This window comes from Rana temporaria, chromosome 1 (assembly GCF_905171775.1).
Source record: "Rana temporaria chromosome 1, aRanTem1.1, whole genome shotgun sequence".
In the NCBI taxonomy this organism is placed as follows: Eukaryota; Metazoa; Chordata; class Amphibia; order Anura; family Ranidae; genus Rana; species Rana temporaria.
The window spans coordinates 335,443,067-335,564,962 of NC_053489.1; the positions used below are offsets into that span (position 1 = coordinate 335,443,067).

The 121,896-nt window shown below is 45.7% G+C and overlaps 1 protein-coding gene across 1 annotated transcript; it reads left to right on the forward strand.

Annotated features, from left to right (window-relative positions):
- The first annotated feature begins 43,290 nt into the window (after positions 1-43,290).
- Positions 43,291-116,207, forward strand: ANP32B (acidic nuclear phosphoprotein 32 family member B). The gene is made up of 7 exons (XM_040361131.1): positions 43,291-43,620; positions 76,167-76,316; positions 81,987-82,109; positions 88,778-88,973; positions 92,799-92,920; positions 113,824-113,890; positions 115,522-116,207. Exons 1-7 carry the CDS (start codon positions 43,567-43,569, stop codon positions 115,590-115,592), a joined length of 783 nt encoding a protein of 260 aa, XP_040217065.1. The 5' UTR covers positions 43,291-43,566; the 3' UTR covers positions 115,593-116,207.
- Positions 116,208-121,896: the final 5,689 nt, after the last annotated feature.

Consider the following 121,896-nt stretch of genomic DNA (forward strand, 5'->3'; position numbering starts at 1 on the left):
GTCATCGTGGGTCCATTTCACATCTGCAGCGTATTCATCTGAAATGGACTTTACTGTGTAACAGCATGTCATAATTGTTATCCAGATTTGTACCACTATTAATCTTCTTCGCACACTTTACTCACTTTATATTCATATGCAGCATTCACCATTGCTATTCACACCAGGTTCACTGTACTAGTTGGACTATTTATTGTGTAACAGTATGGGATAACTGAGATTAACCACTTCCATACCAGGTACTTACGCAGCTTCCCGCCCAAGCCAATTTTCAGCTTTCAGCACTGTCGCACTTTGAATGGCAATTGCGCGGTCATGCTACACTGTACCCAAACAAAATTGGCGTCCTTTTTTCCCCACAAATAGAGCTTTCTTTTGGTGGTATTCGATCACCTCTGCGATTTTTTTTTTTTGCGCAACAACTAAAAAAAGGCTGAAAATTTGGAAAAAAAATTACGTTTTTATTTTTTTCTGTTAATTTTTTTGTAAATAAGTTTTCTCTTTCAATTACGGGCACTGATATGGCGGCACTAATGGGCACCGATGAGATGGCACTGATGGACATCGATGAGGTAGTACTGACGGGCACAGATGAGGTGGCACTGATTGGCGGCGCTGGTATGCGACACTGATGGGCACACATAGGCGGCACTGATGGGCACACATAGGCGGCACTGATGGGCACACATAGGCGGCACTGATGGGCACACATAGGCGGCACTGATGGGCACACATAGGCGGCACTGATGGGCACTCATGGGCGGCACAGATGGGCACTCATAGGCGGCACAGATGGGCACTCATGGGCGGCACTGATGGATACTTATGGGTGGCACAGATGGGCACTGATAGGTGGGCACTGGGCATGGATGGGCACTGTGGGGTGGCACTGGGGTGGCACTGATGGACACTGGGGTGGCGCTGATGGACACTGGGGTGGCGCTGATGGACACTGGGGTGGCAGCACTGATTTTTGCCAGGTTGCCAGTCAGTGCCCATTTGTGGGCACTGACTGGCATCTTTTTTTTTTCTTTATGCTTTTTTTTTTTCTGTCATTTTTTTTTTTTTTTTTTTTCTGTCATTTTTTTTTTTTGCCCACCCTGGTGCTCCAGGGTGGGCATCCCTGGTGGTCCAGTGTGGCGATCCGAGGGGGGGCTGCGCTGATAAACAATCAGCGCTAACCCCCCCTGTCAGGAGAGCCGCCGATCGGCTATCCTCTCCTCGCGTCTGTCAGACGCGAGTGAGGAAGAGCCATCGGCGGCTCTTCCTGTTTACATCGTGATCAGCCGTGGTTGGACACGGCTGATCACGTGGTAAAGAGTCTCCGCCGGAGGCTCTTTACCGAGATCGGAGATGCAGGGTGTCAGACTGACACCCCGCATCACCGATCGCCGCGATGCGCGCCCCCACGGGCGCGCGCGGCATGAAATCCTGCAGGACGTTCTAGAACGTCCTGTCAGGATTTCATAACCACTTCCCGGACGTAAATCGGCCATAGGCCGGGCGGGAAGTGGTTAAGATGTGTGTCATCATTCAATAATTTTTTGCACTTTATATATATATACAGGTGATACTCGAAAAATTTGAATATCGTGCAAAAGTTCATTTATTTCACTAATTCAACTTAAAAGGTGAAACTAATATATGAGATAAAATCATTACATGAAAAGCAAGATAGTTCAAGCCACAATTTGTCATAATTGTGATGATTATGGCTTACAGCTCATGAAAACCCCAAATCCACAATCTCAGAAAATTAGAATATTACATGCAATCAATAAAACAAGGATTGTACAATATCGGACCTCTGAAAAGTATAAGCATACTGTACTCAGTACTTGGTTTGGGCCCCTTTTGCAGCAATTACTGCCGACAATGTGGCGTGGCATGGAAGCTATCAGCCTGTGGCACTTCTGAGGTGTTATGGAAGACCAGGATCATTCAGCTCTTCTGCATTGTTCGGTCTCATGTCTCTCATCTTTCTCTTGGCAATGCCCCATAGATTCTCTATGGGATTCAGGTCAGGCGAGTTTGCTGGCCAATTAAGCACAGTAATCCCATGGTCATTGAACCAGGTTTTGGTGCTTTTGGCAGTGTGGGCAGGTGCCAAGTCCTGATGGAAAATGAAGTCTGCATCCCCGTAGAGCTCATCTGAGGAAGGAAGCATGAAGTGCTTCAAAATCTCCCGGTAGACGGCTGTGTTGACCCTGGACTTAATGAAGCACAGTGGACCAACACCAGCAGATGACATGGCTCCCCAAATCAACACAGACTGTGGAAACTTCACACTGGTATTCAAGCATCTTGCAGTGTGTGCCTCTCCATTCTTCCTCCATACTCTGGGTCCTTGGTTTCCAAATGGGATGCAAAATTTGCTCTCATCAGAAAAGAGAACTTTGGACCACTGAGAAACAGACAAGGTGTGTTTTTCTTTAGCCCAGGTAAGACGCTTCTGACATTGTTTGTTGTTCAGGAGTGACTTGACAAGTGGAATACGACATTTGAAGCCCATGTCCAGGATCCGTCGTGTGTGGTATGTCTTGATTCACTGACTCCAGCCTCAGTCCACTCGTTGTGAAAGTCCCCAATACTTTTGAATGGCCTTTTCCTGACAATCCTCTCCAGGCTGCGGTCATCCCTGCTGCTTGTGCACCTTTTTCTTCCAAACTTTTACCTTTCACATAACTTTCTATTAATGTGCTTTGAAACAGCACTTTGGGAACATCCAACTTCTTTTGCAATTACCTTTTGAAGCTTTTCCTCCTTATGAAGGGTGTCAATGATGGTTTTCTGCACAACTGTCAGGTCAGCAGTCTTTCCCATGATTGTGATTCCTACTGAACCAGACTGAGAGACCATTTGAAGGCTCAGGAACCCTTTTCAGGTGTTATGGCTTAGTTAGCTGATTAGAGTGTGTCATAGAAATATTAATATTGCATGTAAATAATTAAAATAAGCTATAAAACCTTTTTGTCTATATAAAAATTAAAGCAAACGATAGGGGTGCGAAAAAGAGAAAAAGGATTACATTTATTGATACAGAGAAGACACTTGTATTAATCCAATATTTACAACCATAACATAAATTATATCACTTGTTAAAACAGAGAGGATACTGCTGAATACTGATACAACATACATGATATTAATAAGAATATGGCTATAGAGGATTCAACAATAAGTAATGATAAGTTGTAGAGAGAGAGACAGATTGACAGAGAGACAGAGAGAGAGAGAGAGAGAGGGAGAGAGGGGGAAGGAGAGAGATTACATCACATCACCATGTCTAGGTCAGCTCATCCATCATGATTCAGTCTGCTTGATCAGGACATCATACACTGCCTTTAGTCAATCTAACTTGACTGGTCTTTATACCCCTCAGACTACACTTTTTCCCTCCAAGAATAAAAAAAACTCTGATATGATTGGTTGAATATGTGTCTTTTCAGAATGGCACATAAGGACCCCCCACCCAGTAACCCCCTGTTGTCACATCCTCTTGACATAGGAACTGTCTTGAGGTTTGCATATTTATCAACAACAAAACTTGTCTTGTGAACACTACCTCATCCAGTTCCCACAATTAGCATATCACAAGACACCTGGCTAAATGGATATTTCCTGTCTGGCCAATCTCTATACACACACACCTGATAAATGTGTTTTTTAATCAGACAGATGTCAGGAACTTCTTTTAATACAATGAGGGGGCATTTCCTATGCCAACATATGGTCAAAAGAACCTTTTGTTAGGTGAACTTCCACAGCTGGGCAAGCTGTTGACTCCAAAAACATGCTCCTCAGATGACAGGATCATCTAAAGACAAATCCCGGTCACATTAATAATAAAGCCTTGTAAAAGAAAGACATATACATCTTCATACAAATCTTATAAATATGGATTTGAAAAAAACTCTACCACAGTTCCCCCTGAAGTTCCTTGAACTTATGTCCTCCTTCAATGATTCGGTACCCACCCACAACGGCCCAGAAGCCCCGACCCTTCCCCTACCACCACTGCGGCCTCTTCCTTTCTTGAACTCGTCATAACTCATCAAGGTAGACTTGAGACAGTCCTAGTGCCTTTGAAACTTCAGATTTGAACCATGAGTGTCTGTACTGCAATGTTTCATCGCCCCTCTGCATTAGAGGAGTGGAATTCCAACATTGATGGCGGGATATTTAGTCCTGTATCTTGGAAATATGGTGTTCTGATTGTCACCATTGGATCGGACCGCGAGACAGCACTTTTTCAGCATGATGAAGGAAAGTTTAGGAGAGTCTTATTCATGGCACGCTTGTCTTAAAAAAAAATGACTTGGTTGTCGTTGCTTCTTCAGGTGGTGGTTGGGTGGTCCTCCGGACAGTCATGTATGAATACAAAAGGAGAAAGGAGAACGTCAGTGTACAGTTATTGGAGGAATGTCAGACAGGAGCAGCGGGGTGGCTTTTATGACTATAAAGCCGTAGGTAGACTAGGGGAGGTAGAATTACTTTAAGACATGAAAACCTGGATGTCCAGGGATACTTTGGTCAAATGGGTGTACAATATGGCACTGGCGGGCAGGAATGCTCATGCGCCTTAAAAACAAAATGATATGACTGATGTCCTAGTTACATTATCCTGAGAAGATGTATGATAGAAGCCAAAAATAAAAACTTAGAGAGCATAATATTAAAGGAGGAAAGGAAGAGAGGTGAGTAATGAAAAAGAATAAGGAAAATAGAAAAAAATAATAAACATAAAAAATAAAAACTACAGACTTAATGCTGCTCCAACCAAGATCTCCAGTTTACATTCCACTTTAGATTGTTAAAGAGCATTGAATCGGTATCCAAAAAAACTAATACCAAGTTGCCCTGCCAACTTTAGCTGACAGCAAGAAAAAAATAAAAATAAAATATCATTCCGTTAAAAACGACTCCTCTCTCATACTGGTAATCAACAGGTGAACATGACCATGGTCACTTAACAATTTACAAGTCGGGTTGAAAACATAAAAATAAAAAAATATTAAAAAGGAGAGACTAAACAATGGTTGCCAAAACACTTTTAGAATTTAGTCAAACCAGACTATACTAATTTTTAGAGGCTTTTCCCCAAACCAAAGAATAATAATAAAAATAAGATATAGTTCTCTAACAAAAGGGCAATTAAAAAAAATGCATTATTTATTTTTTCCTTCAAGGTCTATGCACTACTCCCCCCTTCAGGTGGACAAAGTTAAAACATTTTGGAACTTTTCTCACCTGAATGAAATGAGAGAGAAAAAAAAAATAATAATGAAAAAAACTTTAAAAAAAATTAAAAGTAAAAAATTATAACCATTACACTTCAGGGAGAAAAAATAAAAAAATAAAACTGACAAAAAAAAAATATAGAAATTAGAAAATTGATACAAAAAATGAATAAAAATTGAAATAAAACCTAGAGAGAAAAAAATGAATAAAAAATAACTTTTACAATTTTTTTTAAAAATGTATAAAAATGAAAAGTAAAACAATTGTAATGGATAAAAAATGAATAAAAAAAAATAGAAATAAAAAAATTACTAAAAAAACAAAAATAAAAAATTGGATACACATATATATAAACATATATATATATATATAATTTCTGAAGATGTATGGGGGTGTCAGGTTTTGACATCAAGCCTTTTCTCTGGGGTAACAGGGGTACGTCCTTGTGTCTCAGCTATATCTATTCCCAGGACCGGGGAAGATGTACAGTAGACTCCCTGAGGTAATGTACCCCGCTGAGTACAGTTCAACCCGTAGGCAGAATATAGGGCACCATTGGACATTCGATACCAGCACCAATACCCTTGCCCCAAGTATTTTACATAAGGTTGGGACAATTTGTCAGGGAATTCCCGTAAGACGCTTTGCACATAGACGTGCGCAAGCGCATAGTCTTTGCCATAGAATGGCTCACAGATGCGCGCATGCGCGCCAGAGCTCGCAGTTGCGGGCACGCATGCGCACAGATACGGGCACGCGCGCACACGTACGAGCCTAATTCAGTTTGGCGCCAGATAGCCTATTTAAAGGGTGTCTGGGCTCTTGTGCCCTTGCTGACTGATCTTCAGCTTGTTCCTGTAATCCTGCTTGATCCTGTATGTTTTCCCAGTATTCTGACCCGGCTCCGTTCCTGACTCTGGCTCTGTCTACGATTCGGTACCTCACTGCCCGCTTCCTGACAAACCTGGCTATCCCTGAGACCTTGCTCCTGTCTATGCCCCTGGTCACTGTTAACCCTCGGTTACCTGCCTGGCTTTCACCTGTTCATGCGCAACTCATCACGGACTACTCCAGGCCGCTGAACCCTGCCAAGCTGTTCTCCCGGGACCCCCGGCTCCAGGCACTCGTGTCCCTCCTGTCTTTCGGCTTCCTCTGTTTCACCTTCAGCGGAGCCAGGACAGGAGATATAAGAGAGGCTGACCTCATCAATTCAGTCTCCCATCCAATCCCTGACACAATTCCTCGGCATCCAGGAGACACGACCCTTCCTTGTGCCAGCATTGTTGATTCATGATCCTATCCTGTTTCCCTTGACATAACATCACCCCTTCCTTTCTCCAGCACCCACCAGTACCACCATGGAATTGAGTCATCCACCAAACCATATGACTCATAGCAAATTTGGATACTACCCTACCTGCTTGTTTTCTCAAATTTAGTGGAAATTGTCCTGCTGAAGCAATCATTAATCTGAGGTCCTGGGACAGTTCTGATTGTACCTGGGTGCAAGATAAAGCAAGTTGTATGTCTTCCTGTACCTTGGATAATCCCGCTATCAATCCGGTGAACTTCTGTTTCATTATCTCAGACAATGAGGCAGTAGCATCAATATGATGCAATATAGATTTTCAAGAATATGATTCACATCTAGCTGCACCTCAACCCCTTCCCCAACCTTCCTAGCTTGTTTCTGAGTACCTCTAAATCCCTTGTGTTTAGGCTACTCAGGACAACACCTCCTGCTCCTCAGGCAGTATCTATTAGGTCTCTCTTTGCTCTAATGGGGGAATATTCTCCCCACCCCCATATGTCCAGCCAGGCGCTACCCTTTCCACACCTAGGTGTCCAAAAAAATATTTTTTATCCAGGAAGCCTACTCCACCTAAAATGTTCTCTCAGCCAGCTCCATGTCCGATAATTCCCAGCAGTTATTATATTTGTTCCACCCCCTCCCCTTAGCTTATAAACCCCTTGAGACGGGCCTTTTTATTCACGCCTTGCACAAACTGTTGGCACCATTTAAATCCTGTTGCCCAAAGTTTAACTACCTAAGTTTTAATTCCTCCCCGAATCCCAACGGAAGTTTCAGTAAGTGTAAAGGGGATGTCAGGTTTGCTATAAAACCTTTCTTCAGGGCAACTCGGGGTGTAACCCGGGGTTCCATCTATATCCATCTCAAGGACAAGCGAATAGGTACAATAGACTCCCAGAGGTAGTGTGCCCAGCTGGGTATAATTCAACCTAGTGCTGACAACAGTGCATGATTAGACATGTGATACCAGCACCAGTACCCCGGCATTCGATATTGAGTCTAACAGCACATATACCATTAAAACAATGACAAAACCCCAAAAAACTCCATCCTTGTGACTAGATTTCAGTGACCCTGCTCCTTTACCACCTGGTAGGTTAAAGAAACACCCTAGTTCCATGACTAACACCCCATTGGTATCCTCTAGGACAAAGAAACAAAACTTGCCTATGTCCTAAATAATACTTAGGTGTTTCCTCCCCCGCCATGATCTCCCCATCAAGAACACAGAGTGAAATGCCTTCCCAACATTCCTCATTCACCACCGTGTATTGACCTGGAATGCAAAAGACATTGTGGTCACGCTTCTGACAGGGGAAATATCAACCTGCTCTCAGCTTCCGTACCCTCTGCTCACATGTGGGTCACTTAGCCACAAATGCACCAAGATAGAATCCCCAGTCAGTAAGCTCATTGATGCCAACAGATCTACAGACCGAGTCTGCACTTCCGTATATGGGATCATACAGCACCTCACCTTTCACAATCCAAACCAGTACAGCCCATCCCGGCATTTGACTACCACTTTGGATTAGTGTAAGCGACAAGTTTTGTCAAAGTCTTACTGAGTGGTGATGCTAACTCCTCAGGCTACCGCCCATCATACAGAGATTTGTACAATCAGCCTGATACTGGTCAATAACTCCGCCTGCCCCTGCATGTACGCCAGAGCCAATGACATATTTTTGTCCCATACCCTATCACACTTTCTTCCAACCTCTTATCATGGTCGATAAAATCTTGAGCCATATTAAACTGGGTATTTATGTAACTTTGTTGCATGTTGTCACAACTGTCACCAATCTCTCTGAGCAACAAAGCCGTGCTTATTGTCTGAAGCCATGGCTGCGGGTTTCTTCCTCAGGAGACTGCCGTCCATTCTATTACTAACACCTATCCCAGCTCCTATTCCCCCCCATTGTAGCGCCGAATACATATCTCCTCTTTTGGGTTACTCCTCAGAAATAAGCGTCCTGCGTGAGCCTCATTCTGTGCCCGCACATCTCTGGGAGAAAGCCACTGGTCACTTGATTCAGTGTATACTCAGCACATACAGGGTAATAGTCTTATCAACCACTGTGAGATGCTGCAGCGCCATGTGGTGAAGGCATACTGTACCCTGTTAGCCAGCGTTTATTCCCTTTATTTAACAGGGCATGTTCCGGTATGTAGTTACTGGCATTATTCGTGCAGGGATTCAACCTCTCAGGTGAGACATCAACTAGGTGTATCTCTCCCATGTCCCGTAACCGAGAGCTTTTCTGTAGGACTGCTAAGCTTGAGACACTGCCTCTACAAGGAAGTTTTCACCCCATTGATGTATCACCTGGCACCCTCTAGTTTGGCCAACAGACACCTTATTATGCATAGGTGCCAGTCTCCTGGGTACCTGCACCACATACATTTATGTCATACTAGTCTACCATTCCAACATTTCTTTCAATTCCTGTCTGGACTCACAACCCTCAGAACAGGATGGACTCCAGGGTGTAACCCAGTAGAGTCTGATAGGATAGTACCCAAATTGACTGTGATATATGCACAAAGTTCCGTCCATGCCCAAAGTTCCGTCCCTAACCTTAGGGATGAGAATAGAACGCGTTGGATTTTCCTAACCCTTCCCTGATATGTAGCCCAGGGCCTCCCAATGTGTTCCTGATTATCTCCAGCTCTATAGTGATTACGGTACCCAATGACCCACCTCCCGCTCCAAAGACAGTCGCCATTGAGCCTCTCTTTAGTATGGGAAATAGTCTGGATACCCAGATTGAAGACCACCTGCCACCAGGTACACACGATCCCTCATAGAGGCTGCACTTTCTCCCTCCTCTATCAATTCAGTAATTAGACTATGTTATCCTTCACCCCTACAAAACAAACTGCCTTCACCATTCAGACAGGACTCCAATGAAATACAGGAGTCTAGTGCCACCCTGGGGCACTGATATTCTTGGCATGCAAGTCACAGACCACCAGTTAAGGTACACAAGTAATCTAGGACAGGAAGGACACCTATGGATATTAACTGAGGAGAATACTGCATGCCCACATATATATCGGAAGTGAGGGCCCCTGGAACAGCCAAGAGCTGGTATCACCCCATACAATCTTCCTGCACACCTTTTCTCCAGACTCAACCCAAAAACTATACAATACGAGGCCAGACCTATGCACTTTCAACTCGTATGCCACCAGGCAGGCCCTCGTACTACATGTCTGCCGGTAAATCTAAAAGAAATTGGAAAACAAGAATTGCATAATGTGTATCCAGCTCAAGGGAACGGGTGCTACCAGACACAACTGACCAATAGACTAAGAAAAATCCCTTTCAGTACTGAAGCGCCGGGATCACTGAACAGTAGGGGATACACGAGCCGACCAGTGTGCCTGGACACACACAGCTATTCATTAGGCAATTGGTAACAAATAGCCACCACAACTGACAAAAATAAACTCTAGGAGAAAATAGTGTCGCATGGTGACACGGAAGGGAACCGTTGTGAACTTCATTTGGGGACATACAGATAGCTAGGGACATTAGCATACCTTAGCCTGAGGCAATGCAACCTTGTACAGCCAGGCTTAACAGCGGAGGGGGAGTTTAAGCAGTCCTAAAACACAAGTCTGGCCAAAGTAGCATCAGGCTTTTACCTTTTAGAGCTATGTAACTACACGTGTCAGCATGGCTGATCTTCGGTAATAAGAAAACAGATATGCCACGGATCTATGGCTGATCCATTTCCACCTCTGGAGAATACCCCAAAACCCTGTTACCACTAAGTGTGGTACCCCTGAACGCTACTTAGAGTGCCCATTATCCCTTGCAGTCTTACTCAACTTTTCATAAAAAAACTAATACGCGGACCTCAGTTAGTTGGTTCTGCTATTCAGTGGATCAGGACATGTAACCCCCACTAGGTGGTCCAAAAACATAGCCAAATGGACTGACCACTAGACGTTCCAACTAGATAATGGTCATGAAACCCTAAACCTTGTGAAACCCGACCGACTCACCAACATAAAGATTTCCTCTTATTCTGAAATCCTGAAAACCCAGTTATCGAGTCTGAGGGATAAAACACAAAATAAAAGTTAGTAATAAACAAACATTCACCTTTTTTTTTTACCTGGAGACAAAAAACAATGGTTATATACCTGTCACAAGACATTAGCATATGAAACACAAATATACATCACATTATATTACATAAACCGTGCACTTTTTTTTTTTTTTAAATACCAAAAATTGTTGAGCTCAACTTTTCATTAATATGTATTACTATAATACATATTAATGCCATATGGATTTTCGTTTTATGGTACACCAATAATTCCCCCTAAAAGAAAAAAAAAAAAGAAAAAATGTTTTCACCATGGTAGGAGGAAAAAAAATTAGCAACTCGTAATAAACCTTTTAACGGTACCATTTATTAACCAATCATAATACTTCATCACAACGTTTTCGCAGAACCTTCTGTAAAAAAAAAATATATATTTAGTAAATGCCCTTTTCGATTCACCATTACAGATGTTTCCTTGGCTCAGGTCATTTGCAAGTCAATACGATCTGTTTTACATTCTCACAGACCTGGCAAGAAGGGGGGTCATTTGGGCTGTCAGCAGCTGAGAACACACGTCACACATTCTCAATTTAACTTGCTCTTTGAACTATAGAACACCATTTACAATTTTTAACCCCAACCAACACAAAACAAATCATCATGCTACCACACACAACCTCACAATCCATGGATCTCACACATTTCCGCACAACACACTTAGCTAGGTCAAATATGACCTCAAGACACAGATCCGCATGTTCTATATCCTACTTAAACCCATAACCTCTGTTTATCACTTCTCTGGGGATGTGGATTCCCACCATGTTAGTGGCTGTCCCTATTAAAAATACTCACCTCATCAGTTCTGTTATCCTACCATCCCTGCCCTCCAAACATTTCTAATTTCTCTTAAAAATACCGTTTCCAGTCTAGCGATTCCCATCATCTATATATTTTACAACCCAAGGTCCATATTTATCTATCATTTCTTCCTTCGGAGTCAAGTGGTAAGGTTCCCCACGGTTAGACTTCCTTTTTGAAGCGATTTGATTTCCCATCCTTTTACGGACGAAGGACTTTGAGCTGATCCCGCAAACCTTATAGGTCGCTTATTCTAAAGCTAGCTACACTTTGACATGATTGGGTTGACGGGTACTTCCCCCTTTCCCTTTACCGCTTTTTTTTCACTACTTGCCAGAACAAACCATGTACTGATTATAGTCCTTCAAAAAATTAGCCCGGAGATTTTCCAAACCAAATGGTTCAATCTCCCCGCGGACTTTCCAAAGTATTCCAAAAGAAATGCTTACTGAACCATATGGCTTCCTAAGCGTTAAGCTTGATTAGACCCTATGATGGCTTGTAGTACAGGAGGCAATTTTAACTGACGAACACCTAATTACACTATGATTTTTTTAGCAGTTACAATATAGCCAGTGTTTCCAGATTTAATTACACCGCTTACAATACCCAGTTATTAGTTTAAACAGAGGAATAGATTCACATACATCCAGATAATTCAGTGTGATTTAGTCTCCGTTTCCACTGATGCGATTTGCCATGCGACTTTGAACACAAAGTCGCTTTACAAATCGCAGCCCATTGATTTCAATAGCACCCATTTCAATCTATGTGGCTCAAAGCTGCAGCGACCGATAAGGTACCTGCACCATTTTGATGCGACTTCTGGATTAAAAACACTTTCAAAGCCACACCACAGTTGCACTAAAGTTGAATCTCAAAATCGCACCCTGGATCAGGCGACATTGGAGTTGCACCAGTGGAAACGCAGCCCAAAAGCATAGGTGTGTTTCACTCACAAAGATTGGCCTAATTTCATTCAAAGGGTCAACTGCAGAGAGGCACACTGTCTTCAAGATTCCAAACAGAATCCCTATTATCTGCACTGACACCCTGCTGCACTTGCATTCTATATATCTACATTATTCAAAATCAGTCTCATCAACATATTCGCATAGACAAAAAGAAAAAAGTTAAGTTCTGAAAAGTTAGTTTGTTGTTAGGTATTCAGACAGGTTAAAACAAAAAACTTAAACCAGCTCTGTCTACCATACAAGACATCATATTCACCCAAACTTTAAACTCTCCTTACACACGGGGCAACATTTGAAGACAAGCGTGCCATGAATAAGACTCTCCTAAACTTTCCTTCATCATGCTGAAAAAGTGCTGTCTCGCGGTCCGATCCAATGGTGACAATCAGAACACCATATTTCCAAGATACAGGACTAAATATTTAAGGATCCCACCATCAATGTTGGAATTCCACTCCTCCAATGCAGAGGGGCGATGAAACATTGCCGTACAGACACTCATGGTTCAGATCTGAAGTTTCAAAGGCACCAGGACTGTCTCAAGTCTACCTTGATGAGTTCAAGAAAGGAAGAGGCCGCAGTGGTGGTGGGGGAAGGGTCGGGGCTTCTGGGCCGTTGTGGGTGGGTACCAGATCATTGAAGGAGGACATAAGTTCAAGAATGAACCCAGGGGGGACTGTGGTGGAAAGTTTGAATTTCATATTTATACCAGGGGAACCAGTGCAAAGATAATGTATATGTTTTACTGGACTGGTTAAATTTTGTGATATGACAAAACTAAGCACTCAGCTGGGCTTTAAAAAATGACTTCTTCCTGTGTCATGGGTAAAGATCCCATATAATTACATTAGCCAAATTGTCCTTTTGTTATGAAGGGAAGCTGGACAGGCTGAAAGGCTCCATCACAGCAGGGGTACTTAACATACTAGTGTAATAAATGGTCATCAAAGGATTGCTTGACACATCAAACAGAGTTTTTTTAATACTAGAAACATTGCTTTAAGGCTTGAAAATGCGACCAATCCGATACTGATTGGTACTCGGGACCAATGGATATCTAGGCTTGAGATTCAACCAATCCGATTGTAAGGCAATTTTACACCAATAGCATCCTAAGGATTTTGAAGCCTGGAGGGGGGGGTAGGGACCGAGGGGGGGTATAAATCAGTCAGGCAGAAAGATTTTCTGCCCTCTTCCCCTGGAGATGTTGACCTAGCAGCATGGTGATGTAATCTCTCTCCTTCCCCCTCTCTCTCTCTTCAACTTATCATTACTTATTAGTGAAATATAAGTGAAGTGAACTCCTGCGCTGTCTAGAGTGAGGGGACAAGTGAAAAGTGGGGATACTGCTGCAAATAAAAAAGAGGTCTACCTCGATAGACAAAAAGTGATAATTGTAACAAGTGAAATATTTGCGCTGTAAAGTGTTATACAAATTAATGTGTGTGTGCATATAACCACATACATATACAAGTACAAAAAATGGGTGGGGAAAGTCCAAAAAAGGGGAGTGACACTAATATACCAGTAAACAATATTGTTGAATAGTCCTTAATCGAGGGCACAGTGCTGAAGAGGTCCAGGTACAACAAAATCCAACCATGTAGGGGTGCAGTTCATCAATACTTAATCCAATCAATAACGTTGTGAAGTGAAAAATGTTGAAAAACACAATAAAAATAAAATATAAAAATAAAAATAAATATAAAAATAAAAATAAGGGTCAAAGTATTTCAGAAAAAAGATGCCTTGTATCCAAAAAGGGTGAAAGATAGAGAGTGAGCCGTAACCAAGATCTCATATATGCACCTCTAGTGATCCCAGCAGCTCACCTCTAATCTGGCAAGCTGGATTAAATCAGCCTGATCCTGATGGGTGTGGTCCGTTGTTGGATATCACATACGGGTCTCCATAAAGTGTATTACATGAAAAAGTAAAAAGGGTAGAAACCAAATGGTGTGATAACGTCACAGAGAGGGGTAGCAATGTCTTCTGATTTAAACCAGTGGAGATGCACTCACATGTAGGTGAAAAAACTGGGGCTCTTATCCACGAACGCCGAGCTCGTCAGTCCCTCCTTCCTCTCCCTTACTGATTCTGCAGGGTTAGGAGTCCCGTGTCCCCAATGGTTCACGAATCGGCTCTTGTTATGTATGAGGATCTCGGTAGTGTATGTGGGGTAAGAGAGAAGGACAAGCCTGATCGTGTGATATCATCAACAATAAACAAAAACCCCCCAGGAATGCCCAGGTGGTAATGCACTCACATGAACAATATAACATAAAAGACTTTCCTCCACGAGTGCGGACTCGCAATAAATCTGTGCCTCCAACACTTCCCCTCTATCTGTGGCTCAGTCCGGACACTCAGATGTGGCAGTCATACATGGGGGGAAGTGGAATAGACAACCACAGCGTAGCCCAGTCAGACGTGAAAAGTTTATTTTAAAAACACTTAAAAACTCACATTTAAAATCGAAATTGCTGCATCAATCCGACGAGTGGCGAACTCGTATATCCAGTGGTCGGATGCTGGAGTGTGTCAAGCCCTCCAATCCCTGAGTACACACGATTGGATAATCCGACAACACACATTTGTTGTCGGAAAATTTTAAAGCATGCTATCCAACATTTGTTGTCGGAAAATCTAACAACAATTGTCCGATGGAGCATTTCATTGGTCAGATTTTCCGACAACAGCCTGCCATCACACAATTCTCGTCGGAAAATCCAATCGTGTGTATGGGCTTTTAGACTCGCTGTGCTGTGAGTTGTTACTTGCAAAATGGTACACCAACCTTATATTCCTTACACACACATATTCCACTATAAGTTCCCACAGTGTCATCTTAAGAGCATTATAGGCCCCCGGGCAATACAGTGCACTGGGGCCCTGTCTACAAAATCACGCACGAGAATTTACTGACAAAAATCGTAAAATTTACTGGCAGAACCACATTTTTTACTGCCACTGCAAAAAAAGTACCTAAAATTACAGTTTTCAGTGCCGAACAATGCAAATGTCAGTATTTAAACTATAAACATATAGCTAGTACTATTAGCAATGTGTTTAAGTTAAACAAAAGTAAAAAAAAAAAATGTCTTCATTTACATGAAGGTTAGGTTACTATAACCCAGTCAGCACAGAGTTTCCTCTTACATCAGAGTCTGCAGGATTCCCCCTTACAGTGAAAGGGAACTCTTATGTAAAGGGGAACGCTGCAGATCATGATCTAAGGGGGGGAACTCTGATGTGGAGGGGGGGCTCTGGTGACCAGAGACAACCTTATATCAGAGTCCACTGCTTTCTCTTTCCCACTTACATCAGGGTCCGCAGACTGAATTCCCCCTTGCATTGTAAGGGGGAATCCTGCAGACTCTGATGTAAAGGGGAAGTCTGATGTGGGGGGCACTCTGGTGACCAGAGACCACCTTCCGTAGAGTAAATACACTAAGGTAAGGGGGGTCACTAATATAGGAGGGGGAACCTTTATATAAGTGCCCCCTTACATTTTTGCATTCACTCCCCCCCTTACATCAGCAACCCCCCGCACTCATGGAGGACCGGATCTTCTCTGTGATTTCCGCAAACTGGGCATGGGCAGTTCTAACCCGTCACTCTCCACAATTTTTTCCTGGGGTTGCTGGGCAGCCGGTGGGGCCCCCCAGGCAAGCGGGGCCCCCGGGCAACTGCCCAGCATGCCCAATGGAAAAGATGGCCCTGAGTTCCCATCCCAAAACAGTAAGTCGTTAATGAACAAATATGATAATTATTAACCTAAAACTCCCTATTATCCGCTGGTTTATAGTTCTTATGTATTATATCAACCCAAGCCAAACCGATAGGGCCCCCTTTACCTCACCCTCGACCCCACCCCTGACCCAGCCTCAAAACAAAATGCAGGTTTGTCACAGTTTACACATGCATGTGGGACCAACATGCACATTTGCAATTGTGCATGAGAACGGGGGCTTTAAAAAGGATTTAAAATTGTACTTTATAAAAAAAATTCACACTATATCTTTACTTTTTTTTATCTGTTTTATTGCTATCAGAAGGGATGAACAACATTTCTTGTGATAGCATGGGACATTGCAGGTCCTCTTTATGGGAAGATCTGGGCTTTTTTAGACCCCGTGTATCTCCTCTGGTCTCCAAAGCATCTGATCAAACCAAGATCGGTTTGATTAGATGCTTGTTCAAACCGGTAATGGATTAGTTACATGGCACAGAAACCAGAAATGATGAAGTGATCATTGCTTTAGGTTTCTGACATCACACAGTGGGAGAAACATCAGTTCCTCTCACTGTGTCCCAGGAACCGAATGCTGCTGGTCGCATTCTTACCAGGCTCCCTGATCGCTTGGGATACCCCGGTAAGGGCGGTGGTGGGAGGGACCCCCTTCCAACACCTGCAGAAGTCATCCAGTCAGGGCCGGTGCAAGGATTTTTGCCAACTCAGGCGAAGGTGCATTTTGCCGCCCCCCTGCGCACGCACGCACAGGGCACAACACATCAGGGTACAGTGAACATCAGGGCATAGCACATCAGGTTACAGCACACCAGGCCACATCAGGGTAAAGGGCACAGCACATCAGGGCACAGGTCACAGTACATCAGGGCACACGACATTGAGACACAGCAGACTGGGGCACAGGACATCAGGACACATGGCACATTAGGGCATATTGGCACACATCGGGGCATATTGAAGCACATCGGGGCATATTGGAGCATATAGGGGCACAGCGTTTACCTGGCAGCCATTATGCAGGAAGCATCTGTGATAAGTTCTCTCACATGTTACGCTGCCCCAATGGCCTCTCCTCTCTTCTTGTCCATCCTAGATAATGTCACAAGCAAATGGGGATGGACGAGAAGAGAGGAGGAGCCGCCGGGGCAGCGTGACATGAGAATTTATCACACACACTGCCAGTGTGGCTGCAGCGCTCCCCTCCATCCTCCTCTACACTTCACACACAGCAGGCATCTCCCGCTGTGTGTATCGGAGCTTAGTGTGAAAACTTTGGCCGCGCTGTGAGAAAAATCCTGCCCTCCTCCTAGATCAGCTTGTGTGATAGACGCATTGTTCTGCCTATCACACAAGCTGATCTAGGAGGAGGGACCAAAGTTAAAACACTAAGCTCCAATACACACAGCGGGAGATGCCTGCTGTGTGTAATCCTGGGACTCACAGAGACGAGAGAGACACTGACACAGTGACAATGTCAATTTTCTGCCCAGTTCCCTGGCAGTGCCCATGTTGCCTTGCGCTAGTGCCGGCCCTGCATCCAGTGACCTCTTAGCCACTAGGATTACTTATACTTTGTGCAAATTTGCTGGTGATAAAAAAATTATATTGGGGTCATTGCTGCAGCAGTGACTGAGATATCACCCTTCCTATCCAGCGATGTACTGGTACAACGATGGACGGGAAGAAGTTAAAGGGGATTGTTTTGTGGGGGAGGGCCGTAAAAATGCAGCTTAGCATGTTTACTGCCCCCCCCCCCTTTTCAAACACAAGTGTAAAGTAGCATCTCATTGTGTTTTATGACCATCAGCATGAAAATCACAGTCAGCAGGTTCCCTGTCAGTCAGGGCCGAAACTAGGGGGGGGCAACTTCCTCGTGCGTGGCATTGAGAGGGGCGCTGCAGCTGGCACTAATCCTCCTGCAGCAGCTGAAAAGCCGCTTCTCCCCGCTAGCATTCAGCTGCTGCAGGAGGAAAATACAGGGATCGGTACCTGCAAAAACCGACCCAGCTGTCTTGCCTGTTCCTGCCCCTTCTTCAGCTGACGCCCCCCTCCACTTCTCTGCCCTAACGCCCCTTGCTCTGGTTCCCATGCTCCTCTGCCCCCCCACCTTTTCTCTAGTCTCCCTGCAGCACTCACCTCCTCTCCCTGGCTAGTTGTGCAGTGCAGGCTGAATAATGACAATATCCTCAGCACGGAGGAGCTCATCGTACCGTATGATCCGAAAGACAGCCACACAGAGTTGTAACATAACCTTCCCCGGTCTTTCCTTCCCCCGCTCTCCATCTAGATTCCCCATGGCAGCAGACAGAGGATGGAGAGCGGGAAAAGAAAGACCAGGAGAAAAAGTTCCTGAAAAGATTATGTTACAGCTCTGTGTGGCTATCTTCCGGATTGTACGATGAGCTTCTCCATGCTGAGGATTTTGTCATTATTCAGCCTGCACTGCTCAACTAGCCAGGGAGAGGATGTGAGCGCTTCGGGGAGACTAGAGAAAAGGGGGGGCAGAGGATCACTGGGACCAGAGAAGAGGGGCAGAGGAGCGGAGGGGAGACCAGAGGAGTTTAAGGGGGGACAGAGGCTCATGGGGACCAGAGGAGCATGAGGGACCAGAGGAACGTGGCGGGGGCAGAGGAGTTTGGGGAGAACCAGAGGAGCACAGGGACCAGAGGAACACAGGGGGACCAGAGAAGCATGGGGGGGTAGAGGAGCACAGGGGGACCAGGGGAACACAGGGGGGACCAGAGGAGCATAGGGGGGCCAGAGGAGCACAGGGGGACCAGTAGAGCATGGGGGATCAGAGGAACACACAGGGGGAACCAGAGGAGCACAGAGGGGACCAGAGGAGATTGGGGGGACCAGAGGAGCAAGGGGTCTCTTGTAATATGTCTGCATTCTCTGTCCCTCCCTTTTAGTATGTCTGCATTCTTTGACCCTCTCTTGTAGTATGTCTGCAGTCTCTGACCATATCCTCTAATATGTCTGCAGTCTCCGACCATCTCTTCTAGTTTGTCTGCAGTCTCTGTCCATTTCCTCTAGTATTTTGGAGGGGTTCCTGGAGCTCCTCTTTAAGTTGTTGTCTGTTGTGTTTAGATTTTGCTACATGCAGGGAGTGTTGAACAGATAAAATAAAACATTTTGTTCTTCTGAATGCGCACATTTTTTGGATGAAAACCCTTGGCAGTAATTGTGATGCATTGCGGAATTGAATCAAAATGTTGACAGGATATTCGTAATCAAATGTGCACCTCTACCACTGACAGCTCAATAAAGAAAAAAAAACGGTGTGGGGACCCTCCCAATCCATACAAGGCCTTTCAGGGTATGGATTTTAAGGGGAACTCCACGCTAAATCCATATCAGACCCTTATCTGAGCATGTAGCCTGGCAGGCAAGGAAAGGGGGGGTAGTGTGTGCCCTCACTCCTGAACCATAACAGGCCACATGACCTCAATATTGGGGGTAGGTGCTTTGGGGCAAGGCAAAGCCACCCTGGGCTGTGGTTGTGGGGGTCCCTGGGCGTGGGGTTTATCGGAATCAGGAAGCCCCTTTAACAAGGGTGCCCCCAGATCCGGCCCCCCCCCCCATCTGAATGAGTATGGCCTACACATTCACCAAAAGAGTGTCAAAAAGTAATAAAAACACAGTTTTTGACAATTCCTTCATTAAAAAATAAAAAAATTGTGTCCCCCCCCCCGATGTAAATCCATCATCAATCAACCTGAAAAAGAAAAAAATATCTTTGTCTGCTCTGAAGGCAAACCGCCGAATGGCTGGCTTGCCGTTTGACATTTCTTATATGGGTAAGAGCGGGGCCACCTGTCAACGTCACCTGGTGGCACTGCCCCACTTTGTGCCTTTACCAACAGGGTCAGTGACGTCACATTGGGGCGGTGCCACCTGATGACTTAAGCAGGTGGCCCTGCCCTTGCCTATATAAAAACTGTCAAACAGCAAGCCAGCCATTTGGCACATCGTTTTTTTCTTAATTGTTTTGTTAACCACTTCAGTACAGGGCATTTTGAACGACAATACTCAGTCATGCCACACTGTACCCAAACAAAATTGTTATAATTTTTTTCACACAAATAGAACTTTCTTTTGGTAGTATTTAATCACCACTGAGTTTTTTATTTTCTGCAATTTTTTGGTAAAAATAACCCAAATTTGTGTATATTGTTAGTCTGCGTGAAAGTTATACAGTCTACAAGCTATGGTACCAAATGACTCATTTTTGGAAAGTAGACAGTCCAAGATATTTAGTAATAGGCATGGTGAGTTTTTTGAAGTTATAATTTCTTCCCACACACAACTATTAGGAAAATTAAGAAATTATTATTATTATTTATTTTCTTTACACAAAATTGTCATACTAACAATGTTATTTCTCACACAAGGCATAGGCATACTTACTCCTTACATAAAAAGGAGGGGTGTGTGCTGTGTCCGTCCATGAACTACAGAGAAAGGGATTTTACGGTGAGTACAAAAATCCTATTTTCTCTTGTGTTCATGGACGGACACAGCCGATTATCTTGACAATAGGGATGTCCCCAAGCAGTGTCAGAAAAAACGAGGGGTGGGAACAGCAAACAAAACTAAACTTCACCCCAAACATAATCAGAGCTCCTTAACAGAGAAGATGCAACACTAGATGGCTGCCTGCAAAACCTTGTGGCCGAAGCAAGCATCCGAAGATGCACTCACGTCAACCTTGTCGAATTTTGTGAAAGTGTGAGTTGCTGCCTTACACACCTGGGAGACAGGCGCCTGATGCCGGAAAGCCCAGGAGGCACCTATCGAGCGGGTAAAATGCGCTGTGACAGGAAATGAAGGCGCCCGTCCATGTATGGCATAGGCCTGAATTACAACCTGTCTAATCCACCTAGAGATGGTGGTTTACAAGACCGTCATACCCTTCTTAGGACCAGCCACCGACACAAACAGCGAGTCAGACTTCTGGAACGAAGCAGTAGCAGACAAGTACACACGCAGAGCTGGGACCATGTCCAAGGAATGTAAAGCAATCTCTTTTGGATGCGACGGTCAAGGGCACAAGGACGGAAGTACAATGTCCTCATTGAGATGAAAAGCTGAAACAACCTTAGGAAGAAAAGAAGGCAGCGGGCGTAGCACCGCCTTATCCTCGTGGAGGATCAGATAAGGAGCCTTGCAAGACAAGGCCACCAACTCAGAAACCTGTCTGACTGACGTAATAGCCACCAAAAAGGCCACCTTCTGAGAGAGAGTCAATAGAGGAATCTCCCTAATGTTTTTAAACGGCGGTTTCTGAAGCACCGAGAGGACCAGATTTAAGTCCCACGGAGGCAGAGGTGGACGCACACCGGGGGAGCCACATGTCGAACCCCCTGTACAAATGTACTCACCAGTGAGTGCGCCACTGAGGGTCATTGAAAAAAGACAGCCAAGGCAGAAATCTGCCCCTCAATAGTACTTAAGGCAGGTTTTTGGTCCACATCACGCTGTAAAAACAGCAGAATCCTGGAGACCGAGTATACACGTGGATGCCACTTCAGCTCCTCACACAAAGAGATGTAGTACTTCCAAGTACGATGATAAATCTTCCTAGAGGAAGACTTCCGTGCTCTCAGCATGGTAGCAATAACCGCATCCGACAGGCCACAGTCGCTCAGCACCTGGCATTTAATAGCCACGCCATTAAAGCCAGCGACTGTAAAGCAGAATGAAGTATGGGACCTTGCGACAGAAGGTCCTCTCGCAAGGCGGTAGTCGCCACGGAACATCCGCCACTAGACGCACTAGGTCGGCGTACCAAGGAGACCGAGTATACACATGGATGCCACTTCAGCTCCTCACACAAAGAGATGTAGTACTTCCAAGTATGATGAGAAATCTTCCTAGAGGAAGACTTCCGTGCTCTCAGCATGGTAGCAATAACCGGATCCGACAGGCCACAGTCGCTTTCAATAGCCACGCCATTAAAGCCAGCGACTGTAAAGCAGGATGAAGTATGGGACCTTGCGACAGAAGGTCCTCTCGCAAGGCGGTAGTCGCCACGGAACATCCGCCACCAGACGCGCTAGGTCGGCGTACCAGGGATGGCGAGGCCAATCTGGAGCAATTAGAATCATCGAGATTCCTTCGGTCTGCACCCTGCGAAGCAGACGAGGAAGAAGTTTCAGTGGGGGAAAGGCGTAGATCAAGCGATACCGTCACCACGGAACCACCAACACGTGCGTTGCGTTGGCCCAGGGGTCTCTCGACCTGTCCACAAACCTGAACACCTTTCGATTGAGTTCCAAACCAGTTGAAACACGTCCGGGTGTAACGACCATTCTCCTTGGTCCAGCATCTGACGGCTTAGATAGTCCGCCTGCCAGTTTTCTACACCCGTAATCTACATGGCCGGAAGAGCCAGCACGCGCCGCTCTGCCCATCGCAGAATGAGAGCGACCTCCGAGGCTGCCGCCGAGCTCCTTGTCCCCCCTTGATGGTTGACATATGCCACTGCCATGGCGTTGTTCGACTGGATCCTGACCGGACGCCCCTGAAGTCTCTGAGACCACTGAGAGACAATGCTTGATCGCCCGAAGCTCCAGCACGTTGATCGGTAGGCGGGATTCTTCCAGCGTCCAGCAACCCTGAGCCGACTGGACACCCCAAACACCCCCCCAACCGGTCAGACTGGTGTCCGTCGTGATTACTGTCCACTGAAGGGGAAGAAAAGACTTCCCGGCCTGAAGGGCCAGAGATCTCAGCCAACAGACCAGGGAGGCCTTGACTGCCCGGTCCACCCATTTCAGCATGTCCAAAAAAACAAAGTTTTCCAACTTCAGTATTAAAAACGACGTTGCCCACACACCATTGTTTTTAAAAAATTATGAACAAAGCGCGGTGACGTACAACACGTACAACGGCACTCTAAATGGGAAGTTCTATTCGCCTTTGGGCTTCTTTAGCCGATTCCTTGTTAGTAAAAGACGATTCACGCGTTTTTGTCTGTTACAGCGTGATGAATGTGCTTACTCCATTATGAACGGTAGTTTTACCAGAACGAGCGCTCCCGTCTCATAACTTGCTTCTGAGCATGCGCGGGTTTAAAACGTGGTTTTAGCCCACACACGATAATTTTTTACAACCCGAAAAATAACATAGTTTACGACGTTAAAAAATGCAGCATGTTCGAATTTTTTTTTTGTCGTTTTTCAGAAAATGAAAAACGATGTGCAGCCCACACACGATCATTTTAAATTACGTTTTTAAAAACAACGTTTTTTTTAATGCCGAAAAATTATCATGTGTACGCAGGATAAAAATCCAGGGACAGCAGTGACTTTTCCCATTTCGTCAGAATTTCCTTCTGCAAGGCACAAGTGTGGAATTGAGCGTACGGCACTACCTTGAAGGAGGCCACCATGAGGCCCAGGACTCGCATTCAAAAACGCAGTGACGACAGCCTGCGGGAGATCAGCAGTCTCACCGCCGCCCGAAGTTTGTAATTTGTCCGAGGGGAGAAAGACTCTCACCTCTAGAGAATCCAGGACCAGGCCCAGGCACTCGAAGCCCCGAGTCGGCACCAGCACTGACTTATGGGGGTTCAGGACCCAACCGAAATCTCGAAGGGTCTGGATGACAATCGCCACATCCACCTCTAATTCTGAGCTTGAAGCAGCTATCAGAAGAAGGTTGTCCAGGTAACTCACTATAGCGATACCTCGCTGTCTCAGCAATGCAAAGACCAGAGCGAGCACCTTGGTGAAAACCCTTGGCGCTGAGGCCTGACAAATATGGGGACATGCAAGTATACGTCCTTGATGTCCAGGGACGCCAGGAAATCCCCCGGATGGAGTCCTGTTACTACCGAGCGCACCGATTCCATCCTGAAATTTTATGAAGCAGTTCAGGGCCTTGAGGTCCAGGATGGGATGGACCCCTTCCTTCTTCGGGACCACAAATAGGTTTGAATAAAACCCTTGAAACCTTTCCAGCGGGGGCACGATCACTTCCCGTGCCAGTAGATCCTGCACAGCCCCAAACAGGGCTCCCCGACGAGTCGGGGGGAGCTGAAGGTTTGAGGCAAAAAAATCTGTTTGGAGGGTAAGAGAGGAACTCTGAGGAAACTACTTCGCAAACCCACCGATCGGAAAGTAGGGAAGACCACCGAGCCGCGAATGTGCGAAGGCGACCCCCCCACCCGGGTGTCGGGCGGGAGCAAACATTCATGCGGTCGCAGGTTTGTGCGCAGTCTTGTTGGGCTTGAGAAACCAGGGACGCTTTTGTCCCTCAGCAGGAACCTTATCGGTCTGGGAGCTCTTACCTGCAGTTCCTGGTGGATGAAAAAGCCGCTTATGAGCGGAGAAGGAGGGCCCATGGCTATGGCGTGGCTCCTTACCCTTCCTAGGAAATCTTCCTCAAAAGGATAACGCACCGCAATACACTTAGGGACCGAAAAGGTCCTCTGAGAGCGTTCCCATTCCTTATACAAAAGCTTATCTAAGTAAGGCACACAAGAAAACCCAAAAGGGACCAACACCTCTGTAGATGCACCTGACTTATCCTCCAATTTACAAGTATCTTGCACCGCAGTGATAAGTGCTCCAACCAGTGCCCTATTGTGTGCTGACCCGGACACAAAGTCATCCTCACTGTCCGAAAGGTTCGTGGTCCATATCCTCCAAAACCTCAGAACCTGGGCCGGGAGCCATAGCAGGGCCCGAATCTGAGTCAGATATATCCCCGGAAGATTGCAGGGGAAGGGGGTGCTTTTTACCCCTTTTTTTCCCGCACACCGCAGCCACCCTGGCAACAAAGGCCTCCAGGACTGCCGACATAGCCTCCACAGAAACCGCAGGTGCAGGATAGGGATGAGCCAAACACCCCCCGGTTCAGTTCGCATAAGAAACTTCGAATGGACCGAACGTTTGCACGAAGTTTAGAACCCCATTGAAGTCTATGGGACTCGAACGTTCGAAATCAAAAGTGCTAATTTTAAAGGCTAATATGCAAGTTATTGTCCTAAAACTGGTTTGGGGACCCGGGTCTTGCCCCAGGGAACATGTATCAATGCAAAAAAAGTTTTAAAAACGTCCGTTGTTTCGGGAGCAGTGATTTTAATAATGCTTAAAGTGAAAAAAAAAATTGAAATATTCCTTTAAATATCGTACCTGCTGGGTATGCATGTGAAGTGGCACGTGTTTCCCGTGTTTAGAACTGTCCCTGCACAAAACAACATTTATATAGGAAAAAATAGGATTTTTTGTACTCACCGTAAAATCCCTTTCTCTGAAGTCCATGGACGGACACAGCTCCTTAAATCTTGACAAGTGGGTTATGTTCCCTGTTTACAGGAGAGGACTAGGCAGAAACATGTTACATAGTTAAATACATGTTACATTAACAGAGTTGAACAGCCCCGCCCAGGGGGCGCTCCCTCCAGACATAACCCTCCTCACTGCAGCTTGCAGCCTCAGTTCGTAACAAGCAATACAAACCTAAAAAGGAGGGGTGGGAGCTGTGTCCGTCCATGGACTTCAGAGAAAAGGATTTTACGGTGAGTACAAAAAATCCTATTTTCTCTTATCGTCCATGGACGGACAGAGCTCCTTAAATTTTGACAAGTGGGACGTCCCCAAGCAGTGTCAAAAAACGAGGGGTGGGAAATATATCAGTAAAAAGGAGGTGCAACTTTAAACAGCCGCCGGCAAAAACTAGCGGCTGAAAAAAACATCATAAGATGCACTCACAGCAACCATGTAAATTCTGGAAAAGCGTGAACGGACGAGCAAATCGCCGCCTCGCACACCTGTGAGACCGACGCATGATGTCGGAAAAAAAAACAACCCAGGAAGCACCAATTGCCCTGGTCGAAAGTGCTGTGACCGGAAAGGGGGGCCCGCCCCTTAGGAGCATAGGCCTGTATGACGGCCTGCCTGATCCACCGAGAAATGGTGGTCGACGAGACCGCCAGGCCCTTTTGTGGACCAGACACCGACACAAAAGAGAGTCAGAAGCTCCGAAATGGAGCCGTAGTAGGCTGGTATACCCGCAAAGCGCGTACCACGCCTAAAGTATGAAAGGCCAAAACCTCCTTCGGAAGAAGGGAAGGTCGCGGGCGCACCATCACCTAATCCTTATGGGGGATCAAGCATGGCGGCTTGCAAGACAAGACCGCCAACTCAGAAACCCCTCTAACAGAGGTAAAGACCACTAAAGGGGCCACCTTCTGAGATAGTGTCAAGAGAAAATCTCTCTGATGTTTCCAAAAGGAAGGTTCCTGAAGAAACGAGAGCACCAGAGTCAAAACTCATGGGGGAAGAGATGGGCCAAGAGGGGAAAGTATATGACAAACCCCTTGCACACAAAAAAAGGGGACCCACCAGGGAACGGGCCGCAAAAAGGCCACTAAAAGAACACAGCCAAGGCTGAAATCTGCCCCCAAACGGTGCTTTAAGCAATTTTAAGATCCAATCCAAGCTTTAAAAACAGCAGGACCCTGGACACCGAGAGTACGCCCGTGGACGTCACTCCTTCCCTTCCCACCAAGAGAAGTGCGACGGTAGATCCTCCGGAAGAAGACTACGGTGCCCTGTTGAGATGACCGAGTCAGACAGACCCTGGTCACCTAAAGTCTGGCTTCCAATAACCATGTTGAGCAAGTCAGTGACTGTACAACAGGAGGAAGTATGGGACCTTGAGACAGGAACCTCCTGCCCTGGCAAGCGCCAGGGTGCCTCCGCTACCAGGCGCCCGATATCAGCGTACCAAGGACGCCGAGGTCAATCTGGAGCGATTAGAATCATCGGGATCTCCTCAGCATCCACTCTGTGGAGCGGCCGAGGAAGCAACTACCATGGAGGAATGGCAAAAAATCACCAATACAGACAACACAGGGCCACCAGCGCGACTGACGCGTCTGTACAAGATCACTAGACCTGGCCACTAACCCTTGCGGCGGAGACAAGCTGTCAGGAGATCCATGCCATGTGAGGCTCACCTCCTGCAAGGGAGCCGAAACACCCCAAGCACAAAGACCAGTCGCCCTGGTCCAGCATCTGGCGACTCCAGTAGTCCACCTGCCGGCATACCTGATGGTAGACTGAAGCCACGGCCGTGGCGTTGTCCGGCTGAAACCAGATCGGTCGACCACAAGGAGAAGCATAGCCTGATCGCCTAAAATAGTAGGACAATGAACAGTAGACAGCACCTGGTATTCCCAGGCGGTCTCTCACCAGGCACTAGCCAGGCCCGACCCTGGGTAGCTACCGAGACCAGACACATTCAAGGAGGTGTGGTCATAGGTCCACGCAAGTCCAGCGACTCAGGGCCGACTGGACCCCCCAGTTTTGTGAACCCCCAGGTTCACAACCCGTGAGCTGGCATCCGTCGTAAACACCGACCACTGGAAGGAAGAAACAACTTCCCGGACCGAAGAGTCGGGAATCTCTGTCACCAACTCAGAGAGACTCTGACTAAGTGGCGCACAGGAATCTAATGATTTCAGAGACAAGAGATTTTTACCACCTGGACAGTAGTTCCCCTGGAAAACCAGGGTGTGGAACTGGGCATACAGTACCGCCTTGAAGGAGGCTACCCACAGACCCCGAACCAGCAGGCGCCCGGAGAGAAGACCGATTGCGTGATGCCAATACCTTCACCGCAGACTGAAGAGTCTGCAATTTCTCCAGGGGAAGAAGGACCTTTGCCACTGAGGAGTCTGGATCAACACTAGATACTCCAACGCTGAGTCGGAACCTAGCATGCCCATGATTTGAACCCTGGGTCGCACACATGGAGGGCAGGCTTGCTGCCACTGAGCTACACTTTCTGGCCTAAACGTTTAACGTCCACCCGAATCTTCGGAGGGTCTGAATGGGAATAACCCATCCACTAGGTCGGAGACAGAAGCTGCTCTCAGAAGAAAGTCGTCCAAGTAGCCAATGAGGCAAAGCCTCGCTGTCCCAACAAAATTCAAATAAGTGCGAGCTCCTAGCTGAAAACCCATGGTGGTGACGCCAGATCAAAAGGGAGGGCCACAGGCTGACAGAGACCCTTCTCTCATCATGAAGCACAGAAAAAAAACACTGTGACATGTGCAAAACGGGACATGCATGTATGCGTCCCTGATGTCCGAGGACGTCAGGACATCCCCCGGATGAAGCGCAGCTACCACCGAACAAATGGATTCCATGCGGAACTACCCGACGTTCACAAAGGTATTTAGGGCCTGAGGCCCATAGAAAACCCCAAAACTCTCGTCCTGCAGGAAAGGTAAAATTACCTCGCAGCTTAGCAAATCCCACACTGCCCAAGGCAGACCGACGGGCCGGGAGAGGAAGACACAAGGACAGAACTTTGTTCTGTGGATAGGAGGAAACCCTATCTAGTACTCCGAAGAGACCACCTCGCAGACCCACTAGTCAGAGAGCAGGGATGTTTCACTGAATTGTGAACCTGCAAGCCGCCCCTCCCACCTAGAGACAGGGAGGGAAGGCTATATACATTGGCAGGATTTGGGTGCCGGCGTGATCGGCTTATGCACCCAGGGACAGATTAGTCCCCCAGCTGGGCCTTTGACGGCCTGGGAGGGTTGCCCCTGAATAATACACACACATAGTGTGTATGTATATTATGTAGGTGTATGCACACATGTCTTTGGAGGAAACCGGAGTACCCGGAGGAAACCCACGCAGACACAGAGAGCGACAATGCAAGCTCCAGGCAGATTGGCGTCAGTGTGTGGATTCGAACCAATGACTCTTTTGCTGCCAAGTAATGGAGTTAAGCACTACACCACCGTGCGCATAAAACCATTCTGAAACAGACGCCCTGGATAACAAGGGCGCAGCATTCAATGAAGCATCACAGACCTATATGAGGCCCAGGACCAGCTGGTCCGCTAGGCTAATAACCTCAGGAGAGAGTCGGTGCTCCTCCACTGTCTGGTGCAAAATGCTCACTCTGTGAGTTGTATACAGCACTAGGGGTCAGGACTACTCCAGGATGGCCACCGAGCGTTCAGAGCGCGGCAACAGGAAAATGGCCGGCACAATGTAAGCTGCGCCATAGCGCGGCTACGACAAAATGGGCGCCAATGGGAGTTTTCAATGTAATTGAAAAACCTCCCAAAAAATGGCGCCAGCGTCGACTGAGACCCCAGTGTAGTGGCCACAATAGGCCCGCAAGCCAGACCCCAGCATGGTAAACATGGAACGGGTCAGTACTTCGGATCTTCTATCAGTCAGATCCATACAAGCGGGGGTTCCCGCCCGGCGGTGAGGGACTACAAAAGCCCTCAGCGGCTTTTCTCATTCCGCATCTCAGAAATTATCAAAGAAGGGCACAGAAGGAAAAAACCTACACAGTGGTCTGATTTGTGTGATCCAAAAGAGACCGAGCCCTCGGCGGAAACCCAGCTGCACTATGCAGCTTAGGAGAGTCCCTTGCAGCAGTAAAAAGCGCACCCATAAATGCCTTATTCTGCCTTTTTTTTTTTTTTTTTTTTTAACTAGGTACCTGGTCCATGGCTCCATAACAGAGCATTCCCCAGGGGATAACGGGGGAAGGGGGCACTCTTTTACCGCCCGCCCGCAGTCCACCCCCACCCTGGCACAAACTGTGTCCAGGACTAACAATAAAAACTCTGTGGGAATCCCAGGTGCTAACACCTGCTGCCACCACCAGCATGTGGGGAAGGACCCAGATACTGACTCCAATATTTACATAGTGTGTATTATAATATGCACACCTGTCCATACAAATAGACAAAAGCTCCTAGAGCCCTATTCAGGGCCTCTCACCCACTTGCTGCACTGACCAGGGGTAACCAGGGGTAACCAGGGGACTCCCTCAGGAGGAGACTGCCCAGCGCTGCCTGTGAGGAAAAGAACCGTGAGGTAACTTTTGCAGGGACCTGTGTTTAAACAGGAAAAGCCTCCTAGGGCTGTTTTATTTAAGCATAAGACACAGATACAGCATAAAAAGCAAAACCGTTACAGGTGTCACCAATCAGTCAGCGTCTGCTGAAGTATAATCATAAACATCTGTGCTCATCACAGGGCGTTTTACCTCACAGGAAAGCCCAATACAAAAAAGAAAAAACACAGGCCAGATAACACAGTCCCCTCAGGAAGGCCCCGTCCCCCCTGACAGCGGCAATGTTAGCAATGCAGCAAGGGAAAGGAGCAGGGAAGTAAGGGGAAGGGACCCCCGAACCCCAGGAATGCCCAGCCGTACCAACCCACCGAAGCAGGAGGGACTGTACTTACCCGTCCAAGCGAGGACTCGCTGACGCATTCCTGACAGAACTACAACCGAAATGGAGGTAGCTGTCGGCCCGGTCCACTGTGAGTGAGACAACACCACAGCCCAGTCATATGTGGACCTCGGAGCAAAGCTCACCGGCCACCCCAGGAGTCATGGGGTATGGCGTGGCAGACCAAGCCTCTTTGCAAAGGTGTGCCCACGCTTGCTGGTCGGACTGAGTAGACTACAAGGATCTATATTATCCAGCCTGTCTCTCAGCCGACAGTTGAAAGAAGATTCTTCAAGAAAAAGTAAAATAAAATTTCTCCTCAGGGCGCTGGGCCCAAAGGGAGCCATACGTCCTTCTCCTTTGCTAGGCAGAACGAAACTGAGGCTGCAAGCTGCAGTGAGGAGGGTTATGTCTGGAGGGACCGCCCCCTGGGCGGGGCTGTTCAACTCTGTTAATGTAACATGTATCTATTTTACATGTTTCTGCCTAGTCCTCTCCTGTAAACAGGGAACATAACCCACTTGTCAAGATTTAAGGAGCTGTGTCTCCGTCCATGGACGATAAGAGAAAAGTAATTTAAAACTGCTTGCGGCTTTAATGTAATGTCTGGTCCCTGCAATATGGATAAAAATCATTAAGAAAAATAGCATGGGTCCCCCCCCCTCCCCCAGGTCATTACCAGCCCCTTTAGCCCTATATACTCTGAACAGCAGTATACAGGCGGTGCAAACAAGACTGGGACTGTAGGTTTGTTGTAAAGTAGAATCTGTTTGTAATTTTGAACTGGTACATTTTTAAAGTGTAGCTCCAGCCATCGGTCAGACGGTCACCTTCTCCACCGCTTCTTCTTTGACTGACCGAAGCCTCAGCAACACATTGTCCAGGACCAGGATTTTGTAACCTCCCAGTCTCTGGGAACGCGTTGCACAGACCTTTCTGCAAGGCCTCCCGAAGATGTTTCATCTTCTGCTCCTTCTGCGTTGGCAAGATAAGGTCCGCAACCTTACCCTTGTAACGTGGATCAAGGAGGGTTGCCAGCCAGTAATGATCCCTCTTCTTGATAGTACGAATACGAGGATCCAGGCTTTGCAGGATCAGGGAGGCCATGCAGCGTAGGTTTGCTGAGGCATTCGGTGTGGAGTCCTCTGGGTCACTGAGGATGACAGGATCCGCAGCCACCTCCAAGTCCATGAGTTTCTTGGGACTGTAATTGATCCCTTGAAGGCTGATGCTGAGTGCTAGGCTCCACCTCCATGCTAACACAATCCTCCTCGTCCTCCTCCTGTTTGATAGGCGGGCAAGCAGGAACACTGTCTGGATAAAGGGGGCCTTGAGAGGTAAGGAAGTCCTCCTCTTCCTCCCTCTGTTCTGCCTCAAGTGCCCTGTCCATTATTCCATGCAGCGTGTGCTCCAACAGGTGGATAAGAGGGACAGTGTCACTGATGCATGCACTGTCACTGCTCACCATCCTCGTGGCCTCCTCAAATAGTGACAGGACAGTGCATGCATCCCTGATCATGGCCCACTGGCGTGGGGGGAAAAAACAAGCTCCCCTGACCCTGTCCTGGTGCCATATTGGCACAGATACTCATTGATGGCCAACGTAGAGTTCCACCTGGTGGGCATGTCACAGATTAGCCGGTTCTTGGGCAGGTTGTATTCCTTTTGGAGGTCAGCCAGCCGAGCACTGGCATTATATGACCATCGGAAATGCACACAGAGTTTCCTGGCCTGCTTCAGGACATCCTGTAAGCCCAGGTACCTGCTCAAGAACCGATGCACCACCAAGTTAAGGACGTGAGCAAAACAGGGCATATGGGTCAGGTGTCCCTGTCGTATCTACTGATAAGCCAGCCTAAGTCTCTCTGAATCTAGCTATTTGTGCAGGGACAGTTCTAAGTACGGGAAATATGTGCTATTTCACATGCATACTTTACACCCCCCCCCAGGTACAAAATTTAAAGGAATATTTCACTTTTATTGTTTCACTTTAAGCATTATTAAATTCACTGCTCCCGAAAAAACTGCAGTTTTTAAAACTTTTTTTGTGCATTGATACATGTCCCCTGGGGCAGGACCCAGGTCCCCAAACACTTTTTAGGACAATAACTTGCATATTAGCCTTTAAAATTAGCACTTTAGATTTCAAACGTTCGAGTCCGATAGACTTTAATGGGGTTCTAAAGTTCACACGAACATTTGGTGTGTTCGCAGGTTCTGGTGCAAACCGAACAGGGGGGTGTTCGGCTCATCCCTAGACGTCGGTGTACCGATAGTAGATTGCCCGCAAGTACTTGGCTGTGACACACCTAATTCTACACCTTCAGTCCTATCAGTGCAGGCTTCAGAGAGGACTGAAGGTATAGTGGGGTTGGAGATCCCAGCTGATGAGCAAGGAGAGGTCCGCTTTGTTCTTTGGTGTGGGTCTTTGAGATACGCTTGCCAACGAACTGCATGGCAGGTCGACATATGTCTGGTCAAGAATGTGGTGCCCAAGCGGGTGATGTTTTGGCCACGCGAGATACGCTTGCGACATATGTTGCAAATAGCAGCGGTGCGATCTGATGCACTCGTATAAAAAAAGGCTCACACCAAAGAACTTTTGGAATAATGTGGAGAGACAGCAGCACCCTGCACATGCGGAGCTCTGCGGTGTGATGCAGTTGGTGTGCTGCCCTTAAGCTCCTGCCTCGTTGTAGATGTGCCTCCTCCTCTCTCCTATCAGGCACCCACCTCGAGTCAGTGACCTCATCATCCCCTCCCTCCTTATCACTGTAGCAAACCTGGCAGTATGCTGCAGCTGGGGGAACATGACTGCCAGATTGCTGTCCTTCTTGGGCACCCCCTCTCTCTGGGCTCACGTTACTGCCTTCCTCTAGCTGGGTACCATCATTGGAGCCTTCAAAACGCTGTGCATCCTCCTGCAGCATGTACCCAACACTGTGGTCAAACAGTTCGGGGGACTCCTCAGGAGGACATGGTGGGGCTAGGGAAGGAGTGACTGATGCCATTGAGCAGAGGGAAGAGGTTGCATTGGCAACTGCTTTGCCAGACAAAGTACCCTGAGCTTGGGTGAGAGAGGATGAGGAGGATGAGGACAACTTGGTCATCCACTCTACCAAGTGTTCGGCATGTTGTGGCTCAACACGGCCAGCTGCCGAAAAAAAGGACGAGCGTGTTGCCTCTAGATGCATTGTCTGCTTGCCCTCTTTTATCGACTCATGACTCTGTGCCTCTCCTTGTTGTCCTTCCAGACATACTAATGGCCTGCAGGGAGATGTAGCTGCACAAACACTGACAATACTTGCAGATCCCTGCCTGTGGTATTAATATGAGAACACAAGCAATTGTATTCACATAGCTTTAGGTGCACACTGTACAGAGGACACAGTACACCAAGTGAAAATACTTGCAGATCCCTGCCTGTGGTATATGAGAACACCAGCAATTGTATTAACATAGCTTTAGGTGCACACTGTGCAGAGGACACAGTACAAGTGAAAATACTTGCTGATCACTGCCTGTGGTATTATTATGAGAACACCAGCAATTGTATTCACAAAGCTTTAGGTGCACACTGTGCAGAGGACACAGTACACCAAGTGAAAATACTTGCTGATCACTGCCTGTGGTATTAATATGAGAACACAAGCAATTGTATTTATGTAGCTTTAGGTGCACACTGTGCAGAGGACACAGTACACCAAGTGAAAATACTTGCTGATCACTGCCTGTGGTATTAATATGAGAACACCAGCAATTGTATTCACATAGCTTTAGATGCACACTGTGCAAAGGACACAGTACACTAAGTGAAAATACTGCAGCTAGCACAATCACCTGCCTGCCTGTCAGTATATTAGGAAGAGCATACAGGAACGGATCTAGCTAAACTCAATACAGTGTATAAATATATATACACAACACCTGGGATGCATATATATCCTCTACACACTATCTGAAAGAAGGATATAGGTGTCCCCTAAGCATGTAAGCAAAAAACCATAGTCTCACCACATCCCTAAATTAGAAATAATTTGTGTACCCCCAAAGGGGGTGTGTTTCCTCGGTGGGACTTTTAACTTGGGAGACTGGTTAATAAGTAAAGAACTGACTGGTCATCAATTATATATCAAAAATGTATCAAATTTTATTAAATATTGTTGTTCGTAAACAACACATAGAGGCCAGTAATACAACGTTTGGTAAAAGCATCCAAGTGACCAATAAGGAAGAAAATACAACCTAGGACATACAAAGGTCAACGGCATTAAACATCAGTAATAACAAAACGAAAGAAAATATTATAGCGACAAAAAATGCAAAGAGACCCTCAAAGAACTGTCTATTGAGTAAAGACAGATGTGCCAACGTTTCGAGGCTATGGAGAGTAATGCCTCTTCATCAGGGCAAGGGTAGTGCAGGGCTGTCGCAGTACAATCTAAAGATGAAAGAAAATAATAAATAGGTAAATAAATAAATAAACAGCCTGAACAGATGTGCAGCAGCCGGCACTGACCGTAGTTGCAGACCCCGTGATTAAAATTGTTGCAGATGGGCGATCTCCCCAAATACTGTATGGGCCGACCCAACTTATCTGTGGTAGGTGCCTGTGCAGGCGCTGAAAGGGACCCGGGGAAAGCCCTGGAAGTGCCCGGGAGGACCGGAGATTCCGTGTTGGGGCACCAATAGGCTGTGTGAGAGGATGACTGGCAGGTGGCGCAGACCGGTGACCTCAATCCCGCAAAATGACGGCAGAACAGCTCCATGTCTATCCTGCTCCAAACTGCCACCACCTGGTGCTGGGCCAACAAAGCAGCGGCTTTGGCGGAGAATGACCGATGATAGTCATAAAACGCAGAGCCTCCGAATTTGTGACCCAACTCCACCACCGCATAGAGGTAGTTGTCCAACTCCTCTCTCCTAAGGGGACTGACAGAGCAGACTACATCCCTGAAGATGCTGAAAGCCAGCACAAACTCAGGGATAGAGAGCTTCCGATGCAACCTGGGATCCCTGGACTTGATGATGACAGAAACGTCCCCACAGGCGTACGACTTGTTGTCCGCCACGTCATGAGTGGCTATCAGCAAGGACGCCAGATTTACATCCTTCCCATCTAGGATGTCCTTTCTGATGCTTGCCGGAATGAAATGGGCTGGGGTAACAGAAGGGACACCGGAACTGGTACCTGACGGTGAAGGCCCAGGAACCGAGGGCCCAGCCAAGACCACAGGAACAGCCGGAACCACCGGGGCAGGAACAGGACTGGCCTCCAGAACCTCCACCCTGGCTCTTAAATCCTGGAACGAGCCTGCTAGAGAGCTGAGGGTGGAATGAATCTGAGTCAGGGATTCTGCCATGGCACGAAGAGTGACCTGTTCCGCGTCAGAATTTGCAGGGGAGGGAAACAAAAGTCTAAATAGTTCAGCTTTGCGTGCTGACGCCGGGTGAGCAATGCCCCTGAGCCGCAACTCCGCTATCAATCTCGGGACAGTCCAGGATCTCAGGGAAGGTGTGCCGCCCCGATCTGACCCCCTCTTTGAACCCCCCGCTGGAGAAGGGGAACCAGAGGCGAAATCTTCAATATCCGCTGCTTGAGACATGCCCTAAACCAGAGGAAAACAAACAAAAACCATGACAGAACCTACTACAGACCAACAAACTAGAAACCACAGTCAATGCCTCACCCGCCCGCTAGCAGCGGGCGGGCTAATCCTAGCCCAGAAATGAACCCCCCCCCCCCGACTAGGAGGGCCGAGTCATCTGCCGTTGCAGACAAATTAAAAACGAAACACTCAGGCCCCCCCCCCCCCCGACCCTGAAACGAGCAAGGTCCAAAGCTTTGAAGACGCTGCTAAATGACTGTTGAGAAACGAAGATTCAAACCAACGGGTGAGGGGACTTGCCTGTTCAAGTCAATTAAAAAACGAAACAACTCAACCCGCAATGACCTAACGAGATAGGCAACCCCAAGTGGCAACAGACCCTTAAACCTATGAACGATTGCGGGCTTGGCGCCCAGACCCCCAAACTTACCTTCACCGAAAGTCCTTCACCTAAAATGAGAACCTTGCGTCTGGCGCCTGAAATAATAGATGAATGGGACTGAAAACGAGTCAGACCCCCCCAGAATGAAACCAAGTGCAACGAAATATGCCCAAACTGCCCTACGAGCGTGACACGTAAGGCATGAAAACGGAGTGGACGTGAACCTACCAGACAGTTGAAGAAACTTGCCACTGATCAAGTTAATTAAGAACGAAGCATCTCAAACCGTACACACCCACGAACGTGGTGGGTGACCCCACAGTGGAATCCCCCCCCCCCCCGGCGATATCTAGCAGGAAAATAAAGCACCTTACACCCCCCCCCCCTTTCAGGCGACACCTGTGTGAAACTAACCCGGAGTGAAACCAGCACCCTGAACGTGGATGAACAAATGCATAACACTCACTGAAACAACTTGGAAAAAAGGAGCACTGATTTTTTTACGCAGACGTAAATACTCGATACACGTCCTGAAAAGGAAAACGACAGATACATGCATCAAATGACGGTAGCAAAATAACAAAACCTGCTGAAAATGCGAAATGAAAAAACGATCCACAACCCCCCACCGGGAAAAAACGCCCGGTGGGCAGCATGGAACGGAGATTGCGCCACGTTTGGCGTTTCAGAACAGAGTGTGACCAGCCGGCTTACCTTAACCTTAAATGACTTAGCGTGGCCTCCAGAGAGGCAAAGACCTCTGATTACAACCTGGCGGGCTCTATCCCAGGAAAACACACCTTGACCAATTGCTGCAGCTTGGGGGGGGGGGGGCTGAGGTGACAAACAGATTGACCTCTCACCTGGGACACATGAAAGGTTAAATCTTACTATGCATCGATGATGAGAATGACTTAAAAGGTTTACCTGTGACTTGAAATGGCAGCAGAACGTATCTGGAGCACAGGGATTGCAGGGTTAAATGAAAGTTGAAAGAGGGTTGAAGGAGGGTTAAAAAGAGGGTTGAAAAAAGGGGTTAAATGAGGGTAAAAGAGAGTTTCATGAGGGTTACGTGATGGTACTGCCCACCCTCCCCCCGCAAAAGCAAAGCTCACTACAACATGCCAGCGCAACAGGACTCCCCCCCCCCTGCAACGCTGTGTGACGCCCGTCCACTGGCAACACCCCCCCCTGTTTGAGATTGTGACAGCTGGTGACAACACCCCCCCCCCGATACCTGTACGAGGTGTACAGAGGCGTCCCTAGGGGGGGCCAGAGGGGGCCCTGACCCCCCCCCCCCCCAACATCATGCTGTGCCCCCCCCCCCAAAATGTTTTATTTTTTTTTTGCAATTTTTGTATTTTGCTCCCCGAGAGGGAGAGCATCCCCAATCAGCTCTGCGGGGGATTCCTCCCCCTCCCTCTGCTCACCGACACTGCATAATGCGAGCGCTCACACAGCCAGATATTCTAGCCTGGACCGTGTTTAAGTGTGTGCACTGCAGACTGCAGTACACTGTAATCACTGAACTACATTATCTCCATCCCTTCTCTCCCCCCCCCCCATCTGTCTCCCTCCCCCTCTCCTGTTCTTTCAAAACATTCACAATTTACTTTCACTTTCAGTTAGGCAGATAATATACGGTGCAAATTTCTTTCCTGCATCCACAGATTGCATGAAAGAAACTTGCATGATTCCCCCATCAACAGACAGTGGTGACAGGGGAATATCCCTCCTGCCCAGCAATTGTATTCTACCGACAAACAGTCATTATCACTAGTGGCTATACAGCAACCACTAGTGATAATTATAAGAGAATCTGCTCATTAATGGTTCAAATCTCAGCCAGTTTCTGCTGAACCAGCTGAGATTTAAACTGTCTATGGCTGGTCTTGGCTCTTAGGCAGCCCATACATTGATTAGCACTGTGGAGTGTCGGCTTCCTGGCGTGATCGGGCATGTGGGATTTCAAACACACCCGAGCCCATCTCTATTGGTTGTAGACAGTTGAGCTCCCTGCAGGTTGCTTAGCAGCAGTGGACCCTTCTCTGACATGCTGATCGGGATGCAATCCAGGTGATGCTCTTAGTCAAATCCTAGTCATAAATATCAGTGATTTTATTGATCAAAGCCCACACTTTACAGGCATAGAGCCCACATGGCTGCTGATCATACGGTTGATTATATTTATGTGGTTGTACTCTTGATGCTAATAAATACTGTGTTTATTAGATCTGACTGGGAGCATCACCTGGATCACATGCCGATCAGCATGTCAACAGAGAAGGTTATACAGCATTACTGCTGCTAGGTGACCAGCTGGGGGCTCAGCTCTCTATAACCAATAGTGCCAGCCTTCCCCTGCATGCACCCATGATGTCACCAGCACTAGGTCCTAATAGACTGCCGCCGCTGCCAAGGAGACAGATGCCAGACCAGCGCTGTAAATAGCAGGGACATGACAGCTGGGGATCCCCACTGTGGCAGAACACCAGGGCCCGGTGGCAAGACAACCTTTGCAACAATGATAGTTCTCCCACTGCTTTGGACCCTTATATTTTCTTGGTGTGCTGGTGACATATATCTCTTGTTTTCTGCCACTGGGGGGCCGAAGTATAGTAGGAAGGGAGCTCACTGCAGAACATGTGAAAGGGCCCATAGTGGGAACGTAGTAAAGGGCCCCAGGATATATATATATATATAATTGCATTTTATAGTTGGCCTCGCTACTTTTGTCCCTGTTCCCCCCCTAAATATGAAAGCTGGAGACGCCACTGGAGGTGTACCGAATGGCCTGCCACGGACCGTTGAGCGGAGCCGAGCGAGGAGGCGGAGCAGACTGAGGAGGCTTTCGTTTTGGGCAGAGAGCCTTCTCTTCCACGTGGAGCCGGTGAGTCGCTTGGGGATGACGTCACGCTACGCGACCATAACGCTAGCGACCAGCACCCTGAACAAACGAAGGTCCGGCCGTGAAAGGAGGAGGAGGGTGGGTTTAAATACCCCCGACTCCTCCTACAAACTCAGGCCAGCCTACGGCCGGCCTTCCCATCTATCCTCATAGCTGAGCTCCTCCATGCAAAGAGACAATTTTGTAGGAATTATTATTATACAGGATTTATATAGTGCCAACAGTTTGTGCAGCACTCTACAATATAAAGGAAGACAGTATAGTTTGATAAAGAAGGATTAAGAGGGCCCTGCTTGTGGAGCTAACAATCTAAAAGGGTAATAGCTGTGATTGATGGGCTGATGGTGGTGGTCAACATAAAGTTTTTAGGTGGAGACATGGTAGATTTCTCTAAATAAGGTGTACGTTTAATAAACCGTGATAAGCGGAGATCATGATGATCACGGCTGATCACTGCTTATCACAGAGCATTGCCGGTTTAATAAACTGTGATAAGGAGCAGAGAACACATTCTTCACTTCACATCACATCACATGGATATTTTGTCACAAACGGCCAGTTTAATAAACCGTGATCTGAAGATTTCACAGCTCTTCACCTGAAATATCTCCCTTCCAGATTCACCAGCTCAGAGGTGGAGAATCTGGGAGAGAAGCTGGTGTGATAAGAGGAAGAAGGCTTATTTCTTCCTAATTTCAACACCAGTGGGTTAAAAATGAATATTAACAACAATATACGTGTATGTGTGTGTGTGTATATGTGTGTGTGTGTGTATATGTATATATATATATATATATATATATATACATACACATACAGTATCTATATAACACGTGTGTGTGTGTGTATATATATATATATATATATATATATATATATATATATATATATATATACATATATATATATATATATATATATACACACACACACACATATACCGTATTTATCGGCGTATACGCGCACTTTTTTTCCCTTTAAAATCAGGGCAAAATTGTGGGTGCGCGATATACGCCGATACTTTCTTCCCGCACTGTGTTTGAACTTTGCCGCCGATCCCTGCTTCCCGCGCTGTGTTTGACCGCTGCCGCAGACATATACCGAGCGCAGTATACTCGGGTACAGTCGGCCAGGCTCGGCTCCCTTCTAGGTTATGCGAGAGGAGCCGAGCGTGCCCGAGTGTACTGCGCTCGGTATATGTCGGCGGCGGCGGCGTTCAAACACAGCGCGGGAAGCAGGGATCGGCTCAGAGACAGCGCAGGAGCAGCGGGGAGGACACCACGAAGGTCGCAGACGGACGCCAGACCGGACAAGGCCGCCGATGGACGCCAGGCAAGACACCAAAACTGTAAGTAATAAAAAATAAATAAAATTCAGGAATTTCACGTCCAGAGTAGGGGTGCGCGCTATACGCGGGTGCGCACAATAGGCTGATAAATACGGTATATATATATGTGTATATATATATATATATATATATATATATGTGTATATATATATATATATATATATATACACACACATACATACAGTATATATATATATATATATATATATATGTAATTTTATATATATATATATATATATATATATATATAAATGTTATCACATGTCTGAAAACATTAATTACATGTTCTTTTAAACGTTAGTTTCACTGTTTGAATTCGGCTGCACCATAATCTCACAATATCTCACGAGATTACAGGCAGTCCACCCACTTTTACACAGATCTCGGCTGTTTTCAGAGAAAAAACTTCACCTCTGTTCACCATCTGAGAACTGAAGTTCTCAGTTTATTAAACCGGCTGCAGAGGAGATAATTCTCCTCCTGAGAACTGCCGTGAACTGCTGTGAACTGAATGGAGAAAAAACTTCACAGTTTATTAAACGGACACCTAAATGAGTTTTTAGGGATCGCCTAAAGGCAGAAAGGGTAGGAGATAACAGGCCTGTAGAATGAGCCAAAGGCTCAGAGCGCGTAGCCTGCCTTGTTTACCCTCTTGTCTGACATTCTTTCCTTCCGGTGACGTCACTTCCACAATGCGTTTCACGCTGGTCAGCGTGGCTTCCTGGGGCTCCTCCAGGCTCCTGAGCCAGCCATCACCATGCCCAGCAGCCGGAACAGATTACAGCAGCCCTGCAGAACGAGATAAACGGGTGTTCTAAAACTAACCAAACATATGGGGTATTCACAGGAAATTTGAGCGCAGCGGAATGCCCCATGATGCACTGTAAGATCGCAGTGCATTGCTATATGATGATTGGCCAAAGCATGCACCTGACCATAGATACCCGCAGATAAAGGTCCAAATCACCCGGTGGTCCCACCCCTTGTGACGTCACCAACACAGCATGCACCAGTTTGTGACATCACAAGGGGGCAGGACCACCAGCTGACATAGCTAGTTTGCCCCACCCAATACCTATATAAGACATGTCAGACGGTGGAGCCTGCAGTAGGCACCTAGCCTTCATTGATGATTGAAGTATCTTTTTTTGGGGGCTCCGGAGGGCGATGTGATTGACAAGGGATTTACATCAAGGACACAATTTTTTATTAAAGGAATTGTCAAAAACTGTTTTTTTTTTTATGACTTTTTGTGTGAATGGGTAGGGGTACTATGTACCTGACACTCATTCACATGATAATCCCCCTGCCCACAGACCCCCACAACCACCAGCCATATGGGGACAAGGTGCTTTGGGGTGGGGAGAACAGAGCTCCCCTGCTCCAAAGCACCCAATCCCCCATGTTGAGGGCATGTGTCCTGGTATGGTTCAGGAAGGGGGCGTTCGCTGTCCCCTGTCACTTTCCTGACCTGCCACACTGCATGCTCGGATAAGGGTCTGGTATGGATTCTGAGGGGGGGAACCCACACCATTGTTTTCTTAAATTTTGGCGTGGGGTTCCCCTTAAAATGTATACAAGACCCAAAGGGCCTGGTATGTATTGGGGGGCCCTACGCTGTTTTTATTGTTTGTTTTTTTACATTTTTTAATTGTCTGCTTTTTTTTTACATTCAGCTGTCAGCAGGGAACCTGCTGATGAGTCATCGATTAAGGATGTGGCCAATTACCGCATTAACTAATGTGGTAATTACCGCTAAATTGAACAAATACCGCATTCGGTATTTAACTCAAAATTCTTAGTGAACTTGCACAATTGTTACTGCATGCCATTAGCCATTATTTAACTATTAGACCCCTTTCACACTGGGGCGGTGCGGTCGTTAGCGGTAAATCGCCACTAGTTTACCGCTGTTATAACGGCACTTTTGGCCGATGGCGCGGCGCTATTAACACTTTCTTCGGCCGCTAGCGGGGGTTAAAAGTGCCGAGCTAGCAGCCAAAAAAGTGCTGTTATAACAGTGGTAAAGCGACGCTAAAACTAGCAGCGCTTTCCCGCTAACGCCAAAGATTCTACTTGCAGGACTTTTTTTTCCCCGTGCTGCAAGTGCATAGTTCCAGTGCACTTGGGCTTTCACACTGAGAGGTGCTTTCAGGTGCTATTTTTATTGCTAATATGCCTGAAAAGCTCCCCAATGTCAAAGGGGTCTTAGTGAATGACCCCTATGTACCTTTATATGATGACCTAACTCCTACTAAAACAAAGCTGTGCACTTTAGCTGAGCCACTCCTTTCTTGTCTTCACTCTTCAAGAGCATGTTGTTGTTTTTGAATATGCAACACCATTAGCAGCCTAAAACCCTGTCTTGCACCTCAGCGTAGAAAAAAAAACTGTCGTAGCAAGGTAAAAGAAATGCAAGGCTTGGATGTGTCAGCTAACTGCCGTGTAACACAAGCTTTCTCAGGCAAACCTTTTTTTCCGCTCCGTCCCTTTTTTTTTTTTCTGCTGCAGCATTTGCTGGCTGGAGCTGCCATTACGTCCTGCAACCAGCAGGGGCAGTGTCCGCGTCTTTTTTTTATTTTATATTTCTGTGCTCTTTTTTTTTCCCTCCATGGTTTCTCCTCCTCGCTCTTGTGAGTAACTTGGCGTTTGGTGTCAGCGGCTTCCACACGTTTCCTATACAACAGAGGCGCTTACGCTCTTCTCTCCCTCCACACCTCGGGCTGCTGCTCTTTTTTTTTTTTTTTACAAGCGGAGCAGTGTGCAGCCCTCCCACCCCCACCCTGCCAAACTTTTATTTCTCGCTTAGATCACCTAGAGGAGAAAAAAGAGAGAGCTCGCTCTATCCCAGATCTGTAGACACAGCGACTGGTGAGGAGGAACGACATGGACATGAAAAAGAGAATTCACCTGGAGCTGAGGAACAGGACGCCGTCTGATGTAAGATCTGATCATTGCATTCACATTGTACGCTACACTAGGAGGAGAATGATGATGGGCACCGCTCACATTCTTATCATCATCCTCCTCCTCCATTGATCACTTTGTGTTTAGACTTGGAGAGCACATGGGCTCGCCTTATTTATTTATTTCATCTTTGCTGATCGCTGCTGTGACCTCCCTCTCCAGCCGATCTGCTGTGTGTGTGTGTATAGACGTCATGTCATGGAAAGACTAGATCAGGATTGATGTGTGATCGTGACACACACACAGCATTGAGCTACCGAAGTTCCTAGTAAACTTTGTGTTGTTTTTTATCGATCGCTGGGATGTTTGTTGGATGATGGTGTGAGTAGGAGGAAGGGATGGCGGTGTGGTGAATGAGATGAACGAGGAAGGAAGGGTGGCTTTGTACAGGTCCCTGTGTGTGTGTGATTTCTTGCTCAGTCCCCATGCTGGGAGCCATGTTTTCAGACTTGTACCTGATCGCTGTGCTGGTCAGAGGTCTGCCTTCCACCATGCTGAGTGTTGGGGAGGGACTGATCTCCACCTACGGAGCTGCTATTTCCCTCTTAGTGTAATGAGAAGTCTCCTGTGCTGATAATAAAGGAGTCAGTGCCGTGTGCTGGCTCAGGCTGAAGTGTGCTGGGAAGTTTAGAGTGTGAAGTATTTAGGACAGTCCAGGCATGTGGTGTGTGTGCTCTCACTCTATATATCACTCGCATCTCCTTGTCATTTCCTGCCTCCATATTAGATTGCAAGCTTTACAGGACACTCATTCCGCCATTACTAACCTGCTTTTTGTACACACTTCCCATTGGTGCTCACTGCCTATCCTACACCATGGGAGTAGGTTATTGTATTGCCTGTCTGTAGAGGATTTGAATGAAAGTGCACTGGGGGCCCTTTCATGACTTGCTGTAAAGGGGGCATGTGGCTTCTGTGTACTGTCTAATCATATCTCCATATAATAGATGCGTCTGAGGGGAGAGGACGATGCCATTGTGTGGGGACCCACCCTCTGTGATCCTTCCATGTATGACACCTAGTGACCCGCTTTCATAAATGTAATGTGTGTGGCCCCTGTTTCCATAGATATCCTATTTATAGCATCTAGTGTGGCCCCTGTTTCCAGGCAGCTTATGTATGACACCCAGTTATGCCCCTTGTTTTCAAACAGCAACGTGTGGCCCCTAAATGTATGGTACCCAGTTGTGCCCGTTTCCAGCTTTTTTTATGACACACAGTGTGGCCTGTTTTCATAGACCTTCTATAGAAGTCACCCAGTGTGGCCCCATTTTCCACAGTTGTCCTGTGTATGGCCCCAGTTTTCATACACCTTCTTTATAAGTCGTGCAGTGTGGCCCCTATATGTACTTGGCGTGCCCCCCCCAATGGCCTGTTTGACACCCAGTGTGGCCCCTGTTTTCATGGACCTTCTATAGAAGTGTGGCCCCTTCCCCCCCCCACAGACCTCTTGTGTTTGACACCCAGTGTGGCCCATTTCCATAGACCTTCTATATAAGTAACCCAGTGTGGCCATGTATGTGTCCCAAAATAGACGGCTTGTTTGACACCTATTGTGGATTCCGTTTTCATAGCCCCCAGTTATCTAGACCCTCTATATGTCACCCAGTATGGCCACCAGTTATCCAGACCTTCTATATGTCACCCAATGTGGCCCCCAGTTATCTACACCTTCTGTGTGGCCCCCGTATAGAACTTGGTATGCCCCCCCCCCCCACAGACATCCTGTGTTTGAAACTGTGTGGTCCCCATTATCATAGACCTTCTATGTAAGTTATCCAGCGCCCCCCCACAGGCATCCTGGTTATATAGACCTTTTATACAAGTCACCCAGTATGGCCCCCAGTTCTATAGAACTATATGTCATGCAGTGTATCCCCTAAATGTATTGGACTTAGCGTGGCCCCTTATCCCCCCCCCCAGATGGCCGGTGGTTGACACTGTGTGGCTCCGGTTTTCATAGACCTTCTATAGAAGTCACCCAGTGTGGCCTCCTTCCCCCCCCCCCCCCCCCCCACAGATGGCCTGTGGTTGACACTGTGTGGCCCTTGTTTTCATAGACCTTCTATAGAAGTCACCCAGTGTGGCCCTCTTTTTCCCCACAGACGTCCTGTGTTTTACACCCGATTATATAGCCCCACTATAGAAGTTACCAGTGTAGCCCCTTTTGTCCCCACAGATGTCCTGTGTTTGAAACCCAGTATGGCCCCCAGCTATATAGACCTTCCATACAAGTCACCCAGTATGGCCCCCAGTTATATAGACCATATATATGTCACCCAGCATGGAACTTTGTGTGTACCCCCTCCCCCCCAATTCTGTGTTTGAAACTCTGTGGCCCCCATTTTTATAGTCCTATGTCACCCAGTGTGGCCCCCCCCCCCCCCACAGGCGTCCTGCGTTAGTCAACTAGTATGTCCCCCAGTTATCTAGACCTTCTATATGTGGCACAGTATGGCCCCCAGTTATATAGACCTACATAAGTCACCCAGTGTTGCCCCCAGATGTTCACCCAGCATGGCCCTTGTATGGCACTTGGTTTGCCCCCCCCCAAGGGCATCCTGTGTTTGAAACTGTGTGGCCCCCATTTTCATAGACCTTCTGTCACCCAATGTGGTCTCTTTTCCCCCCACAGGCGCCCTGCATTAGTCACCTAGTATGGCCACCGGTTATACCGTATAGACCATCTATACAAGCCACCCAGTATGGCCCCTGTAATGTGAGTTGGTCCCCTGTATGTATGTGTGGTTGGCTGAGGTGACCGTACAGGGTGTAGACGTGTGTCCAGCACTGTACAGACAATGTATAAAGTGCGTGTTCTGTAATAGAGAACGTGTATATGGAGACATGTTACCCCTCCTCCTTCTCTTCTTCCTTGTCGGGCGGGAAAGCGCTAAGCAGCAGAGTGGGAGGAGAATGTGGCGTCCTAATCACGCATACAGACATATAGAGATCTACATAGTAATAAATAAATACAATAACCGTATTAATGGGGTTAATGTGCCCCCGCCCAGGTACACGCAGCGTTAGCCGGCCTGGCGTGTTGTATTCGACGTCCCTCAGCCTGGCAATGTCAGAGGAGGAGACATCGCCATGTTGTCCTCGTCTTCCTCCTCACTCACCGTGCTCCATGTTGAATATGTCGAGCTGTCGGTGCTCTCCTCCTCTGGTGACAACTGCAGTGCCCGCCTTCCCCCTCCATCTTGCCCCGTTTTGTGTGTGTGTGTGTGTATAGAGCGGGGGTGGCCGGGCATTTCGTCTGTGACTGAGCAGTCCTGTGTCCGGCTTCCCTCCACTTCTCCGCGTCTCTTTTGTCTTGCGTGTGTGTGGAAGGTGGCAGCTTCTCTGAGAGGGCTCGGCATCGGCGGCTGTTCCTTCTTTCCTGATAGGAGTTTGTAAGAAATGTCCCCATCTGAGGAAACGAACAGTGCTATATGATTTTATCATCTCCTCCTCAACTGGGTGATATCTCATCTCCTCACCCATCTACGTCTTTCTCTAAAAAGGGCCGCCATATGATAATCACCTGACTTGTCATATCCCAACCTAAATATATATATATATATATATTTATGAAGGACATATTTGCATGACCTAAATTTTAAATGTTTTTTTTTTTTTTTACACAAAAAAACGAAGAAATGGCCAACATGCATGTATATTGCTGCTGAAATGTATTCCCTATATACAAAATCCCCATTGGTGTTTTAAATGTCAATGGTGACTCCTGACAACCCCATGGAGAGGGTTCTGTCTTTTAATTGGAACTTCATTCAGTCTTTGAGACGGTGTTTACACGTCTTCCATGTCTAAATCCAGCTACGTCATTGCTGCTTTGCTCTTTCTTTCCCCTTCAACTTTTCTTCACAATAATTCTCTTCTGATTCATAGTCTGTAAATCTGGCCTTCATTTGTTCAGGGATCCATTCTCGTTTTCTTCGCTTGCCACAATATTCTTAGAAAATCATATTTTCTAGCATTGAAGTTCAAAGGCATCTCGACTTTTCCTGTCTTTCTTGTTCATTGTCTAGCTTGCCCATTCATACACTGTGACCGAAAATTCACTAGTCTGGGCCAGCCCTTCCGAACCTTTCACTTTTAGAGGGACCCATTCATTTTTCAGTTCTCTGGTGACTCCTGTTAAAATGAATTTATTGGGTTCCTGGTCACTAAGAAGAATGTCCCCTTACATTGGTGGTCTGGATAAAAATGTCCCCTTACATTGGTGGTTAGTTTGAAGAGGATGTCTCCCTACATTTGGTCAGTGGGAAGAATGTCCCCTTACAGTGGCGAGGAGTGGATTAAGCAGAAGTTCCACTTTTGGGTGGAACTCCGCTTTAACATTGGTGGTTTGTGGCAAGGCTGTCCCCTTAAAGGGGTGTTCCAGTAATTTTTAATGTTTATTTAAAGTCAGCCGCTACAAAAAGTGTAGCTGCTGGCTTTTAATAAACCTACACTCACCTGCTCCACGTTCCAGCGATGCACCGGCCGGGGCTCCGCTCCTCTCCCCCCTACGGCCGGCGTCTTCATTCTAAGTGTGGGCACCTGGCCATGACGGCTTTTGGCTGGGCTCCCACTGCGCGAGTGGTGCTGCGCCATCCGATTGGACAGGCGATCGCCTGGGACCTGGAGCATGGTGCGTGTGTGGCATGACAGAACATCTGTCTGGTACCAGCGGTTGGCGTGCCATCCATTTGCAATAAGGGAACACACGATCAATGAAGCTGCCACTGTGAAGAACGGGGAAGCTGTGTTTACACACAGCTCTCCCCGTTCTTCAGCTCCGGGGACCGATCGCGGAGCTTCAGACCCGGTCGCGGGTGCGCGACCCACGGCTGGGCACTTAAAGAGGACGTACAGGTACGTGCTTGTGCCCAGCCGTGCCATTCTGCCGACGTATATCTGCAGGAGGTGGTCCTTAAGTGGTTAAGGACCGCCTAACGCCGATATACGTCGGCAGAATGGCACGGCTGGGCACGTACCTGTACTTCATTGTTAAATGCCCAGTCGCGGGCGCGCGGCCCGGTCCGAAGCTCCGTGTCCGCGGGACCCACGGACCCGATCGCCGCCAGAGTCCTGCGATCGGTTCCTGGAGCTGAAGAACGGGGAGAGCTGTGTGTAAACACAGCTTCCCCGTTCTTCACAGTGGCAACTAATATAGGGAAACACGATCAATGACGTCACACGTCCAGCCCCACCCCCCTACAGTTAGAAAAACATATGAGGTCACACATAACCACTAGGGGTTAACTCCCAAACTGCAATTGTCATTTTCACAGTAAACAATGCATTTTTATAGATTTTTTTTTTTTTTTTTTTTTTTTGCTGTGAAAATGACAATGGTGTCAAAATCGATAAACGCTTATTGCGATTTTTTTTTTCTTTCCAAAAATAGGTAGAAGAATGCGTACGACCTAAACTGAGGACATTGATTTTTTTATATATTTTTGGGGGATATTTATTATAGTAAAAAATATTGCAGTAATGTGAGGCTTTCTCCCTAGTGTGGAGAAAGCCTCTTGAGGGGGGAGGGGCAAGCAGGCAATTCGGGACACTCTCTACTTTGCAGAGAAAGGAGCTGTGTGTTAGTGGGTGTCCTGACTCTCCTGCTCGCCCCCTCCCACCTCAAGAGGCTTTCTCCACACCAAGAAGAAAGCCTCGCATTACGGTGTGTATTTACAGACAGAAGAACAGGAAGTGAGGATTTCTCAGAAGAAATAAGGACATTTAAAAGCAAAATGAAAGGATGAGGTAAGGGAAAAATGTTTTCCTTTACAACCCCTTCTAAGGTGTCAGTTTAATAAACTGAGAAGTTTTTTCTCAGTTCAGTTCTCGGCAGTTCAGGGGAAAATTATCTTTTCTGCAGCTGGTTTAATAAGCTGAGAACTTCAGTTTTCAGAGGGAGAACAGAGGATAAGTGTTTCCTCTGAAAACGGCCGATATCAGTGTAAAAGTGGGTGGGCTGCCTGTAATCTCGTGAGATTACGGTGCAGCCGAGTTCAAAAAGTGAAACTAAAGTTTAAAAGAACATGTAATTGCATGTTTTGAGACATGTGATGTATATAAATATTCGTGTGTGTGTGTGTGTGTGTGTGTGTGTGTGTGTGTGTGTGTGTGTGTGTGTGTGTGTGTGTGTGTACAGCCATGGCCAAAAGTTTTGAGAATGACACAAATACTAATTTTCACAAAGTCTGCTGCCTCAGTTTTTGAGATGGCAAACTGCATATACTCCAGAATGTTATGAAGAGTGATCAGACGAATTGCAATTGCAAAGTTCCTCTTTGCCATTAAAATTAACTTAATCCCATAAAAAAATTTCCACTGCATTTGTGAAGGCTTCAGGGTGCCCAAGAAAGTCCAGCAAGCGCCAGGACCGTCTCTTAAAGAGGATTCAGCTGCGGGATCGGAGTGCCACCAGTGCAGAGCTTGCTCAGGAATGGTAGCAGGCAGGTGTAAGCGCATCTGCACGCACAGTGAGGCAAAGACTTTTGGAAGATGGCCTGGTGTCAAGAAAGGGCAGCAAAGAAGCCACTTCTCTCCAAAAAAAACATCAGGGACAGATTGATCTTCTGCAGAAAATATGGTGAATGGACTGGGGCAAAGTCATATTCTCCGATGAAGCCTCTTTTCGATTGTTTGGGGCATCAGGAAAAAGGCTTGTCCGGAGAAGAAAAGGTGAGCGCTACCATCAGTCCTGTGTCATGCCAACAGTAAAGCATCCTGAGACCATTCATGTGTGGGGTTGCTTCTCATCCAAGGGAGTGGGCTCACTCACAATTTTGTCCAAAAACACAGCCATGAATAAAGAATGGTACCAAAACACCCTCCAACAGCAACTTCTTCCAACAATCCAACAACAGTTTGGTGAAGAACAATGCATTTTCCAGCACAATGGAGCACCGTGCCATAAGGCAAAAGTGATAACGAAGTGGCTCGGGGACCAAAACGTTGACATTTTGGGTCCATGGCCTGGAAACTCCCCAGATCTTAATCCCATTGAGAACTTGTGGTCAATCCTCAAGAGGCGGGTGGACAAACAAAAACCCACTAAATCTGACAACCTCCAAGAAGTGATTATGAAAGAATGGGTTGCTATCAGTCAGGAATTGGCCCAGAAGTTGATTGAGAGCATGCCCAGTCGAATTGCAGAGGTCCTGAAAAAGAAGGGCCAACACTGCAAATACTGACTCTTTGCATAAATGTCATGTAATTGTTGATAAAAGCCTTTGAAATGTATGAAGTGCGTGTAATTATATTTCACTACATCACAGAAACAACTGAAACAAAGATCTAAAAGCAGTTTAGCAGCAAACTTTGTGAAAACTAATATTTGTGTCATTCTCAAAACTTTTGGCCACAACTGTATGTATGTACGTACGTACGTACGTACGTACGTACGTGTGTGTGTGTATAAAATATATATATATATATATATATATATATATATATATATATATATATATATATTTAGTGTGTGTGTGTGTGTGTGTTGTTGTTAATTTTTAACCCACTGGTGCTGATATTAGGAAGAAATAAGCCCTCTTCCTCTTATCACACCAGCTTCTCTCCCAGGTTCTCCACCTCTGAGCTGGTGACTCTGGAAAGGAGATATTTCAGTGGAAGAGCTGTGACATTTTTAGATTTCAGTTTATTAAACTGTCCGTTTGTGACAAAACGGTCATGTGCTGTGATGCTCCTTATGTCAGCTTATTAAACCGGCAATGCTCTGAGATAAGCCGTGATCATCATGATCTGAACTATGCATAGCATACTAGCTCATTATGTTATGAAATGCTCACCTTCGATCGAAGTCCCCGTACACCGATCCGGCCGGCAACATCGCTCCTGGAGTTACTTCCAGGTATCTCGGGCTCCGGCACTGTGATTGCCCTAAGTCGCTATGACGTCACTCCCGCGCATGTGCATGAAAGCTGCCAGTAACGGCACAATAGCTGAAGCAACAGCACGAACGTGCCGTTGCTTTAGTGCAGGGGTCTCCAAACTTTTTACTTCGAGGGCCACATTGTATATTTTACAGATATTCGCGGGCCGGAAAAAAAGAAGAAATTATTAATTACTCCTCAGCTATGAAATAGAGCAGAATTTAAAAAAAGGCTGCCATTAGCAGGACTGGATGGTGCACCTGTATCCTCCACCCGCACCTAAATGCCAGAGCCTCGTGCACTAGGGCCAAATATTAAGTGTGCATGAGGCCTTACATCAGTGTTCCCCATCAGAGCCCCCTCCACATATACATCCCCCCAGAGCCCCCACCACATCCCTATCAGAGCCATCACCACATCCCCATCAGAGCCCCCACCACATCCCCATCAGAGCCCCCACCACATCCCCATCAGAGCCCCCACCACATCCCCATCAGAGCCCCCACCACATCCCCATCAGAGCCCCCACCACATCCCCATCAGAGCCCCCACCACATCCCCATCAGAGCCATCACCACATCTACATCCCATCAGAGCCATCACCACATCAGCCCCATCAGAGCCCCACCACATCCCCATCAGAGCCCCCACCACATCCCCATCAGAGCCCCCACCACATCCCCATCAGAGCCCCCACCACATCCCCATCAGAGCCATCACCACATCCCCATCAGAGCCCCCACCACATCCCCATCAGAGCCCCCACCACATCCCCATCAGAGCCCCCACCACATCCCCATCAGAGCCCCCACCACATCCCCATCAGAGCCATCACCACATCCCCATCAGAGCCCCCACCACATCCCCATCAGAGCCCCCACCACATCCCCATCAGAGCCCCCACCACATCCCCATCAGAGCCATCACCACATCCCCATCAGAGCCATCACCACATCCCCATCAGAGCCCCCACCACATCCCCATCAGAGCCATCACCACATCCCCATCAGAGCCCCACCACATCCCATCAAGCCCCACCACATCCCCATCAGAGCCCCCACCACATCCCATCAGAGCCCCCACCACATCCCCATCAGAGCCCCCACCACATCCCCATCAGAGCCATCACCACATCCCCATCAGAGCCCCCACCACATCCCATCAGAGCCCCCACCACATCCCCATCAGAGCCCCCACCACATCCCATCAGAGCCCCCACCACATCCCCATCAGAGCCCCCACCACATCCCCATCAGAGCCCCCACCACATCCCACCAGAGCCCCACCACATCCCCATCAGAGCCCCACCACATCCCATCAGGCCCCCACCACATCCCCATCAGAGCCCCCACCACATCCCCATCAGAGCCCCCACCACATCCCCATCAGAGCCCCCACCACATCCCCATCAGAGCCCCCACCACATCCCCATCAGAGCCCCCACCACATCCCCATCAGAGCCATCACCACATCCCCATCAGAGCCCCCACCACATCCCATCAGAGCCCCCACCACATCCCCATCAGAGCCCCCACCACATCCCCATCAGAGCCCCCACCACATCCCCATCAGAGCCCCCACCACATCCCCATCAGAGCCCCCACCACATCCCCATCAGAGCCCCCACCACATCCCCATCAGAGCCCCCACCACATCCCCATCAGAGCCCCCACCACATCCCCATCAGAGCCCCCACCACATCCCCATCAGAGCCCCCACCACATCCCCATCAGAGCCCCCACCACATCTACATCCCCATCAGAGCATCACCACATCCCCATCAGAGCCCCCACCACATCCCCATCAGAGCCCCCACCACATCCCCATCAGAGCCCCCATCACATCCCCATCAGAGCCCCCACCACATCCCCATCAGAGCCCCCACCACATCCCCATCAGAGCCATCACCACATCTACATCCCCATCAGAGCCATCACCACATCCCCATCAGAGCCATCACCACATCCCCATCAGAGCCCCCACCCACATCCCCATCAGAGCCCCCACCACATCCCCATCAGAGCCCCCACCACATCCCCATCAGAGCCCCCACCACATCCCCATCAGATCTCCCACCACATCCCCATCAGAGCCCCCACCACATCCCCATCAGAGCCCCCACCACATCCCCATCAGAGCCCCCACCACATCCCCCATCAGAGCCCCCACCCACATCCCCATCAGATCTCCCACCACATCCCCATCAGAGCCCCCACCACATCCCCATCAGATCTCCCACTACATCCCCATCAGAGCCCCCACCACATCCCCATCAGATCTCCCACCACACACAGTTTTGTCCCCCCTCTATACTTGTGTCCCCAGCCTCTTCTCTCCCCCCGAGCACAGTATTTTCCCCCATCACTGTCTGTTTGCAAGTTTCCCCGTATATCACCGTGTTCTGTGCTGCTTCTGAAGAGCTGGCATTAGAGCAGACACGCTGTACTTCCCGGCTCCCGCCCCTTTTACACAGACAAGCTGTTACAGCTAAAATTAAACTACCTCTGGTGGAGGAGCTGGGAAGTGCAGCAGGTCTGCGCTGAAATCCTTCAATGCCTGTCAGAAGGCAAAGCAAGCCGTCCCTGCAGTGAGTCTGATGACTGAAGCTGCGGGCCGGACAAAACGTCCTAGCGGGCCGGATGTGGCCCGCGGGCCGTACTTTGGAGACCCCTGCTTTAGTGCGCATGTGCCGATGATATATGCTGATATGGGAGATATCTCCTAAACCGTGCAGGTTTAGGCGATATCTGGGGTAGCTACAGGTAAGCCTTATTATAGGCTTGCCTGTAGCAAAAAGTGGTCTGTAAGGGTTTACAACCACTTTAAACAGATTCTAAATTGCTTGTAATATAAGTGATAATAAACCCTCCTTCTCTTTTTTTTATTTTATTTTATTTTTTTATTTTTTTAAGCACTTTCAGGATCTGATTGAATCACTTGCTGAGTTTACAGCTTCTTTATTTGTTTTTCTTTGCCTGTGTTTAAGTTTAAGCTGGTTCTATGACCACTGACTCAGGTTTCCTGTTCCAGGGGGGGTACCTTTCTCTTCCAGCATTCTATGGTGCTACCCTTACATGCAGGGACTAGAGTTGTTTCCCTACACCAGGGGTGCTCAACCTATTGAATAGTGAGGGCCACTTAAAGCGGAGCTCCACCCTAAAGTGGAACTCCCGCTGATCGGAATCCTCCGCCTTCTGGTGTCACCTTTGACACCTTTCAGGGGGAGGGGGGTGCAGATACCTGTCAGCCAATGGCTGTGACCACTGATCAGTGTGTTATTGCAGAGGTGCAGTCCCTCTGTCAGAACACAATAGCTCAGTGGGGGAGATCGACATACTGACACTGCATATGAAAAAAACATAACCTGTGTAAGTAAGGTTTGATATCTGTACATTTCCTTTAAGCTGGACTGTGTGTTTTGTTAAATGTCATCTTGCATGAATGCCTAACGCAGATTTAAATCCGGCCGTTATTTTTGTTATCTTCGAACTTTGGGGGAGATGTAAGTGGTACAGTGCTCGGTACCACTCCCCTATTCTCTTCATATTGTTTTGGTGTTTGTCAGACCACACTATTTTTTTTTTTAATCTACCTGTAATATTTTATATGCTTTATTGTGGTCGGGACTAAAAAATATGCAGTAAGATGCAATATTTTTATTTTTTATGCAGCCAGAAGGTGGAGCCATTGGCTTCTAATCACTAAAGGGGCCCAGTCAATACTGAGGCCATACTGCCTTAGGGGGTGGAGTACAATCTCATGACTTGTCAGTAATTTTTTTTCATTTTTTTTTTGTAGTCCAGAATGTTCTCTGCAGTGTTATGCAGTGGACACTAGAGGTGCACCGAATGTAAATTTTGCTGCCGAAACCGAAAAATCGGGATGCACTTAACCGAAAATTACAGTTTAATAAAATATATATGAATTTGTCAGCCATTATCGGCACCTTTTTAGCGCAAGAAAATCTCAAGAAAAATGCATTCCTTTTTGAGCTCCTATGTATGTCTTTGTTGCACTTCTGTTGTGTTAAAAAGATTGCTTGCTGTTTTTTTGGTCAGTTAAAAAAAAAAAAAAAAAAACACACCTTCCCATTGAAATGCATTGAAGGTGACAATTGCGCGGTCGTGCGACGTGACTCCCAAACTAAATTGGCGTGCTTTTTCCCCCCCCTACAAATAGAGCTTTCTTTTGGTGGTATTTGATCACCTCTGCGGTTTTTATTTTTTGCGCTATAAACAAAACAGAGCGACAATTTTGAAAAAAAATTCAATATTTTTTACTTTTTGCTTTTAATATCCCCAAAAAATATATAATCATGTTTTTTTTTTTTTTTTTTTTTTTTTTGACTCAGTTTAGCCCGATACGTATTCTTCTACCTATTTTTGTTTAAAAAAATTGCAAAAAGGGTTTATTGATTTTGGTTTGTGCAAAATTTATAGCGTTGGGAAAATAGTTTTATGGCATTTTTATTAATAATCTTGTGGTTTTTTTTTACTACTAATGGCGGCGATCCAACTTTTTTTTTTTTTTTTTTTTTTTTTATGTGACAGCGACATGGCGGACACTTTTGACACATTTTTGGGACCATTTTCACAGTGAAAAGTGCTATAAAAATGCACTGATTACTGTGAAAATGGCAGTGAAGGGGTTAACCACTAGGGGGCGGTGTAGGGGTTAAGTGTGACCTTGTGTGTTTCTAACTGTAGGGGGCGGGGCTGGATGTGTGACGTCAGTGATTGTCGTTCCCTATATCAGGGAACGACGATCACTGACATTGCCACAGAGAAGAATGGGGAAGGTTTGTTTACACTCACCTCTCCCCGTTCTTCAGCTCCTGTGACCCGATCGCGGGACACCTGCGGCGATCGGGTCCCGCGGGCGTGTTCACGGAGCTTCTTACCTGATCACAAGCTTGCCGCCGAAGGCGTGCTCGCGACCCATGGCTGGGCTCTTAAAGGGGACGTATATATACAAACATGCCCAGCCGTGCCATTTTGCCGATGTATATCGTTGTGCAGTGGTCCTTAAGTGGTTAAGTAAAACACTTGTGGAAAAAGTGGATAGGGAGCGCCCCCTATCCACTTTTTCCACATTTTACATTCATATTTGAATTGTCTGGGGAGCAGCTTTCCTACAATTTTTCTTTATTATTATAATTTCTTGGCGCGAGATCCTTACCCCAAAGTAAAACGCTTGTTTTCACCTTTTCTCATCCGTTATTGCATCTTAGTGATGCTGATTCCCTGCAGCCACTTCATGCCTTCCTGCAAATGTAACGTGGGTTGAAAGAGTCATGTGTAGGCTCCGTTGGGAGGCCATATGACAGGGGCACAGTTGCCTGTTGCAGGGGTTGATTAAGGCTAGGTTCACACTGGTGCGATGCAGGAACCACAGCGATTCCTGTGCAGACTCCCGCATTGCATCTGACTTTCAGGCAGTCCATATTGCTCTCTGTAAACCGCTGTAGGTGTCAATATAAAGTGCACACCCCAAAATCAGTTTGCAGAATGCAGTGTGAACATCGAAATCAGATGGAATTGGATCGTACGGGTCTGAACACCCAGGCCATCCAATACCAATGCGAATGCAATACCTGGCATTGCATAAGGCCTGATTCACACCTATGCATTTTTCGTGCTTTTTGCATTACAGAACATGTTCCATAGAAAACCATGTTGAATTGACTGTAGTGCAAAAAGCAGTAAAAATGCATAGGTGTGAATTGGACCTCACTAGAACTTGAGAGTGCAACATCTGGTGCAGCTGTACATGGTAGCCAATCGGCTTCTAACGCCAGCTTGTTCAATTAAAGGATCACTAAAGGAATATTTTTTTTTTTAGCTAAATAGCTTCCTTTAACTTACTGCAGTCCTGGTTTCATGTCCTCATTGTTCGTTTTTGCTTTGAAGTTGCTGTAATTCTGCTGTGATCTCCACACTTCCTGCTTGTCTGGCTCGTTATGAAAAATCTCATGGCAGCTTTTCACTGTGGTCCAAGCTGTGTGTCTAAAACTCCTCCAGAACCAATTGGATTCATTTTAAAAACAAAACACTGCCCTGGATTTGTGTGTGTTTTTGTTCTGTGTGTCTCTTTACTTCACAGAAACATGAACCCAGTTTAAAAACTAAAGTGAAACTGCAGGTACATTATATGATTGAATTTAATCTATTTTTAATCATTTTTAAAAGGAATCAGTTAACGTTTATCTCTCTATACCCTGTACACAGTCATTTCAGCAAAAAAAATGTTTTTCCTTTAGTGACCCTTTAAGCTTTGATAGAAAAAAACCTGGAAGCAGATTGGTTTCTATGCAGAGCTGCAATCGGCTTCCAGGATTGAACAAGCTGGCTTTAGTACCACGTACAGCTGTATCAGACTTTGCACACTCCAGTTTTAGTAAATCAATCCCACAGGTTGTTCTCGCCATGAAATTTTCTGCACAAGGGCCTTCATGGTAGAACCACCAGGTATCATTTTAAAAACCTACAAATGTAATAGTTTTGAAGCTTTATTAAAATGTCAAAGCTAATGAGATTTTAGCGAAGGGGTGTACATACACTAGTCGACAACAGCGGCTTCAGTATTTTTAATCTGACAGATAAATGCATGCCTTTCTTAGCGAGTGGAAAATGGTTTAAAAGGTGAGCAATTCTGGAAGTATAGAGTCTGATATACTAGATATCAAATACTACTCCCACTTCCAAGACGTGCAGCTTTTTGAATAAAAGCATAATGCACATTTATTGAACTGGTAAATGTTGCTACAATGTGAATGTGTTTTTTCTTTCATTTTTGAGAGACCGCGTTATAGTCCTATTGTGTGGTATGCCTTTTTCATGTTTTATTGATGTATAAAACGCATACATAATTTCGGAGGGCAATGGGATTATTGCAGAAGTAAACTTGTGAAAGGGGATTTAGGTATGGTATGTAAAAGAACGGACTAGAATGCTAAGCTGATTTAATATTTGTTCAGTGCCATTTTTGTGTTTGAAAAGTTCAACAAGCATTTTTTTTTTTTTTTTTTTTTTTTATGGAGAAGGTGAAACAATTATGAATGGAAATCTAGTTTTACATTCTATAAAAATGCATTAATTATAAAAGTTACGTTGGTGGGAATCTTGGGTCACAAATTTTGTTTCTATTGCAATAGTTTAGAAAAGTCCTTTTTTTTTCTTTTCTTTTTTTTTTTACAGGTAAAATGTTTAAATTATTACAAGCTAAGGCAAATCCATTAAAAAAGTATAACTCTGCTTATGTGCAAAGTGGCAAATAAAAATATATAGCAAATACTGCATTGCTATACAACCCTAAGGGTGGCCATAGATGACCGACTTTCTTTCCTGCAACCACGGGTTGCGTGATTGCCCCATCAACACAGTCTGTGTTGATGAAGGATTCTTTCTGGTGGAGCCATTGTGTTCTCCCAGCGAGGACAGCTTCCCCCCCCCCCCCCTCGGGAGAACAGTGATTATTGCTGGTATAACAGCCGCTAGCAATAATCGCATGGAAAATCCGTCAGCAATACATGGTTTAAATCTTGGCCGATTCCTGCTCAGCCAGCCAAGATTCAAACCTTCTATGGCCAGCTTAATTTTAATTTTAATGTTATTAAAAATTATCTTTTCTCTTCTATCTGCTGTCCCTGTAATTTTCGGTAAAATTCAACGCAATATGACATCCTGCAGGCCTTCTATAAACAGATAATGTACTTCACCAAAAATGTCAATACCCCTGCAGGCCAGCCGCACAGCACAGGACCTGGAAGGTAGTGGAGATCACTAGAGTAGCAGTGTCTACTTTAGTGATTTTCAGCTTCCAGGGGCATTGCCCAGGTTTGGTACAGTATATCATAGTTTACTTTGGTTTAAGCTGAACCCATGTTAATATGTATAAAATTTCTATACCTGGAATTCATCTTTAACTTAAAGCTGATCTCCATGTAAGATACCTGAGGGACCACTCTAGAAGATGACAATCGCTGTAATAGTCAAAGCTACTATAGGGACCAGTAAGCTGTGTATGAATGATCAGATTATCATACGATCGCTTCAAAAGCTGTGTGTGTGTGTGTATGTATATATATATATATATATATATATATATATATATATATATATATATATATATATATATATATATATATATATATATATATATATATATATATATATATATATATATATATATATATATATATATATATATATAATTTTTTTTTTTTTTTTACCCCAGGTTAGATTTCACAAAAATACATTGAATAAAAAAACGTATTTCTTTTGCTTAACTGATTTCTGATCCACATCCTTCATAATTTTTTTTTTTTATTATCTTTACCTTTTCATGTTCTAAAGAGTCGACTTGCAAGGACCTGTAATTTATCCATTACTAGTTGTGGTGGAGCAAGATCTGATGTGCACATATAATCTTGTTATGAAAGGTTAACATGTAAAGTCAGATTATACAACAAATTCAAGAATGTTTCACCGGTACATGCTAATATTGCAGTTCTAAGGACCTGTTGCTAGGCTTTAGGATTGTGTTGATGGCATCCATTTGAAAACCTTCTAAGATAATTTAGAATTCATTGGCATGTGCATTTGACCTGCTTCAAGAGGGGTTTGTGTTCCTACAGACTTGTATGGGAATACAAAACAGATTTAGCCCAGGTTCACACTGGGCTGCGGGAATGAAGCCGTGTGAGTTCAGCTGAACTCGTACGATTTCACTCCCTCCCACTTGTCAGTCCTGATTTCGGGAGCGATTTACAGTGACATATGTGCAGATTTTTGCACATATGTCAATGTAAATCGCAGCCCGAAATCCCGAACACTATTACAGAATAGGGGTGCAACGGGTCACCCCATGCGATCCGCGGAGCCTCAGCCGTAGGAAAGTCCGCGGCTTCGGCCTAGCTCCAGAGCGGCAGCCATCTTGCTCCACCCCAACCAATCGCAGATCGGCTGTGATTGGTTGGATGGGATGTCCCGTCTCTGCACCTGATTGGCTCGCGTGATGAGCGCCCTCTCTGATTGGAAGGCTGCTCGGATTGGCTGGCTGTCTTGGCGGCACTCTGGGAATCAGGATGAGTGTGTGGAGCTTGAGGGGGAAGAGTGAGCGCCGCTATGGACGGGGACTCGGTGTTGTCAGCAGTTGTTACCTGACAGCAGCTGGTCACACAAACTCACCACAGCGGACTGGAGGGCAATGGGTGAGTTTTGATTGGTTGCTAGGGGGTTAGTGCTTCGTTCAGCCATCAGTAGCCAATCTGTGCTTAAATACAGTATATGTAAATTTGACAGACTGTTTACATGTTAAATTTTTAAAAGCCGAGGCAAAGAACACCTGTGATTTTCAAACGTGTAAGGTTTGCTGCGGCTTTTAAAATTTAACATGTAAACAGTCTGTCAGATTTACATATACTGTATTTAAGCACATAAGCTACATTTTGTGTTGAAAATAACTGAATCTAAAACTCTGTTGGGTGTAACAAGATTAGTCTTTTTATTTTTTGCTGATCCGAAAAATTATCATATCCGTGACTCCTAATCCGAGGATCGATCCGATCCGTGAGTTTTTTGATCCGTTGCACCCCTAGTACTGAAACGACTTTTTTAAATCGGTGCAGCGCGATTGGGACGGTGCCATTGCTGCTGATTTGACATGTCAAATAGTACCAATGTGATCCAGGGCTAAAGGCGAACAAAAGCCCATCAACACTGGCCCTATTGCTATTGCCCTATTTCATGTACTGTATATAGCTTGTTGCATAAAAAATAGGATTTTCTCTCAAGCGTCTTCCAGGACAGCCCATGAGACCTGGGGCTCCTCCCACCAGGACAGGAAACACATTAACCCTCACCAGATAAAAGGGCGGTCCTCCAGGCCCCATGTCAGTATTAGTTTTTGCTCCGGACGGGGGGGTTACATGTTTCCTGGAACCTGGTCCCCTAGGTCTCATGAGCAGGGGCTCTAATTGCCGTTTGAGGGGTATTTTTTTATTTTTTACTAACCTCCTTGCCTGTAGCAGTTCTCCGCTGTGGAGGTTGGTTGAAACTGCTGTCCCTTTGTTCTCTGTGCCTGGGGAGGGCCAGGACCGGGGTGGCGTCGGCCCCTAGCGTTGGTCGCAGTGCGGCAGGTGGCTTTATTTTCCCGCACACAGCGTGGCTGGTTTGTGCAGGGGAAACGCGACAAGTCACAAGCCCTTGTAGGGGCGGAGCTTCTGCGCTCCAAGCTGGCCCACAGGAAGAATCGGCGGGGGTCACTTCCGGGTCGCGTGACGTCATCATCGGGCGCCGGAGATGCTGATTCCTGTCTCCATAAACGGCGCGAACGGGGGCTGGATGGCTTTCTGGTGGAAGCAGCACAGGCTGTAAACGACCAGACGGACAGCATGGAACTTCCTGCAATACCTACTACCAGTCTCCAACACCAGCACCTCTCGGGTAAGCCTGAAGTGTTTTTTATGGTCACTTTCTTGCTATCCTGGTGAAGGTTTTACCCCCCCCCCCCTCCCAATCATAGGATTTGGTGTTAAGGGACACATTTTCTTTCTCCTGCACCGGGTGTGATGGAGTGTTTTGTGGTTGGAGTTTTTTTATTTGGGTCATTTGTTTTGTCGTTACAGGCCAAGACCCAGGACAAATCCCAAGCGCAGCCACATAAAAGAAAATATGCAGTTTGCGGAAACAATCTGAGCACCACTTGGTGCAAAACAGTTTGCTGCACATGTATAGAGGGTTTAGTGAGGGATGACCCAGTAGCCTCCTGTCAAAAAATGCTGACTTCGGTCCGAGATGAGCTTAATTCTACCTTTAGCTCTTTTAAGGATCTAATTGACAAATTTCAGGCTCCCCCACAGGGTACACCTTCAAAAAGAAAAACTTCAGTTGTTAGTGCTCCGCAGCTGCGTGTAGGGAGTGAAGACTCTTAGTCTGAAGCCAGATCTACCTGTTCTTCTCCAGAAGAATCGGGGTCAGATACAGGGCCCAGGGATGGAGAATCCTCTAGGGCATGGGTCAAACTATGGCCCTCCAGTTGTTCAGGAACTACAATTCCCATCATGCCTGGTCATGTCTGTGAATGACAGAGGTTTACAATGACTCATGGGATGTGTAGTTCCGCAACAGCTGGAGGGCCGTAGTTTGAGGATCCCTGCTCTAGGGGCTCAAGGTTTAAGTTGTCTTTAGAACGTGGCTAACTTATTAAAGGCCATCTATACAGCTCTTGAAATAGAGGAGGAGGAGGTACAATTGTCTAAATCCTAAGTCTTTCCTGTGCACAGTTTTCTCCTTGATACTATCAAGCTGGAGTGGGAGAATCCAGAGAGAAAACCTTTATTTTCTGGTAACCTAAAAAGGTTTCCATTTGATGAGGATGCAGCACTGCCGTGGAACAAAAATCCAAAATTGGACGCAGCTCTTTCAAAGGTTTCGAAAAATTCGGACCTGGCGTTTGATGATATGGGCATGCTTAAAGATCCGATGAACAAGAAAGGAGATATCCTTCTTCACAGAACCTGGGATTCAGCTATAGGGAATCTTAACCCAGCTCTGGCCTCCACTTGTGTAGTCAGAAATTTGGAAGAATGGCTAACACAAATCCAAACTCATCTTTTGGCAGGTACTTCTAGGGAGGAGATTTTAAAATCTTTCCCTCTCCTTTTTAGTGCCGTGTTTTTTTTTGTTTTTTTTTTTAGCTGATTCTTCCGCAAAGTCGGTAAGAATGACAGCCAGGACTTCAGCTTTAGTGAATTCAGCTAGAAGAAGCCTTTGGCTTAAAACATTGTCAGCCGATGCAGCCTCTAAATTGCGCCTATGTGGCCTTCCCTTAACAGGGGATCATCTTTTTGGCCCAGGTCTGCAGGAGGCACTGGAACGTACGGCCGATAGAAAAAAGGCCTTTTCAGAAAACAAGAAAAAGCAGACCGGAAGAAAAAAAATTCTTGGCCAAAACAGACAACCGAGTCCTAGAGAAAAGGACAATAGGCCCAAGAAGCATTGGGCTGGGTACAATGGCAAAGGTAGAGGGGGTGTTTTGTTTAACACACCTCAACAGCCTGCCAAGCCACAGTGACCAACATCTTCGAGTGGGAGGAAGATTAAGGGCCTTTCTCCCACAGTGGGCAGCAGTCACCTCAAGTCCATTCATCCTGGATCTAGTGGCAAATGGGTACAGGCTGGAATTCTCCTGCCAACCACCAGAGCGACTATTGATCACCCCTCCTCCCAAAGATCGTGAGAAAGTGAGGGCTCTGGATCTCCAAATAGGAGACTTGATAGACAAGAAAGTCCTGATTCCTGTTCCTCGTTCAGATCAGAACAAAGGGTTTTATTCCCATATTTTTGTTATCAGAAAGCCGTCAGGGAAGTATCGGCTCATTCTGAATCTTCGGTCTCTAAACCGATTGATCAGGTACAAGCACTTTCGTATGGAGACTGTGTTCTCTATCAAAAACCTGCTTTACCCAAACTGCTTCATGGCCACTCTGGACTTAAGGGATGCTTACCTGCATGTCCCGATCCACCCAGCATTCCAGAGATTCCTGGGAATAGCGGTCAAGATGGGAACAGGAATCCGGCACTTTTAGTTTCAAGCCCTCCCCTTCGGTCTGTCCTCAGCCCCACGCATCTTCACAAAAGTGTTGGGGGAGGCGTTGGCTCCGCTAAGGTTAAGGGCGATAACTATCATCCCTTACCTGGACGACCTATTAATAGTGGCAGAGTCTCTTACCAAAAATTACTAACGGATCTCCAGATTGTACAGGACTTCCTTCAATCCCTAGGCTGGCTGATAAACAGGGAGAAATCTTCCCTAAATCCAGCCCAGAAGGTGAAGTACCTGGGCTACGACTTTTGCTCAGTAGACCAAAAAGTTTTTCTCCCAGAGGAGAAGGTCTCAAAGATGGTACAAGCAGTTTCAGCCTTACAGACCAATCAGTTGGTCTCGCTGAGGGAAATTTCAAGGACAGTAGGTCTTATGGCCTTGTGTTTCCCGGCAGTACCATGGGCAAGATTCCATCAGACCATTGTAGATGTTCCTTCTGAAAAACTGGGATGTAGACGCAAGGTCCCTGGAGTCAAGAGTTCTGTTACCTACCAAGGTAAAAAGAAGCTTGTGGTGGTGGAGGATAAATCTTCACTTAAGAAAAGGCCTGCCGTGGTCCAGTCCTGTATCCAAGAGGATCACGACGGACGCGAGTTCCTGGGGATGGGGAGCAACCAGGTCGCACAGGGAAAATGGTCCTGGTAAGAAACAAAAGCTTAATCGAACCAGAGGGAGCTGATGGCGGTTCAGAGAGCCCTGCAAGCCTTTCAGTCGGAGATCAGGGGTCACGATCTCCAGATCCTATCCGACAACATTGCGACAGTTGCGTACCTCAACAAACAGGGAGGCACGTGGAGTCGGATTCTTCAATGGATTTCCCAGGAAATTTTGTCATGGGCAGAAGTAAATCTAGTCTCAATTTCAGCAGTGCACCTGAAGGGGACGCAAAACTGTCTGGCAGACTATCTCAGTCGCCACAAGGTGGAGCGAGACAATTGGTAGCTTTATCCATAGGTATTTGCAGAAATCACCAACAAATGGGGTCGTCCCGAGCCAGATCTGTTTGCAAATCAGGACAACCGCAAGACAGAGTAGTTCTTTTCTCTAAACCCAGTAGATCAATCACTGGGGATCGATGCTCTGGCGAATCCGTGGCCATTCGACCTCTGCTACGCCTTTCCGCAGTTCAGTCTTATTCCAGAAGTGCTCCGGAAGTTTCTCCTAGAAGAAACAGACCTTATTCTAATCGCCCCCTTCTGGCCCAGGAGGCCATGGTTTTCCCTGCTACAGACTCTGGTCTTGGAGCCCCCACTGAGGCTTCAGACGAGAGAGGACTTGCTGTCGCAGGGTCCAATGTCACACCCACAGGTGGTTTCCTTAAGCTTGATAGCTTGGTATCTGAAGAAAAGATGCTGAAGGCTAGGGGTTTTCTGACAAGGTAATAAAAACCTAAAGTTTGGAAAAAGTTTAATTCATGGTTGTCTGAAACCCAAAGATCAACGCATGATGTTCCTTCTATTTTGTAATTTTTTCAAGAGGGTGTCGAAAAGGGTCTTTCAGTTAGTACCTTGAAGGTACAGGCGGCAGCTATCGGTGTTTTTCCTCCAGTTTTCTCTTTTGGAAAATCCCACAGTAGCTAGATTCTTCAAATCCATTTTAAAGGCTAGGGCCAGTAGTGGTAAGAAGTTGTCCAACTTGGGACCTGTCCCTAGTACTTCAAACTCTGGTAGAGTTTCCTTTTGAGCCCTTAGAGAATATTTCCATTAAATTACTTGCCTTAAAAAATATTTTTTTTAGTAGCAATTACTTCAGCTCGTAGAGTAAGCGAGTTACAGGCCTTATCAGTAGGGAGCCATTCCTCACAATCTTTGAGGATCGAGTTGTTTTAAAAAACAGATCCAGGGTTTTTGCCTAAAGTGGCCAGTACATTCCACAAATCACAGGACATTGTACTGCCATCCTTTTGTAGCTCGCCACAGGGCGACCAAGAAAATACATTTTAGTTTTTTAGATGTGAGAAGAATCCTTCTCGTCTATCTGGTGGTCACCAAGACCTTTAGGAAGACGGACGCTTTATTTGTCGTTTTTTTTTTTTTTTTTTCTGGTACGCACAAGGGTAAGAGTGCATCTAAAGCCACATTGGCTAGGTGGATAAAGCAAGCCATCTCGAAAGCTTACAAAATTAGAGAAGTTCCTACACCTTTTGTTACTGCGCATTCAACGAGCGCTTTGTCTGCGTCTTGGGCTGAGAGGGCTGGTGCTTCACCGGAACAAATTTGCAAGGCTGCCACATGGTCCAGTTTTTCGACCTTCATTAAACATTATCACCTGGATCTGCTATCCGCTCAAGAACAGGCGTTTGGTCGAAAGGTCCTTCAGGTAGTTGTCCCGCCCTAGACTGGTAAGTTCTGGCTCATCGTCTCATGGGCTGTCCTGGAAGACGCTTGAGAGAAAAGCTGAGTTAGGCTTACCGGTAACTCCTTTTCTGAAAATCTTCCAGGACAGCCGGATTCCCACCCGGTTTTGTATGGAAGTTATGTGTTTTATGCATATGTTTTTCAGGGAAGTCCTACGGTTCTCGAAGACTGACATGGGGCCTGGAGGACTGCCCTTTTATCTGGTGGGGGTTAACGTCAATGGACGGATACAGCTCCTTAAATCTTGACTTGTGGGATGTCCCCAAGTAGTGTCAAAAAACAAGGGGTGGGAACAGCAATCAAAAAACTACTTCACCCCAAACAAACAGAGCTCCTCAACGGAGGAGTTGCAACGTTAAACGGCCACCTGCAAAACCTTGCGGCCAAAGGAAGCATCTGAAGATGCACTCGCATCAACCTTCTAAAATTTGGAAAATGTGTGAACGGACGACCAAGTCGCTGCCTTGCACACCTGTGAGACAGACGCTTGATGTCGGAAGCCCAGGAGGCACCAACAGCCCTGGTCTAATGCGCCGTAACAGGAAAGGGAGGCCCCTTACGGGCGTAGGCCTGGATGGCGGTCTGCCTGGTACACCGAGAAATGGTGGCCAACCAGACCGCCAGGCCCTTTTGGACCAGACACTGACACAAACAGTGAGTCAGACCTCCGAAACGGAGCCATAGCAGACTGGTACGCCCGCAAGGAACGTACCACGTCTAAGGTATGTAACGCAGCCTCTTTGGGATGCGACGGCCGAGGACACAAAGAAAGAAGTACAATGTCCTCATTTAGGTGAAAAGCTGAAACCACCTTCGGAAGAAAAGAAGGCTGCGGGCGTAGCACCGCCTTATCCTTATGGAGTACTAAGTAAGGTGACCTGCAAGAAAAGGCCACTAACTCAAACTCGTCTGACAGATGTAATGGCCACTAGAAATGCTAGCTTCTGAGATAGTGTCAAGAGGAATTTCTCTGATGTTCTCAAAAGGAGGCTCCTGAAGAGCCGACAGCACCAGATTCAAATCCCATGGAGGAAGCGGTGGTCTAATTGGGGGAATCGCATGTCAAACCCCCTGCACAAATGTACCCACTAGTGAATGGGTAGCCAAGGGTCGTTGAAAGAAAACAGCCAAGGCTGAAATCTGTCCCTTAATGGTGCTTAAGGCAAGTTTCTGATCCACTCCTCGCTGCAAAAACGGCAGGACCCTGGAAATCGAAAATATGCCGGTGGAAGCCACTCCGATCTCCTCGCACGTAGAGATGTAGATCTTCCGAGAAGATGACTTAGCATGGTTGAGATGACCGAATCTGACAGACCTCGGTCCCTTAGTACCTGGCTTTCAATAGCCATGCCGTTAAAGCCAGTGACTGTAAAGTATGATGAAGTATGGGGACCTTGAGACGGAATGTCCCTCCCGCATTGGCAACCGCCAGGGTGCTTCTGCCACTAGGCGCACAAGGTCGGCGTACCAGGGATGCCGGGGACCAATCCAGAGCAATTGGAATTACTGGGATCCCCTCAGCCTCTACTCTACTGCGGAGCAGACGAGGAAGCAACTTCAGTGGGGAAAAAGGCATAAATTGGCCAATACTGACCCCAAGGGGCTAGGAGATCCATGTCTGGTGTGCCCCACCTCTGGCAAAGGAGTTGAAACACCTCTGGATGTAACGATCATTCCCCTTGATCCTGCATCTGGTGACTTAGGTAGTCCGCCTGCCAGTTTTCTAAGCCCGGAATGTAAACGGCCGACAGAGCCGGCGCGCTCCTTTGCGCCCACCGCAGGATGTGAGCGATCTCCAATGCCGCAGCTGAGCTCCGTGTTCCCCCTGATGGTTGACATAAGCCACTGCCTTGGCGTTGTCCGAATGGATCCTGATTGGATGTCCTTGTAGCCTCTGCGACTATGAGAAGAGGCACAGCCTGATCACTCGAAGTTCTAGTAGATTATTCGGCAGGCGGGATTTCTTCCGGAGTCCAGCGACCCTGGGCTGACTGGACCCCCCCAGACTTTCGCCTCCGAGTAGTCCAGAATTAATCCTAGGTACTCCAGACGCTGAGTCGGTACCAAGACCGACTTCTGAATGTTCAGCACCCAACCAAATTCCTGGAGGGTCTGACTCGCTATAGACAGGTCGTCCTCTAATTCTGAGCTAAAAGCAGCTCTCAGAAGATTGTCTAGGTAGCCCACGATAGCAAAGCCTTGCTGTCTCAGCAGAGCCAGAATCGGGGCGAGCACGTGGGTGAACAACTATGGTGCTGATGCTAGGCCAAAGGGAAAAAGCACAAATTGGTAGTGGTCTTCGCAGATCGCAAAAGCGCAGAAACCTTGCTTGGTGCAGATGGGACATGCAAAGTATGCATCCTTGATGTCCAAGGACGCCAGAAATCCCCTGATGGAGTGCAGCAACCACCCGAACAAATTGATTCCATCGGAGCTTTCGAATCCTTACAAAGGCAATGAGGGCTTGAGATCCAAGATTGGCCGGACTCCATCCTTCTTTGGGACCACAAAACGATTTGAGTAGAATCCCTGAACCTTTCTTGTAGTGGGCACAGGCAAAATTACCCCGCACCTCAGTAAGTCCTGTACTGCCCCCATTGAGGCAGTCGACAAGTCGGTGAAAGAGGAAGATTTGAGGAAAAAATCAGTTTGGCAGATAGGAAAAAACTCTATCTTGTACCCAGAAGTGACCCACCCTCGCAGACCCACTGGTCGGTGAGCAGGAGAGGTCCACCGATCTGCAAACCTGCAAAGTTGTCCCCCCCACCCATGAGTCAGGCGGGGCAAAACGTCACACGTAGTCTTGTTAGCCGGCTTGCGCACCCAGGGACACTTCTGTCCCACAGCTGGATCTTTGTCAGTCTGGGAGGATCTGCCCGCGGGCCCTGACGAAAATACCGCTTCTATGTGGAAAAGGAAGGTCCCGGCTTACAACGTGGCTCCTTCCCCCTTAGAGGACTGAGGCAGAAGTGTGCTCTTACCTCCAGTGACATCCTTAATGTCGTCCAGCGAGGTACTAAAGAGCCTCCACCTTTTGAAGGCAGATCTGCCAGAGCTTTTTTGGATGCTTGGTCAGCGGACCAGCATTTCAGCCAAATCAGGGGGACAATACCACCGCAGAATACAGAGGCTCTGGAAATCAAGGGGGGCCGAATCCAGAGTGGCATCAGACATGCACAAGGCCCTGTAACAATTGGTCAGCCAGCCTTGCGCACTCTGGAGGAAGCTGATGCTCCTCTACTGTCTGTTGCAAATATCTTTTGCCCATTCAGTGAGTGTCTGAGACACCAAAGTCACAGCCAATATAGGTTGCAACGCTGACCCTAGCATGGTGAACATGGAACAGACTTTGGACCTCCTATCAGTAGGGTCCTTAAACGCAGGGGTCCCTTTTACCGGGAAAGTGGTTACTTTGTTTAACGGAGCGGACCGGGGGGTCAACGAATGGGGGAGAAGCCCATTTTTTTTCAAAAGGATAACGGACCGCCATGTTGCTGAGGGACCACAAAGGACCTCTGCGGCCATTCCCATTCCTTATCTATGAACTTATCAAAGAAAGACATCATAAGAAAAAACTTTAACAGAGCGATTTTGCTTTGTTGCGACCGAAAGGAGACGGAGCCCTGCGTGGAAGTCTCCGCTGTATCCTCCAGCTTGAGAGAGTCCCTCACAGCATTAATAAGTGCACTCGCAAGTGCCCTGTCTTGCGATGGACCCGGACGTGGCCATCCTCCTCGTCTGGAGGTCCTGGTCCGCATCCTCTGACAGTCCCAAACCGGGGTCCTGTGCCTCAGCCAAGCCTGAATCTAAGTCAGAGCATTCCCCAGAAGACGGCGGAGGGAGGGGGCGCTTTTTACCCCCCCCCTTACGTCCACATGCCGCTTCCACCCTGGCAACAAATGACTCCAGGATTGGCCGACAGTGTATCCATGGGAAACCGCAGGTGCCTCGGGAATGTTTGGGGAAGAAAGGTTCAGCCACTGACTCCATGTTGCCCACTGACAGCCCTTAGGGATGTAGCCAAGACAAAAATGTCCACCCTCCTATGCTGCACAGACCGGGGGGGTTACCAGGGGACTCGCCGCCCAGTCATCTGTTCAGCGCCGCTGCCCGCTCTCCTTTCACACACAGCGTGTTCCTGAGGAAAACCTGTGAGGGTGAATTGCGCCGTTCGCGCCGTCCAGGAAGCTAGTCCAGCACAAGAGGCCAAAATCCACTTCAAAATGGCCGCTTGAGAAACACCTCCAGAGAAAAGGGCGCCCGCAATGCCGACCTGCATCACAGCGCGGCGACGGATATTGAATTTTTCCAATGGGAAATTCAATAATAAGCACAGGCCCACAGAAAAATGGCACCCAATACAGCGATGTAGACGAGAAGGCCGCCGTCGAGGCTTCCCACTTAAAGACTACCCCCCAAAGAGAGCGGGCCTGGACACCCCCCACTGACCATGACCTGGAGACCCACAAAGGTATACCCGGTCGCAGTGAGCCCTGCAAGGGAAGGAGGAAAAAAGGGTGACAGAGGAGAAGAGGACAGGAGAAACCCCCTTCCCGGGAATGCCAGCTGTTCCATCCTGCGGAGGGAACTGTACTTACCCGTCCCTGTGAGGACCTGCTGGTGTGTTGCTGACAGACCTTCAACTGAGTAGTATGTAGTAGCTGTCGGCCTGGTCCACTGTGGACTGAGACAGCAAGCAGCCGGTCTTATGTGAACCCTGGAGCATATAGCTCACCGGCCACCCCTGGAGCCATAGGGTATGACGTGGCAGACCAGCGCATAGGTAAGGCCTGCTCACGCTCGATAGCCAGACTGGGGGGACTACAAGGATACTAGATTTTCCAGCCTGTCACCCAGCTGGCAGTTGATAGAAGAATCTTTAAAAATAAAAATCATGAAATAATAAAATTTCCTAAGGGCCCGGGGACCAAAGGGAGCCAGGTCCTCAACTATGCAGAAAAAAAACTGAGCTGCTGACTGCAGGGTAGAGGGTTATGTCTGGAGGGACCGCCCCTTGGGCGGGGCTGTTCAACTCTGTTTAAAAGTACATGTATTTTTTTACTTTAATTTCTTTTTTATTTGATTTTGAAATGACTGGTACATCAATCAGTTATTTAGACAAGTAACCATCTTTTAATATACAAACATGCGTGAGAAAACAAACAAAAAAAGGAAAAAACAACAAGCTACCATCAATACTGAGCATGTATTAGCTTGTATAACCGGCTGTACCTAGTGTGTACTAAGTCTTCTAGCCCTGTATCCAATCTCCCCCCCCCCCCCTAACTATCTAAGGGAGCGTACAACCCCATTAACTAATCCGCTAATCGAGCAGGCGGGAACATAAGAGAGGAGGGGGCCGTGATTTACCCTTGTCTCTTGTGTTGGTAGTAAAAGTCACATACCCAAAATCGCTAATCCCTATTGGAGCTCCCGACAGTCCTGCTCTCGCCGCAATAAGTGGCAGCCACTTCTAACGGAAAAAGGGGGGGGGGCGCATGTAACACTGGAAGCACTTTCTCTAGTACCATCCTCATAGGTTCCCTGCCGCCCTCTGCCACGGCCCCCATATATTAGTAAATTTCCCGTAGTTCCCCTGTCTAGTGAAATACACTATCTCGTTTGAGATTGTTAATTTCATGGTCGCTAGCCAGTAACATGTATTTAAATATCGAACATGTTCTGCCTAGTCCTCTCCTATAGAACAGGAACATAACCCACAAGTCAAGATTTAAGAAGCTGTGTCCGTCCATGGATGAAAAGACTAAAGCACATCCCTTCCTTTAGCTGCCTCTGTCACTGGTACTGTTGTGAAGTAGCCTGTAAGATGGGAAGCGGCATTTCCGCCTAAATAATGGGTTATAGTAAAGTGTTAAATATTTTACAATACTATATCAAGCGCACTTATACAGCGACATCGGTTTTTGGTAAGCAATAGAAATAGATTCCTAAATATTAGATTTGTTCTATGCTGTAGTGTGTGTGTGTTTTTTTTTTTTTTTTTAAGGTTGCATTAATTCTGTGATGAAATCATTGTGCCCTATAATACTTTCCATTTATTAATTCCATTGTACCATTGTTTTCTCAGTAAAAAAAAATTTCCTTGTGGTTTTAAAGCTTTTATAGAAGGTCACTTGTGAGGCCAAAGGAAAAAACTTAGCAAGACTATGTTTATGTCCTTTTACTTTTCTTCATATCAAATAAGAAATCGAAAGTCTTCGGGATACACCCAAGTTGATTTTATTGGGTATGTTGTTAAACAGTAAGATGGTAGTCCCAGTTTCGGCCTTTTAAAATGGGCGCTGTCATTACTTGGCTCCTGCTTGTAAAAGCGGTTGTGGACCGAATTTTACATTTCATCCTTCATGGTGATTGTGCACATACAAAAATTTGACATGGGCAATTGGCTGTCCATGCTGTGTAATACTGTTGTGCAGAGTAGTACAGCTGTTGTGGGCTAATATTTATGTTCTTCTTTGGGGTATGGGGGGGCTAAACTTAACCACTTCTGACCAGCTCACACCAAAATACGTTGGCACTTGAAGAGGGATATCTTTGTTCTGGCAACCAGCTAGTGGCCATAACCCCGGTATCCTCTACTTCAGTGAGCGGTCCGGTTTCCGATAATAGTGGTCTCTGAAATGGAGACAAGTGAGGGGGAAGATGGCCCCCACCGATCTCCATATCATTGCAGGGCAGAAGCGGCATCAAAATGTCACTTCCGCCCATAGCTCTTACTTGTAAACCACAAATCTCAGAAAGAGGCTTGGTCCTTAACCATTGCTTACTGGGCACTTAAACCCCATCCTCTTGACCAGACCAATTTACAGCTTTCAGTGTTCTCACTCTTTTGAACGACAATTGCGCGGTCATACAACATTGTACCAAATGCAATTTAATAATTTTTTTTTTGCCCACAAATGGACCTTTCGTTTGGTGGTATTTTGATCACCGCTGCGGTTTTTATTTTTTGTTTAATTTTTTTTTTTTTATACCCACTTTTAAAAAAAACCAAAAAAATACAAAACCATTTATTTTGTTATAAAATTTTGCAAACGGGTAATTTTTCTCCTTCATTGATGGGCACTGGGAGACAACTGGTGGGTGGCACTCATGGGCATTGATAGGTGGCACTGGTTGGCACAGATGAGGTGGATGTGCCTCTTAGGGACCGAAGTCCCTTGTACAGAAGACGGCGATCAGCTTTTTTTCCCTCTCCTCCTGCTGACAGCGTGAGGAGAAAAAAAAGATTAACTGAGCTTCTGTTTGCATCACGTGGATCAGCTGTCACTCGGTGATCACAGCGCGCGCCCTGCAGGGGAGCATGCAAAGGGGAGGACTTATATTGGCGGCCACCCGGCAGAAGTAGGTCCGCGTGGAGTTAAGTGGCTAAAGCCTCTCCCACAGCTGTCGTTCCATGGTAAATTGTGTGTGTGTGTTTGTTTTTTTTTTTTTTTTACATAAGTTTTCTGTACACCTCAAAAGAAAACACATTCATCTGAAAATATTTCAGGTCTATCTTAGATTAGTAAAATACTCTTAAAATTCTCTTAAAATACTCTTAAATTAAATTAAACTCTTAAATTAATTCTCTTAAATATTCTTAAATTAAAAAAAGCTTTGGGTTTCTTTTCATTCCTTTTTTATTTATTTATTTTTTAACTTTCATGCAATGAAAGCATGAAGGTAAAAAACATTCAGCCTTTAGAACACTTAATTTTTATGATGGTTATGAACACTTATTTCTTTGGACTTTGTACAGATTTCTCAGGGAAATACCTGTTTAGTTAGTGGTGAGCTTAGACACTAAATCTGAACAATGTAACTGCAACCTTCATAATTTTCTTGTTGATACTTCAGTTTTTACATTTTAACCATGTCATTGGTGACTGGCAGCACAGATGGACCAGTGGAGACTTTTTTGTTTTCAATCAGCCGCGCAGCAATTTCTCAAGCGCAGGAGCATTTGTTTTTCTTTATTGACTTTATACAGTAAGCAGTACCAGAGGAGTATGAGTGACTTCACTGCTACCAGACACAGAAGAGCATCAGCAGCTCCCACCATTCTGTGTTTTGGTTTTTTTGGCAATTGTCTGGTTTAGGATGGTAAACTTTGCAGTAGATGAAAATGTGTTTGATTAAAAAAAAAAATGGAGACAGTGAGGCATGATGCTGAAGTACATTTTGGGTTTGCCTACACTGTAAGGGAAGACGTATTCTCTTTAAAGTGGTTGTAAAGACAGAAGCATTCTATGCATTAAGATAAAAACCTGTGTGCAGCAGCCCCCCCCTAAAGCCTCATAGAAACGATCAGACCAATCCGTGAATTTTTTTCCGAAGGGCGTTGTATGTGAACTTATTCTGCATTTAGACGGCAGAACTTTTTCAGCAAACTTTCACAAAACTACGTTGTTTTTTTAGCTCTTTACCGCTACCCTTTGGGAAACTTTTGCTATTGTTGTCTGTTTAGCATTGGTTCAGAGCATGCGTGAAGTTCAAATATAAGTTTTTAATCCTATATTAGATAAAATAACCAAATGGCCAAACCGCCACTGCAAACATGATGGCATGCTGGTATGTTATTCCTAAAATTACTTGATAAATACACATTAATTATGGCAATTCTCTGTAAACGAGTAAGTTGGGGCCAGATTCACAGACAAATACGTTACGCTGCGGCGGCGTAACGTATCCCATTTACGTTACACTGCCGCAAGTTTACAGCGTAAATGCCTGATTCACAAAGCACTTGCCTGTAAACTTGCGGCGGCGTAGCGTAAATCCGCTTGGCGCAAGCCCGCCTAATTCAAATGGGGCGGGCACCATTTAAATTAGGCGCGTTTCCGCGCCGAACATACTGCGCATGCTCCGTCGGTAAAATTACCCGACGTGCATTGCGCTAAATGACGTCATTGGTTTCGACGTTAACGTAAATGGCGTCCAGCGCCATTCACGGACGACTTGCGCAAACGACGTGAAATTTAAAATTTTGACGCGGGAACGACGGCCATACTCAACATTGGCTAGGCCACCTAGAGGACACCCTTAGTTTTACGCCACATATCTCTACGGAAACGACGTAAATTTAGAGCGACGGGCAAAGCGGACGTTCGTGAATCGGCGTAACTATTCATTTGCATATTATACGCCGACCGCAATGGAATCGCCACCTAGCGGCCGGCCTAGAATTGCAGCCTAAGATCCGACGGTGTAAGTCAATTACACCTGTCGGATCTTAGGGCTATCTATGCGTAACTGATTCTATGAATCGGGCGCATAGATACGATAATCGTATCTCTTTTGTGAATCCGGCCCTTAGTTCTTATTTTTAGTCGTGTGTGTGTGTGTGTGTTTTTTTTTTTTCTCTGGGAATGTTTTTCCATATGCTTTTTAATTATTTTTTTTCTATGGTTTGTTTTTTGCATATTACCTCTGTTTACAGCTACTGTTCATATTTAACAGTTTTACGCTCTGATTTTCTGTAATATGCTTTATCAGTAGCTTTAAAAAAAGAGAAACAAACACAACTGTTATTTGGCTTTTTTCCCAGATTTTTGGGGGGAATTTGATTATTGTAATTGTTCCCTATTCTATCTTGTTCAATATTGACTTTCTAAGACTTCCAAATTGTATTTCTCCCGATTTTTAAAGGCTTGTCACTGCTTCTACACAGGTGCGGGAACTAGTTTTGGACAACTGCAGGGCAAAAGAAGGCAAAATCGAGGGTCTAACGGCAGAGTTTTCCAATCTAGAGTTCCTCAGCCTTATAAATGTTATGTTGATGTCCGTTTCAAATCTTCCAAAATTACCGAAGTTAAAAAAGGTAAGATTTTTAATTTTTGTTTTTAAATTTATTCTTTAAAGACCTGGTAATTTTCCATTTTTAATACATCTTTGCTAAAAAGTTTGGAAGTGGCGTTATGGATTCCTGCTGACCCGTTTGTGTAGAAATAGAAGCTAGTAAAATTCTGTCACTATGTAGTGGTAGTGCTACCACTGAAAAATGACACATTTGTGTACTAACCTCAGCTAGGAGTCGAGGAGGGCAAACTTGCAAAAATTGCGGTTGGGCTCGGGTAACTGTTGCTCAATCTGCCGCTTGTGCTTACTCATGGTCTATCTGTGCATCAAGGTGTCCTGTAGTGGTTCCACTATAAAAGTTGTGTATATGTTTCCTGTTCTAGTATAAGTTCTGTAGTAAAAGTAAAAACATGCATGCTGGGCTTGTGCTTTTCTGCACCTAAAAAGCACGTCCCTGCAAGGGCACAGTTGGCCCAAAAGGTTAACTGCCTCGCACCCCCCGTACAGAACATGCACCAGATTGTTCGTGTGCATTATGGTGTAAATGAGCCCTAAGCTGCATATTGGAGAAAGTATTTAGGCATAGATAGCAAACTGACCTTTTGTTGACTTTACGAGCCAACTGTTTTTTAGCCTTAAAGTAGATGTAAACACTCCATACACCCAGTGAAGTGAACAGCCTCAGATGATACAGAAATGAACCAAATCTACATAGGTTTTACATGTATATCTGCGGTCTTCACATTTATATACTGTTTAGAAAGTTCAGATCGTGTTGGGAGATCTTCTCTTCCTGTTTAACACAGAGTATGATGTCTGGGCATACAGCCAAGATGGCGAACACTGCTGATTGGAGGAAAGGCACATACCCCCTCTCATCATAGGCAGAGACTCTCAGAGGTGTTTTGTAATAGGGCCAGCTCCCTGTTAATCATTTTTCTGGCGTGACGTCATGGGGTCAGCCCTCCCTGTGTGGGCCCATTAGGGAGATTTTTCCATTCCACTTTAGGGAGTTGTAACTTTTTACATGGTGTTCCTGTTGAGATTTCCCCTCGCATTTTGATTAAGGTGACAGTTGTAAGATTTTTGTATTACTGTCACTTTCTGCTCCAATGCAATAAAAGACTTCATAGATTTTATGAACCTTCCCTTCTTTACTGGTGACAGTTACCAAGACAAAAAGGGAAGAGGAAATCTTCAAAAAAACATGAGGTTCCAACCATTTCTCACTAAAAAACAAAGAACAAAAAATGTATTGGAGTTTCGCTTTAGTATTGGGCCTAGCCAACAGCTAATACACAACTTATTAATAATACTCCTCCTTTTTTTTTTTTTTTTAAACAGATAATCCTTCTGTATATATTTTCTGCATTGACCATACTGTCGTAGGATCAGAAATACAATAAATTAATGTGTTCCACCAAGCAAAGAACGTGATCAAAAATAGTGATAATAGTGCCGCTACTTGCTATAAACCATATACCAAAAGGTGGAAAAAAAAACATTCGTAGCATACTAATAATAATCCACAGTAGAGCAGACAAATCTTAAAAAGTTTAAAAATATATAATCGTACAAAAATCTGGATAAGAAAATATATACAATAAATAAGTCCAAACTGTAAAAGTCCACATAGGTATCTCACAAACTAGTGTGTAATCTTTTAAAACGCCACCAAAGTGATAATGTGTGCCCTTGTCCCTTAAAGCGCTTGTTAACCCTAAAAAAATAAAGATCATGCTTCTTTAAAGCATGTTATACAGCACTTGTGCTGTGTCATTTGGCCCTGGCCCCCTGTAACACCTTTTAATACCTGCCTGGCTATGCCCCCCCCCCCCCCCTGTAAATTTGCCACAGTGCAGGGCTTGACAAATTTTGATTAGAATTTAGGAGCCAGTTTTTTAAATCGGCTGTCCAGCGCCCAGAACTGCATGTCCGGTGCGTCGGGCAATAAAAATTGCTCGGGCCTGGTGCCAGGCGAAAAAAGACCAAAGAGTAAAAAAAATAAGGTGGCACTGATGAGGCTGCTCTGATAGGCTGCACTGATTAGATGGCACCGATAGGTACTGATGGGCACCGACAGGCGATACTGATGAGGCTGCGCTGATGCAGCCTATCAATGCTTATCAGCGCAGCCTCATCAGTGTCACCTGTCAGTGCCCATTAGTGCCGTCTGTCAGTGCTGCCTGTCAGTTCCTCATCAGTGCCCATCAGCACGACCTGATCAGTTCCATCGATCAGTGCCATCTGTCAGTGCTTATCAGCATCGCCTATCAGTACAGCCTGTCAGTGCCGCCTATCAATACACATCAGTGCAGCTTATTAGCACACCCTCATCAGTATTGCCTATCAGTACCTATCGGTGCCATCTAATCGGTGCAGCCTACCAGTGCTTGTCAGCGTAGCCTCATCAGCGCCACCTATCAGTGCCCATCATAGCAGCCTGAAGGGTGGTACTCACTGATGGGCACTGTTAGGCGACATTGATGAGGCTGCACTGATGGGCTGTGCTGATTGGCACTGACAGGTGGCACTCACTGATGAGCGACGCTGATGAGGCTGCACGGATGGGGTGGCTCTGACAGTGGCGCCACTAGGGTTGATGTTACCTGGTGCGGAAAAAAATTGTCTCCAGACCCCCCTCCACTAACTACAGACCCCCCTCCCGCAGTATAGATCCCCCCCCCCCATCATTATAGACACCCCCTTAGTGCAGACCCCCGCAGTATAGACACCCCCTTAGTGCAGACCCCCGCCGCACATGTCCATCTACTTAATAGAGAGTGTACAGTATAGACCTCAGAACAGAGCGGCCGTGGATGTGTACCTCGGGCTCCTCCTCCTCACTGGATGTAAACAGAGGAGGAGGAACCAGCGGCTTTGGTCCGACTCCTGAGCCTCCCTTGCTGTGTTAGTGAAGCGATCAGTGTAGGGCAGCGGGCGGTGTCGCAGCTGCTGCTATCCACGGGTGTCGCCCCTCTTGCGGGTATCACCCGGGTGCGGACCGCACCCCTGCCTGGCAACGCTCAAGCCCAGCTGTAAACCTGGGAAGATGATTTCGGAGGTGGGGGGGCAGTGAGAGCAAGCCGCGCTTATCACAGCACTGTCCACCAGAGGGCGCCGGTTCGAAGATAGAAACGTGTATCCCGCTACAGCAGGCCGCAAAATCCGCGGCCACAATTAATCGCCAGCCCGACGCTAGTCCGAAACTACTGCAGTGTAATCCAGGCGCCAGGATGCAATTTCCAGTCGCCATTGCGACCTGTGCCTTGGTCATCTGCAGCCTGCTATCTGTCTCCTCCTCCCTGCCTGTTAGATCGTGACAGTGTCTGCCCCCACAACTCCTGCTGCTCAAATAACCTTCACATCTTCTTACCCATATCCTCTGTGTGAGTATTGTATAATATAAAAAAAAAAAATTCTATACCTCATTTCACGGCTCTTCTAAGCAATCACATGATAGACCAGCTCTCTTCTCCTCCACTCCCGGGTGACGTCGGCAGGGGAATCTCGGCCCCCGTCTGCTGCATCTGTCGGACAGGGAGAGGGGAGAGAGCCAGCCGATCATGTGATCGCAGAGAAGGGCTCTGAAATGAGGTACAGCTTGGCTTTTTTGTTTTCATCGCTCACACATGGGCACACGGCATTGGAACGCAGAGGGGGGATGGTCTGGCTTAACAACCACTTTAAGAATAAAACTCACCAGACCAAATTGCCATCCATTCTCATGAGTAGGCAATAGCTCTTACACAGTTATGACTCCTTTAGAAAAAATCCAGATTGCCTCTCCACCTTTCTTTGTAAGAAAATAGGAAGGCCCCCAATAGTGTATTACTTAAAACACCAAGTTAATTATTTTGTTAAGGATCCATTCACATTTTAAAGCATTTAAACAAGGATTGTGCATAAAAGGCAGTCTGTTAGCGGTCCTATAGCAATCTCACCACCTCCACACTGGTTTGACTACTGTTGGAACCTTGCCACTCATTCCCCCGGCATCGACACATCACATCTGGTTGCAACGTTAACATAGCGGCACGTTTTGTCATATCCAACTTCAACAAACGACTTTTAACAAATAAAACCATAACTAGATCAAAGCATAAATAAAAACTAGAGGTGCGCTGAATCAAAATTTTGGTACTGAAACCAAAAATTCAGGATGGACTTGGCCTAAACTTATTTATTTATATATATATATATATATATATATATATATATATATATATATATATATATATATATATATATATATATATATATATATGCGCACACACACATATATTGCACTTCCATTGTCGTGTTAAAAATCTTGCTTGCTGCATTTTGGTCAGTTAAAAAAGCCGCACCAAAAGCGTACCTCCCCGTTGAAACGCATCTGTAACCCACCCATGTTACAATTTTGATGCGTTTTTTGAGTCACCTGACTTTTGAAAAACACACCATAAGCACAGTAAAATAGCAGCAAAATTGCATGTGTTTTCGGCGCCATTATTGGCACCTTTTTCTCTGTTTGAAAAATACAGAACACCATTTTCGGCCGATATATTTCAGCAGCCAAAATGTTGCTGCATCTCTTAACGGCCCAACTATTGCAGCTTGAGCTGTATTTAAACTCCTTCATAAAATCATAAATAACTGTCCCCAAATAGACAGGGGGAGGCTGTAAACCAACAGCCATCCTGTCTACAAAACTTCTCGATCTGTGGCCATCCCTGTGCATGTCTTAAAATCCGTATTTAGGATGTCTAGTTCTGAAAAGGTGGAGTCCATCTTCCCATATAGAGGCCCGATGTTCCACCTTTGCAGTTTCTGGTGCCTAAAAGACATACAGTACATTTCTCTATAGCTCTGTTAATCCACGTCCTAAACTTCTCGAGGTTTCAACATAATGGAACAAAGCCATCAAATGATGACTGATCTGGTCTTTTTTTTATGTGATGATTTTTTTTTTTTTTTTTTTTTTACGATCCTAGTCCCTGCAATTCCAGCTACCTACCTGTTAATGTTCACCAAACATCTGTAAAGATTTATCAAAAGCTTTCCATCCTTTTTTTTTTTTTTTTTTTTTTTACTTGAAAACAGTTGTGATTGTAAGAAGTGGTCAAGGATATGTTTGTGTAGTTCATGTCTGAGCAGCAGAAATGTATGCATTGAGCTTCAGTAGTATGGGTAATCTGTGTCATCATTTTTTTTTACTCCTTTTTTGCACTGCACTACACATTTTATAAAGGAGCATTCAATGTATGTTTGTAACTTGCTAAGCACTCCCTGGTGCCCAGAGTACAAAAAGTGTATTGAGTCAAATGGATGGAATTGACTATTTGTGTGTTTGACAGGCTAATATGTGTGTGTGTGTATATATGTGTGTGTGTGTGTGTGTGTGTATATGTGTATATATATATATGTGTGTGTGTGTGTGTGTGTGTGTGTGTGTGTATATGTGTGTATATATATATGTGTGTGTGTGTGTGTGTGTGTGTGTGTGTGTATGTGTGTGTGTGTGTGTGTATATATATATATATATATATATATATATATATATATATATATATATATATATATATATATATATATATATATATATATATATAATGTAATTTTTTTTTTTTTTGGTGAGATCTTTACAGTTGTTAATGGTTACCTTTTTCAATTAACAATTTGTTTTGCTTTTGTCATTCCTGTGTTTTAGCTTGAACTAAGTGACAACAGGATTTCTGGAGGTCTAGATGTACTAGCAGAGAAGCTCCCAAACCTCACGCATCTAAATCTCAGCGGAAATAAATTAAAAGATATTAGCACCTTGGAACCTTTGGTAAGTAGTATATTTCTGCTGGTCTAGAGCACTGTGTAATTTATAACCCTTGTGATGGAAACATGCTGGACTATAGTGTATTTCCTATAATGAATATTGTGGTGTTTCATTATCGTCATGTAGGTCAAGAGGAGAAAAAATGATATATATTTTTTTGATTAATTCAACATTCATTACAGTTTCAATGCCTCATGCACACTGGACGTTTATGCATGAGAGACCAGCATTTAGGAGCAGGCAGAAGATACAGACTCACTGTCCAGCCCCAGTGCCGACAGCCTGTAAAACTCAGAGGCTGAAAGCTGCTTCAGCTGGACGAGGCATAAAGTAGTACGAATGTTTAGAACAGTATGCGCTTAGGGCAGCATGTGCCTCTCGATTGCATGCTGTAGTCTTGTGCATCAAGGCTAAACACCAATTGTGCACAGGGCCTTAAAGTGATACTAAACGCACACTGTTTAACCACTTGAATACAGGGCACTTCCTGCCCAGACCAATTTTCAGCACTGTCGCACTTTGAATGACGATTGAGTGGTCATGCAATACAGCACTCATGGGCACTGATAGGCAGCACTGGCAGGCATTACTGATGGGCACTAATTGGCACCTCTGGGCACTGATTGTCAACCCTGGTGGGTACTGATAGGTGGCACAGATATGCAGCACTGATGGGCACTCATAGGTGGCACGGATGGATAGGCTGTGCGTTTTTTTTTTTTTTTTATGTGGGTTTAGTTTAAGTTTTTTATATTTACTTTCAAATCCCTTCAACTACCACATACATTATTATGTTCTGTTTAGAGATTCCCTTATACGGTAGCTAGTGAAAATTAGGTTATTATTGATGAAATTTTAATGGTTGATTGGTATGCAATTATACGTTTGTATAATATCTAAAGAAGGTAAGGGTTTGTTTTATAGGTCGCAGTTTATGGAAGTACTTTTTAGTAACATCCTTAGCAACAGGGGATTGATATCCCCCCCCCCCTCTAACAACTGAAAATTCTAAAGATTTTGATTGGAATATACCTTACTGTGCTCACCACTACTTTGAATACTAATCCCAAATATAAATCTATCCTAAAGTATAGTACTGTATTTTAAATCTAAAATACATTTTAAAAAGGAAGGGCTTGTCTTACGTGGTTATCTGCAGTCCTGTCATTCCTCTTGCCCACGCATATTTGGGGGGGGGGGGACGAGAGGGAGACCAGGAATGGAAGAGACTGTGCAGATTATAAAATGTATGGAGAACAGTAGCTCTCTGTACATGAAGGCTTGCCCTGTGAACACAGAGCCTATGAGAAACAAACTTTGGGGGGGGGGGGGAGTGTTGTGCAAAAATTACAGCATTAAAAGTACAAAAAAAAATTGGGCAGATAAAATAGGAGATGAAGCTCAAATTTTGTTGAAAAATTACAGGCTGCAGGATTGACAGATCTAAAAAAAAAAAATAGTTCTTATCCTAAAATCATGCAGGCTGTAAAGAAATGTATGACATGGTGCTCCAATCTTTCATTTACAAAGTCCATTTGGCAAAGTAAAATTGTTAAATGTATGTGCATTTAAAAAAAATAAAAAAAAATCGTTCTGTTACTTGCATGGCCTGGTGTAGCTTTCCTGTCTACCCACTCCGATTTTGCATATGTTTTGCACACCATATCCTACCTAGTGACAAAATAACAAGAAATCAACTTATGCACCCCCACATAATTAAAATAATATAGCCAGCTGAGGCTACGAGGGACACCCTGCAGAAATGACGAATAAAACGGTCCAGTGCTACTAATAAACCTCAAAACGAAGTTGGGCTTTTTTTTTTATCTTTTAATCCTACTTACCTAGGTGGATGCTGCATCTGTCCCCTGCCGGCTTTAAGACTTGGGACCAAGCGATCAAACACCGCCAATCGCTCAGTTCTCAGTGAGCTGGTGACTCACTGGGCTGTGGAAGGGTCGTAGCAGCTGGCTCATGCTCTCAGCAGTTTTACTGAGAGGCTTGTCATGATCTTGCCCACGCCTGGACCAGCTGTGATGTCAGCCCACTGTCTGCTGAAAACAGGTCATGAGTGCAGAACAAACTTCACTCCTGTGATTCACCGGAGAAGAATAGCCAAACAAGCTTTGGCTGTACTTCTCCTTTTAAAGTGCAAACACTTTGTGATAAACACTTGTACATAAACACGCAATCAACGACAGTTCATAAAGTGTCAGAATCATTAGAAATCTGCTTGCAAGTTACATCAGCCATAGAAGCCGTCTTTTTTACAAATTTAAATGCATGTATGAATCTGATTTTGTCGCACACAATGGTGCGGATTATGAAAATGTGAAGGGGTTATATGAATTTGGAGCAAGGCTTCAGACTATATTCACAAGGCTAGATATGTCGCAAAAGGCCTTTTAATGGATCGCTCACTAAAGGTTTTACATTTCAGAATAGTGACTTTTTATATACATATATCATTATTTCTGGCTAAAAATATTAAAATATTGCTTTTGTCTGCGGCAAGATTATTATTTTTTTTTTTTTTTTCAATGCTGCAACATTGCCCCCTAGTGAGTAAACTGCTAAAATTATTTGTTTCTACAATATGAAGTAGGTAAAAGTGTATGCAAGTGTGTGGATGAAAGGTAAGGTTAGAGATGCGTTTTATGAACCAGTGGAACTGAGATGCCTTCAAAACAGTCAGCCATTTAGTGCATAAGCATGCAAAATCTGACTGTCACCTATTCATACACTTAAACCTGTGTGATAAAGTTGTAGCAGCCAACATTTCACCCCTGAGCTGCAGGGCACTGAACCCTAACTTTACCACGACCAGCAAGAATGACCGACCGCTCCTGTTTTACATTTGTCAGAAATTTTATTTTTGCTTGCTGACGAAATCTATTTTTACAATGTTGCTTTATTTGGCAACAAGCTTCTTTTTATTTATTTTTTTTTTTTTTGCTTCAATATTCAAATACCTTGCTTCTGAGAGCAGCTACAGCAAATGTTTTTTTATAAATATTCGTTTTCAGTCTTAATGTTTTAGATATAATTGTGATGGAAGTTTTCTGAATGGGGTATCAAAATACTTGGAATATATATATATATATATATATATATATATATATATATATATATATATATATATATATATATATATATATATATATATATATATATATAATTGGTGATTATTTTTTATTTTTTTTATAATAATTCAATTACGAGTAAGGTATAGCTTGTGAACTTGAGTAACGATTGGTATGTAAAAATCACTGCTTTAATACTGGTCAATAGCTTTACATTTGTGCTCGGTTCACATATATACAGTGCAGCACATGCATGTGATTCACACAGAAATCTCACCGGATTCCTGTCCAAATTACAAGCGATGTCTGTGTGGTGCGACTTAAGCCATTCATTTGTTTGGCTCAAATCGTACAGCATTCACACACAAAATTTGCAGGACCTTTTTGTCCCACCCTTTTTTTTTTTCTTCCTGTACTGGTATCGGGTTCACGCCTATGCGATTTTGATTCTGTAACTTACACTGGCTTTTGTGAACAGTTTTGGAGTGTCCTCAACTTAACATTGACACCCGCTGCAATTTCAATGCAGTGCAGGGAACGCACAGGATTCGGAGCGTTTCCTGCACCACATATACACTGTATTACCAAAATTATTGGGATGCCCGCCTTTCTATCTCTATCTATCCATCCACATATATCCACTTCAACTCTTCTGGAAAGGCTGTCCACAAGGTTTAGGAGTGTGTCTATGGGAATGTTTGTTTGACAACTCTTCCAGAAGCACATTTGTGAGGCCTGGCTCTCAGCAGTTTCTAACTCATCCCAAAGGTGTTCTATCGGGTTGTGCAGACCAGTCAAGTTCCTCCACCCCAAACTCGCTCATCCATGCCTTGCTTTGGGCACTGGTGTGCAGTCAAGTCGGAGCAGGAAGGGGTCGCCCCCAGACTGTTCCTACAAAGTTGGGAGCATGAAATTGTCCACATTCCACCACTTTCCTGAGGATTTTGCTGTGGCAAATTTTGCTAACACCCTTTATGAAAGTAGTACCATGAACACTTGCTGCACACTATCAGGTGTTTGTTATATAGTCAGTTCCCTCACACATTTCTAAGAACTTCATGCTAATGGCATTAAAAAGGGCAGTGTGTTGGAATCATTAATTTTTCTGCAGTTGAGCATGACCTTTACCCCATCTGTGTCATAAGCATATACACAAATATGCTGTTCAACCAAATTCACAGACTGCAAAGTATGGGTGAGGCTGCACACACTGGCGTCACAGTCTAAAGAAGTGTGTTGGTGCTTACAGTTTTCGTAAGAATTTGACATCACATTGGTTTAATCTGGTGTATAAGGTCAAAAGTACATGTTTATATAGTGGATGTTTTGTTTCCTAAAGTATACAGGCATTTAACAAGCGTAAAATGCACTCATTTTATAGCAACCAATCAAAATTAATTTTTACTGATCTCACTATAGTAAACTAAAGCTTGATAACAGGATTGGGACACTTACACTATCTTGGATGAGCTTCACTGTGATGTATGCATTCATCTGTGTTCTTTGTAAGTTGGACATTCATAAAGGGGAAAGCTATTAAGAAAACCTTTTTTATTAGAAGATGAACTTAAATTGATGGCATTTAAAGCGGTAGTAAACTGTAATCTATTTTACTATTTTCAGTAGGTTCCCGCAGGTTTGTGCCACAATGTGTGAGTATGCACCACATACTAGCACATTATGACACTTTCCTTTCAAACGGGTCTAAACAAGCCCCAAGCTGTCATTGCTCCCACTCTCTAGCCACTTGAATGGCTGGGCATGCTCACGGGAGTCCCCATCACAGCACTCTGCATACAGGGCACATGTGCAGTGATGTCATCGGCTGAGGCCAATTTGGAGATCTACCAAGCCAGTGGTCATCAACCCTGTCCTTGGGGTCCACTAACAGGTCAGGTTTTACGTATTACCTTGGGGAGATGCAGACTAGAATACTGCAATCACTGAGCCGCAAATGATATCACCTGTCATGCATTTCAGTTATCTTGCAAAACTGGCCTGTTGGTGAGTCCTGAGGACATGGTTGATAACCACTGTACTAAACGGTGCAAGTTTAGTAGATATTCACGGTACCTACAGGTAAGACTTGTTAGCTTACCTGTAGGAACAAGTTATATTTCAGACTTTACTACTGCTTCAAGCACTTGGTTTTTATAGAATATACATTAAAGTTGAATCTACCGGAAGGAGCCAATATTATGCATTTAATTTTGTATTTTTTACTGCCAATTTCCTGCACTTCCCTTAGGCGGGCCATTGATGGTTCAGCAGGGACTGGCCAAGATTGGACCATCTATGGGCAGGCTGATTCTAGCCAAGTCGATCCGCTAGCAGCAATCACTGTGTTATCCCTGGCAGGTACAGCTCCCAGCGCCTCCGTGTCAGCAGAACACGGTAGCTCTGCTGGAGGGATTCCCCCATCAACAGTCAGTGGTTTTTCTTTCCTGTGCCCTGTGGTTGCAAGAAAGAAAATCGTATCATCTATAGCCTGCCTTAGACTCCTTTCAAACGGTCACTCCTATCAGTTCCGTTTTTTTTCAGGTGGATCTGGACAGAAGCTCAATGTTAGTCTGTGGACAAGCAAATGTTAATGGACATGTGTCCAGTACCACCAAGTCTGTTTGTCTAGGTCCGCAAAGAAAAAATATAAAGGTTTTCATCCTTCCCTTTTTTGGGGGGGAGAAATGTGATGAGAAGGTGCAAAACTTCAGTGTTTCCCTTCTTTTTTTTTTTGTGGAAGTCTAGCTAAGATTATGCTTCTTTTGAAATGTCGCTTATTGTTCAATTTTCCATGTGGGGCCAATAAGTGGTTACCCACTTCCCTGTAAATTGCATAGCAGTTGGTGCAGCAATTTCCTAAATTAATGTTCAGATGATTTACTAAAATTCAGTGCGACAGCACCCGACCATGGGCCTTTTAAACAAAGTGCCCACATTTTTATCTCCACAAAATACAACTGGCACTGATTTTTAAAAGCCCTTATTTGACAATATTAATGTGGCCCAACCATTACAACTTGTGAAAGGGATAACCTGAAAGAATAAAAAAAAAGTCCTTTTGCGTTTTACATTTTTTGTGTTTTTTTTTTTTTTTGTTCTGGGAGAAATATGCATGCTGAACTACCTTGAAAATGCTAGTTGCCTGGCACCCTTTTTGATTCATTTGTCCATTGATCAGGTATGCAGAACTGGGGTTCTGGCTGCACTTGTATGCTTGTTCTTGGTCGGTGACACAAATGAAAGTTTCCCTTTAATCCCCTCTGGGTTGAAGCAAACCCCCACTTTGATCTGTACTGTGGAATTAGAAGTCTACAGCTACTGGTCTCTGAGATGATCGGCCTAATCACTTGTTTGTGGAGTAGCTCACTTTTAAATCAGATTGCACATACAAGTGTTTATATTTCGGTTTTAATTCTCCAAAAAAGCATAGCCATTTCAAATGTCTTCAAAATCTGTAGGTTGCAAGTCAGCCTTATACAGGTGTAATCTTTGTAGGTCTGTACAGGGATGAGAAAATCTATTTACATTTTAAATGCCATTCATTTTGTTAAATGTTGTCCCTCTGATGAGAAATGTATTTATTTTCAGAAAAAATTGGAGCATCTAAAGAGTCTTGACCTATTCAACTGTGAAGTAACAAATCTTAATGACTACAGAGAAAGTGTATTCAAACTCCTTCCTCAGCTGACTTATCTGGATGGATATGACAAAGATGATAAAGAAGCCCCAGATTCGGATGCAGAAGCTGATGGGGATGGTGTTGATGAGGAGGAAGAAGATGAAGGTGTGTGATATAAACTTAAAATTTTACCAGTGTCTGTTTTTATCATGTCAAGTTTTGCAGAACTGTCTTAAAGCGGAGCTAAACCCGCCTATCTTTTACAGCCAAGGAAGCCTCCATCTTAGCTTTTGTTTGCTCTGCTGTTGTCCTGGTGCTGCACATGTGATCAGTTAGACCCCTTTTAACACTGACGGCTTTCACACTGAAAAAATGCGCTGGCAGGACGTTAAAAAAAAAAAAAAAAAACTCCCGCAAGCAGCATCTTGAGCGTGTGTATACACCACTCCTCCATCGCATTCCTCCAACGAATGGGCAGCGGCGCTTTGCAGGCAATTTCTAACCCTTTTTCAGGTTAAAAGCGCTAAAAATAGCGTGTTTTACCTCTGATGCCCCAGTCTAAAAAGCACCCTTATGACACCAGCCACTTGATGTCTTGACAGTTTGGTTAAGAGAAAAAGCAACTGACACTTCTCAATCCCGGCTTGCCCTGAATGTTGAAGGTTTTGGTGCTTACACTCAGACATAAATGGTACTGGTTTTTAACCGGTCCCAAACCGCCTTCCGCACATTTACTGCTTGAAGGTGGCCCGGCTGCGCGAAACGACATACATGTACGTCACTTTGTGCGGTAGCCTCTGGGGGCGCAAGCTGATTAGACAGAGGGGTTGGGGCAATCTGCGGGTCCAGGGAAGGAACACGCATAAGCAAGAACACGGATTTCTGTGTTCCCCCAGTCAGAGCAACCCCCTAGGGGCACACTTAAACCTTTGATCACCCCTGTTGTTAACCCCTTCCCTGCCAGTGTCATCAGTACAGTAACGGTGCATATTTTTAGCACTAATAACTGTATTGTGGTCACTGGTCCCCCAAAACTGTCAGGTGTCCGATTTGTCCAGCGCAATGTCGCATTCAGTGATTTTTAGCGGATCACCTCCATTACTAGTAAAAAAAAAAGTTAATTCCATAAAAATATCCCATTGTTTGTAGACGTGATGGCTTTTGCGCAAACCAATCAATGTACACTTATTGGGATTTTTTTTTCTTACCAAGTATGTAGCAGAATACATATTGGCCTAAATTGTAGACTTTTATTTTTATTTTTTTCCCAATTTCTTTATTGGATATGTATTATAGCAGAAAGTAAAAAATATATATTTCTTTGTTTAGAGTGCAACATTTTTTAAAACGGCAGAGGTGATCAAATAACACGAAAATAAAGCTCTATTTGTGGGGGGGGGTCAATTGTATTTGGGAACAGCGACATCGTCGCACAACTGATTTTAGAGACATCTGTGTGGTCTCCTGCACAGATGTCTTGAAATCGCACCTGAAATCGTCAAAAATAGTACAGAAACTACTTTTGGGAATCAGTGCGGCATCACACCAATCTTGGATGGTTCCATTGTGGGCAATAGCTGCCGATTTGGCATGCAATTTTTTTTTTTACATGCTAAATCGCATCAATGTGAACCAGGGCCTATTGAGACAAATTTCTTCAAACAATGTTTGATTTGCTATTTTATGTGTGTATAGGGGCAGCCGTATTTACGCTTTATGTATATAAAGCATTGCTTCCTGATTTTTTTTTGTTGTGCTTCATTGCATTTATGCTTTACTACTATTTTCCGCAGTCTGATTCAGCCAAGTCGTTGGGAATAAAAATGCCCCCTAGTATCTTACTTTGGCTGTGAAGAGACATAATCATTGCACTTTACCCCTCTCCCCCTCCTCTGTTCTTATTTATTTACCTGATAAGATACAGTTTAGTTCCATGTTAATTTCTCTCTAGAGTGATCTGTAGGTTCCATGGTGCTGCACATGTGATTAGTTCTGATTTAGACCCCTTTCAGTGTTAAAAATAGCGCCTGCAAAGCGCCCTAAAACAGCTGCTCCATTCACTCCAGTGTGAAAGCCCGAAGGCTTTCACACTGGAGCGGTGCGCTGGCAGGGCATCAGAAAAAGTCCTGTCAGCAGCGTCTTTGGAGCGCATTAGGAGTAGTGAACTCACCGCTCCTAATGTGCCAATGAGCAGTACGCCAGCAAAACGCTGCTGTAGCGGCCACTTTCAGGATGGGTTTAACCCTTTTTTCGGCTGCTAGCGGTGGTTAAAAGCGCCCCACTAGCAGCCAAAAAATCTGATGGTAAAGCGCGGCTAAAAATGGCTGCGTTTTACGGCCACCACTCGGGGCGGCTCGGTGTGATAGGGCTGAATTGAGAGCACAAGCAAATGTGACCTTTTTTATAATTCACAACATGCCTTGAATGTAATTGTTTGGGAAATAGTTAAAGTGGCACTAAAAGCCCAGATCCTTGCATAACTTGTAACAGTCCGACATCCACAAAGTTCCTCGCATGTGGTGGCATCTACTCCCTAGGCTCTTCCTGGTGTCGGTCTGTGGCTGTTTTGATTGTTTGGCGGGGGATGATATCAGCCCTGCGCATGTGTATGAGTGAAGTCGTCCTGGCACAATGTCATTCAACATACTGTGGCATATACACCCTACAGAGAATTGCAAATGGGCAGGTAAGTGTACTTTATTGCAGAAGAGGCATTGGGGGGTTATTTACTGAAGGCAAATCCACTTTGCACTACAAGTGAAAACTGCAAGTGCAAAGTGCACTTGGAAGTGCAGTCGCTGTAGATCCAAGGGGGACATGCAAGGAAGCTTTCACATGATTGGATGAAAAAATCAACAGAGCTTCCCCTCATTTCAGATCTACCCCTCAGAATTAGTGACTGCACTTCAAAGTCCACTTTTAGTGCAATTTGCACTTGTAGTCTTCTCTGCAATAAAAATCCGGTTTTCAATTTTCTCCCCCCTTTTTTTTTTTTTTTTTTTTTCCTTCTTATATTTGGTCCCACTTTGAATTTTAGTAACAAGTAAATAAAGGCATGCTGTAAATGATGGCTGTCATGGATGCTTGTGGTGTTGACTGAACTGTCAAAGGTTTAGTCTTGCCTTCAAGTGTAACTAAACTGATCAGTTCCCCTGAACTGTTACATTCAAAACATGCAGTGAATAACTGCCACAGTTGCTTGTGCTTTTAAATGAACAGTTGGACTATCAAATGACTGGTGTCATAGCTGATCATGTGTGCAGTGGCAGATCAGAGGCTAAGGTGGTAGCTTCCATGGTTGTAAACTTGTAGAAGAGTTTAGCTCTGTGTAAAATGTATACTACTTTCAGAAAAAAAAAAAAAACATACCTGTGCTTTTGTATATATGTTTGCTTTGTTTTTGTTTGTTTTGCAGTTTTTTAGTTTTTCTGTGTTTTATGAGATCTTATCGGCTGTGTCTACAATTTAATACAGTCATATTACAAAAAAAAACATATTTTTCTTCACAAAGCCTTTGTTTAGACCTATGCAGGTGTGTGTGCGACTTTTCATGGGTCATGCTTGGGGCAACCCATTCGTGCACGACTTTTTATTTTTTATTGCACAACACCAAAATGCATGGTACTTTCTGTGGTGTGGTGCCATTAACTATTGATTGCATTGCCAAACCCCTACAAAAGGGATTCACTGGGGCGTTGCAGGAATGTACATGATTTTGCGTTTGTTCCTGCAAGGGACAAATGTGAGCCTAGCTTAAAGGTATATTGTAATATTCTTCCAATGCTAAATGGGTACTAATGTAATTCTTAAAATCCAAACCATGTTTACATTTTCCATTTGGAGGACGCCTAAATCCATCTGGTAATGCAGTACAAAGGACTTTTTTTTTCTCCTTACCTGCAGTGCTGTTTGTCAATGTGATAACGGCTAGAAACTAATTCAGTAAAAGATTTTGTGTTCTCTAATCATGCCATGTACCTTGCTTTCCAGAGGGCGAAGAAGAGGACGATGATGAAGAGGAAGAAGACGACGACATAGATGAGGAAGAAGATGAGGATGAGGAGGAAGAAGTGGGAGAGGAGGACGATGAAGATGCAAGTGAAGATGATGATGTAAATATAGTTAGAGTTTTTTATGCGTTTTTTTCATTCACATTTTTTTTAACCACTTCTAGGCCACCCACAGTTCATGTACATCATTACTTTGACGTTATATACCATGGTTATGGCAGCAGATAGCTGCCGTAACAGCGGCGTATCTTTACACAGTGGGCCACCCTCTTTCAGATAAAAGTGGTCCCTGCGGTGGCTTCAGCCAAGGGGTCATATTTTTTTTTTTTTTTTTTTTTTTTTTATGGGCGGCAGGAGAGGTGATTCCTCCACCCTTCCTGGTCGTTTTCCCTGCTTACGGGAGACGTCTAGCGGCGAAAACTATTCGGCTCTTTGGACAGATGGGCAGAAAGTCGAGAGGGCAAGATGGCTCAACTTCAAACATCACTTCCGGCCTTAAAGGGACCATTTTTTGCTTTTAAGGGTAAAATGTGAGATCTGAGGTCTTTTTGACCCCAGATCTTGCATTAGAGGCCCTGTTCTGCTTATTTCTATTACAAGGGATGTTTACATTCCTGTAATAGGAAGAACAGTTTAAAAAATATTTATTTTAAAGGAACAGTGTAAAAAGTAAAGTAAGTTATCGCTCGCGTGCAGAAGCAAACACTTATGCAAGTCGCACCCACCAGTGTAAACAGTGTTTAAACTACACACTACACAACGTTTGAGCGAGAGCAATAAACTTTGCCTGTGCTTTAAACACTAGTTTGTCACCATTCCACAGGCGTGCCTAATTTTAGAGCATGACAATTAATTTACTCCACGTAACATCATCTTTCTCATTATACCAAAAAATTGGGCTTACTTTACCGTTCTTATTTCTCTTCCGTTCATGGACTGACACAGTAGCCATTGATCTTAGGGTATTATTTTTCCCTTTAGGAGATTGACTAGGCAGAAAAACAGCTTGTTGAGTATAAAACACTCCACGCAGTACAGTACCTCCCAGGGGGCGAGTCCCCCGGGTACATCCCTCTCTCTGCATCATGCAGCCTTAGTTTTTTTTGCCAAGCAAAAGGAGATGACATGGCTCTTCTGGACCCATGTGCTCTGGAGATTTTCTTTCTCGTACATCACGGGACACAGAGCGGCATATTCATTACTATGTGGGTTATATGGAGTACCTTCAGGTGATGGACACTGGCAATCTCAAACAGGAAGTGCCCCTCCCTATATAACCCCCTCCCATAGGAGGAGTACCTCAGTTTTTTCGCCAGTGTCTTAGGTGTTGGTCATGGTTTAGCTTACCTCCACATCCTTGGGATTAAGGTGGGCTAACCGGTTCTGTCCAAAGGCCTCAGTGCTAAAGTGGTCAGCAACCGGACCCCAAACCATTGGGGTGTAGCCCATAATGCTTTCTGTTCAGAGAGCTGGACCCTGGGCCCAGAACTTAGAAACCTTTGGGGGCCTAATGTTTCTGTTGCCAGGGTGCTATATGGGCCCAGGACAGTGGCTCCTTCATAGGAACCCAGGGCCTGAAGGTCTAGACGCCACCCACGGAGATGGGGGAAGATTGGACCTCTTGCTGTGCAAAAGTCCTGCGGCATGGAGCAGGTAAGTATTGGGGGAGCTTGCGGAACTTGGTTCTTAGCAGGTTCCCTACAGGGGGTGCACAGGGGGACAGGCCTGGGTATGCTCTGCATTGGCAAGGAATCACTATGTCTATGACAGAGACAGGATGATTCAATCTTTTTTCCCCAGTAATATGTGACCTCCCTGGTAAGTGTTGTTTAGCTGGGCTGCTGGCGCTAGGTGTGGGATCTCTGTAAGAGGGGGAGTCTTTTTCCCATGCTAAAAGGAGGTCTGTGACCTACCTAAAGGGCTTACCTGCCTGGGTGCCTGTGCTGCTCCGTCCTCCTCCATGTGTGATGGCCCCCCGCCGACGGGCACGCGCGCGTGCCCGAGATATAAACGATTTTCGCGCCGTTTCCGTGGTGGGGGCGCGTCCCGGTGGGCAGCGAATCACAAGTAAGGAAGGGGAGGTCCTTCCATTAGCTGCCAAGAGCTCAGTGTCATCCTGAGCTAGAGGAGAGGAGGACACAGAGCGGAGCACGCCGAGGACACCCGGTGGCGAAAGGAAGAATTGCAGTTTTTTCTAAGGACTGTCAAACCTACAGATAGGTTTTCTTTTCCTTTTTTTCAGCAGATGGCTATTGGCAATACTTAGTGGGAGACAGAGTGGTTTCTTTTCCTCTTCAAAAAAAAAAGAAAAAAAAGAAGGGAAAGAACTGCTGATCTCCCTTCTCAGTTTGGGCGTTAGTCTCTATCGCTCCCAAACCGACAGATCCCCTTAGCTACGTCTGTGGCTGGGTGATAGCAGGTGTACCTCGGTATTGTACCATGCCTTCTGGGTCAGAGGGTACAAGGGGTGGGGATTCCCCCGCAAAATCCGAGGGCTCAGACACGGCTATGCCGCTGCTCTCCCCACAGGACATATCAGGGCACGCCTTGATGGGACCTGGGGGATCTGGTGCTGGGGCTGATCCAGGTCAGTCCAACCCCGGCTTTGTCACTGAGAGAGTTCTTGCTGTTTCTTTAGGTGAACTAGAGAAAAGAATGGCAAAAGATAGCTAAAGCTATATCGGGTAGAAAGCGGACTAGGTCTCCGTCACCCGAGCAAGAACCCTCAGACACAGAAATCCTTTCCCTAGGGGAATTGGATAGACTTGACGCTTTGGACCAGGGTGGTTCAGAGATCGAGGATCTGGATACTGAGGGGTCTGGTTCTGCCTCCCAAGGGGAAAGTTTGTGGGTTCAGGCCTTAACGGACATGGTCCATGAGGCATTTAAGTTACCCATACCAGAACCTCAAGTATCGGCGGTTTCAGCTTTAGGCTCTTTAAGAACGCCTCAAAGCAACGCAGTTTTCCCGTTCCATCCTCTACTCGAGGAGGTCATGTTTCAGGATTGGATTAAGCCAGATAGAGTCTTTTTACCACCTAAAAAATTCTCTGTTTTATATCCTATGGAGGAGAAATTCTCCAAAAGATGGGCGCCCCCGGCGGTGGACGCAGCCATCTCCTATGTGAACAAATCTTTAACTTGTCCGGTGGAAAACGTACAGGTGTTTAAGGATCCGGTTGATAAACGCTTGGAAACATTACTGAAAGCCTCCTTTACTTCAGCAGGGGCGATAGTTCAGCCCGCTGTGGCTGCTATTGGAATTACCCAAGCATTATCAGATAAGACTAAGCAAATGCTTAAACTTATCCCTGCCCAGCAGGCAGAGGAATTTTCGGATATACCAAGGGCTATACGCTTTACGGTGGATGCTATCAAGGACTCCATCCAGCAGGCATCACGTTTATCCTTATTTCTAATCCATATGAGAAGGCTCTTATGGTTGAAGAGTTGGGAGGCTGAGCCCCCATGCAAAAAGCTCCTGGTAGGGTTTCCCTTCCATGGAGGACGACTCTTCGGAGAAGATCTGGATAGATATATTCAGACTATAGTAAGCGGCAAAAGCACTCTCTTGCCAGTCAAGAAGAAAGCCTGAGGGCCCGCGTTTAAGCGCCAGCCCTCCCCGGGACAGGGGCCCTCTAATACCAGACAGTATCGACGGCCTCCTGCAAGATCAGGCTTTAACAATAAGCCACAAGGCAAGCCACTGGGGGCAAGAAGCAGTGGTACCGCAAGCCTGCGAAGCCAGCCCCCAAGTCGGCCTTATGAAGGGGCGCCCCCACCCACGATGGTGGGGGGAAGGCTACGTCTCTTTGCAGAAGTTTGGGAGGCCAGCATTCCCGACTGCTGGGTACGGTCTTCCGTGGCCACGGGCTACAAACTAGAATTTTCAGAATTCCCTCCTCCTCATTACCAGGAGTCAAGAGTACCAGGCGACCCGGTGAAGGGAGCCGCGTTGATGGCAGCATTGAATCATCTGCTGTGCCAGAAGGTGATAGTAGAAGTACCAGTCCAGGAACAGGGCTTGGGGTTCTACTCCAACCTGTTTATCATCCCAAAGCCCAACGGCGATGTCAGGCCAATTTTGGACTTAAAGGGAGTAAATGCATACCTAAAGGTCCGCTCATTCCGGATGGAAACTATTCGGTCAGCTGTCGCCGTGCTCCAGAAGGACGACTTCATGGCGTCCATAGACATAAAGGATGCTTACCTTCATGTGCCAATTTTTCAGCCACATCAGGTATTTCTACGCTTCTCGTGGCTCAGCGTCATTTCCAATTTGTGGCGCTCCCCTTCGGGTTGGCTACGGCCCCCCGGGTATTCACGAAGGTCCTAGCCCCAATCCTAGCCAATCTAAGGACCCAAGGGGTCACGGTCCTAGCTTACCTGGACGACCTCTTGGTCGTAGACCACTCGTTTCCTGGCCTGGAACGAGCAGTCGCCCTCACGGTTCAGTACCTCGAGAGGTTCGGCTGGGTCCTAAATCGAGACAAATCAGCATTTCGGCCCACAAGGCAGCTGGAATATCTCGGCATGAGATTGGATACAGAACAACAGAAGGTCCTGACTTTTCCGTGGATTTTGCTCCGAATGGGCATTGGCCATGAACTTGAATCAAAAATCGCGCGTCATGGCGTGCACACGCACGTGAGGAGGAGGCGCGCCCACAGGTGGGGGGAGTGAGGAGCGGGGAGTTTGCTGGGGATGAGGACGGACCGTGCTGAAGGCAAAGCGGAGATGTCAGCCCCCATCCGCACACCACACGCGGCCGAGTTGAGGGGAGCTCAGTGGCTACTATCTGCAGCGTAGTGGTGAGGACGGACAGCTGCACGAGGCGGACCAGCCCAGCCCGTTCTACACCATTTGATTCGGCCGCACCGGGGCTCACAACGGCTAGTGAAATGAACGGGAGTGGAGGAGGAGGAGAGCGGGACGTGCAGCAGGAGGTCTGAATCTGCTTTGGATCACATCAGCAGCACACATCTACCCGCACCCACCATCACAGGAGAAAAGGTCGGCCCCCACCTCTAATTTTTATCGGCGAAGGTAAGGTAGAGAAAAGCCCCTAGGGGACGAAGATAAGGAGGTAATGACATAAAAGCTACTCTTACCAAAGTTGATCAATGTCTGTAAAAGGTCTGTTAAAGGTCTCTTAAAGGTATGGTATCACTCACTTACTGACTATCTGCATGGAAAACAAAATACACAAAGGTCCCCTGAGAAGGTGATAAAAGCTACCCTAAAGCATTAAATAGCAAACCCCCCTGGTTGAGTAAATGGGACTGTGTTACTCTAACAGACGGGGTGTACTATAATAAAACGTAACGCATGGCACAATGTATGATGCGAGGAATCCCTGAGGAAATTGTAAGGACAGCAGGAAGATAGGGAGGAGTAATATAGGGGCTCAGTAAGAACATATACAAATAACCCTATGAACTTGGAAGGGATATCCACCTCTCTCACATAAAGGCTCTCCTTACAGTACCTATAAAAGGATCCTCAGAAACTGGACTTAGACAGGAATTCACTTTAAAACGCTAAGGTTCCCCTCGAGTTTCTTCCCTGGCCTATTTTTTTTTTTTTTTCTTTTTGTGTGTACCCACGGACCCACTGACTTTGCCATTGGGCTATGTTATAGACTGACACTGACCGGATCAAACAGGGAAGGTCAGGTACTGGGAGACCAGGGGGAGCAGAAAACTAATAGACTGAGCCCTACTTCAGGGGATGCTGAGACATTGAGATATTGGCAAACTGGCATAAAGAGCGCATGTGAAAGTGGAAGTAGTACCCCCCCTCAAACACATAAAAACCCCATTACAGTACAGTCAAGCAACCCTCAGATACCAGACAGACACAGGAAATACTGTAGGTATGTTCTTGGCCTCTTAGGGGCCCCCATCCATCAGCAGATAGAGGGTAACAACATTTCCCTCCCAAAATAGAGGTGATTACTTCTCTGGCACAGGCAAAAGCGATAAAGGGCCCAGGTGGGGATATAGATCTAGAACCTAGGATATACGGAACACGGAGGGACTGTCTGGCAAATTGTATGTGGTCTCTTTTTTTTGGTTTTTCCCTGGTGTTTGACACCCAACTGACCGAACTTCTGAGCCATCTTAAACGCAGACATTGACTACAGACTACAGGCTTTAAGGAGGATTATTTAAGGGAAACACAAAAACGATACAGAGGTATCAGGTATCGCTTGCTAGGGGTGAAAGGGGAAAATTAGGGACTAAGGGCCGGAGCGGCGCTCTGACAACTAGTTGGCCTAAAAGGAAACACAGACGTGTACTGGCAAACAGGGATAGGAGAAGGTCAAGCTGGGGAAGAGAATCAGAAGAAGGGATAACAACATGAGCAGAATGACAAGTAGGTCCACGAGGGGGGGACCCCCGACAACGCCAAGCAATACAGCTACAACAAGCTCAATTAGACCATTCATGACTAAAGGGGAAAGCCCACGAACCCAGGGCACCCTGGGAACAACAAAGCAACAACAAGTAAACAAAGACAAGAAGCTGGAAATTAGAAAACCCCAGGGGGGAAACACCAGTGAAACGTCAATGGAGTCAAGAGAAGAAGGAACCATAGAGCGGGGGCCTGAAAGTGGTAGGACTGAGGAACAACATACAGACTCGCAGTCCCTATCAAAAGGAGAAATGGCAGAGATGCTGCAAAAATTGGAAACTGCGATTAAGAGTGGAATTAAGGATGAAATACAGAACCTGCGGACAGACCTGGGGCACCTACTCGGCAGAATTGAAACAATTGAAGAACGAACAGAGCAGCAGGAGCAAGAAGTAAAAGCGTTAAAGGACCAAATAGGCCAAATACAACTGCAACAGAGACTTATACTCTACAAAATAGAAGATCAGGAAAATAGAAGTCGGAGACAAAATCTGAGGATAAGATCAATACCAGAAGAGAGGAAAGAAGATCTCAGGCAAATAATGCAGAAGATATTTAATCCCCTGCTGGAAAAACCAATAGAGGACCCAATAAGGATTGAAAGGGTCCATAGAGTGGGGAACCCGCAGAGAACGAGGTCGGATCGAACAAGAGACATCATAATTAGATTCCGACTCTATGAGGACAAGGAAATAGTGTGGAAGAAACTAAGGGGACAACCCCCGATAGTCTACGAAGGGACAGAGCTACAGATATTCTCCGACCTATCACTTGAGACCCTGGCAAGGAGACGAGTGTTAAAACCACTTTTAAAGCGGATGACAGATCTGAACATCAAATATACTTGGGGGTTCCCGGCGTGTCTGGTCGGTACAAAAGACGGGAGATCAGCAACGCTGAGATTCCCGGAGGACCTGGAAGAGTTCTGTAAAAAATTAGATATTCAGATACCCGACCTACCAGGATGGGAATAGAGGAGTAAAAGTTAAGGGAGAAAATGACGTGTCAACTCATAAGAGCTTTTTCCTTAGACTTTCTTTGTTCTCTTCTGTGATCGTGGTGGTGGGGGATGTACCCATCCCCCCCCCCCCGTCTTACGATCAGATCGGGGGGGAGGCAATCCCAGACCCCACCTAGGGGGAACTGGACCAGACATGGAGGATGGTCCAGAGGTCAATAATAGGCCTAAAGGGGATGTAGGGGGGAGGGAGGGGGGGTGTGGAGGGGAGAGGGGGGGGGAGGGAGAGGAGGGGGGAGGGGAGGAGGCGGGAAGGGAGGGGACCGGGGGGAGGGGGGGAGGGGGGGGGGAGGGGATATATCTCACCAAAATAATCAGAAAAAAAAGGGGGAAGATCAAAGATGCCACAAATCAAATGTATATCCTATAATGTGAAAGGTCTCAATAGCCCAACCAAAAGACATAAGGTGCTCAAGGAATTGAAGGGATATAAAGCAGACATCTCCTTTTTACAGGAAACTCATATCACCCAAGGATCGAATATTAGGTTATATGCCCCAGACCTCCCCACGTGGTACTACGGAGACACTATCTCCAAGAGAGCCAGAGGAATAGCAATTGGAATTTCAAAAAGGGTACGTTTTGAGTTGGCCGACAGACTGACAGACCCAGAGGGGAGATTCCTCTTTTTGAGAGGAAAATTGGAAGGATTAGAATGCACTCTGGTAAATGTCTATGCTCCAAATGCATTACCGATAAAATTTCTCTTGGGAATATTAGGGAAATTGACAGACTTCAGGAGGGGAAGAGTAATTATAGGAGGAGACCTTAACCTATGTATAAACCCAAAAATAGATAAAACATCTCAGACATCGTGCGTCCGGGATGGACAGCTGAAAAAGCTCAGGGACGCCTTATTTAGGAGCCAACTGATCGATGCCTGGAGAGTCTTTAACCCGGACCAACGAGACTACACATTTTACTCCCCGGTCCATGGGACTTACTCAAGGATTGACCATATACTGGTCGATCACAGAACCTTAGATATGGTGGTTGAGACAAAAATAGAAACGATGACGATTTCTGACCATGCACCGGTTAGTATTATAATAGAAATCTCAGGTAATACAAGGCCTAAACAAAATTGGAGGTTAGACGAACATCTATTGATAGAGGAGACCACTTTAACAAGGGTAAAAAAAGAACTGGAAGAGTATTTTAGGTTAAACGAGATGGAGGGAGTCTCGGCGGCAACACTGTGGGATGCCCACAAGGCAGTGATAAGAGGAACTTTGATTTCGGAAGAAGCAAGGAAAAAGAAAGAAAAAAATAGGAAAAAGGAAGAATTAATAGAAGAGATCTTCCTCTTAGAACAGGAACATAAAAAAACAGGGAAGCAACGAGATCTTTACCTGAAACTGGTTAACAAACGAAATGAACTAAAAGATATTATGGATCAAGAAACCCGAAAGGAATTCAAATCAATCGCTAGGGAAAGATACATGTGGGGAAATAAAACTAATAAACACCTAGCAAGAATGGTGCAGAAAAAGAAATCAAAAAATTATATAGATAAAATTAAAAACGAAAAAGGAGAGATGATACAAACAACAAAGGAAATTGCGGAGACTTTCAGGCTATACTATGAGAAACTTTATTCAGTAGAACAAAAAAACGGGCAGGAGGGAGAAAAAATAAATAAAACTGTAGAATTCCTAAGGGAAGCTGGTCTGCCAAAAATAGGAGCGAGGCATTAGTCATGGACAGACCAATAACAGAAAAAGAGATCAATTTCGCACTAGCTAATACAGCAGTGGGCAAAAGTCCGGGACCCGATGGTTTCACCACCCTGTACTATAAAAAGTGTAGGGAGATCCTTTTACCAAAATTGTGCCAATATTTTAATGGATTGGGCAAAGACTTCGGGTTGAGTCGGGAGGCCTCAGAGGCCATTATAACAGTTATCCCCAAGGAAGGCAAGGATAAAGGAGATTGCTCAGGGTATCGACCAATATCTCTGCTAAATACAGATGTGAAACTGTTTGCAAAGGTATTGGCCGAGAGAGTAAAACGGGAAATGGCAAAGATGGTACACCCTGACCAGACAGGGTTCATCCAGGGAAGGGAGGGGAGGGACAATGGAGTTAGAGCATTATTGATAATGCAAAAAATGAAAACAAGCGGAACCCCCAGTCTACTCCTGTCGATAGATGCGGAGAAGGCATTCGACAGGGTAGACTGGGGATTCATGCTACGCACCTTGGATGAAATGGGGTTTGGACAAAGGATGAGGGAGTGGATAACAACTCTCTACCAGGAACCGAGGGCAAAAATAAAAATAAATGGTAGTCTATCCCAAGACCTGATAATGAAAAATGGAACCAGACAGGGATGCCCCCTCTCCCCACTTCTATTTGTGCTCTCCCTGGAGCCACTATTGGCCAGGATACGTAAGAGCCCCGACATAAGAGGAGTTAAAATAGGAGAAGACGAACACAAACTCTCAGCATTTGCCGATGACGTACTCTTCTATTTGTCAGACCCTATAATTTCAATTCCAAAATTACTGGACTTATGCATGACATACGGAGAAATATCAAATTTTAAAATCAACGTAGCTAAAACCGAGATACTAAGTATTAATATCAATGGACGAGAGGAAAGGGATTTAAAACAGAAATATTGCTTCTCCTGGGTAAAAGCACTCAAGTACCTCGGTATTTTTCTTGTTAAATCAATGGAAAAAATGTACGTGAAAAATTTTATCCCCTTGTTAAACGAAATTAGGGAAGAAATTGGGAGGATAAAAAACAGACCGATATCCTGGATAGGACGAATAAATTTCTGTAAAATGGTAATTTTACCAAAGATTACTTACAAGTTCCAGATGATACCTATAAGTTTGCCCGGAACACTCCTCTCAGCTCTTAAAAAACAGATCATGAACTTCATTTGGAGAAATAAGAAACACAGAGTATCCTTCCAAACCTTAAGACAACCTAAAAATAAGGGGGGATTAGCAGTACCAGACGTCAAAACATACTACGAGGCTGTGGTTCTGTCAAGGGTGGTGGAATGGGTTAGGGCCAGTAAGGAAAAGAGATGGGTTAACATTGAAAACGAAATGTCAAAGGCAAGTTTAGATAAGATTATATGGAACCCACCTAAATTTAGGACACTTGATAAGAATACACACGAGATAACTAAAAATGCACTAAAAATTTGGGATTCTAGGTACAAAAAAATAGAAAAGGAATTTAACTCACCATTATTGGCACTGAAAAACAATGATTATTTCGCACCGGGTAAAGCACAGATTGGAGGAAATTGGATAAAAAAAGACACTACCCAATTAAGGGATGTAATAAAAGATGGGCACATTGTAACACTACAAGAATTAAAAGAAAAAAAAGATTGTTTTTTGGAAATAGATGAATGGAGATACCATCAGCTGGCCCACTTTATACAAAGATTACCGCACCCACTGAGATCAGGGGAGCAGCTATCCGAACTGGAAAAAATATGTACATCGGAAAAGGTTAAGGGAACTATCTCAAAATTATATAAGATTTTGCTAAAGGTGGACGAGTGGATGGTCCCTCCTTTCATCAAAAAATGGGAGAGGGAACTTGGATCAAAGCGAGATAGGGCCACAATCGAAAAAATACTGACACTGGCCCATTCCTCGGCAATAGATAGTCGTACAGCTGAGATGAGCTACAAATGCGTGACCGGATGGTACATGACCCCGGACAAATTATCTAAATTTAACGAAGGACAAACGGGAGAGTGCTGGAGGGGATGTGGATCTCCGGGTACAATGGCTCATCTCTGGTGGAAATGCCCTAAGGTTGAGGAGTTCTGGAAAAAAATACTGGGATGTATAGAAGAGATCACAAAAGAAAAAATTAAGTGGGATCCTTGGGTGATATTGTTCCATGGGGGTGAGGAAAAAATCAAAAAATATAAGAAAACCTTAGTCCCACACCTATTAAATGCCGCTAAAAGGATAATACCGAGAAGATGGCAGGAGATAGACTGTCCACATACCTGGGAGTGGATAGACTCTGTGGAAGAGACTTACAGAATGGAAGAATTGAGGGAAGAAGTGGCAGGAAATAGTATAGTCCAAGACAAGAAGTGGGACAATTGGAGGGTTTTCAAGAGATCCTGGAGCTATGCAGAAAAACTTAGGGCTGAGACCTAAAGATAATAAAAACAGAGATGAAGGCATCAGGAGATACTCCGGATTGTTTGTGGTGAGAAAGGGGGAGGGTGGGAAGGGAGAGGGGGGGGAGGGAGAAATCGGGATAAGGTAAAGGAACTGAAAAATTGTCTTTTTTCTGTGAGACTTTAATTAAGTAAATGAAGGAGTAAATATCATAATATATACACAAAAAAAAAAAAAAAGAAAGAAAAAAGAAAAAAAAAAAAAAAAAAAAAAAAAAAAAAAAAAAACATATATACATTTACACTTCTCGGAAAGAAAAAAGCAAATGCAAGAAAAATAAACTACACTAATGATGCGAAACCTGATCAGAGACGCAAAGGGCTGGCAAACGGAACATGAGCGTATAAACGCACACTCTATGAGGTTGATGTCTGAAGTGAGAAAAAAAAAAAAAAAAAAAAAAAGAAAAAAAAAAAAAAAAAAAAAAAAAAAAAAGAACAACAGAAGGTGTTCCTACCTCTATTAAAGGTCAAGGCCATCAAAGAGCTAATACAAATAGTTCTGAGCAAGAGAAAGCCAACTGTTCGCCTATGTATGCGGCTACTAGGCAAGATGGTGGCCACCTTCGAGGCGGTACCGTATGCTCAGAGCCACACTCGCATCCTGCAGGCAGCCATCCTGTCAGCATGGAGCAAGAGGCCTCAGGCCTTGGAGATTCCTTTGCCACTCTCACCAAGAGTCCGGCAAAGTCTATCTTGGTGGTTAAACCCTCAGAATCTCCTGAAGGGAAAGACGTTCAGTCCTGTGACCTGGAAGATAGTAACCACAGACACCAGCCTGATCGGCTGGGGAGCAATTTTGGATGGTTGCACTCGCCAGGGCACTTGGGCAGCGGCAGAGAAGCAGTTGCCCATCAATATCTTGGAGCTCAGAGCTGCCCGACTAGCCCTCAGGGCTTGGACGTCCAAACTGCAGGGGTTCCCGGTGAGAATACATTCGGACAATGCCACGGCGGTGGCATACATAAATCACCAAGGGGGAACCAAGAGTCAAGCCGCTCAGAAAGAAGTGAGCTTGATTTTCTTGTGGGCAGAAGCCCATGTGCCCTGCATATCGGCTATATTCATTCCCGGAGTGGACAACCTACAGGCGGACTTCTTAAGTCGCCAGACTCTATTGCCGGGGGAGTGGTCTCTGCATCCACAGGTCTTTCAGACACTCTGCCAGAAGTGGGGAGTGCCGGACGTGGATATCATGGCATCGAGACTAAACAAGAAGCTAGACAGGTTCATGTCCCGCACAAGGGATCCCAGAGCCTGCGGAACCGATGCGTTAGTTTGCCCTTGGCATCAGTTCAAACTTCTTTATGCATTTCCCCCGCTCCGGTTACTACCCCGCCTGCTGCGCAGGATCAGGGTGGAGCACATACCAGTCATCCTGGTAGCTCCAGCATGGCCCAGAAGGGCATGGTATTCACTAATCCTGAAGATGGTAGTGGGAGACCCTTGGACTCTTCCTCTACGGCCAGACCTGCTATCGCAAGGTCCGATCCTCCACCCTGCCTTACGGCATCTAAATTTGACGGCCTGGAAGCTGAATCCCTGATTCTCAGGGGTAGAGGTCTGTCTCGGAAAGTAATCTCTACCCTAATCGGAGCCAGGAAACCGGTCTCTAGGGTGATTTATTACAGGGTCTGGAAGGCCTATGTAGGCTGGTGTGAGTCCAAGCGATGGCTTTCTCGCAAATTTACCATCGATAGAGTATTAAGTTTTCTCCAGCTAGGAGTGGATAAAGGACTGGCATTAAGCACAATCAAAGGACAGATTTCAGCTTTGTCAGTGTGGTTTCAGCGGCCGCTGGCCACCCACTCGCTAGTTAAGACCTTCCTTCAAGGGGTCTTACGTATTAATCCTCCAGTTAAATCCCCGCTTTGTCCGTGGGATTTAAATCTTGTTCTGTCAAGTTTACAGAAACAACCTTTTGAGCCATTGGCTGAAATTCCTTTGGTTTTACTAACAAGGAAGTTAGTATTTTTGGTCGCCATAGTTTCCGCCAGAAGAGTATCGGAACTGGCAGCCTTATCCTGTAAGGAACCATATCTTATTTTACATAAGGACAAGGTCGTTCTCCGCCCTCATCCTTCCTTCCTACCGAAGGTTATATCCAGTTTTCATCTAAACCAGGATTTGGTATTACCATCCTTCTTCCCTAAACCTACTTCCAGAAAGGAAGGGTTGCTGCATACCTTGGATATTGTCAGGGCCATGAAGGCCTATCTTAAAGCTACAGAGAAGATCCGGAAAACAGATGTGTTGTTCATTTCACCGGATGGGCCCAAGAAGGGGCAGGCAGCTGCAAAATCCACCATCTCGAGATGGGTTAAACAGTTAATCTCTCAGGCCTACGGCTTGAAAGGGTTGCCTCCTCCGTTATCATTAAAGGCTCATTCTACTAGGGCCATGGGCGCCTCCTGGGCAGCACACCACCAGATCTCTATGGCTCAAGTTTGCAAGGCGGCAACCTGGTCTTCTGTCCACACGTTTACAAAATTCTACCAGTTGGACGTAAGAAGGAATACTGATACAGCCTTTGGGCAGGCAGTGCTGCAGGCTGCAGTTTGAGACCCTCGGATTCCGGGGGCTCCCTTTTGAGTTAAATTTAAAATTTAAAATTATTTTTTCTCAACTAAGTTGGATTTATTATGATTTAAGTATATCTCTAAATTAAATCCTTTTGTCTTGGGAAGATGTTCTCCCTCCCCTCATTGTAAGCATTGCTTTGGGACATCCCACATAGTAATGAATATGCCGCTCTGTGTCCCGTGATGTACGAGAAAGAAAAAGGGATTTTTAATACAGCTTACCTGTAAAATCCTTTTCTTGGAGTACATCACGGGACACAGAGCTCCCACCCCTCTTATGGGGACCATTTTGGGAGGCATACTGCTTGCTACAAAACTGAGGTACTCCTCCTATGGGAGGGGGTTATATAGGGAGGGGCACTTCCTGTTTGAGATTGCCAGTGTCCATCACCTGAAGGTACTCCATATAACCCACATAGTAATGAATATGCCGCTCTGTGTCCCGTGATGTACTCCAAGAAAAGGATTTTACAGGTAAGCTGTATTAAAAATCCCTTTTTTTGCGATTTTCTCGCCTTTCTTTTCTTTTTTTTTCCTGCATTTTTGGATCCTGGGATCTACAATCAACTGCCGACTGGGTGACAGGCTGGATCCTCAATCCTTGTAGTCCCCCCATGTTCGGCCATCGAGTGTGTGCCGGCCTTTAGCTACTCGCTGGGCCATCCACGACATGCCCCGTTGCTCCAGGGGTGGCCGGTGAGCTATACGCTACAGGGCACACATATGACCGGTCTCTATGTCCGTGTCACAGTGTGCCAGGCCGACAGCCATGCCGTAACTGCGCGGACGTTGTTTCTGTCTAGGATGCCTCCAGCCGGTGTTTGCAGGATGGGTAAGTAGCAGTCCCCTTGCCTTGGCATGGTGGTTCTGCTGGTGCATTCCTGAGGTCGATCGGGGGTTCGCCCTATTTTCCTCTCTCCCTCCTTCCCCGCATTCTGGGTGGTCGGCCGTGAGATGGGGGGGCTCTGTCCGGTGGCTGCTGTGCTGTCGGGGGTGCTGGGTGATCTTTATTGATGCCGTGTGTGCGGGGGGGGAGGTTCCTGCCCGGGGGTACTGAATGTTTTGCTGTTTTTTTACTGTGTTTCACTGTGTTTTTTTGCACTGTGCACGACCGCCATTTTGCCGGTGACGGGCGCCTTTATTGACGATCGGCGGCCATTTTCTTGTAGCCCGCATGCTGTTTTTGCATGCCGGTGGCCATTTTGGAAGGGTTTTTGCCTCTACTGGCCAGAATAACGGTACGGACGGCACAGACAGCGCTCTGGGCAGTCACAGCAGCAGTACAGCCTGGTCGGGTGGTGAGTCCTCTGGGAGGTCCCCTGCTCTCTGCTGCGGCCGGGAGGGTGGCCTGTGGGTCTTGCCTTGCAGTACAAGGGTGGCATTGGAGTGGGTCAGCATGGCATCCGAACCGGAGGCTTCTCCCCTAGACATGCCAGAGTTAACCCTTGGTGCCCCTGTTCCTGCGGCCTCCGTGGATGCTATGATGGTAGTCCTTAAGGCGTTTTGCCAGGATCGTAGAGGCGGGTGGCCAGAGGGGGGTAAAAAGCGCCCCCGCCTTCTTCTGGGGATGTCTCTGACACGAAATCGGGCCCTGCTACTGCGTCCGGCCCTGGTTCCGTAATGTCAGAGGATGCAGGGCCTAGTCCACACGGACAGTGAGGATGACTCTGCATCAGGGTCAGCGCATGATGGGGCGCTTGTTGGAGCTCTTATCACTGCGGTGCGGGATACTCAAAAACTTGAGGATTCGGCGGAGTCATCAGAGATGTCGGTCCCTTTTGGGTTCCGCAAGCCGGCCCGCACTGCAAAAGTGTTTCCTTGTGTTCCTTATCTGGAGAAAATTTTGTACAAGGAATAGGATCGGCCACAGAAATGTTTTTTCTGTTCCAAAATGCTTTGCGGTCCGTTATCCGTTTGAGGAGGACTTCTAAAAAAGTGGACCTCTCCTCCGTCAGTTGACCCCCCTGTGTCCAGACTGAACAAGGCAACCATGTTGCCTGTGGAAGAGGCTCCTGCTTTTAAGGACCCCGCAGATAGGAGAGCTGAGGCTGTGGCCCGCTCCATGTTCAGTGGTGGGGTTGACGGTGAGACCGGTCTTGGCCGGGGCTCTAGTGTCACAGACACTTACCGAACGGGCAAAGTTGTTGCTGCAGGAGCTGGAGGCGCATAATGGCTCTGAGGACTGTGTGGCGCTGGCCGACCAGTTGGTGCAGGGCCTAAAATTTGTCTGAGTCGGCCCTGGATACGCTTCCCTTGCTCTCCCAGGGCCTCAGCAGTGTTACGCCGCCTTGTGTGTCTGAAGTGTTGGTCTGCGGACCAGTCTTCTAAAAAGGCCTTGGCGGACTTACCCTTTAAGGGTGAGCGGCTTTTTGGGGCGTCTCTGGATGACATCATAAAAGATGCCACGGGAGGCAAGAGTACTCTGCTCCCACAATCGGGAAAAGGTAAGGAGCCTCGCCGTAAGCAGGGGCCCTCCTTTACCGCCCCCAAGCGTTTTTTTTCGTCCACCCGGTGCGGCAGGTAAACGTTTCCAGGGCGCTAAGGCGCCCGCTGAAGGGCAGAAGCGCCCCTGGTTCCGCAAGCCCAACAAGCCTGCGGATAAGCCTGCTTCCGCATGAAGGTCTGCCCCCTCCCGTATCTCGGGTGGGTGGCCGGCTTCGCGAATTCGCGGCTCGGTGGAGGTCTCTTCTTTCCGACCGGTGGGTTTGTAAAGTAGTTTCCTCGGGGTACAAGATAGTTTCTCTCTTGTCCGCCAAACAGATTTTTTCCTTCCAACCTCCAGCTTCCTCCGGAACGTCGGGAGGCCCTGTCGGGCTGTTCAGGATCTGCTGGTCAGGGCAGTGATTGTGCCGGTTCCTTTACTGGAACGGTTTCAGGGGTTTTACTCCAATCTGTAGTCCCCAAGAAGGAAGGGGTCCGTCCAATCCTGGACCTCAAGGCCCTCAACTGTTTTTTGTCAAGGTGCAAAAGTTCAGGATGGAGTCGGTTCGCTCTGTAGTGGCGGCACTCCATCAGGGGGATTTTCTAGTGTCCTTGGATATCAAGGTCGCGTACCTGAATATCCCCATATGCACAAAGCACCAAAGATTTCTGCGCTTTGCGATCGGAGAGGACCACTTTCAATTTGTGGACCTCCCTTTCGGCCTGGCCTCGGCACCACGGGTTTTCACCAAGGTGCTCGCTCCGATTCTGGACCTGCTGAGACAGCGCGGGATTGCTATTGTAGGATACCTGGACGACCTTCTCCTGAGAGCTTCTTCAAGCTCAGAGTTAGAGGTGGATGTGTCTATCACCTCTGGGAATTCGGTTGGCTGCTAAATGTCCAGAAGTTCGTGTTGGTACCGTCCCAGCGTCTGGAATACCTGGGGTTGGTCCTGGATTCCTCGGAGGCGAGAGTTTTCCTTCCAACGGAGAAACTACAGACACTGCAATCGGGGGTACAGAACTGGCAGGTGGACTACTTAAGTCGTCAAACGCTAGACCAAGGAGAATGGTCGCTACACCTGGATGTGTTTCAGAGTCTGTGTCTGAAATGGGGCACTCCAGACGTGGATCTTCTGGCGTCCCGTCTCAATCGGAAGGTGTCACTTTCGTGGCCAGACACGTCAGACGCGTTAGTAGCGCCATGGGGTCACTATCGTCTAATCTACGCCTTCCCTCCTCCTGAAGCTTCTTCCTTGCCTGCTGCGCAGAGTGGAAGCCGAGGGGATACCAACAATCCTGATCGCTCCGGATTGGCCGCACTGTTCCTGGTACATCTGGTGGCAGACGTTCCTTGGCGTCTGCCTCTGCGAGAAGATCTTCTGTCGCAGGGTCCTATCTTCCACCCTGCTTTACAGTCGTTCGCTTTAACGGCCTGGCTGTTGAGAGCCAGGTGCTGAAGGATCGAGGCCTGTCGGACTCGGTGATCTCTACCATGCTGCGTGCACGGAAGGCTACTTCACGGAAGATTTACCATTGTACGTGGAAGGCCTAATCTGTGTGAGGAGATGAATTTGCATCCCCGTACATATGTGATGTCTCGGATTCTGCTGTTCTTACAGCGTGGAGTGGATCAGGCTCTCGCCTTAAGTACGGTTAAGGGTCAGATTTCGGCCTTGGCTGTTTACTTTCAGTGACCCTTGGCGGCGCACTCTCTGGTGCGTACGTTTGTGCAGGGGGTTCGACATGTGGCCCCTCCTGTGCGTCCTCCACTGCCTCCATGGGACTTGAATTTAGTTCTCTCTGTGCTTCAAGAGTCTCCTGAGGACATTCGAAAAATCCCTTTGACTCTTTCCCAGAAGGTGTTTTTTTCTGGTGGCAATTACTTCGGTCAGACGGGTTTCTGAACTAGCGGCATTGTCTTGCAAGGCTCCTTACTTGGTCATCCACAGGGATAAGGTGGTACTGCGGCCGCAGCCGTCATTCCTCCCAAAGGTTGTTTTGGCTTTTCACATTAATGAGGACATTGTTCTTCCATCCTTATGTTCTCGGCCAAAGGAGGCCACGTTGCATTCCTTGGACGTGGTTCGAGCCCTACGGGTGTACTTGTCTGCTACGGCTCCGTTTCAGGGGTTGGATTCACTGTTCGTGTTGGTCACTGGTCCTAAGAAGGGTCTGCGCTGTTGTCGGCTACCATTTCTAGGTGGATCAGACAGGTCGTGCATTAGGCTTATGCCTTAAACAGGCGGGCGCCCCCCTTCCCGGTTACGGCGCATCGACCAGGGCGATTGGTGCCTCTTGGGCTTTCTGCCATGAAGCGTCTGTTTTACAGGTGTGTAAGGCAGCGACCTGGTCGTCAGTCCACACCTTCTCAAAGTTTTACAAGGTGGATGTGAGTGCATCTTCGGATGCCTCCTTTGGCCGCAAGGTTTTGCAGGCGGCTGTTTAAGGTTGAAGTTCCTCCGTTGAGGAACTCTGGTTTGTTTGGGGTGAAGTTTGGTTTGCTGTGTTTTCCCACCCCTCGATTTTTGACACTGCTTGGGGACGTCCCTAAGGTCAATTGCTGCTGTGTCCGTCCATGAACAGAAGAGAAAATAGGATTTTTGTACTCGCCGTAAAATCCATTTCTCTGAGTTCATGGACGGACACAGCACCCACCCCTCCTTTGTTTGTACTGCTTGTTTACGAACTGAGGCTGCATGATGCAGAGAGAAGGATGTACCCAGGGGATCCGCCCCCTGGGAGGTACTGTACTGTGTGGAGTATTTTAACACTTAACATGCTGTTTTTCTGCCTAGTCAATATCCTAAAGGGAAGGATAATACCCTAAAGTCAATTGCTGCTGTGTTCGTCCATGAACTCAGAGAAATTGATTTTATGGCGAGTACAAAAATCCAATTTTATTAGTGCGAAAACATAGCAAAGTAATTTTCTAGCACAAAAAACATATTTCAGAAATAGGCTTGGTCCTTAAAGCTGAGTTACATCCAAAAATGTAACTTCTGCTTTTTGGAATCCTCCCCCCTCCGGTGTCACATTTGGCACCTTTCAGGGGGGAGCAGATACCTGTATAATACAGGTATTTGCTCCCTTCTCCGGGCATAGATAGCTGAGCCACCCGCTGCTGAAGATGGCGGCGGCAGCTCCCGAGGGACAAGACTGGCTTTGGGTGCCGACATTGCAGGTGCCCAGGAGAGGTAAGTGTCCATATTTTAAAAGTCAGCAGCATTTGTAGCTGCTGACTTTAAAAAATATAAATAAATTGGCAGAACTCAGTTTTAAGTGGTTGCATTGCCACCAGTTTATTGTACCAGTATCAAAGCCCAACTCCAACAAAAAATTTTCATTTTGGATAGAGTGGGTAAGTGTTAAATGTGTGTGTTCGTCTGTTGCCTTCCCTGGTTTGTCAAAAACATTTTTTTTATTTAGGCTTTAGCCCTTTTCTGACAAGAGTTCATTAACGTCTGGATGCCCAGACCAACTTTTAGCAGCATCCACGCGCATCGGTTATCTTGACAATAACTTGAAATTATTAGCAGAATTATTGTCGCCATTATGATAAAGCAGCATCAAAATCATTGATATGTTTTAAAAGTAATTCTTTACTCCTGCTGAACGAATACAATGAAATGCATTTCTGTGTTTTTCTGCAGTCGATAGATCTAAAGATACCTTAGGCCTCTGTTACCAACATGGTATTGTATTGCGTTCAGCAGGAGTAAGTAAAGAATTACTCCAAACTATTTGATTGGCATATTCCTTATTGTGTGGTTCAGTGTCATTCTGTGTACCTGGGTATTTTCCAGAAATTATTACATCCAGATATAAAGGAAAATACTTGCACTATATATAACTTCCAGCAGTAAATTAATTGAACCTTGGTCCCTGGTTGGGGCCTATTTTATACATCCATTCATGCCCCTACCAGTTTAATAGAATCATTCATAAGTAAAGGTTGTTAATAATAATATTATTATTATACAGGATTTATATACCGCTAACAGTTTGTGCGGTGCTTTACAATGTTGGGGCATAGATACGTGGGTATCTGTGTCAATGAGAATAAGGAGGCTCGCTTACTGACTGGATAGCAAATTGTGTAACATTGACTGCATTTAACCTAGGCTCTAGTTGCACAGAATCGCATGACAATGGAAATCAAATTATCTTCAATGGTGCCCATTCACATCAATTCAACTCAGTATGGTGTGATTTCAGAAAAGGGTCCTGTAATATTTTGGTGCGATTTCAGTGCAATATTGGCCACGTAGAATATGCAAACCACATCCATGTTGCACTAGATAATCTTTCCTTTCCTCTTTCTCTTTCCTTTCCTAAGTGTATGTTAAAACTAAAGATAGAAGGGTACTAATCTTAAGCTATTTTTTTTTTCTCAGGAGGAAGTGCTTGGACACGAAGTAGGAGATGAGGAAGAGGATGACGATGAGGAGGAGGATGATGAAGGTTAGCCTGAGTCATATTTTAGTTTTTCTTATACCAATGTGGGCTTCTTTCCAACATGTTGCTCACAGATCAAATGTTGCCAATAATACATGGCTATCTACACTGAAAATGTAACCATTTTTTATCTACCATGGACCAGAATTCTCTAATGGGGTCTGACTCCTTTTCTAAGCAATAAGTCTGATTTAACCGCTTGGCTACAACAGCTGACAAAGCAAGCAAGCTTTCCAATCAGCTCTGTTAAAGTGGAACTTAAATCTCACAATTAACATGGAGTATTTTTAATTATTATGCTACTAGCATTAGTGAACGGATGAGAAAGTATCATATTTTCTTGTTTTACACTTTTTTTCTTTTACATTTCTTTAGTTACTTCCAGGTTTCTTGCCTAAGCAAATTATGTCATCCATTTTTGAAGGCCCCAGGCCTGAATCTAACTGAAAAAGAGAGTTGTGAACAGAGGATGTCTTTGCAATCTGACAGATTTGGAGTGCAAAGAATCCCAAGGCAAGATGTGCCATGCTGAGACTCCTACCCCAAAAGACTGAATGCAATGAATGAAAATCATAAGGTGTTTGAACAATGTTAGCAGCTAGCAACAGCCCGATTGTGTCGCTCTATTTTGGAGATGCTACAATAAATGGTGTAGGACTTGGCGTGGTGTGCAGCCATTTCTTCTCGGATTATATACATTATGGAAGCACCCATGTAAGGAGTCTATCAGGCTAGTCTATCTCACCTGGAGTGGTCTTTCTCCACAAAAATCCAGGATGCACTTGGCCCCCAATTTTTTATATATATATATATATATATATATATATATATATATATATATATATATATATATATATATATTATATTCTGCTTTTTAATTATCATGAATTTATATGAATTTTATTGTTTGCACATTTTAGCCCATGAAAAGCTCAAGAAAAATGCATCCATTTAAATTCTACGTATGTCCACTGGTCCTTTGTGCTTCTGTTGTGGTGTTGAAAATCTTGCTGCATTTTTAGTTGGTTAAATAAATGGTGAAATGCATTGAAAGATGCATCATAAACGCACCCATGTTATGTTTTTTTTTGTGAGTCACATGACCTATGGCAAACACACCATAAGCATGGTAAAATCTCATGCTTTTTCTGCGCTATTTTTGGCACCTCTATCTTGATCTGCAAAATGAGGAAACCACCATTTTCAACCGATATGTTTGTGCTAGTGTTGTCCCAATACCGAGTATTTGTACTTGCGCAAATGCTCCCGATGCCTAGTCCGATCTGGACACTTAAAAGCAATCGGTGCGGGGGAAGTTTTAATCAGATCTCCCTGTGTGGCTTTCAATAAAGCAGCTGAAAGCCGCGGAGGGGAGATGAGAAGCACACAGATTGGTGATTATAACTTCCACCACACAGATTGTTCCCGAGTGTCCCCTGTATCCTTCTCCAGCTCCGGTAAATCCTTTTTCGGTGCGGTCCCATCCTCCGCTCCTATTCCTGGTAAGATATGGTGTGTGGTGGATTAGAATATGGAAAACGCTTATGTGCTTTGATTGGTGGAAAAACATGTGAATTGCTTTCTGTGTGGGATGCTTGCTTACGATTTTGTATTTTTTTTTCTCCCCCCCTCCACAGAAGAAGAAATTGGAAAAGGAGAGAAGAGAAAGAGGGATACAGACGATGAGGGTGATGAGGAGGAAGATTAAAGTAATTTGGGGAAATTTGGGGGAAAAAAAGGACTTTATTGGATATACAGTATTGATTGAACTGGCCCCATTTGTGGAATATTGAAAAACAGGCTACAAATTGTAACAATGAAAACAAGCCCTATAACTGAACACCCAAAAAGAGCCAAAGAGTCGTTACTGTGACATTCCTACAGCCAATAAACCCTACTGGAAGCTTACATCATGGTTTATAGTTAAGTCTCAAAAAGAAAAAAAAAAATATATATATATACAGAGATTAACATATATATATATTCTCAAAATGTCCCGCTAAACAAACTGGGTCAATGCTTTTACTATTATGTTGAGGTTCTTAAGGGTTAACAAGTTGAGGGTGTGATTGGTGAGTCATGATTGTCAATGGCTACCTATTCGACATTGGAGCACCGTTTTTACTTTCTGTACAACAAACAGCAAAAAGAGGAAAAAAAAAATCTTTGTAAATAAAATCTTAACATTTTTGGGTCTGTTTTTCATGCTTTGCTTTTTTCCTAACAGTTCAATATTTTTTTACAGTAGGATGTTTTTTGCGACAACTGCAGATGAACTATTTTTAAGAACATGAGTGAAATAAACATGTTACTATTTGGTAAATCCTAGTTGTATGTTTACATTTCTGAATGAGAAGTAAATAATTCTTAAACATGTAGTCCTATTTTTTCAACACTGGTTTGAAATATATATATATTTTTTTTTTCTGTGGAAAAATTTCAGTTACTTAAAGTCTATTAATTAATAGTTCTTTTCACAAAAACTGGCGAAAAAAAGACACTGAGCCATGTCCTGTAATACAAAAAAGTGATAAAGAAAACGCATGCTTTAAATAGCGCAGGTACAAACAACGCTTCTTCATCCTTCAAACTAATGATGCAGGACAGTTGTGGTGTGTTTTTTATTTTTTTTATTACATTTTTTGGAAGATATTAAATATGTACACGACACATAAAAATTCAACCCCACAGATTTTACCATGTTAACTACATACATATTCTTAAAGCTTATTTACACTCAAAAACAAACATTAAATATATTGCAGTTTACCAGTCCTTGGTATGGTGGCTGCAATAATTTCCTTTTTTATTCTAAGAACATTTTCAGCAGTACAGAAAATACCTATTGACCTTCCAGGGATCCTTATTACATCCTTAAGAGAAAACACAAACTGTTTTTTTATTGTGTAATCTACTAGTCTTACCAATTCACCATGTAAAGGCAATAAAGGCATACATGTTTAGCATGTGTGACATCTAGGACTGCCGCAAAGATCGAAGTGGAGAAAAAAGTTTTGATGTGAAGGGACAGCAAGAGTGTTATTCACAGGATTACCAGATACAAATAAAGTAAATAAATATAGCAAATGCAGCCACCACGTCTAGGCACTGGCAAGCTGCAATAAATACAAATTTTGTTTTTGGGTTTAGATGTGCTTCAACTAGTTCCCGACTACGCTTTAGCCAAAAGACTGTTCTGGGAGGTCACCTGTCAGGCACGCTCTGTGACCACTGTGTCCTTTTGGACACAGCTGATCGCAGTAAAGGGCCAATCACAGCGGCCCTTTACCATGTGATCAGCTGTGTCCTTTTAAAGATGGTTACATGTAAACAGAGTGGCTGGTTATCGGCATTCCTTTTCTCACACGCTGTCTCTGTGTGAGGAAAGGAGAGCTAATAACTGACGGGGCACAGTGAGTACATTATCGGTGTAAACAATCAGAGCACTTATCGGTGCCTGTCGGTGCAAAAACTACTAATTTGCTACAATTTATAATAGAAACTGTACAGTGTACTGTACAGTACCACCCTGGGGGCGGTCCCACCCCTCTCCCTGCATCATGCAGCCTCAGTTTTTTTCTGCCTAGCATAGGAGAATGACATGACTCCCTTAGGGCCCATGTGGCCTGGGGATTGATTTTTAAAGATTTTTTATTTTATTTTTTCTGCACTTTGGATCCTGAGATCTACTATCAACTGCCGACTGGGTGACAGGCTTGATCCTTGTAGTCCCCCCAGTTCGGCCATCGAGCGTGTGCCGGCCTTTTTGGCTACGCGCTGGGCCGTCCACGACATGCCCCGTTGCTCCAGGGGTGGCCGGTGAGCTATATGCTCCAGGGCACACATATGACCGGGGTCTATGTCCGTGTCACAGTGTGCCGGGCCGACAGCCATGCCGTAACCGCGCGGATGTTGTTCTGTCTGGGATGCCTTCAGCTGGTCCCCGCAGGACGGGTAAGTAGCAGTTCCCCATGCTCCAGCAGGATGGAACAAGCTGGGCATTCCCGGGGAGGTCAATAAGGGGGTTCCTGCCCTTCGTTTTTTCTCTCCCTGTGTTTCCCTCCTCCCCATGCTCTGTGGTGGCTGGGCCTGCTGTGTACTGACCGAGGGGCTCTGTGTCCTGGTGGTGGGCTGTGCTGGGTCCGCTCTCCATGTGAGGGGTTGTCTGGTGCCATGGGGGGGGCCTCGGCGTGTTCGCAGCCATTGCTGCTTTTCTTTCAGCCAAGTGCCATTTTCTGGTGGCCGCGTTGGGTTTTTAATGCGGTGGAGCGGCGGCCATTTTCTTGTAGTCCGTGTGGTTTTTTTTATATACAAGGGCGCCCGGCGACCATCTTCTTGTAGTCACCAGCTTAGTTTTTTGTCTCTAGCGATGGAAGCGGTCCTTCTGGGCTGCGCGAACAGCACAAAACATCTCAGGCACAGGAAGACACCACAGCCATACCAGATGGAAGGCATGTGGGGAAAGTGGACGGCGGCGCTGTCCAGTTACCTGGGTCGGTGCGAGTCCTCTGGGGGGGGGGGGGGGCACCTCAGTCGGAGCAGCTAGGTGGGTGGGATTTTTTTGTGTGCCGTGCCTTGGTCCCTATGTATGTATGTATGTGTGTGTGTGTGTGTGTGTGTGTGTGTGTGTGTGTGTATATGTATGTGTGTATATATATATATATATATATATATATATATAATACTTTTTTTTATTTTTTAACTTGCCCTCCCCCTCATTTCATATGCAGGCAAAATTTGTATTTTACAAGTGACTGTTACAGGGGTTGGAATGAACTGTAAAGCTGTCTCGGGGTTTGAGGTTTTTTTTTTTTTTTTTTTTAAAGCCTTTGACATGCATGTACACAGATCAAAAGGCATCACCATGAGGTTACAGATAAGACATTTAGCATAGTCTCCAATATAAACATCAATCTTATCCAGCATAGCCTGCGTATAGGGGGCTCCGTATTACAATATACAGTGGAATGACCAAAATCTTTGCAGCAGAGTGTTGAATACGTTTCGGGAGCCTATACCCAGCCACATCAGTTTTTTATTTTTTTAAGGTTATTTAGATCATGTGAATAATATGTATCCGCAGAAAGCACTCCTGGCAATGTTATTAGTCCAAATCTCTGTTGTTCAGACTAGACAACAAGGTCTGGATGCAAATATGATATATTTTTTTTTTTAAATAAAAGCATGTTCAATTAAATATACTGATTAATATCCTTACATTCAGTAGCTGCATCCAGTTATAATATTTGTGCAACGACGGTCCTTTTTAAGGAGAGTAAAATAATGATACCACTAGTTTATTGCCATGAGAAGTATCAAAGGTATTTTTAGTAGTAACTGAGTGCATATTGCAGTGATTTTATGCATTTTTTTATAAATTTTTTTCCTGTATAGCTAAAGCAGTTAATCATAAGAAAAACCAAATGTCTGAATCTGTGTTTTAATGTGAATGAAGGCACATTCAGTCACAAAAAAAAATTATTATCTTTTATAGTCTAATAATGTAAAGATCATACTTCTTGATCTAAACAGCATAATCTGTTTGGTACAAAAGCAATATATTTCATCACCACCCTTCTTCCCATAACATCAGGAATGGTGAGCGGTTATATTATTATTAGAGTTTTACATAGCGCCAACAGTTTGCGCAGCATCTCACAATAACGTGAGGCAGTACAGGTACAATACTATAAAATACCAGAGGGTTTAGAGGGCCTTGCTCAGAAGAGCTTAAAATCTAATGGGGTGGTGCAAAGGGTTCTAACTGGAGTGGTGAGCTGTTGGAAGTGATAAACTATGGGAAAAAAGAAAATGCAAGGAATCTGACCAGTGAGACTCAAGGAACTCTGTGCACAGAAATCCCTACAAGGTTTGACTGGGAATATCTTATCTATAATGAATAAATGTAAAATATTTATCTGTGAAAGGCTGATTGATTTACGCCTTGGCTTTTCACTGGGAGGACCATAGCCAGACCCCACCAGGAAGATGTGGGGCCAGCCTGTAAACTGAATCCCGCTTTTGTCGCTCATCTAGGCATGTGTGGTACAATATGTTGAGTTGGCTGCAGAGTGTCGCACAGGCCCTGAGCCAAAGTAAACCTATCTGATGGAATACAGTCTCTGCAGATTCCTCGGATTAACCACTTCCATACCAGGCACTTACGCACCTTCCCGCCCAAGCCAATTTTCAGCTTTCAGCACTGTCGCACTTTGAATGGCAATTGCGCGGTCATGCTACACTGTACCCAAACAAAATTGGCGTCCTTTTTTCCCCACAAATAGAGCTTTCTTTTGGTGGTATTTGATCACCTCTGCGATTTTTTTTTTTTTTTTTTTTTTGCGCAACAACTAAAAAAAGACTGAAAATTTTGAAAAAAAAATTACTTTTCTATTTTTTTTCTGTTAATTTTTTTTGTAAATAAGTACGTTTTTCTCTTTCAATTACGGGCACTGATATGGCGGCACTGATGGGCACCGATGAGATGGCACTGATGGACATAGATGAGGTAGTACTGACGGGCACTGATTGGTGGCGCTGGTATGCGGCACTGATGGGCACACATGGGTGGCACAGATGGGCACTGGGCATGGATGGACACTGTGGGGTGGCACTGATGTACACTGGGGTGGCACTGATGGACACTGTGGGGCGGCACTGATTCCCATGTTGCCAGTCAGTGCCCATTTGTGGGCACTGATTGGCATTTCCCCCCCTTTTTTTTTTTTTTTTGCCCTTCCCTGGTGGTCCAGGGTGGGCATCCCTGGTGGTCCAGTGTGGTGATCCGAGGGGGGGCTGCGCTGATAAGCAATCAGCGCGAACACCCCCTGTCAGGAGAGCCGCCGATCGGCTCTCCTTTACTCCTGTCTGTCATTGTCATTGTGATTGGACACGGCTGATCACGTGGTAAAGAGTCTCCGCCGGAGGCTCTTTACCGAGATCGGAGATGCAGGGTGTCAGACTGACACCCCGCATCAACGATCGCCGCGCTGCGCGCCCCATGAAATCCTGCAGGACGTCCAGTCAGGATTTCAAAACCACTTCCCGGACGTAAATTGGCTATGGGCCGGGCGGGAAGTGGTTAAAGACCTCTGTGGTAAGTATAGGGTCTTTTTAGAATTGGGAATGGGACCTTATGAGGATATACTGGTGTTCAAGGACCCTATGGATTTCTTGATACCCTTTCCAATGCAACCTGCTGTTGCAACCATTTCCATCTGCAAAACTCTGTCTAGTTCCAGGCATGTCTTGGGATCCTGGTTCTATATTGATAGATCCTTCTATCCTCTAGCAACTAGAGATCCTGTGTTGTTGTGTAGATAAGCTAGCAGATATGATCTGATAGATATCTTGAATGGGCCTCCTTACAGTGCATGTTCTGAGGACCCTTAGGCTTAAATGTTGATCTGTAAAGCTTTAGTGCAAGAAGTGTCTCTTGTGAATGCCTTTTTTGGCAAAGTTTTGACAACTTTATCAAGGAAATCACAAGGTTAAAAGTACCCTTTTGCTGGTATTTTCTTTCTAATACAACCTATTTGTTTTGGAGTTGGTGGTTGTAAAGGTAAAACATTTTTTTGTTTACCGTTAATGCATTTTCTGAATTAAGGAAAATAATTTTCCAATTCAACCCAATACTTACCTGAGCCTGATCTTATATCGGTGATGTGCATGTCTGCAGCAGCATTTCTCCTCTCTCCCCATTCTGACAGGCTGAGAGCAGTGGGAGCCCTTGACTCCTGCAGGTGTCTGTCTGACCTTGTGAGCGGACAGTGGGGGGGTAGGGCCAAGCCAGACTGTGTGTCTAAATGGATGAAAATAGCCCAGCTCGGGAACAAGCATGCACGAGTGTGAAGGGAAGCGGCCAGGGTGCTGATGGGGGACCCCAGAAGAGGAGGATTGGGGCTGCTCTGTACAAAACCATTGCAAGGAGGAGGTAAGTATGACATGTTTGTTTTAATAAAAAAAAAAATTAAAGCTGTACAATCCCTTTATTGATGGCAACAGTGTGTCAA

Coding starts and splice junctions, on each gene's coding strand:
- ANP32B (XM_040361131.1), top strand. CDS start 43,567: ATGGACATGAAAAAGAGAATTCACCTGGAGCTGAGGAACAGGACGCCG. Junction 43,621..76,166: donor GGAACAGGACGCCGTCTGAT/GTAAGATCTGAT, acceptor GCTTCTACACAG/GTGCGGGAACTAGTTTTGGA. Junction 88,974..92,798: donor TGAGGAGGAAGAAGATGAAG/GTGTGTGATATA, acceptor CTTGCTTTCCAG/AGGGCGAAGAAGAGGACGAT.